This window comes from Grampus griseus, assembly GCF_964374135.1.
Source record: "Grampus griseus genome assembly, chromosome: 3".
NCBI lineage: Eukaryota > Metazoa > Chordata > Mammalia > Artiodactyla > Delphinidae > Grampus > Grampus griseus.
Window position 1 is genome coordinate 127906668 of NC_139019.1, and position 144179 is coordinate 128050846.

The following is a 144179-nucleotide window of genomic DNA, read 5'->3' on the forward strand; positions in this document are numbered from 1 at the left end:
TCTGAGTGCTGTGGCTAAAACTTGCAAAACTATGTTGAATAACAGTCGTGAGAGTGGGCACCCTTGTCTTGTTCCTGATCTTAAGGAAAGGTTTTTAGTTTTTCAACATTGAAAATGATGTTGGCTGTGGGTTTCTCATATATGGCCTTTATTATATTGAGGTAGGTTCCCTCTATGCCTACTTTCTGGAGAGTTTTCATCATAAATTGGTGTTCAATTTTGTTGAAAGCTTTTTCTGCATCTAGTGAGATTATCATATGGTTTTTCTCCTTCAATTTGTTAATATGGTGTATCACATTGATTGATTTGCGTATATTGAAGAATCCTTGCATTCCTCAGATAAACCCCACTTGATCATGGTGTATGATCCTTTTAATGTGCTGTTGGATTCTGTTTGCTAGTATTTCGTTGAGGAGTTTTGCATCTATGTTCATCAGTGATATTGGCCTTTAGTGTTCTTTTTTTTGTGACATGTTTGTCTACTTTTGGTTTCAGGGTGGTAGTGGCCTTGTAGAATGAGTTTGGGAGTGTTCCTCCCTCTGTTGTATTTTGGAAGAGTTTGAGAAGGATAGGTGATAGCTCTTCTCTAAATGTTTGGTAGAATTCACCTGTGAAGCCATCTTGTCCTGGGCTATTGTTTGTTGGAAGATTTTTAATCACATATTTATTTCAGTGCTTGTGATTGGTCTGATATTTTCTGTTTCTTCCTGGTTCAGCCTTGGAAGGTTGAACTTTTCTAAGAATTTGTCCATTTCTTCCAGGTTGTCCATTTTATTGGCATAGAGTTGCTTGTAGTAATCTCTCATGACCCTTTGTATTTCTGCAGTGTCAGTTGTTACTTCTCCATTTTCATTTCTAATTCTCTTGATTTGAGTTTTAACCCTTTGTTTCTTGATGAGTCTAGCTAATGTTTTATCAATTTTGTTTATCTTCTCAAAGAAGCGACTTTTAGTTTTATTGATCTTTGTTATTGTTTCCTTCATTTCTTTTTATTTCTGATCTGATTTTTATGATTTCCTTCCTTCTGCTAACTTTGGGGTTTTTTTGGTTCTTCTTTCTCTAATTGCTTTAGGTGCAAGGTTAGGTTGTTTATTCGAGATGTTTCTTGTTTCTTAAGGTAGGATTGTATTGCTGTAAACTTCCCTCGTAGAACTGCTTTTGCTGCGTCCCATAGGTTTTGGGTCATCGTGTCTCCATTGTCATTTGTTTCTAGGTTTTTTTTTTTATTTCCTCTTTGATTTCTTCAGTGATCACTTCGTTATTAAGTAGTGTATTGTTTAGCGTCCCTGCGTTTGTATTTGTTACAGTTTTTTCCTGTAATTGATAACTAGTCTCATAGTGCTGTGGTTGGAAAAGATACTTGATATGTTTTCAATTTTCTTAAATTTACCGAGGCTTGATTTGTGGCCCGAGATGTGATCTATCTTGGAGAATGTTCCGTGAGCACTTGAAAAGAAAGTGTATTCTGTTGTTTTGAATGGAATGTCCTGTAAATATCAATTAAGTCTATCTGGTCTACTGTGCCTTTTAAAGCTTGTGTTTCCTTATTTATTTTCACTTTGGAAGATCTGTCCATTGGTGAAAGTGAGGTGTTAAAGTCCCCTACTGTTATTTTGTTACTGTTGATTTCCCCTTTTATGCCTGTTAGCATTTGCCTTCTGTACTGAGGTGCTCCTATGTTTGGTGCATAAATATTTACAATTGTTATATCTTCTTCTTGGATTGATCACTTGATCAATATGTAGTGTCCTTCTGTCTCTTTTAATAGTCTTTATTTTAAAGTCTGTTTTATCTGATATCAGTATTGCTACTCCAGCCTTCTTTTGATTTCCATTTGCATGGAATATCTTTTTCCATCCCCTCACTTGGAGTCTGTATGTGTCCCTAGGTCTGAAGTGGGTCTCTTGTAGACAGCATGTATACAGGTCTTCTTTTTGTATCCATTCAGCCAGTCTGTGTCTTTTGGTGGGAGCATTTAATCCATTTACATTTATGGCAATTATCGATATGTATGTTCTTATTACCATTTTCTTAATTGTTTGGGGTTTGTTATTATAGGTCTTTTCCTTGTGTTTCCTGCCTAGAGAAGTTCCTTTAGCATTTGTTGTAAAGCTGGTTTGGTGGTGCTGGATTCTCTTAGCTTTTTTTGTCTGTAAAAGTTTTAATTTTTCCATTGAATCTGAATGAGCTCCTTGCTGGGTACAGTAATCTTGCTTGTAGCTTTTTCCCTTTCATCACTTTAAATATGTCCTACCAGTCCCTTCTGGCTTGCAGAGTTTCTGTTGAAAGATCAGCTGTTAACCTTATGGGGTTTCCCTTGTATGTTATTTGCTGTTTTTCCCTTGCTGCTTTTAATATTTTTTCTTTGCATTTAATTTTTGATAGTTTGATTAATATGTGTCTTGATGTTTTTCTCCTTGGATTTATCCTGTGTGGGACTCTCTGTGCTTCCTGCAATTGACTGACTATTTCCTTTCCCATGTTAGGGAAGTTTTCATCTATGATTTCTTCAAATATTTTCTCAGACCCTTTCTTTTTCTCCTCTTCTTCTGGGACCCCTATAATTCGAATGTTGGTGCATTTTATGTTGTCCCAGAGGTCTCTGAGACTGTCCTCAATTCTTTTCATTCTTTTTTCTTTATTCTGCTTTGTGGTAGTTATTTCCACTAGTTGATCTTCTAGGTCACTCATCCGTTCTTCTGCCTCAGTTATTCTGCTATTGATTCCTTCTAGAGAATTTTTAATTCCACTTATTGTGTTGTTCATCATTGTTTGTTTGCTCTTTAGTTCTTCTGGGTCCTTGTTAAACGTTTCTTGTATTTTTTCTATTCTATTTCCAAGATTTTGGATCATCTTTACTATCACTATTCTGAACTCTTTTTCAGGTAGACTGCCTATTTCCTGTACATATGTTTGGTCTGGTGGGTTTTTACCTTGCTCCTTCATCTGCTGCATATTTCTCTGTCTTCTTATTTTGTTTAACTTACCATGTTTTGGGTCCCCTTTTTGCAGTCTGCACATTCGTAGTTACTGTTGTTTTTGGTGTCTGTCCCCAGTGGGTGTGGTTGGTTCAGTGGCTTGTGTAGGCTCCCTGGTGGAGGGGACTGGTGCCTGTGTTCTGGTGGGTAGGGCTGCATCCGGTGGTGTGTTTTGGGGTGTCTGTGAACTTAGTATGATTTTAGGCAGCCTCTCTGGTAATAGGTGGTGTTGTGTACCTGTCTTGCTAGTTGTTTGGCATGGGATGTCCAGCACTGGAGCTTGCTGGCTGTTTGTAGCTGGGCCTTAGTGTTAAGGCAGAGATCTCTGGGAGAGCTCTTGCCGACTGATACTACGTGGGGCCGGGATGTTTCTGGTGGTCCAGTGTCCTGGACTCAGCCCTCCCACCTCAGAGACTCAAGCCTGACACCCCATAAGAGCACCAAGACCCTGTCAGCCACACAGCTCAGAAGAAAAGGAAGAAAAAGCAGGAAAAATAAAAAATAAAACAAAAAGAGAGCAACCAAACCAATAAACAAGTCCACCAATGATAAGAACACTAAAAACTGAACTAAGATAAACATAAAAATTAGAAACAAATCAGTTGCAGAAAGCAATCCCCAACTCTACAGTTGCTCCCTAAGTCCACTCCTCAATTCTGGGATGATTTGTTGTCTATTCAGGTATTCCACAGATGCAGTGTTCATCAAGTTGATTGTGGGGATTTAATCCACTGATCCTGAGGCTATATGGTGAAATTTCCGTTTCCTTCTTTTCTCGCACAGCTTCTCGGGTTCAGCTTTGGTTTTGGCCCCGCCTCTGTGTGTAGGTCACCCTTAGGCATCTGTTCCCCACCCAGACAAGAGGGTTTTAAAGCATTGGCTGATTAGGGCTCTCTTGCTCACTCAGGCCAGGGAGAAAGATGGTACAAAGTCATAACTGGAATGTGGGGCATGCCTGCCGTGGCAGAGGCCGGCGTGACATTGCAGCAGCCTGAGGTGCACCCTGTGCTCTCCCAGGGAAGTTGTTCCTGGATCTCAGGACCCTGGCAGTGGTGTGCTGCACAGGCTCCCGGGGAGGTTGTGGGTAGTGACCTGTACTTGCATACAGGATTCTTGGTGGCAGCAACAGCAGCGTTAGCGTTTCATGCCCATCTCTGCAGCCCGGGCTGTTAACCACAGCTCGTGCCTGTCTCTGGAGTGCGCTTAGGTGGTGCTCTACCTTCTGTGGGTACACAGAGAAGGAATCTTCTCTCCTCACACACCCTGAGACAATGGTCTCTTGCCTCTTAGGCAGTTCCAGACTTTTTCCCTGACTCCCTTCCCGCTAGTCGTGGTACACTAGCCCCTTTCAGGCTGTCCTTCATGCAGCCAACCCCAGTCCCCTCCCTGGGATCTGACCTCCAGAGCCCAGGCCTCAGCTCCCAGCCCCCACCTGCCCCGTCAGGTGAACAAACAAGCGTCTCAGGTTGGTGAGTGCTGGTCGGCACCGATCCTCTGTGTGGGAATCTCTCTGCTTTGCCCTCTGCACCCCTGTTGCTGTGCTCTCCCCCATGGCTCCAAAGCTTCCCCCCTGTCCACCCCTGCCTCTGCCAGTGAAGGGGCTTCCTAGTGTGTGGAAATTTTCCTCCTTCACAGCTCCTTCCCAGAGGTGCAGGTCCCATCCGTATTCTTTTGTCTCTGTTTTCTCTTTTTTCTTTTGCCCTACCCAGGTACATGGGGATTTTCTTGCCTTTTAGGAAGTCTGAGGTCTTCTGCAAGCATTCAGTATTTGTTCTGTAGGAGTTGTTCCACATGTAGGTGAATTTCTGATACATTTGTGGGGAGGAAGGTGATCCCCACATCTTCTCCACCATCTTGAAGGTCCCCCTCTGTTATTTTTTAAGCTAATCATTGCATCCTCAGTGCCTCCTAGCCCTGCACAGGACACCTGTTTTACATATATTTTAAAATTCTTTTAACATGTAAAGCAATCAACAAAATTCCTGGAGCAGTAAGCATTTAAATTATGTTGTTAAAAATGTAAAATTAGAGTTATATATTTTCCCTTAATTGTTTTAGGGGTATTCATCATCTGTTCTCACCCATCCACAATCTAAACTATAAGTTTCTTGAAGTACAAGAATAGAATTTTGTGGTGTGTGTGTGTGTGTGTGTGTGTGTGTGTGTGAGAGAGAGAGAGAGAGAGCGAGAGAGAGAGAGAGAGAGAGAGAGAGAGAGAGAGAGACTGATTTGTAAATGGTAACGTGTCCTAAAAAATTTCCATTGATTATAACTTCATAGATGTTCTTTGGCCATGACCCAGAGACACATAGGATACTCTGATCCTTGAGTAAAATTAGGGAGAAGGAAGGTGCCTCAAAACTCCATTGAGGGCTTGCCTGGTGGCGCAGTGGTTGAGAGTCTGCCTGCTGATGCAGGGGACATGGGTTCATGCCCCGGTCCGAGAAGATCCCACATGCCACAGAGCGTCTGGGCCCATGAGCCATGGCCGCTGAGCCTGCATGTCCAGAGCCTATGCTCCGCAACAGGAGAGGCCACAGCAGTGAGAGGCCCATGTACCGCAAAAAAACAAAAACAAAAACAAAAAACCTCCATTGATGATAACCTTCTAGTGTCTGTTGTAGGGTTCAGTAGGTCACTGGCTCCTAATCAGTGCTTGTGGATGAACAGACTCTCTCATTTAGAGACACACAGCTAAGGAATGTTCTTTTTCTAGCAGCACCTAGGATAAAACCCTCCTTACCTTCTGTTGGAATCGGGGTATAGACATTGGGAAAGGTCATGCATTGATTTACTTGAAAGACATTATGTGTGTGACCAGGTTCTAATTGGATTCCACCCTGTCGTGAAAGAGATTGTACAGTGTTTCCTCAGGTGCTGTCAGTCTAGCAATTCCCCTGGTAACATTCTGCCTCACTACCATTCTTTCAAACCCAGACCCAGAGGAGTCTGGGATGTGGAAGTATTAACATTTAGATTAATTTCTCATGGCAGTTGGGTTATTGGATTTCTCTCTCTTGCCAACATACCTTAAACGGGTGTAACTATCACAGTCTCCAGTGGACCTCTTAAATAGAAAGCATTGGTGGAATAATGTCTACTGAAAAGATGGTATCAATTCCGTCTACCTTCAGAATTTGGTACAAAAACCTTGCACTGAAATATATTTGCAAAGATGTCATTATTTGTATTCCAGGGGCCTTTGAAAGATCATTAAGTCCCTCCACGTCTCTAAGTGGAACAACTGCTTGGCCAGGTCGGAAATGTAATTGTCATGACATATATGAGACAAATTGTCCTCTTCTGCTTTAATCTTTTCTGCTGAAATCAAACATATATTTAATAGTTCAAATAAAATTCTTTTAAAAATAAGGTTTGGAGAAAATCGGGAACTTATAGTTTTATTATTAGATGAATTATTCCCTAATACATAGTTGAAATTCATTTATGTGTAATGAGTACGAGTTTTGTTTCACATACGTCAGTATAAGAAATACCACATCAGTTCATTTCTCTGTATCAAATTGAATTCAACTCTGAGACCCACCTTTCCAACCGCTAAGTTTTGAGTCACCTTCCCTCTCCCTGATTTTACTCAAGGATCTGGATATCCTATGTGTCTTTGGGTCATCACCAAAGAACATCCATAAAGTTCAGCTCACCATGGTTGTGTAGGGAACTCACTGTCCAAACTTGATGACCCTTTGGGGGAGGGTGACTATCACTGCGTACTGAGTGTGAACCTGGTGACCATTTATGACAGCTCCTAAGGAATGATGAAAGAGTCACTAAAATGCTAACAAAAGAATAGACTCTTCCTTCAAACACATCTGATGGTGTTGCTTCTCAATCTTTAAGACATTGTAATTGTTGACACATAACTTGAGCATACAGTGATAACCAGATGTTAGGGCACAGTTTATGCACTAGAAGAGCAAGATAGTGAGAAGGTAATCAAAGGCTGCCACTTAAAAATCTTTGCTTTTCCACCAAATCAACAGGGTAGGCCTTACCTGCCAAGTTAAATCCTGGGTACCTTCACCTATTCCCCTTTCCCACTCCATCCTCATCCTTCGCTGGGCAGATTGCTAATAGATCTGACCCCTATGGAGGGGAAATTTGATGACAACAAAGAAAATTATGTGTTTCCTCAATGGCAAATTGAGAAATGAATTTTAGGGATCTATTCCTAAAATATGCTGGAACAAATATGAAACAACATACGTGCAAGATTTTTTTTTATTGTACCATAATAATGAAACAAAAGAACAGATCCATCTGGTTGAATAAATGATATATCTATACAATGGAGTGTTAAGCTGCCATCTGAAAAATGAAGGAAAATACCTGACATACATGACCACAGATATGGAGACACTTCCAGGCTATATTGTCAAATGGAAAAGTAAGAATGATAGGAAGGTAGGTAGATGAGACAGTTCATTTTATATGGTATCTTGGCTAGGCTGTGGTACCCACTTGTTTGGTCAAACACTAGTCTAGATGTTGCTGTGAAGGCATTTTGTAGACATGATTAACATTTATAGTCAGTTGGCCTTTAGTAAAGCAGATTATCTTCCACAATGCAGGTGAGCCTCATCCAGTCAGTTGAAGGCCATTGGAGCAAAACACAGGTTTCAGAGAAGGAATTCTGCCTCCAGACTGCAACATAGAATTCCTGCTTGAGTTTCCAACCTGCTGGCCTGCCCTGCAGGTTTCAGACTCAAGCCTGTAACATCAACTCTTTCCTGAATTTCCAGCCTCCCCACTTTATGTATCCTATTGGTTCTGTTTCTCTGGAGAGCCCTGATTGATACAGCAGATAAATAAAATGTTAGATATAGTATGCTGCCTTTTGTGTATAAGATACCAGAAGCATAAACTAGCAACTACCCCCATCGCCCCCAAAAAGATCAGCTACAGGAGACAATGGGTACAGGTAGAGAAAAAATGGAAATGAGACTTATTTTAAGTATACCTTAATAAACTTATTTTTCCCTTGAAATATAATTTTTTGTATATTTTTTATTTTGGAATCAGGCAAAGTTTGATCTCTTCATGAACTTAATATTATTTTACTTTTAAAAATGTCACTGCATAATTATGACTAAATAATAGAGTAACTAGTTTTATACATTTTTGACTTTTTATAAAATGGAGCCATACCTTGTTTGGCAACTTGATTTTTTCCTCTAAAGTGTTTTTTCCTGATATCCATTCATATTGATATCTGTTTATTCCTTTTTCTTTACTGTATTGTGTTGTGTAAATACACCACAGTTTTTCAATTCTCAAGTTGGTTATACTTCTATAGAAATTATTGTACAGATCTTATTGTAGAAAGGCAAGGGTTTCTCTAAGGTATTTGATTAGGGGCAGAATTGCAGAATTGCTTGGGATAAATGAATATGAACATCTTCCATTTACTAGGTAATAGCAATTTGTTTCCATGTGGTTGTACCTATTTGTATTTCTAACCTGGAGTATATGAGTTTCCATTCTCCATTCTTCCACATCCTTACCAACACTTATAATTGGCAGCTTTTCTAATTTTTGCTGACCTGGTGGTTACAAAACTGCTTAAATTTTAAATTTCAGTAATTTTATTATTTGTCTTTAGGTATTCCATTAGTTACTCTTTAGTATTCTATTTCTCTCAATTTCTTGTTCTTTTCTATTTCATAATGGCTGGTGTTTTCAATTGCCTTAGAGTTATTTTGTATTCTCTTCAGATTTCCTGTTATCTGAAGTTCTTGGGGGTTTTAACCATCCTATCATGTCTAACTCTCACCAATGATGGAGAGTTTCCCTGTGTATTTTATACTTTCTTATTATGTTCTTGTTTCAGTGGTATTTTGTCTGATAGAATCTTGGGCAATTGAAGTTTCTATGTCTTTGTCCATGGTGTTTTTGCACTGGCTTCTGGTGAGTTGACCTGGGGGTTTCAGAAACACTTTGATAAGTTTCAACCTCAAATCCAAGGTTTTGATGCCAAAGCTGCTTTAATGCTGTAGAAAAAGAAAGATGTTCATTGAGCGTGTGCTATTTACCTACAGCTGTCCCAAGTCCAATTTGAGAAGAATTCCTGAAGGACTTTTCATCCCAGTAACAAAATAATTAGTGGATCTTGAAATCTGTTCCCTTAAAAATTACATTATAAAGCTAGAGTTATATAAAACTTCAAGATAATTAATTTGTACTGATTTATTTTACATTCCTTTTTAAAATGGCCTCTATGTTCTAAATATTGTAGACATGAACTACATAGCTACAATGTCTTTTACTTTACAAATTTTGTGGGTTTTTTTTAAAAGCAAAATATGTAGTAGTTAAATACAGAACATTCTCATTTTCTCCTAGGTAACTGAAGAAAAATGCTGGATAGTTATTTCAAAAATTATAACCCAGTAATTCATCTAGCAGAAAATAATCTGAAATTTAGGTAGTCTGTTAATTAAGATGAATCAAATTAAAGCTAAAAACAATAAAAACATCCCCCAAAGTAACTATTTTTTCAAACCCAAACGTATGATGTGCACTTTGCAGTCAAGACTGGCTTTGTCTTGTTACTGTTAATTCTCTGGCTGTGTTTCTATTCTGATGTGCCCGATTCTTGGTGAAAATTACTACTGTGAAAGGCCTTGTAGATGTTTCTCATCTATCCTCTTTAAAAGCAAAATTCTACCTTTTGTGATAGAATTTTTATGAGGCTTTTTTTCTTATTGTATTAGTTTAGACGTTAAGTTCCTAATACTTCCACTAGGCATTGCTATAGAATATTAGGGAATCTGGGTCAGGAATATTTATTTTTTCAAGAAAATTAAGTGTGGCTCTTTAATTTCTAATTTTTACCTAAAAAAAAAAAGATCCTTGTAATAATTGTGTATTTGCTTTTCTCTGTCTCTCCACCTAGTCTTAAAAGAAAAAGAATAAACACTTATCTGGAGGTCAGTGATACAGTATACTAACAGTGCAAACTATTTTTAAAAGTAAAACAAAAGTTGTTGAATAGTCCCCAAAATGCATTCTTTTTAACACTTATTTTTTAAAAATACACAATTTCAGGGAAATTAGTCATTTGATTTCATTACCCACAGCAAATTAAATGCAACAAATTGGGACTACAGTCAGACACTCACACTCACAAAATACGGCTGGCAAGAGAAAATCAAGGAAAGATGGGGGTGAAGCAGACACAAGGAAAATAACCTTGGGTCAACTAAAGAAGAGACAAGCAGTGATCCACACTGTGGTTATCCCCGGGTTTTTTTTTTTTTTTTTTTTTGTGGCTGTGTTGGGTCTTCATTGCTGCACACAGGCTTTCCCTAGTTGTGGTGAGCAGGGGCTACTCTTTGTTGTGGTGCGTGGGCTTCTCATTGCGGTGGCTTCTCGTTGCAGAGCATGGGCTCTAGGCGCCCAGGTTTCAGTAGTTGCAGCACACAGCCTCAGTAGTTGCGTCACGTGGGCCCTAGCACACACAGCTTTCAGTAGTTGTGGCTTGCAGGCTGTAGAGTGCAGGCTCAATACTTGTTGACACACGGGCTTAGTTGCTCCGTGGCATGTGGGATCTTCCCAGACCAGGGATCGAACTCATGTCCCCTACATCGGCAGGTGGATTCTTAACCCCTGAGCTACCAGGGCAGTCCCTATCCCCAGGTTTTGAGAGTAACTCCTGCATATCAGTCCTCAGTTCTCAGTTTGGATGTTACTTCTGCTAGGAGACCACCCTGAACTCTTTCCACCCTCTCCCCTGACCAGCACCTTGAAGTTCCTTTATTAGAGTATGAATCACATTGCATCATAACTCCCTGGTTATTTACATTTGTCACCACTATATTACTGGCAAGTACATGATATTCTTTTCAGTGTGATTTTCCTAGTCTTTAATAGTGTTTGTTACAATAAATGTGTAAAAAGAATAAAAGGATCATCACTGATGTTCACCCTGTTGACACTGAATCAGTAAGAAAAGATTCAATTGAACTGAGAATTTTAAAGCTGAAATAACTCAAAAAAATTGGTCTATCGTACAGCAACTCTACTTCAATTTTTAAAAATTCCAAAAAAATTGGTCTATCCATTCACATGTATGACTGAGGAAATTGAAGTCTAGGGAAGGAAAGTAGCTAACCCTAAAGAGGTTGTCAGTGATAAACCTAAGTGAGAACAAGTATCTCTTGAATATTTTTTCCGGCTATTTCCATGACCCTACACAGTTGCTGAAGATGACAATAAATTGAGTCCTTATTGTAAGCTAGGTATGGTGCTCAGTGATTGACATTTGCTTTCTCATTTAGTCCTCAAAACAGCCTGATAACATTGATGCAAATATTACCCATGTTGTACAGACCGTAAAATGTTGCTCATAGAAGTTGAGAAATTTGTCAACAGATAGAAGCAGGGTTTTTATCTCTGACTCCAGGGGCCACTTTCCACTCCCCACCCCAAACTCAGGACCCTTCCCTTAGATTCAGTTTCCTATTTATGAACACAGGAGTGTGTGAGAGCCTGCTAAACTGGTTGTTTAAATGGTTATTGGTTCATAACTCTACAAGCCAAAATCTTTGAAGAGATGGGGATTTAATTCAAAGTTAGAAGAAGGAAGAAAAAATTGAGATAAGCAGAGGACTACCTCAGTTGTAGTAATAACCTTAAAAAAATTAATGAATTTGACAGGACACTAAGTATTTAACTTAGTATACTATATTCTATGAATATTAAAAAATACACAGTATTTACATTGGACCATTGGACTCTATCAAAGAAAATCATTCTTGAAAGATGATATATTTATCCTATAAAATATTTCTGAATATTTGGGACATACTTAAAACTATGAATGTTGTGCTGATGAAACTTGGAATATGACTCTGCCTCATTTAAGTTTTTGTGAGCAGTTTGTGCAAAGAAGGAGCAACTCCTCAGGTAGTCAGGGAGGTAAGGTGTAAGGATTTGGAGGGATTATATTAGGGTCTGGTGGCTACCTGGCTTGTGCCTGGTTTGTGAGTGTCAGGAAGTTGAAGAGACAAGCAGGTGACCTTCCCATCTACAGACAAGAAGCCTACTTTAGACGTCTGCAATGAACATGGCATTGGCATGGACCTAAACTCCTTCTCTGCATTCTCCACAGATGGTGTTGACCCTACCTAGGAGGGCATTCCCCCTCCACAGCTTCTCCTGAAATATGTTTAAACAGTTTATTTGTTTAGAAATTATGGGAATGGGGGGAAGAAGTAGAAACAAATACAGATTGTTTACAGCTCTATTCCCTTCAGGAATTCTACGGGTTGGGTAAACCAAAAGATAGTCAAGAAAGAGGCAAGGGCATTTTCTCCAAGTGAAGCTATTAAGGTAACACTACTTAAAATGACAGTAAGAGCCATTTCTTCCTGAGGGCCTATCGTGTGTGCATGACTTCATTTAATCCTCACTTTCGTTTGAGGCAGATACCTCAGTTATGCCCGTTTTACCAATAAGGAGACTCTGATATGCTTCCACAGCTGGCAATTTTTTTTTTTTTTTTGGTCTAGAATCTGAGTTTTAGCTGTCATCCATTTTTATGGAGCATTACAAATATTTCCCTTTTGCATCAAGGGAAAACAGGCGTCTTCAGCTGAGAGGAAAAAGAAATCAAATTTTTGGAGGGAAAAATGTGGGTTTTCTATGTGAAAGATGAGGAATTAGGAAAAACTGTCAGGAGGGGGATGTAGGAGAGGGCTGCAACATAGTTATAGACCCTGTAAAATAGCCTCTGTGTGTGTATACTGCTTTTAAAATAACATCCAGGTGAGTGAGGCAATATACTATAGTGTTTAAGAGCTCTGTCATTTACTAGGTTCACAAGAGACTCTATTATATTCTTTCGCGAATCTCCTCAAAGATATTGTATGTTCTCACAGTGTTTGCTATATTCTCATCACTGCAGCCTATATTTCTTAGTAGATTGAACTACAGAAAAGTCCCTAACGCTAATTCTTTGTACCGTTGTATTAGAAAGTACACACACACTTTGATAGTAGCAGAAGAAAATGGTCCTGATAACCCAGGCTCTCAAGAAACATACAGGCCTATTTGTTCCTGAGAAGATGATTCAAAACGATGATGATGCCACTAAAAGCAACAGGAATGATGCCATTAAAATTAATAGGAAGTTGACATTTATTTTTGTTTTATTTTATGTAATTAGAGTATTGAGGGGCTTGGTTGATCCCATGGAGCTGCTGGATCAAGCCTTTCGTGCCTAATCTGATTATCCTTAGGCGGTGCAGAAGCAGGCACACTGATGGAACTTACATATGCAAACCATTTAGTGTTTCTATAGAATGGGTTCTTAGAAGTGAAACTGCTGAGTTAAAGAGACTCTCAATGCCGTTTTGTGTAAGATTGCCAAATTGCCTTTTCATAAATGCCATTCCGGTTGATTATCCCACCAAAAGAGAAACGCTTTTATAAAAATGGCTCAAATGTTTCATTTCCACTAAAAACATTGTGGTTCCTTTATCCCAAAATTACATTTTTTTTCTTTTTCATGTATTTGTTGTCTGTCTGATTTGAGGGTGGCAAATTATTCTCAGAGACAGAGACAGTGTGCCGATATTTTATTTAACACAGGTTTACTGTGGGACTTACAATAATTTCACAAGCTAGTAGTATACAGAATAGTGTCTTAACAAGCCAATAAAGCAATAACGTACTCCAAATAAATGCTAGTTTAATTAAACTATTGTTCCTCGCAAGGGGACATGAGGGGATAAAAGTCCAAATTTAGCTCGAGGTGTACTTTATCGAGTCGGTTCTTGGGAGAGATGGCTTAACCATCCGCCAGGCAAACAAAAGTGAAAACTTCCCAGTTGCTAGGGAATGACGTGGTGGTGTTAGTGGGCAAGATGATTGTCTTCGTGGGGCTGCTACACCGGCTTTTGCCAATGCCAGTGAAAGAGTCGCCTTTACCATGGCAGGAGCTAATGCCCCAAGGTCTTTGGAGGACTATTTAGATCAGGCAGGAGTGGCCTTATCCAAACCAAACACTCGAATAGTCCTCACAAACTGTGGACATTTATAGTCTAAATGTCCTCTCACCATAGTTGCTTTTTCATATGTTCTTTTTTTTTAAACATCTTTATTGGAGTATAATTGCTTTACAATGGTGTGTTGGTTTCTGCTGTATCACAAAGTGAATCAGCTATACGAATACATATATCACCATATCCCCTCCTTCTTACATCTCCCTCTCACCCTCCCTATCCCACACCTCTAGGTGGACACAAAGCACCGAGCTGATCTCCCTGTGCTGTGCAGCTGCTTCCCACTAGCTAGCTATTTTACATTTGGTAGTGTATATATGTCCATGCCACTCTCTCACTTCGTCCCAGCTTACCCTTCCCCCTCCCTGTGTCCTCAAGTCCATTCTCTACGTCTGCGTCTTTATTCCTGTCCTGTCCCTAGGTTCTTCAGAACCTTTTTTTTTTTTTTTAGATTCCATATATATGTGTTAGCATGCGGTATTTGTTTTTCTCTTTCTGACTTACTTCACTCTGTATGACTGACTGTAGGTCCATCCACCTCACTACAAATAACTCAATTTCGTTTCTTATTATGGCTGAGTAATGTTCCATTGTATATATGTGCCACATCTTCTTTATCCATTATCTGTCCATGGACACTTAGGTTGCTTCCATGTCCAGGCTATTGTAAATAGTGCTGCAATGAATATTGTGGTACATGACTCTTTTTGAATTATGGTTTTCTCAGGTATATGCTCAGCAGTGGGTTGCTGGGTCATACAGTAGTTCTATTTTTAGTTTTGTAAGGAACCTCCATACTGTTCTCCATAGTGGCTGTATCAATTAACATTCCCACCAACAGTGCAAGAGGGTTCCCTTTTCTCCACAACCTCTCCAGCATTTATTGTTTGTAGATTTTTTGATGATGGCCATTCTGACTGGTGTAAGGTGATACCTCATTGTAGTTTTGATTTGCATTTCTCTAATGATTAGTGATGTTGAGCATCCTTTTATGTGTTTGTTGGCAATCTGTATATCTTCCTTGGAGAAATGTCTATTTAGGTCTTCTGCCCACTTTGGATTGCATTGTTTGTTTTTTTAATATTGAGCTGCATGAGCTGCTTGTAAATTTTGGAGATTAATCCTTTGTCAGTTGCTTTGTTAGCAAATATTTTCTCCTATTCTGAGGGTTGTCTTTTTTCCTGTTTATGGTTTCCTTTGCTGTGCAAAAGCTTTTAAATTTCATTAGGTCCCATTTGTTTATTTTTGTTTTTATTTCCCTTTCTCTAGGAGGTGGGTCAAAAAGGATCTTGCTGTGATTTATGTCATAGAGTATTCTTCCTATGCTTTCCTCTAAGAGTTTTATAGTGTCTGGCCTTACATTTAGGTCTTTAATCTATTTTGAGTTTATTTTTGTGTATGGTGTTAGGGAGTGTTCTAATTTCATTCTTTTACATGTAGCTGTCCAGTTTTCCCAGCACCACTTATTGAAGAGGCTGTCTTTCCTTCCATTGTATATTCCTGCCTCCTTTATCAAAGATAAGGTGATCTGGGCTTTCTCTCCTGTTCCATTGATCTATATTTCTGTTTTTGTGCCAGTACCATACTGTCTTGATTACTGAAGTTTTGTAGTATACTCTGATGTCAGGGAGACTGATTCCTCCAGCTCCATTTTTCGTTCTCAAGATTGATTTGGCTGTTTGGAATCTTTTGTGTTTCCATATAAATTGTGAAATTTTTTTGTCCTACTTCTGTGAAAAATGCCAGTGGTAGTTTGATACGGATTGCATTGAATCTGTAGATTGCTTTGGGTAGTAGAGTCATTTTCACAATATTGATTCTTCCAATTCGAGAACATGGTATATCTCTCCATCTATTTGTATCATCTTTAATTTCTTTCATCATTGTCTTATAGTTTTCTGAATACAGGTCTTTTGTCTCACCTATTAGTTTTAGCATCAATCAATGGTTCTAGCCAGAAACAATTATTACTATGGTAATTAACAAATGGTGACTTTTTAATCTCATCATTCCCTTCTACATTTTAGTTGGCATTGTCCTGTAGGAAGGGTTTTTGCATATCTCCCATTTAATTTTCTCATTTATGTAATGGTCTCTTGGATTCTTATTTATTGGATAAAATCTGTTGATATAGTTTATTATTTTTGCTAAAATATTCCTAGTGTTGGCCCCGTGGACTCACTTTCAACTGTGTCTGTGTCCTTTGATGTATACTAATCATTTTTTGAGCACTTTCTTACTGGAAGTCTCCGTATTCATATGTCGCTTGGTCTGCCCTAGCCCTGGAGTCAATCTTTTTCCAAGGAACTGTTGAGAATCATATTTAGAAACCATGATCTGGGCATGACATGTTACTGGGTATCATTGCTTGTAATGCCCTAAGTAGACTGAGATAAGAACTACATAGATATGTGTAGGTATGTACATAGACATATACACATCTATATCTAGAACTATGACTTCATACTGATACTTCCAATGTTATAGGATTCTCTCTAGCCTTCCCCCTTTCCACATTTGTAATTCTCTTCTTTGACATTGAGAAACTTGAGTCTCATTATCCAAAATATACTTATTTCGTCAATCCTAGAGTATATATAATATTTGTATTTTTTAATGCTAAATTTGGTCAATTTAGTTTTGCTAAAACTGAAAAACGCATCTATTGCCTAGAGTTTAACCCCTGTTTACTGTTCTTGTTTTCAGCTTGAGGGTATAGAGCAAAAGTAAGGTATTCAAAAGTTAACTTGGAATGGTTCATTTTTCTTCTTCATTATGATTATGTTATTCATTTGCATTAGTTATGTTCTTCTGTTTCTATTTCATTTTCTTCTCCCCCATCCTTGTTGATTTTATTTATATTTTTATGTATATTAAAAATATGTTTTAATAGCTCAGACTATACAAAATTTATACTTGAAAGTGTCACTCCTCCAACCTCTGCCATTCCTTTTGTCCCGTTCCCATTTTGCCATCCCTTTCACCCTAAACATACACCATAGGTAACCCATCTCTTTCTAGTTTATCCTTTCTATGTTTCTTCTTGTGCAAATGAGGAGATTTCTACAAGTTTTATTTTGCCTTCTTTCTTAAGTAAAGGTAGCCTGTAGCTTCTTTTTTTGCACTTGGATGTTTTTTTTCACTTAACACTGTATTCTTATTATCCTCTCTAAAGCAGTTGGATTTGTAGTGATGTTCCCTCTTTCATTCCTGATGTTGATAATTGTGCTTTCTTGCTCTCTTATTTTTTTCATATCGTTTTTATGAGGAGCTGATCATTTTTATTAATCTTTTCAAAGAAACGGCTTTGGCTTTAATTTTATCTACTATTTGTTTTTTTTATCTCACTTATTTCCACTCTTATCTATAGAATTTCCTTCTACTTATGATGGATTTAATTTGCTTAGCTTCTTAGGATGGAAGCAGATTGTTGATTAAAAATATATCTCCCTTTCTAAAATAAGCATTTAAGGCTATACATTTCTCACTAACTACTGTTTTAGCTACATTCAACATGTTTCTGTGTGTTGTGTTTTCACTGTCACTCAGTTTGAGATACTTTTTAATATCCCTGTAACTTCTTTGATCCATGCATTACTTTCTATGTATACTGTTTAATTTCCAAATATATAGGGTTTTATAGAATTTTTTTATTGATTTCTGATTTAATTTCACTGTGGGCAAAGAATACAGACCCTAATATAACAATCTTTTAAAACATTTTGAGAATTTTTTTTAACATCTTTATTGGAGTATAATTGCTTTACAATGGTGTGTTAGTTTCTGCTTTATAACAAAGTGAATCAGTTATACATATACATATGTTCCCAAGAATTTTTTTAATGGCTCAGCATATAGTCTGTATTTTTTTGAACATTCTATGTAAACTTGAAAAGAATGTGTATTCTTATAATTGCTATTTGCTGTGTGTAGTGCTCTGTCAATGTTATCTAGGTCAAGGTGGTTAATAATGCTCCTATTTCCTTTGTTCTTACTGATTTTTTTTTTTTTTTCTGGATCATCTGTAAGTTATTCAGAGAGGAATGTTAAAGATGCTAACGAGTATTTTGGATTTGTCTGTTTCTCCCTTTAGGTCTTTCAGTTTGCTTGGTGTTTTTCAAAGATCTCTTAATAGGCACATACATTTCTGATTGTTGTATTCCTGAAAAACTAACAGTTTTGTCATTATGAAATCTTCTTTATTATCTCTTATAATAATCCTTGCCTTAAATTCTATTTACTATTAATATAAGTCGCTCCAGTATTGTTATGTTTATTATATATATGATAAATCATCTTTCATTCTTTTACTTTTAGGTTATCTTTACCTGAAATTTAAATGCCATCATTTTTAGAAAGCATATAGTTCTGGCTTTTTATTTGCAGTCCAGTCATCTTTCACTTTTAATTGAAGTATTCAATCCATTTTTGTATAAGGTAGTTATTAATCTGTTAGCTTTAAGTCTATCATTTTTCTATTTGTTTTTATTCAGATTGGCTGGCTTGTTTATTTATGGTTTCCCTATATCTTCTTTCATGCCATATTTTAGGTTTATCAGATAGTTTTAGTAGTCCATTTTTTGGCTTTTTAACTATATTTTGTTTTGTTGATTGTCCTAGAGATTATAATATGCATTTTTTCCCCTCGTTCCCTAGTATCTTTATTTATTTTTCTTTTATTGAGGTAGAGTTCATGTACAATATTATATAAGTTACAGGGTACAATATAGAAATTCACAATTTTAAAGGTTGTACTCCATTTATAGTTACTATAAAATATTGGCTGTATCCCCTGTGTTGTACAATATAGCCATGTAGCTTATTTTAAACATAATAGTTAATACCTCTTAATCCCCTACCCCTATGTTGCCCCTCCCCTCTTCCTTCTCTCCACTGGTAACCACTAGTTTGTTTTCTGTGAGTCTGTTTCTTTTTTGTTATATTCACTAGTTTATGGTAATTTTTAGATTTCACGTGTAAATGATATCATACAGTATTTGTCTTTCTCTGTCTGACTTATTTTACTTAGCATAATGCCCTCTAGGTATTGACCCATATATTTATGACTCTCTGTGCTCTGCATTAGCTTATAGAATCCCAATCTATCATCATTTTCTTTAAGTTTGAATAACATGCTTTAGCATTTCTTAAAGTGCTGGTCTGCTGCCAATAAATTCTTGCACTTCCTATTTACCTGAAAATATCTTTGTTTTGCCCTCATTTTAAGGTTATTTTCACTGGACCTAGGATTCTGGGTAAAAGAGTGTTTCTTTTAACAATTTAATCATCATTCCGTAGTCTTCTAGCCTCTTTTGTTTTCAGTATCAGTTGTCATTTTTATTGACAGGAGACTATAATGTTCCCTATATGTAGTTTTTTTCCTCTGTCTGGTTTCATGATGTTCTGCTTATTTTTGGTTTTCAGAAATTGGACTGTATGATGCCTAAGTTTGTTTTTCTTTGTAATTATCATAACTGGGATTTGATGAGCTTCTTGGATCTGCACATTTGTTTCCCCCCCACCAAGTTTAAGGAATATTCGACTACTTCCACTCCCCCTCTTTCTTTTTTTCTGTCTTGTTTTTTCTCTTCTCTCTCTACCATATATATTATATTGCTTTATAATATTAAAATATTTATTTATATTATTGTCTTCATACTGAAACAAAAGATGAAGCTAGAAGTAGATCGCTTGCCCCTTTCTCTCGTCTCCTCGCAGCTCACAATGCTTGCATCTCTTACTAGCCCACATTATCTTGGATCTGCAGTCTCAGTGCATTCAAGTCTCAGCACAATCTCCTTTAGAGTTCTAGACTTTTTCTAAAATATCTTAGCCCACCACAGCCACTCTGCTTCCTGTCGTAATGTCATTTGCCCTGGGCATGTACGGAATCCTTGCCCTTCTTGTACTATGTCATTTTGTGGAGGTGGTGTTTGCCATGTGACTTTCAAAAAAGCCAGCGGGTTTTAGGAATGTTCACAAATGTTTTAGTTGTGTTATTGGTATGGATGCCATTACATATATTTTATATCACTTGATATTTTCACATAAGTCTCAGAAGTTTTATTCATTTAGTTTTATTCTTTATTTTCTCCATTCTTCACATTGGATAACATATTGATATTCTATCTTCAGAAAATAATATTTAGAAGATAATCTATCTTCAATTTCACATATCCCTCCTTTCTGCTATCTCCAGTCTGTTTCTAGAGACTTTTCAAGGAGATTTTCATTTCAAATATTTTACTTCTCAGTTTTAAGTTTTTTATTTTATTCTTTCATTCAGTTTTCATTTTTCTGCCTAGTTTTACTTTCTTTTCATTCATTATGATACATTATCCTTTATAGTCCGAAACAGACTTAATAGATATTTTCAAGTCCTTGCCTGCTAATTCCAACATCTTGAATACTTCAGGTTCAGTAACAATTGACTGCTTTTTCTCTTGACTCAGGATTAAATTTTCTTGTTTCTTTGTGAGTGTACTAATTTATTATTTTATGCTGCATATTCTGAGTGAAACATTGTTACAGCTAATGTTTCATACCGTGAATCTTGGTAGTTCACAAGTAAGCCAAGGTTTTGATTGGTATTTTTATTCAGATTTAAGGATTTCCTCCTTTCCTAGATTTTCCCCTTCACTTTCTAGCTGCCCTGGCAGCCCTAAACTCCATCATCTGACTTCTTAATTCATTATGACTATGATAATTCTGCTTATATTTTCTCCATCCAATTCCCTGCTCATTAGAAAATGCCCACAGGTACGAAGTTTAATAAAGGGGAATCTTATCCAGGGAAGTTTCCTTCTGTCAAGGGCCAACTTCCCTCCTTTTTTTTTTTTTTTCTTTTCCTGCTTTTTGTTGCCCTCCAGACCTATTTTGTCCAGTGTTTACAAATGTTAGATGTGACAGAGTTAGTAACATATAAGCATCACTACCATTACAGGAAGTGGCATTTGAGTAGGTAGATATTTTCAACTTGCAAGATCAGTACTGTTCTGTAGAAATATAATATTAACTACCTTCATAATTAAAATTTTTCTAGTAGTCACATAAAAAAATGTAAAAAGAAATAGGGAAATATAATTTTAATACTATATTTTATTTAAGCCAACATATCCAAACATTACCATTTCAGCAAATAATCAACATAAAATTAATAGATATTTTCTATTTTTGTTTACTAAGTCTTTGAAATCTGGTGCGTTTATTCTTTCAGTACAGCTCCATACAGATGCTAAATTTATAAGAGTTAAAGAGGAATGTAGTATTACTGAAATCATAAAGTTAGGTTAAATGGAAAATATTTTACATTGCTTTAGTTTATAAATTGACAGCAATAAAATGAAATTGTGCACTGTTGGTGGGAATGTACATTGGCGCAGCCCCTGTGGAAAATGGTATGGAGGTTCCTCATAAAACTAAAAATAGAACTACAATATGACCCAGCAATCCCACTCCTGGGCATATATCTGGAAAAAACAAAAACACCAATTCAAAAAGATACATGCACCTCAATGTTCATAGCAGCATTATTTACAGTTGCCAAGATCTGGAAGCAGTCTAAGTGTCCATCGACAGAGGAACGGATAAAAAAGATGTGGAATACCTCTCAGCCATAAAAAATAATGAGATTTTGCCATTTACAGCAACGTGGATGGACTTGAGGGCATTATGCTAAGTGAAATAAGTCAGACAGAAAGACAAATACTATATGATATCACTTAGAAGTAGAATCAAAAAAACAACAAAGTAGTGAATATAACAAAATAGAAGCAGACCCACAGATATAGAGAACAGACCTAGTGGTTACCAGTGGGGGTGGCGAGGGGCAATACAGGGATGGGGGAGTCAGAGATACAAACTATTGTGTATAAGATAGGCTACAGGGATGTATTATACAGCACAGGGAATATAGCCAATATTTTGTAATAACTAAATGGAAAGTAACCTTTAAAATTATATTAAAAAGTTTGAAAATTAAATATAAACTACTATGTGTAAAACAGATAAACGATGAGGATATATTGCATAGCACAGGGAATTATAGTCACTATCTCATAATAACTTTTAATTAAGTAGAACATATAAAAATACTAAATCAGTATGCTGTGCACCTGAAGCTAATATAATATTGTAAATCAACTACTAAAAAAACCCAACCAAACAAAAAAAAATAAAATTCAAAATTCAGTTCCTTGGTTTTGCTAGCCACATGTCAAGTGCCCAGTGGTTACAAGTGGCTAATGGCTGTTACATTGAGCAGCATGCATAGGTCAAGATGATAAGAAAGTATTTCTGTATTTTCACTAAAGGAATTGGCCTTAATGTTAGCTATCAGTACAAGTACAATTTTATAGGAATTAAAAATAATATAAACAATTTCAATTCTATTTTGGAAAAAATAAATAGACTTTGTCAATATTTTCAATGATATGAAACAAATTCTAAAGTTTTGCAAAAAGATTTTGGAAACAGCAAAGCCAAGTTAGTTTGCATAATGTCCATTATTTATGTGCAGAATTTGTCAACAAATTGCTATTTTTTAGTAGAACACATTGTTCATTCTTCTATGAAATTATCTTTTTGGGATTCATATTTAAAAATATCCTGGCTATAAAAGTCTCCTACTTTGAAAGTGTCCCTTTTTGTTGGCCAAATAATTATAATGATGTTGATTATTTAAAAAGTAATCTTTTGGTATTATGGTTATAACTGTCTTGATTCCCAAGGCAGAAATGTGTGTAAATTGGCTTGTGTAAAACTCCAGCTCTGTAAACCAGCATAAAAATCTCATAGTGATTGGCCAGGTAGAAAATATATCTACAAATTGAGTGTACTAAGAACAGAGCTGATAGTACCTAGAGAGCCTATGTCCTAATTCTAATGACTTATCAAATTTCTTATAGGTTTTTAGTACATATCTGGTTGATAGGACCTGTGCTAAACTCTATCAGTATCCAAATAAAATGAAGAATCTGCTTAACCACTCCCCCATCCCCACAAAACAAATCAAAATCTTAAAATTCCATGATCATAAGACAGGAAACTTTGAATATGACCAAGAACAGCGATGTCAGTTTGCGCTCGTTTGGGGCCCAGTGGCCATGCATATGCAATAAATATGGTTAAACTACATAAAGTGAGTTGTTGAAGAAAAGAGCTAGGAAAAGAACAGTGCCACTGTCTTTCTTGTTGATCTACAGGTCAAAAAGAGATCGAGTAATTGGAGAAGAGGGTCAGGAAGTTTTCTTCATGCTGGACAGCTCAATAGACCTTTGGGCATGTGGCATCATTTATATGAAATTTTCTTAAGCACTTATTATGTACCATATAAAGACTATCTTCTGAGTATACTGTTGAATAAGATAACCATAGTCCCTACCCTCAAATAGGTATGAGTCCAGTGGGTAAATTGCCAGGCAAAGTATTAAGAATTTTATAATTATTACTAATTTAATTGTCAGTGATAAAAAAAAAATGGAAACAGTGTGATGGGTTTGTTTTCAAGGATAGAATGTGAGGCCTGGAAATGACTTCTTCACAGTAACCAAAAATGTGTGTAGCATGGCTTGGATTTAAACTCAGGTTTGAGTCACTCTAGATGCCATAGTCTTAACCACTCTCCATAGTACCCAGTAGAGATCATCTGGTATCTCTTGGTTCTGTATGAACACAGCCTTGTCCCCACCCTAGAATATAACCCTTCTGAGATTTAAAGGCCCTGATACCCTTACTCATGGCTGCATTGCTTTTGTGAAAAGGGATTATTTCTATCTGCACACAAAACTTTACTCTCTATGTCTAATGACAGTGTTATACATTCTGAATTCCTCAGGATATTATTCTAGATCCTATACCCTGGGCTTCAGTAGCTTTCAAACTTGTAGGAGTGATCCAGGCTTCTAATGAGAGGGTTGTTTTACTTCTTTGAATTAAAATAATAGGATTCTGAACCTGGAAGGATCCTTAGTTTATCTTTCCCAGCCCGCTTGTCTTTTAGACATGGATACAAATTCTAAAGAGGTGCCAATGCGTTCAACATCTGAAAGTCAGAGAGTGTCAGTCATTAGACCAGAACTCACCTATCTTGACTCGCAAGTATTATTTCCTCTGTGTCACAGATACCACTTGCCTCACAGGTACCTCTTACTCTCTCAAAGTTTTGGACCAGATAATAGTCTAACTAGGAAAACTTCGCTGGCAGAACTTCTGGGTTGTCCAGGAGTTACAATGCTCCCATCCAACAAGGATGCTTCAGTGTTCTGAGCTTCCTGTGGGTGTGGAATGGGAGGTGGGAGTGAGTGAGGGTCACTCAATTTAATTATCCATGAAACATCTGGTACAGAGGGAGAAATGATTTGCTTACTTTATTTGTTAGCCAAGCTTTTTCATTAAGCAACATGCTTATATGTTGCTGAAAGGGAAGTAAACATTTCAGAATCACAGAATTGCAGGACTGTTTATCATGACCATTCTTCACTCTTTCCAATGATTAAACCCTACTTTAATATGCCAACCAAATAGGGTTATCTAGCATCTTCACTGGGCAGTCGCATGTATTTTCTATTTTGTTACTTACAACCCTGTTAGATAAATATTAAGAGTAACCCCATTTTTTCCAATGAAGACTTAGCTCATAAATATTAAGAAACAACAATGGATAATTATCAGAGCAAGAATTAGGACTTACTTCAGTCAGAATCCTCAACTTGTATTCTATATCTTCCCACGTCAAGTTTTCCTTGTCCTTTCCAGTGACAGGGGACTCATTAGTACCCAGGGTACTTCTGCTTGTCTTTTGGTTATTGTGATTATGAGAAAGCTCATCCTTTAATGAGGCTGAAATTTGTTCCTGTTGGGCTTCTGCAAAGTAACTTTATTTATTGATCTTTATATATGAATATGTGGGAACAAGAGTGGTAATTTTCTTACATGATGATCCTTAACGAATATAAAGAGAAATCCCACTGGTATCTCCTTTCCTTTTCTTTCTCAAGTTATGTATTCCCATGTCTTTCGAATAGTCTCTCTTGGGACAGGATTTCTAGTTACCTTGCTGTCCCATTCCTTTCTTCTGAACTCATTTCATTTTAAATCAGCCTTAAAGTGAGGCTCCTAATTGACCGAAATCTGGAGCTGGAAAAAGGGATCACCCAATACAGGGCTTAGATAAAACGGAAGTTTCCTTCTATAGCACGTAGAAGTTCAGAGGTGAGTGGTCTGAGGCTAGTAGCATTTCTCTATGACCTTGAGCACAGACTTCCAGGATTTCTACAATCCTCATTTCCCAGCCAGCAGTGTGGGAGACGAACATGCAGGGAAAGCAGCTCTATCTCTAAGAACATGACTGGAGGTTTTACATATCACTTCCAAAATTATTTAGTGGCTACACCTAGCTGTCAGGGAGATGGGAAATATCACCTCAATCTGGGCAGCCATATCTCTGGTGAAAATTGAGGATGTTCTATTACTAGAAGGAGGAAAGGAAAAATGGACCCTGGAGGACCATTGCAGATTCTGCCACCTAGAGTAAGGTGAAGAGAAAAAGGAAAGGAAAAGACAATGTATCTTGTTGGCCAGAGCATGGAAATAGGAACCAAGAAGTTTTCGTTTTCTGATTTATCTGGCCTCTACCAAGTCACCTAATTGTTAACTTTACCTTTAGTCCTAAAAAAAATTAATTATATTCCATTTTTTCTATTTCACAAAAATATTGTGATTTAGTTATAAAAGTCATTTTGCTTGCTGAATTAAATGATTTTATAATGGAATTATACCAAATGTGACTATTCTTTAAGTGATCTGTTTGGAATGAACACATTATTAGGACCCAACAAGGTGGAATTATAGAAGACAGAAGATTCCCAAATTAGAGAAATGGCAAGGAAGTTATTTAGAAAAAGGTTTTATATGCTAAGGCTCTTCAGCAATTATTTTCCTTAAGGTTTAATATACCTTTGGGGGGGAAAAAAACAGTTTGGAATTAACATTTTTGTTTTGTATGGTTCAGCAGAACTTTAATGTGATTATTTCCCCCATTGAGTGATTTTGGAAGATGTAAACTGGTTCTGATAATTCTTTCAGAGATTTCACTGATATGATAATTGGTTGTACCACAGATGAATCTAAACATTTAGAAGTTGCACCATAAATGAACTATAAGCTCTATGGAGCTCTGGGCATTTTTGTTAAGCCTTGGTACTGCAACTTCTACTTATAGACTAGAGCATATAACCAGAGAGGGAGAAAATATGTCTTCTGAAGGAAAGATTCAGGATCAAAATATGTCAATCCACTCTGTATCCGCCAGGGTTCTCTAAAGATTTGGATATGTGAACATGTGAATAGGCCCCAGACTGCCCCTGAATGATATGTGTATTGTTACTACTTTACTTCTAAGAAGCATAGGTGTATCTATGCTTCTTCACATACTTCTTGCTCAGTTTTGCCTCTGGTGAGGTGGTCTATGAGAGAGTCCTGTTGTACAAGGTTTGGATCCCCTTTTCAAGCCCAGCTGTCATAGTTGGGACCTGTAGCAGAGACTGCTAGAACCTCTGCCCTTCCTTCTTCCTTTCTAACAGACTTTGATCCTGGGTGTGCGTGCCATCGTGTCCAGCCAAACATCAGCATTTCCCAGTGTCTCTTACACACAGGGGTTGGGGGGGCCACTGGCGTGGACAAAAGTCACTGGATAGGCCCTCCATGAGAACACTGAGTCGGGACTAAGCACGGTGAGGTGTACTATTATGCTGGTATCCCTTCTTTTTCTCTTCTCCCTGCAATGTGGATGTGATGGCAGTAGCCATGAGCTGACGATGAAAGGGGAGAAGAAGACAGAAGGAGCCTCAGTCTCTGATGATTTGGGAGCTGCCGTACCAGCCTGGGACTTCTTGTTCCCTGATTTCATCTATATAAGACCCCACCCCCCAAATTGTTTATACTACTACTGTGTCTCAGGATGAGTTTTATAGAAACAGAGCTTCAGACAGGGATTCAGGGGCAAACTTATGAGGGAGGGAGTGAAGCAGGATAAGGAAAGGTGGAGCAGGAGAGCGACAATGTGGTCTCAGGTAAAGTCTAATCTCTGCTCTGTGGAGATGTGGGGAGTCTCTGGAGCATAAACCGCCTTGTAGAGTTGTCCCTCTTTAAGGCAAAGGGGACAGCCTTTTGTACCACGTGTAAGGTAGTCACTGGCTGTGAGCTACCCCCAGATGGGGGTGTGTGCATAATTTCCTGGACAAGGCCATGTTTGTCAACGGAGAACAGTTCTCCAGGGAAGAGGGACAGAGTGAACCATCAGCTGATGCCTCAGAGAGTCTGGGGTCTGGGTCCTGGACAGCCCAGGAAAGTGGTCCAGGCAGAGCATTGCAATGTCTTGTATAGTCTACTTCTTGCATTGCTCGTAACCACTTGCTTCTCACGTGTTCATTCCATCCAACCACATCTCCAGGATTCTAGGTTCAAATTTCCTGGGGAAATTTTCAAGAGAAGGGTTAGTGGGATGAACTCCAGAGCTGCTGCTTTCCGTCCTGAGGCTGTGACTCATTCTCATCCTCTCCCTTCTCTTTAGCCCACTCTAGACAATTCTCTTTCAGCCAGTACTTCTTAAGTGTTGGATGATCTAGACCCTCATCCCTAAGAGGTCTGAGCCCCCTGGTTAATAAGCCCTTATCAGGCAGTGATTGCTCTACTTTCCCATTTAGAGTTAAAATTGAACATGAGAGTATCAAGAGATGCCCCAGTAGATTATCTGGGTGTCAAATTCCTTCCCGTCTCCCTTAAGTGACGGCCATCCTATCACCTCACGGCCATCAGGATTAATTCTTCCTGACAGTACGAAAACTTTTTTTCTGTGGCTGTTGGTCAATTGACACAGAACCTACAGGTAATCAAGTGGCACCTTTGCTTTAAATTTAGTGGCTTTCTTACTGTGTAAGAAAGCTGGAAGTGTCTACTGCTGGAAGTGTCTACTGCTGGAGGTGTCCCCCTTTGAGCATCAGCACCTCTAGAACCACAGAGCCTAAAGTTGTGGATATAGGAAGCACATATTCTCCTACTGGTCCCTGAGAGTGACAGTGAGAAGGCTCACTTCTAATTTCATTCCTTGGTTGCTAGAATATTTACTGCATTCTTTTTTCCCTCTTTTACAGAAAAACTGTGATTCCAAATGCTGCTATAGCTATAAAAGTGCTTTTTCACCTGTTGAACAGAATGGTATTTTAATGTTAGTTTAGTCGATGTTGATATTCCTCAAGTGACCTGTTTGGAATGAGCCTACATAAAATGACTATTGGTTTAAGAGTAGAATGCCTCCTCAAGGAAGGCACCCCATCCTCAGGGTGTCATCTCTACTTGGCTTTCTGTTCATTGGACGCACCAGGCAGATTCCCGTCCCAAGGCATTTATACTTGCAGTTTCCTCTGTCTACAGTGTTCTTCTCCTAGACGTCTGCATGGCTCACTCTCTGTCCTTTCAGGTGTTTCCTCAACCATCACCATCTCAGTAATGCCTTCCTTGGCCTTCTACGTAAAATTTCAATCCTGTTCAGAGCAGTCTTCATTTGCTTTCCATGCTCTATTTTGTGTCCTTAGCACCCAACATTATCTATTTATTGCACACTTTACTTCTATATCTTATTTTCTGTCTCATAAACTAAAATAGCAAAAGCTCTATCAGGACAAAACAGTGTCTGGTTCTACGTGCTCAGTAATTATTAGAATTAATGAAAAGAAGTCTATTCCATAATTGTTGGTTACTTCTCCACTTTAACCTAGGAATTTCTTGGTTTATGTTGTGAATGTGATGAAATGGGAATTTTCTTCCTGAGCCCCCCAAAAGAGAGTGTATCACTGAAAGTCAAAGAAGATTGAAATTAGAATCAAACCTCTGACCTCAGCAGTCAGGATGCAAAGCCTTCAATGGGTCTTAAATATAACTTGGTCACTCTTGTATTTTACAAATGAGGAAATTGAGCCTCAGAGCTAGGAAGCGACTTGCCTCGGATCACGGAAAGCAAGTGGTGTGTGTTGATGGAGAACTCCGTCTCCTCAGTTGCAGTGCAGTGCACTGTCAGTCACGCCTTTCTTGGTCTATTGTTTACAAACTAACATATTCTGATAACTTTTGAACTGAGATGTTCTTAAAATAATAATTGTTATTTTTGAGAGGAAAAATATTTCAGATGTTAGCAAAACCTTGCTTAGCTTTTCATACGTAATTGTTTATACCCAGTAAATGACTGTTACAATATTCGTATATATTAATATACATATTTTTACTACATATAAACATAATAAACTGTTCAATTTTGGCATAGTGCTCATGTTCTAAGAACCCTGAAAGGCAAAGAGTTGTTATTGTATTCATTAAATTATTTAACAAGTATCTATTGAATACGTACTGTGCGCCAGAAATTATCCTAGGTACTGAAACTTGAGGAATTAATAACACATCTGAAGCCCTTGTAGAGGAGACAGATGGTAAACAATTAACACAAATAATTTCAGATAATATTATGTACTTTGAAGAAAATAAAATAGGGGCATGAAATAGAGATTGGACAAGGAAAATTTTCTAAGAAACTGACATCTTGAAGAGACTGAAGGGAAAGAAGCAATCAGCCACTGATGATGTGGGGACAGAGGGGTGTAGACAGACACCAGCAAGGGCAGAGGTCCATATGCTAGAATAGGTTTCTTATGTTCAAGGAGGAAAAAAAAGGACGAGTTGATTGTGGCATTGCAAACAAAAGGAAGGTTGGTAGAATACGAGGTCAGAAAAGAAGCAGGAGTTTGATCATCGAATCTCATAGTCCTGGTGAAGATCTTGGGAAGCCGTAGTGGGAAGTGGTTTAAAGGGGGGTAAGATTTTTAAAATTCCACAATGGTTAATTAGTAGAGAACATGTCTCAGAGGAGTGAAAGTAGAAGAAGGAAAGCCAGTAAAATTACAGAAAAAAAAATCAGTCAAGAGATGAAGGTGGCTTGGAGAAAGGAGGTTACCATGGAGATGGAGAGATCATATCATATATCTGTAGGTACCATACCAACCATTGCTTAAGCAACCAGATGGTATGAAGTGTTTGGGTACATGCAAACTCTTGCTGGTATGACAAGGTTAAAATGGCTGGTAGGTGGTGAGGATTCCATCAAAAGAGAATACGTGTGTTGCAAATCTAGTTCACTTCATGGATTACTGGTTTAAGAAGATGTTATTTTAAAAAAAAGACGCAGGGAGGATTGTTCTGTGGTCAAACGTAGAGAGCAAATCCAACATACTCCCATTTAGAGATTTACAGTGCACAGTAGCATATTAAAAATTCTGAGGAGTCTAGCAGTAAAGAAAAACATTTAACTTTGTCCTTCCCACACTTTCTTAGACCCACTGATCAAGAAACCCTGCCTATTTCGCTTGCTTACAGAATGCTCACTTGTAAGCTGAGGGGACATGGTTTTTGAAAGATCTGATACAGTGGAAAGAGAACCAGAATAAGAGATCATTATGCGCTACCGCCATCAGTGCCGTTGTTCTGTGTGCTATTGGACATAACACTTTTCTTGTTGGAACCTTAGTTTCCTCATCAGTCAAATACAGGGTCACAATAACTGGTCACTAGCTTCTCTTTCTTTTATGCAGTTGTTTTGTGTAAACCTGTTTTTATATAAATCCTCAAAGGCCGGTTGCTTTACGTGAAGTTGCCAACTCAGCTGAAATGATAGTTTGGTGGTCCTGCTTCGAACCCTTCTCTGTCTCTCTCAGCTGATGACTTTCTCTCTTTATACTATCTGAGCATTTTTACCTTCTTCACTTGGAAATAAGACAATTAGTAGCTGGATTAGAATTGCTGCTGGCCCAACGTCTGAATCTCCTAGGAGAATAGTTATAATACTGGGAAGGTGGGACAGAGACCAATTGGATTTAGAGTAGAGCTGGTATACTCAGCGGTTACTAGGCAACTGCGCGGGGCTGGATGGAATGAATGTTGATACCCAGACTGTGTCTTGTAAGCTATTTGCTTCACATCTCAAGGGCTACGTTTCTTAGCAAAAAAGATTGAGTGATGAGAAAACATTCTCTTGTTGTTCAGAACATTTTCTGGAAAAAATGAAAATACAAGCCATGTTTCTGCATGTTGAAGGCTCTGTTAACTCTATTGACCAAAAGATCTATCTTCCCTCCCTCCCTCCCTCCCTCCCTCCCTCCCTCCCTCTCTTCCTCCCTCTCTTCCTTCCTTGCTTTCCTTTTTCCTTTCTCATTTGAGAAATGGGTAATCATTCTCTATTTCTCAGGGCCTTGAACATTCCTTAGCTGTGCCTTTGGGAACCACCAGCAAGCCTGAGAAATAGGCAGAACAAAGGAAGACCATCAGGCTGGTAGAGGAAATGGGGTTAAAAAGCCATGAAAGCGGGCTTCCCTGGTGGCGCAGTGGTTGAGAGTCTGCCTGCCGATGCAGGGGACACGGGTTCGTGCCCCGGTCCGGGAAGATCCCACGTGCCGCGGAGCGGCTGGGCCCGTGAGCCATGGCCACTGAGGCTGCGCATCCGGAGCCTGTGCTCCGCAACGGGAGAGGCCACAACAGTGAGAGGCCCGCCTACCGCAAAAAAACAAACAAAAAGCCATGAAAGTGTAGAGGTAGAAGAGAGAATGAGAGAAAGGTTAAGAGAAAAATTGACGAAGAAGTACTTTATTTTTAGAAGGTAAGTTGGGAAGAAGAAGCAGTTTCAAACTGGTGTTAATGCTTTCAGTTCGAAGAGATATAACGGCTGCTAAGCCAAGTCCATTGGGGTCTCTATCCCTTTCCTTGTTACTGGATATGGTAGTAATAGAAGAAAATGTATTAAACAATCTGTCTCCATACGAGAGAACTTTGTCTTTGGTAGCTCATTGTGCGAGCTTTTCCTCAGATCTTGGTAATCCATTTTAGGGAGGGAGGTGGATATAGCATGAGAAGGTAGAGTGAACTGGAGAGGGAAAGCCTCACCCGGGATAGGAGAAACGAATAGGTTGGAGATGCAAGGACGGGGCAAAAAAAATAGAGAGTCACGAGGGGAGTTAATGATGGCAAGAATTTTAGTGAGGTTGAGAGTGAATTGGGACAGAAAAAGTCTTTGGAGCAGGTGTGGGGTGATGACAGGGGAAAGATGATTTGAAAGAATATTTCTATGGACTGTGAATTGGAGCTCCTTTTCTGTTCTTGAGGAACAGAAGTAAAGATTGTCATTGCTTGTAATTGCTTCTGATTGCTGTCTATTTACCATGACACAGCAAAGACTAGGTGACCTACAGTCACAGTTTATATGAAGATTACACAAAAGATGGCAAGCAGTGGAAAAGCTGAATGGGGAAAATGGGAAGAATACATATATAGAGAAGTAAGTGCATAGTAAAGGAACTGTGAAATGTTTACTGTTTTCACCAAAGACTTAAAATTCTAAGCAAGAAGATTTAGATCTACATGCAGTTCTGGATTGTAGACGTGTACTATGAAAATATTTTGACATTCACATTACCCGACAAATCCAATTGCTCATTTTTAAGAACATGTTGGCTGTGGAATCTTTATGGCTTACTGTAAGAACACATCTCCTGAGGGAGAGGAATAAATGGAGCAGATTTCCTGGTCTTGGCGTCTGTGATTTAATGATTCAGTACCTTTGAAACAAATTTTAAAATACTTGATACCAATTATGCACCCTTATCCCAGCACACTGTAGTCACTGGCTTTGCCCTCCTGACATTGACTTTCCGTCAATGTTTTCCACATTACTTGCTGTCTTACTTCCTAGGCTGCGTCCAAAGAGGCTAGACATAATGAAATCATTATCTTATTTCTGTTTACGTCAGTGTCCACCAGGGCCTCGCACTGCCAGCAATAATTACCCCAGAGCTCTGGTGAAAGTTCAGTACTGTTTGAAGAAAAGTATCGGTATAGGGAATTGTTTCACACACGTATGTGTTCCATAGGACACTGAGCATGCAAAATACTGTTCGGTCAAAAGATTCCATAGTCACATCTATTTGATACATACTTGAAGCAATGCTGGTATAAGATAAAAAAACATTGGGTGAAGCACGAAGGGACTTGATTTCTAGTACTAGTCATACACTTAGCCCTCTGTATGTCCTTGGCAAGCCACTGCCTCTGTAGGACTGTAAAATGGAGGTCACATTATTTGTCTTCCTTGTGAGAGAGGGTTGTAGCCTACCATTTGGTTATAGTTTCTAGGTTAAAGTCCTGGCTCTATGGTCAGAGAGCCTTTATTGGTATTCCAGCTCTACTTCCTAAAGCTGACTAGGTCAAGTTACTAAACTTACCTGAGCTTTAGTTAATCCTTAGATGTGAATAATATATGTATCTCATAGGGTTGTTAGACTTAAATATAAAAGAATTAATTATCATCATAGTACTACTTAAATACTTATTAGAACAGTCACAATAGCAATACGATAATTAGCAGCAAGAATGATTATAATTATTAAATTTATTGTTTAAAGAAAAAAACACTGATAATAGTAGCAGTAACAACAGAGTAGCTATGGTTTATTAAGCACTTTTTTTCCAGGGACTATTCTAAGAGCTTTACTTCATTATCTTATTTAATTACCAGAAAATCCTATAAGGAAGTTATCTAATTATCCCCATTTTAGGGAGAAGGATGCTGTGGTTCATAAAAGTTGAAGTTGCTCAGTCTCAGTCAGTAAGCGGCAGAGTGAGACATGCAGCTGTTCTGTCCAGTGCCAGAGGTTTTAAAGCTAACCTCTCCCCAGGTTCAATGTCCTTTTAACCCGCCCCTTGGTGCTCTTAGCCTCTCTGCCCTCCACCTAGATAAGGGCTCTGAAGGGAGCAAACTTGGAGTTCTCTTTAGAGTTCATTAGCAAATCATTACAAATGAAAATTAAAGACGTGTGGACAGGATAAGAAGTGCTAGAAGTACTTAGATTTCCCTACTGATTTTTTTTTCTTTCTTAATGGCAATATTTATTTAAATGTCTAACTGTAATTGAGAAGATAGTGCCGTAACTTGAATGTAAAGAGAGAATTTAAGTACTGATTACTGATTTAAAAAATAAATAAATAAAGTGGATAGCACTGAGTTCTCAGAGAGGTTATTGCACTGTGAAGTCTGTGAAGGCAGGAGCTGAGACCTCTTTGACGCGTAGTGCATGTTTTGGAAGTGTTGGAAAGAGGGTTTGAAGCTTTGTAGGTCTTGGAAGAAAAATGGGCAAGATTGCCATCTAGTGGACTCTGAATCAACTTCAGCTTAAAAAATACTAGCAGTGTTTGAGTGAAATTTATCTAAAGTGGTAAGTAACACTAATGGGTAATTTATTCAGATATACGACAGAGAAATATTACCTGGGTCAGACCAATACTCACGCTGAATTGTGAGTTGGCAGAATCAGAAGACTAAGGAGCATTTTAGCGGTTCGGATGCATAGGACGTTAGCGCAAAAGAGAATCTGAGATTAACATATTTAATCTCCTCCTTTTACGGCCCAGGGAAGGACAGCAACTCATTTAGGTTCACCTGAGCATGATAACTAGTCAGCAGGCTTCTTAATTTCATGTCCAGTGCTTAGACTTTTATATCCATCCCAAATTTATAAGTTCTCCCAGTTAGCCACTATAGATTCAGTTACAAAAGAAGATAGATGTGATAAGTGGTAAATTCTCCCAACTCTTTTGGAAACATCTCTCTGCATACCATGAAAGCACTACTTATGGCATAGTACTGAAACATACCAGTATCTTACTGAGGGGTCAGAAGTGTTTGTCAGTATCTGCTGTTTAGGGATTTGCTAAGTACACACATCTGAAGAGTGTATTATGGGACTGTTGTGATTTTGTTGACTTTCATTCTATCCCCATACAGCCATTAACTTTTGACTCTTGTGCCTATGTTTTTCATAGAAGCTGGAGGGGATAGAAATGACAAAAAGAGTGTTACCACATGTAAATGTCATATTTAAGATACAGAGGAGGAATGTAACCCCTGTTTTGAATCATGGCTGTGTTCCTTCCAGGCTGTATTATATGGAGTTAGTTTCTTTGTTTCTCCGTCTCTAGAATGGAGCTGGTGATAATGTGTACTTCAGCTCAGGGTCCTCTTGAGATTTAAGAGATGAAGCACAATACTCTATCACAATTCCCAATCAGTTGATCTCTCTGTTTCTCTCTGTTTGTCTCTCTGTGTCTCTCTTTCTATCCCCCTCACCCCTCCCTGTGAAAAGAAAGTTTTCATTTTTAAAATTGTCTTTCTTGCCTTTTCTCCTTAAATTCCAAACCTGTAGAACAGTTGAAAGAATAATTTATACCCAAATACCCTTCTCCTAGGTTCACCAGTTGTTAATATTTGAAAGTTGTGTATATTACACCTTCCACTCATAAGTTCTTCTGCATGCATCACCTAAAAATAAGGACATTTTTCAATATAACCATAATACCATTAACATAACTAAAAAGTTGCTAATAATTATGTAATATTGTCTAATATTATTTATATTCAAATTCCTTTAATTGTCCCATGAATGTTTTTACATCATTATTTTTCAGTCCAGGATCCAACCAAGGTTACTGTATTACATTTGGTTCTTATGTCTCTTTGGTTTCTTATAATTTAGTATGGTACCCCTCAAACTAAATGTTTTGTTTTCCATGATGTTGACTTTTTGAAGATTCAGGAGGCAGATTATAACTCCTGGTGATACTAAATTTGATCATTGATTCAACTGGAAACTGCAAGTTACTTCTGTTGTAAAGGTATATTCTTCTGGTTATATTAAATATGTTTGGGGTGATACTTCGGGCCTGTGTGAACATTCTGTTTTCAGATTTTTTTTTTTTTTTTTTTTTTTTGCAATATGCGGGCCTCTCACCGTTGTGGCCTCTCCCGTTGCGGAGCACAGGCTCCAGATGTGCAGGCTCAGCGGCCATGGCTCACGGGCCCAGCCACTCCGCAGCACGCGGGATCCCTCCGGACCGGGGCACAAACCCGCGCCCCCCGCATCAGCAGGCGGACTCCCAACCACCGCACCACCAGGGAAGCCCCTGACTCCTGTTGTTTTGAATGGACTAAAGAGGGAGAGTGAAAATAAGGGGGACCGGTTTAGAGGCTGTTGTAACAATCCAGTTGAGAGATGATGATGATTTAGACCAGGATGAGGGTAATGGATTGAATGAGAGGTGGTCAGATTCGGAGTATATGGTTGAAGGCAGGGGCTGTGGGATTTCCTAATGGGTGAAATAAGTGACTGAGAGAAGTCATGATGTGGTCAATCGATTGGGCTGAGCATTTGGGTTGATAGTACTGGAGGGAGGATGGATACAAAGAATCAATGTCTTAGAGCATTTTCTTTTTAATAGACTATTTTTTAGAGGAAATTTTAGGTTCATAGCAAAATTGAGAAGAAAATACAGCAAGTACCCATATATACCTCCCTAAACATATGCACAGATTCCCCTGCTATCAGCATTTCACTGCAGCGGTAGATTGTTACAATCTATGGCACGTGATTATCACGCAAAGTCCATAGTTTACATCAGGTTTCACTCATGGTGTTACATAATCTGCGGGTTTTGACAAATAAAAATGACCTGTGTCCAGCTTCACAGTATCACACAGAATAGTTTCACTGCCCTAAAATTCTCTGTGCTCTACCCTATTCATCCTTCCTCCCCGCAACCCTTGGTAACCACTGACCTTTACTGTCTCCATAGTTTTTTGTTTTTTCAGAATGTCATATAATTGGAATCATACAATATGTAGCCTGTTAATAATTTTTTTGTCTTTTAGTAATATGTGTTTAAAGTTCTTCCATGTCTTTTCATGGCTTGATAACTTCCTTTTAATGCTTAATAGTACTCAGTTGTCTGAATTGTCCCATAGTTTGTTTATCCATCACCTACTGAAAGGCATCTTGGTGGCTTCCAAGTTTTGGTAATTGTGAGTAAAGCTGCTGTAAACATCCATGTGCTGGTTTTTGTGTGGACATAAATTTCCAGCTCATTTGGGTAAAAACCAAGGAGCACGATCACTGGATTGTATGGAAAAACTATGTTTAGTCTTGTAAAAAACTTGGAGCATTTTTTATTGTATTAAATTCCATACACACATCCTCTTATTACCTCCTCTATGTCATATATATGCTACCACATCTAATTGGTTGTAGGCTACTGCCACTTCTATATCAAGCCTTCTTTTCATTGCCTTACAAATTCTTTTGTTTCTCCAAGATTTATGGAATGATGTGGGTGCCGTCTAGTGGACATAAAATGTATTTTGATAGAATGAGAACAACCACAAAAAGATTGATTAAAAATAACTAAATTGAAATCTTATTCAATTGTGCTAAATAAGAAAAACGTTTCAATGCTTTGGACATCGAACCCATGTTTGGACTACAATGGGGTCCAAAACTAGGCAAGGCATGGTAGAGAAAAGAAATAAGCAAAGATTAGCAGGTTAATATCCTGAATATCTGAATTTGTTCACCAAAATGATTTGGGGTCTGCATACATATACAGAGATTTTTCGTGTGTGTGTGTGAGAGAGAGAGAGAGAGAGGGAGGGAGAGGGAGAAGAGAATATTAAAGAATAAAACATGGCGATTATCTTCAAGAAAAAGTGCAAGATGCAATGATTCAGTATTTAAATTGTAAATTACAAATGGAAGGAGAGGGAAACGCAGAGGGCAGAGGGCTCAGGGAAGGTGTCGCTAAAACACTGTGAACTGACATGGGTCTTAAAATATGAAGAAGATATGAATAGGTAACAGGGAGAACATCATGAGGAGAGGATAAATTCAGAGCAGTAGAAAGCAAAGTTTGAATTCTAGACATCCATCCAGAATACCAGTATCTATTTGTTTTAACCCATTTGGACTTAAAGAAGAGGTAGAAAGGGTAAGTGAATTAATTCAGTTTCTATAGGAGACTCTAACGAAGAGTAATTGTAATAGTAATAAAAGATGATGCTAGTATTAACAATGATGGTGATAGTAAGTGCTAACCCTGATGTATTGCAGTTACTCATATATGTAGTCATTGTTCTAATTACTTTTACATACATTATCTCATTTAAACTGCATAACAATCCTGTGAGGTAGGTATTATAATATTTCTCATTTTAATTTGAGGAAACTGAGACAGCAATTTTTTTTATAACTTTCACTAAATCACAAAGTTAATAAGTAGAGGAGTCTGGATTCAGACCCCAAAGTCGGCTTTCTAAGAATTATGATCACTTGAATTCTGCTAGATAGAGTGAAGCAGTTGGGATGGACAGACTTAGAAACCTGAACTGTGGGTCTTGTTCTGTGATTTACATACCTTGGGAAAAATCCCATCCTGTTCCTAGGCTTTAGTTTCCTCATCTACTTAGTAAGCATATCAAACCATGTTGCCTCTGACGTGTCGCTGAGTTCTAAAATATGTTGATTATATTTAACTAGGGTGTTCAGTGTTTTGTTCTGATAGCTGAAAAAATCCCAACCCTTGAGAATTTATGTTCAAATATAGGGATAATATAATGTGCTCCTAATTGATGACACCTCTTTCCTGACTTACATGTGAGGTAGGGGTTTAGACTGCCCTACGTGGACAACCCTATTGCTGTTTTGGGGGCGAGGGTGGTGCTATGGATTGGAATAGTGTCGGAGAGCCAGCTCAGTGAGAAGGGCAGCCATGGAAGGCTCTTCATCCTTGCCTCGCTTCTCCTTCACCACTCAAATCTATGGAGTCCTGTTGACAGAACTCACAAAGCTCTCGAATCCGTCGGAAGCTCTGTCGAATCTCTACAAACTTCTCTTGAGTCTGCTCAGAGCACTCCCTCTCTTTATCCTGACTCAGGACATCATCCTTGTCTCCTAACGGGTCTCCTGGCTCCAGTATGACTCCTTTCCATTCGTTGTTTCTCTCCGTGGGCCGAGTTAGCCAACCGGATGATTCTTCTTCTGACGCTCCTCCAGTGGCTTTTCACAGTGCACTTGGGTTGAGTACCTAGAATTCTCATTTCTTTCATGTGGTTTAGGAGGCATTTCCTGTTTGGAACACTGCTTGCATTCCAGCCCAGGCTACGCCACTCCCTGTTGAATTTTACCTTTTATCCATTTCTTTCCATGTATTCTTTGACCTCCAGGCTTCTACAACAGGCTGTTCCTGGAATAGGCCCCCTCCACAGCCCTCACCCCAACACCACCCCGAGGAACTGCGTCTGGCACTAGGTTTCACCTGAGTTTCACCATCCTTGAAAAGCTCCCCTAACTTCCGTCCTTGCCGTAGCTGACCCTTCTGTATGTGGCCATGACATCCTTCAGTGCACTGGTCCTAGCACCTACCATATGATGAGGCTGTTGCCTGAAGGACCATATGCTGTTACCGTCATTGCCTACTGGACTATAAGAACTGCAGAGGCAAGAACTGAACCTGCCTTGTTCACACCAGTGTTTCCCGTTAGAGAGCAGTGCCTACTACGAAGCACATGCCTAACGAGTGAATGAATGAGCGCGGGAGGGAACCAATCAAATGAAAAATCAACATTTAAATACCTCAAAGGTTTATGGAAGGCCAGGGTTACGTGGGGACTTCAGCTCATATAGCTGAACTCCCATATAGAGCCTGCCTGCTTTGCACACACTGTGCAAAGCACCCAGCATCAGCTAGTCATAGACACGATAAACCCCAGAGCTACAGAAACCTTCAGCCTCTGCTGCTCTTTGGAATGTTCTGACCCAGAGACTCCCCACTGAGCTGCTGAGCAACATCACCTAGACCTGTGAGCCCCTTGTGATTCCCTCTCCCAGGAATACCTTGCCTTCTTCCCCTGTGGTTGGTGGCCCCCTCTTGTAGTGCCCACTGGAAGGTCTCGTGCTTTGAGGGACTTGCCTCCAATCCCTTCCCCTCATTTAAACTCTCAGAGCATTACCCAAATAAAGCTGGTTGTGCTACTGCCACCTTGTGGTCACTTTTTTCCCATCATCGGTGGCAAAATGCCTTGAACTCTTTTAACAGTCTTTAAAATGAGGTTGAGGTGTTTTTTTTTTAACATCTTTATTGGGGTATAATTGCTTTACAATGGTGTGTTAGTTTCTGCTTTATAACAAAGTGAATCAGTTATACATATACATATGTTCCCATATCTCTTCCCTCTTGCGTCTCCCTCCCTCCCACCCTCCCTATCCCACCCCTCCAGGCGGTCACAAAGCACTGAGCTGATCTCCCTGTGATGCAGCTGCTTCCCACTGGCTATCTACCTTACGTTTGGTAGTGTATATATGTCCAGGCCTCTCTCTCGCTTTGTCACAGCTCACCCTTCCCCCTCCCCATATCCTCAAGTCCGTTCTCTAGTAAGTCTGTGTCTTTATTCCTGTCTTACCCCTAGGTTCTTCATGACATTTTTTTTCCTTAAATTCCATATATATGTGTTAGCATACGGTATTTGTCTTTCTCTTTCTGACTTACTTCACTCTGTATGACAGACTCTAGGTCTATCCACCTCATTACAAATAGCTCAATTTCATTTCTTTTTATGGCTGAGTAATATTCCATTGTATAGATGTGCCACATCTTCTTGATCCATTCATCTGATGATGGACACTTAGGTTGTTTCCATCTCCGGGCTATTGTAAATAGAGCTGCAATGAACATGTTGGTACATGACTCTTTTTGAATCATGGTTTTCTCAGGGTATATGCCCAGTAGTGGGATTGCTGGGTCATATGGTAGTTCTATTTGTAGTTTTTTAAGGAACCTCCATACTGTTCTCCATAGTGGCTGTACCAATTCACATTCCCACCAGCAGTGCAAGAGTGTTCCCTTTTCTCCACACCCTCTCCAGCATTTATTGTCTCTAGATTTTTTGATGATGGCCATTCTGACTGGTGTGAGATGATATCTCATTGTAGTTTTGATTTACATTTCTCTAATGATTAATGATGTTGAGCATTCTTTCATGTGTTTGTTGGCAGTCTGTATATCTTCTTTGGAGAAATGTCTATTTAGGTCTTCTGCCCATTTTTGGATTGGGTTGTTTGTTTTTTTGTTATTGAGCTGCATGAGCTGCCTGTAAATTTTGGAAATAATCCTTTGTCAGTTGCTTCATTTGCAAATATTTTCTCCCATTCTGAGGGTTGTCTTTTGGTCTTGTTTATGGTTTCCTTTGCTGTGCAAAAGCTTTGAAGTTTCATTAGGTCCCATTTGTTTATTTTTGTTTTTATTTCCCTTTCTCTAGGAGGTGGGTCAAAAAGGATCTTGCTGTGATTTATGTCATAGAGTGTTCTGCCTATGTTTTCCTCTAAGAGTTTGATAGTGTCTGGCCTTACATTTAGGTCTTTAATCCATTTTGAGCTTATTTTTGTGTATGGTGTTAGGGAGTGATCTAATCTCATACTTTTACATGTACCTGTCCAGTTTCCCCAGCACCACTTATTAAAGAAGCTGTCCTTTCTCCACTGTACATTCCTGTACACCTTTATCAAAGATAAGGTGACCCTATGTGCATAGGTTTATCTCTGGGCTTTCTATCCTGTTCTATTGATCTTTCTGTTTTTGTGCCAGTACCATACTGTCTTGATTACTGTAGCTTTGTAGTATAGTCTGAAGTCAGGGAGCCTGATTCCTCCAGCTCCATTTTTCGTTCTCAAGATTGCTTTGGCTATTCGGGGTCTTTTGTGTTTCCATACAAATTGTGAAATTTTTTGTTCTAATTCTGTGAAAAATGCTAGTGGTAGTTTGCTAGGGATTGCATTGAATCTGTAGATTGTGTTGGGTAGTAGAGTCATTCTCACAATGTTGATTCTTCCAATCCAAGAACATGGTATATCTCTCCATCTAGTTGTATCATCTTTAATTTCTTTCATCAGTGTCTTATAATTTTCTGCATACAGGTCTTTTGTCTCCTTAGGTAGGTTTATTCCTAGGTATTTTATTCTTTTTGTTGCAGTGGTAAGTGGGAGTGTTTTCTTGATTTCACTTTCAGATTTTTCATCATTAGTGTATAGGAATGCCAGAGATTTCTGTGCATTAATTATTTATCCTGCAACTTTACCAAATTCATTGATTAGCTCTAGTAGTTTTCTGGTAGCATCTTTAGGATTCTCTATGTATAGTATCATGTCATCTGCAAACAGTGACAGTTTTACTTCTTCTTTTCCAATTTGGATTCCTTTTATTTCCTTTCCTTCTCTGATTGCTGTGGCTAAAACTTCCAAAACTGTGTTGAGTAAGAGTGGTGAGAGTGGGCAGCCTTGTCTTGTTCCTGATCTTAGTGGAAATGGTTTCAGTTTTTCACCATTGAGGATGATGTTGGCCTGGTTTTGTCATATGTGGCCTTTATTATGTTGAGGAAAGTTCCCTCTTTGCCTACTTTCTGCAGGGTTTTTATCACAAATGGGTGTTGAATTTTGTTGAAAGCTTTCTCTGCATCTATTGAGATGATCATATGGTTTTTCTCCTTCAATTTGTTAATATGGTTTATCACATTGATTGATTTGCATATATTGAAGAATCCTTGCATTCCTGGAATAAATGAGGTTGAGTTTTATCTTAAGAGTAACGGGAAGTAATTGAAGGGTTGTAATCATAGGGGTGACATGATCTTACATTCTAATATATGTCTTAGTTGGAGAGGACCAAGAGGGGAATAAGACCAGTTAAGAGGCTGCTGTTGTAATCTGGGTGAGTGGAGATGGGGCTAGGATTAGGACAGCACTAATGGAGATGGAGAGAAGGAGATGAAGGTAAGATAAATTTCAGAGATGAAGTCAGTAGGACTTCCTGATGGATTAGAAGAGGGAAAATAAAGATCAAAGATAAATATTTGAGCAGCTCGATGGATGTCATGCCCATTTAAAAGGTGAACAAGATGAGGAGGAACAGATCTGTGGATTTAAGGAGAAGTAAATTAAAAAGCCAGTCTTTGATGTATTAAACTTAAAAACATAATAGTGACACCCTCCCATCCTGTCTCTGGAAGCTTGTAGAATCTACTCTCAGCAGCGTCCTACAGTGTCACTGTGTGAGGGTGCCTTGGAATAAGTTTGTTTCATCTGTTGTTCTGAGAATTTGATCTGTCACTACATGCCCTTTGAGTGTAAAACATTTTTTTTGCAATAATTTTGTCAGTTTACTTCTCTAAATTTACTTTTTTTTTCCTTTGTAGAATTCTTTTTATTTGGATTGGAATGCCTAGGCTGGTTCCTTAATTTAAAAGGAAAAAACATTTTTTTTGAACTAGAGAAGTGAATTTTGCCGAAGTGGTTTTATTTATTTAAAATGTTTTTAATTTTATAGTGGAGTATAGTTGATTAACAATGTTGTGTTACTTTCAGGTGTACAGCAAAGTGATTCAGTTATCCATGTATCTATTCTTTTTCAGATTCTTTTCCCATTTAGATTATTACAAAATATTGAGCAGAGTTCCCTGTGCTATACAGTAGGTCCTTGTGGGTTATCTCTTTTAAATATAGCAGTGTGTACATGTCACTACTTTCTATGTTCTCTCTCTGTCTCTTTGCTATACTTTCTAGTTTCCCTAAGCTTTATTTTCTAGTCCTTTTGTGAGACTGAAATTTCTGCTGATCTTTTTAATATGTAAGAACTCTGTTGGTTTTCAGAAACATACCAATTTTCACATCCTATTCATGTTTTATTGATGAGAAATCTGCTGCTAATGCTCTGAAAGTTTTGGGGGATATCATCATGATTTTATTTAAGCTTCTTTTCATTTCTTGGCTTTCTATCAGTGGCATTTTATACTGGGGCCTTGATCTTTTCTAAAAGTGATTTTGTAAGATATTTGTGTTCCTTGATGTTTTTTTCTTATTTAAGACCGGGACACTTGAAATCAAGTGGAATTTAGGGTGTGAGATTGGTGCTCCTCAGCAGTGGGTTTTACTGAGGGTAATCTGGAGGGACCATTTTCTTGGCAGGGTATCCTCACAATGTGAATATCTTTAGGTTTTTCCTCTTACACTCATCAGATTTCCAGAGGAGATTCTCCTGATGTCCTGCCTGAAGGGATAGGCCAGGCTGCTAGTTTTCTGAGACCAGGAAGGAACAGAGGATGCCAGGACTCAACATTCAGTAGTAACTATTGGCAGTCTGAAAAAGAAGAAACATCCAAAAAGGAAAGAGAAAAAGAACCTAGTACCCCATCATTCATAACCAAAAAGCAGTCAACCTACAGTTGAATCGGGAAGGGGAAAGGAAGCTCACTTTGACTTAAAGATTAAAGTGTTAATCAACACATTTGACTGGAAACTGCTTGTTACTGAATTGAGACAAAGTTTCATATCTTAAAGATGGCCTGACTTTTTGTTATCTAAATGTGACAAGAAAAGTCTTGGGGACTACAAGAATTTTCGTTCAGGGATAAAGAAAGGTCACCCACTGAGCAGGGTAAAAGAGGAAATTGCAACTTTTATGATAAATCCTCATGGTTCCTATTTATTTCAGTGCCTCAGTAATGCATAATTAAAAATCTAAGGTTAACTAGCATATTAACCTTTTCTACTAAAATTACAAGGGATTTAGAGTATTTTATCTCTGACCGCTCCCAATTTACATGCAATTTTTCTGTAGTGTTTATCACTTTTTGAAGCCCACAATTGATACTTTTTTCATACAATGTTTATATTTTCACATTTATCAACTTCTTTGCTCCCTTTTAAAAAATTTCAGAACTTCTATCTAGGTCATCTTTTAATTTTTCATAATTGTGAAATACATCCTTTAGGAATTTCTGAAGGTTCTGCTGGTGGCAATCTCTCAGAATTTATTTGCTGAAAACATTATTTTTAGATAGCTTTATTGGGTTCCTGTTTCTAGATTGGCATTTACTCTGGCTTCCATTTTTGCTGTTAGGAAGCCTACTGTTAGTCGAATTGTTCTTTCTTGCAGGAAATCCATCTCTTCCCCCTGACTGATATTTATTTATTTATTATTTTATATTGGACTATAGTTGATTTACAATGTTGTAGTAGTTTCAGGTGTACAACAAAGTGATTCAGTTATACATATACATATATCCATTCTTTTCCAGATTATTTTCCCATATAGGTTATTACAGAATACTGAGTAGAGTTCCCTGTGCTATACAGTAGGTTCTTGTTGATTATCTCTTTTATATATAGAACTGTGTATATGTTATTCCCAAACTCCTAATTTATCTCTCTCCCCAACCTTTCCCCTTTGGTAACTATAAGCTTGTTTTCGAAGTCTATGGGTCTGTTTCTGTTTTGTAATTAAGTCCATTTGTATCATTTTTAGGATTCCACATATAAGTGATATCATATGATATTTGTCTTTCTCTGACTTCATTTAGTTTGATAATCTCTGGATCCATCCATGTTGTTGCAAATGGCCTTATTTCATTCTTTTTTGTGGCTGAGTAGTATTCTGTTGTATATATGTACCACATCTTCTTTATCCATTTATCTGTCGATGGACACTTAGGTTGCTTCCATGTCCTGGCTATTGTAAATAGAGCTGCAGTGAACATTGTGGTACGTGACTTTTTTTTTTTTTTTACATTGGAGTATAATTGCTTTATAATGGTGTGTTAGTTTCTGCTTTATAACAAAGTGAATCAGTTATACATATACATATGTTCCCATATCTCTTCCCTCTTGCATCTCCCTCCCTCCCACCCTCCCTATCCCACCCCTCTAGGTGGTCACAAAGCACTGAGCTGATCTCCCTGTGCTATGTGGCTGCTTCCCACTAGCTATCTACCTTACATTTGGTAGTGTATATATGTCAGTGCTACTCTCTCACTTTGTCACAGCTCACCCTTCCCACTCCCCATATCCTCAAGTCCGTTCTCTAGTAGGTCTGTGTCTTTATTCCTGTCTTACCCCTAGGTTCTTCATGACATTTTTTTTTTCTTAGATTCCATATATATGTGTTAGCATACGGTATTTGTCTTTCTCTTTCTGACTTACTTCACTCTGTATGACAGACTCTAGGTCCATCCACCTCACTACAAATAACTCAATTTCGTTTCTTTTTATGGCTGAGTAATATTCCATTGTATATATGTGCCACATCTTCTTTATCCATTCATCTGTCAATGGACACTTAGGTTGTTTCCATCTCCGGGCTATTGTAAATAGAGCTGCAATGAATATTTTGGTATATGACTCTTTCTGAATTTTGGTTTTCTCAGGGTATAGGCCCAGTAGTGGGATTGCTGGGTCATATGGTAGTTCTATTTGTAGTTTTTTAAGGAACCTCCATACTGTTCTCCATAGTGGCTGTATTAATTTACATCCCCACCAACAGTGCAAAAGGGTCCCCTTTTCTCCACACCCTCTCCAGCATTTATTATTTGTAGACTATTTGAAGATGGCCTCCTGACCAGTGTGAGGTGATACCTCATTGTAGTTTTGATTTGCATTTCTCTAATAATTAGCAATTTTGAGCATCTTTTCACGTGCTTTTTGGCCATCTGTATGTCTGACTGATTTTTTAAATCCTTTTCTTTGAATTAATGCTTTGCAGTTACACTACGCGGTGCTCAGATGTGCTCTTTCTTGTGATTTTTCCTACTTTGTCATACATCGAGCTTAATCCTCCTGTTTGGGTTGTGGTAGTGCTGCTTCTAACTGTGCCTGGTGTTCAGCAATCTTCTTTTTACCCTCCCAGGGGAAAAACCTCTAATGCTCTGGCAGAATGGAAGGAGGGGAGGAACACTTGCCTGAATTTGTGGAATGAGAAAGGGGATTTGTTTAATTGCTGGAGGCAACAGGCCCTGGGCCTTGAGTTGTGCCTGGGAAAGAGAAAGTGGTCTAGGTCTAACTGAAGTCCCCTCTGAGGATACAAAGGCATGAATCCTTGGGTGTAAACACAAAACCCATGATAGACATGGAAGCATGGAGACATTTTTTAAAAAACATGCTGCCCAAGAGGATAGCCTGGCAGAATACAGGAAGCCCAGCATTAAAAGCCTGTGGGGTGTATTTTTGGGAGTAAAAGATGAAAGTGGGGTTGGGAGCAGCCGGATGGAGAAGCACTGATACTACTGGAGAGGAGCTGGGATGGGAGGGGCTGGCGTGGGAGGCTGAGCACTCCAGGAAGTATACGCCCTCCTCTGTGTATGTGTTCTCATCTCTCCTGTTCTCTTTGTTCTTGTGGCTTGAGTCACACCTTTAAAAATATTTAAAAGATTTTCTGAGGCTTTAGGAAGAAACAAAATGAAATGTGTATGTGCACAAAGATTCTTAAATATTTTTTAAGTATTTAAGTTGTATTTCATGCAATATTTGAAATAAAGATTATTTGTAATATTGAATTGTGTTATGGTGCCTAATAATAACCAAATACCTGTGACCCCACTCTGCAACCTAACAGAGGGAACAGTATCCATTTTGTTAAGGTGCCTGTGTGGGCTCCTATGGCATCCTCTTCCCACTCTGTTCTAAGAGTCTTCCTCCTAAATTTGCATTTTCTTGTTCATTTTTACTTCATCTCATAGTTCTGAAAAATTACTATATTAAGATTTATCTGGTGTGTCGATTGGTAATTCCAATAATTAAATCCTCTGGGGTCACAGTCTGCTGACACTCATTTATGGTTTCTTTCCTTTCTTCTTTTCTTCCTTCCTTCCTTTCTTTTCTTTCCTTTCCTTCCTTTTCTTTCCCTTCCTTTCTTTTCTTTCCCTTTCTTTCTCTCTCTCTCTCTTTCTTTCTTTCTTTCTTTCTTTACCTCTCTCTCTCTCTCTCTCTGTGTCTCTGTCTCTGTCTCTGTCTCTCTCTCTCTTTTGGTTTTTTTGTGTTTGTTTTTAATAAGCACATTTAGGATTGAATTTGATCGTAGGTTACCACAGGCCCTAAGTGAGGGAGGCTTTGGTTCGTGTCATACTTGCATTTGCTTCTGCTAGACCCCAGGAAGTGCTGCCAAGCAGGGACTCCTTTATTTTCTTGGCTTGGGCTTTCCCTGACCAGACAGATGTTATCCATTTTGACTCCAGACACAGGTGACAGCAGGCTAAGAGTGGGTCATCTCAGAGGATGCTGGATGTGAAGGCTTCTGCAGCCAGGATTCCTGGAAGGTTCCCTTTGCTGGTAGGCAGACTCTTCCAGCGTGTAGTCCCGCTTAGAGGTTCCTGGCTTAATGTGGGAGTCCGAGTTCAGCTCCAAAGCTATGCAGGGGTCTAGAGTTTCCCATTACCCTCTGTCAGCGTTTGCCTTGAGGGCTGCCCTGGCTCTTATATTAGCTTAGGGCTCTGATTTCGGCTCACTGTTGCTGTTTACGTGCCCTTAATTTCTTGAATGCTTAGCAGTGAACTAAAAAATACGTTGGTTATAATTTATCCAGGTCTTGTTAAAGAATTGAGTGCACCACATTGCTAGATGCAAAGTCTATACTTGAAGTCTTATTTCCTTTGTGATATGAGAGCTGTTAGGAGATAGAGATTTGCATCTCTAAGTTGTTCAGTTACATTTTGTAAGCTGCCAGTGTTACTGCTGCTGTTTCTCCTGTTTGGCTTTCGCTTTTTATTATTGATATCTGGTTTTATTGCAGAGATTAAAAATAAAGTTGGTATTTTTCCTGCTTTATAGCTTTATAAAAAGATTTTCCTTGTGCCATGTTAGGCAGTCAATTTTTTTAAGTTATATTGGTGCTTTAAGGAGTATATTTTGTCTTATTTACTATATTGTTAAGGTCCCCTTAATAATAATTTACTTTTACTCCCTTGAAATGTCAAGTTTTATGGGATAAATAGTTTCCCACTGCTTTTTGTAGGTTTCTCCTTCACTGTCTCCAGATGTTACTTTATATGTGTGAATACTGTATCCTTGAGTGCTAAAAGATTGATAGATGACAATTTATCTTTTTAGTAATTATAACCTTTATCGGTATAAAGAGATGCTCTTTCATCAACACATTTATGCTATAAATTGCATGTTGACCACTTTAATAACAAAAGTTATATTTTGGTTTATCCTTTTTATTTCAGACTTTCTTAATATATATTTCATTTAAATGTTATAGTTTACAATTATTGCTCTGTTTTAGCCATATTTCCATCATGTATGTTTCTATCTTTAAGCAATATATTGTTTAGTTTTACAAATTTTGAAATGTATAGAAATGAAGTGATATTCATTCACTCAGCAAATATGAATTGAGCACCTATCCTGCGCTAGGCTCTTGAAAGATTGAATACACAAATGGACAATGGCCTGACCATATATGAAACCAGAACTCTGACCCACCATCTACAGCAATCTGTCCAGGAACTCAATCCCTTTGTCTACATTAACGGCCAAAAAGCCAGCCTGCTGTAAGTCAGACTTACAGGAAGTCAGACTGCTATCTCCAGGAAGCCAATAAAAACGTCTCTAAAAATTGGCCCCAAATGCTCAGGACTCGACTAATAACTGATAGTTTCCCTAGTGTTTGTCCCCTCTTCCAGCTTGGGATCAACAGAGAAAGCCTAGTATGTATTCCTAACCAATCACATAGATGCCCACTTAAGTTAGGCTACTTTTAGCTTCCCCAGGCTGACAGCCTCCAATCAGGGCACGTGTCAGACCTTCTTTCCTTTCCGCTATAAAGCTTCCCCACTCCTCTGCCTGCCTTTAAGTCTCTGTGAAAAGACAATGATGGTGTTAAGACACTTGCTCTAGCAAGCTCAGAGTAAATAGCCTTTTCTTCTCATTTAGTCGGTATATATTTCCATTTCCTGCTGTATCATGAGTACCAGATCAGAGAAAGAGCAAAAACAAACAAAAGTGCTGCCTTCATGGAACTTACGTTCTAATGGGACAGTGATGGGAGGAGACAGAAAAACATGATAAATGTTATGTAGAATACGTGTAGGTTATAAGTGCTATAAAAATGAGCAAGGGAAGGGACATGGGAGGGCAAAGAGTGGAAGGGGTTGAGGGAGTAAATCATATAGATGTAATGCAGCAGGACAAAGCCTTCCAGGCAGCAGGAACCTCAAGGCAAAGGCTCTGCTGCAGAAATATGCCTGGCACTTTCTAGAAAAAGCAGGAACTTGGGGCTGGAAAAAAGGAGTAAGGAGAAAAGGAGGAGATGCAGTCAGAGGCCTCGAGGAGCTGAATCATGGAAAGCTCTGGGGGCCGTTGGAAGGACTGTGGCTTCTTCAACAAGGGAGCTGAGAAGTCTCTGAGCAGGGGAGTGACAGGGTCTGACTTTTGTTTTAAAAAGACTTCTTGGCTGCTGTGTTGAAATGAAATAGGGTGACCACATGCCCTGCCTTGTGCAGGACAGTCTTAGTTTATGCCTGTTGTCCTGGCCCCTTTCACTTTCACAGTGTCCTAAGTTAGACAATGAAACATGGGATCACCCTACCTAAGCACAGACAATAAGGGGGCAAGGATAAAAGCAGAGAGACGGTGGGAAGCTGTTCTAATAATTCTGGTAAGAAATGATAGTGCCATGGAAATGGTGACAGAAGTGGAGGTAGTAAGAAGTGTTTAATTTGGGCTGTGTTTTCAAAGTAGAGTCTGTGTTTTCCAAACACTCCGAGAGAGAGAGAGAGAGATGTGAGTGAGAGTGTGTGTGTGCGTGCGTGCGTGTGTGTGTGAAATCTAAGGTAACTCCACTATTTTTGTCCGAGTAACTAGAAAATGCATTCTTCATTAACCTGAATGGAAAAGCTGGAACCTAGTTTTCAGGGGAAGATTGGGAGTTTGGTTTTTAAAATTGTACTTTTGAATTGTCTATTAGATAATCATGGAGAGATACAGGGTAGAACTTGAATGAGTTTGGAATTCAGGAAAGAAGTGCAGGGTAAATACATAAATGTGTGGGTATATATATATATATACATATACACATATATAAAATATATAAATATATAAAAATATATATTAAAAAACTTGCTGGGTGGAATATTTTATAAAGATGTAGTTCCCTGTCCAGACTATGTTGGCATAGCTCTGTTAACTGCTTGCATGTAAACTATGAAGTCAGGGCCTAGTATATTGGCTTGGACAAAAAGTTCATTCAGGTTTTTGAAAGATGTTGCAGGAAAGCCCGAATGAACTTTTTGGCCAACCCAATTTTTTTCCCCCCCTGTTTCAGTAGCCACTCCTTCTGTACCCTATTCTTGGAACATACTTTTCATTTTGAAGTATAACAACTCAATCAGAATACATTTGTGACAGTATTTATTAAAATTTCCTGGAAAACAGGAAACTCATTGGACCTTCAGATAAACTGCCTTCTCTCCTCAATCACATTTCTTCAGTATATTTGAATGATTTTTTTCTGTTGCAATTATTTTTTTTCCCTTCTTCAGGGAGAGCAATTTTTAATATAATGGTCCTCTATGATCTCCCCCCAAATATATTAGATTTTCTCTAAGCACCCCAGATTTTTTTTTTTCACTTCAGCATGATATGATTTTTCTCAAGCCTGCCCTCATGTCACCAACTCATTATTTTTCATGAACGCCAATTCTGCTGTAACTCGTCATCCTTTTATAGGGTTCATGTAATACCTGCATTCCTTTACTCTGCTAGTTTTCCTTTCACTGTGTGTTATAGATTTATTTCCTGTTTCAGAGCGTTTATGTTTAATTTCTTTGACGGAAGCAAGCAACTAGAGTGTACTGTTTTCTTGTATTTCGTGTCTCTTCCATTCTTTCAGAGGTTTTGTGCTGGGTTGTTTCTTTTGCTTAGTTATCTTTCAAAATCAACAATTCTATTGAATCCAAAGAGTAAATATGGTTTAGTGAATGAACTGGATTGGGTAAACCTCCCTCAAACAGAAAACAGCTTTATTCTTTTTCGCCATCGCTGCCCCTCTGTACTATGTCAAACCTCTTTTTGATGTCCCTGACAATTCTTTGGGCAAGTTTTATAGCTTTTGCTGTCACTTTCAACAACAATAATAGTCTAATTTTCCAGGCACAAAAAATCCATTCATTCTAATATCAGAGCATCAATATTCCTTCCAGTTTTAGATTTTACCCTTCTTCTAGTAAGCCTGATTCAGTCTTGGGTGCCTCCAGTGGAAAAGCTGGGAAGTGGTGGGTCAGCTCTGCCACCTATTCCTCTGTCTTTCCATTCCTGGTCTTTCACTTACAAGGCTGCTGCTCGCTCCTGTGTGACTACAGAAGGGCTGCGGAGCATGGGAAGCACAGTCAGGTGAGGGCAGGCAGGGCTTGTAACCCAATGTTGATACCCTCGCTATGGCGCATGTCCCAGTCGGCGGGCTTTTGTGTGGTTCCCTTGTCTTTCTCAGTGGCTCCTGGACCAGAATAGGCATTCTGTGACTGACTGTCTATTGGTGATGCCTTCTAACCGTCTACAGCCAACGATGTGAGGTAACACATAGAAAAATACTTAGCACGGCTTGTATTAGCTCCTACTACAGTTAAAGAGTATGAATGGTACTATTCCTACTACTTTTATGAGTGTACTTTTAGCCTCTTTATTTTGGTTCATTTTTTAAGGACTAATGTTAAGAGAAGCGGTATTTAAATAGGAGATCGTAACTACCAGCTCTCCTTGGCCCTGGGAATTTAGGAGGATTGTATGTATGTATGTATTTATAGATGATACTCTTGTTTGTTTGTTTGTTTGTTTTTGCGGTATGCAGGCCTCTCACTGTTGTGGCCTCTCCTGTTGCGGAGCACAGGCTCCGGACGCGCAGGCTCAGCGGTCATGGCTTATGGGCCCAGCCGCTCCATGGCATGTGGGATCTTCCCGGATCGGGGCACGAACCCGTGTCCCCTGCATCGGCAGGCGGACTCCCAACCACTGCGCCACGAGGGAAGCCCTGATACTCTATTTTGTAGAGAGAAAAATACTTAGAGTGTAATCCAGATACTGGAAGAAAATAGGCAACTGAGGCCCAGAGAGGGAATGACTCCTGCCTGTTCTGTAGGGACAAACAGCCAGGACTGGAATATGGGACTTTACCGTCTGTCTTTTAATTTGGGCCTTAGGACCCAAGGTATCTCCTCTTGAGGGGGAGGTGCTCCATGCTTTTATGACTGAGTATAGAGGGATTTCTGTTCACCTAATCTCACCTTATTCTTCCTGGTATCCTGATGGGTAGCCCTGTAGTGACATATATTTTGATAGATGATGTACCTTTCTTTTAAGGAACAAACCTTGCCTATAAGGAACATTGAATATTTGTGACCCTTTGAGAAATAACCACCAGATGTCACTGTAGGCTATGTTTTGTCAAATATGCTCAGAGGAAAAAACTGAGACCCAGTGTGTACCATGCATCCTAATGTTTCGAGTCATAAGGAGTTTTCTGGGGCTATGAGTTACTCCCTCTTCTGGTCTCCCTGAGTGCAGTACGCTGTTCCTTGTTTAGAGAGCTCCTCTTTGTATTATAATCTGTTCTGCCATCTGTCTCCCCAGTCAGAAGGCCTGTTTCTAATGGCAGAACCAAGGGGGGGGGGGCGGGGTCAGGGGATGTCATCTTTAAATTTCTTTCAACTCCACCAAATTTAGCCTTCAACAGATGATACCACCTAACAATGATTTCACTATGCAAACTCAAATTCAAGGTAAGTCACTTAGCTCCTCCCAGGTCCCCATTCATCCCGATTGTTCCCCTAATTGTCCTGTGTATAGAAATTCAGTAGCTGCCACTGACAGCCCTTCAAGTCCTGTGACAAGGTGTTTTGGTTTCTGTCCTCTACCGAAGTGCCTGTTATAGAGTAGACAGACTCTCAACTCACTCAACAAGAAGCAATCCTTCCCTACATGAAGGAGAAAAGAACTGTTTGTGCTTGCTTTGTTTGTTTGTTGCTAGCTTTTTTTTTTTTTTTTTTTTCTTGCGGTACGCGGGCCTCTCACTGCCGTGGCCTCTCCCGTTGCGGAGCACAGGCTCCAGACGCGCAGGCTCAGCGGCCACGGCTCACGGGCCCAGCCACTCCCCGGCATGTGGGATCTTCCCGGACCGGGGCACGAACCCGTGTCCTCTGCATCGGCAGGCGGACTCTCAACCACTGCACCACCAGGGAAGCCCTCAGTCTCTTCCATTCTGAATGTCATGGAGCACAATTGACATAGTAAAACCACCAAGATTCAGTAGTATAAGAAAGAAAAAAACTTAAACATGTTGGAAGGATGTTTTCCAAAGTTATTGACAGTATGGAACACCTATTACTAAATGGCTTACAGGAGTACTGCTTCGTGGAGCGCTGTGTAGGAAATGCTAGTTGAATTGAAAGAGCATAAGTTTGGTATCTGGGAAATAGTTTCCAATCCTGACTTTGTAAACTACTTAGCTGCAGTCAATACTACTCAAAATAAGGGACTGCAAGTTCACAAACTTCTTACTGCTAGCCCGCACTACATAAGGAATATGTATAGAATATTGGTCAATTACGTTACTAAGCATACTGTTTGGTTCAGCTGATTTTTATTTTTTGGTAGCAGAACTTTCTTGATGAAGGAAGCCATATATGCTGATTTATATTCTATTACAAGTCTGACACTGAATAGTATTAGCTGCAGTGATTATAAGTAAACCACTTGACCTTTCTGATCTCAATTTCACTTTCAAATTATCAGGTTGGAAAATAAACTAATTTCTATAATTTTAAACCCGGTAGTTTTCCAGGAGCCCAGGGTTTTGGAACAAATTGAGTGTCTGTTGTAAACCTGTGACATAACCCATGAGAAACATAAGGATTTGACCTTCATCTCCAACTTGTAAAATACTAGAAGCATTTAATCTTCTCTTACTTTGTCCTAATTGTATGACCAATAATAACTGACCCCGTAGTTTTTCCCTTATTGTTTTTCAAAGTCCAGAGATACTATGGAGAGATACAGAGGCTGATGGTCAGTGTTAGTAATGTTGACTAGTATTTGGGTGGTGCCTGCGACAATGGTGTATCTTTCTTGGGTGATGAACAGATTGCATTACAGGCCTTTATGACACACTCATCATCTGAAGTACAGAATGAAGATAATTGCAAGATGGATGAGGATTTGAAGCACAGCATGGTACTGTGGAAGGAGTATGAGCTTCTGAGTCATGTAGACCTGGATTTAAATTCCGTCTGTTACGTCCTATCTCTGTGATCTTGGACAGTTTTATTAGCCTTTATGGGTATTCATTCTCTCGTCTACAAACCTCATAGGCTTGTTAGGAGGATTAACTGAGATAATGCTTCTGATGTACCTCTTAATTTTTATTTTTTATTTTTTTTGGCGGTACGCGGTCCTCTCACTGCTGTGGCCTCTCCCGTTGCGGAGCACAGGCTCCGGACGCGCAGGCTCAGTGGCCATGGCTCACGGGCCCAGCCGCTCCGCGGCATGTGGGATCTTCCCGGACCGGGGCACGAACCTGTGTCCCCTGCATCAGCAGGCGGACTCTCAACCACTGCGCCACCAGGGAAGCCCAATTTTGTAATTTTTTAAAAATTAGAAAAACAATATGAGTGAGAAAAAGAGAATACAAAGCTAGGACATAATTATTCAGGAATATCAATGTGAAGATCATAAAGTGATGGTTACAAAAATATTGGTTTAGATGCAAAGATGGAGCCCACTGAAATTGCTCAGATAAGTCAGTGGAAGAGGAGCATCGTTAGAGGTTTGAGGAGTTTGGAGCCTGTGTTTACAGGCCAAGGATAGAGGCAACAGTGGAAACCTGGGCAGGAGTGAGGAGAATATCAGATTAATGGGATAGAAAGTTATAACATGAATAGGTTTTAATCTAGTAGAGGATCAAGACAGACCAAAGGGGAGCTCAAAAAGCGTGCTCTAACTGGCCTGGAGAGAGGCTTGAATAATGCTCAACAGGGTGACAAGGCTGAAGGCATCAGGTGAGTCAGCATAATAGTTCTCACCAGGGTTAACACCCTGTGTGGTAGAATTGAGTTTACTTAACCATAATTGAAATTGATAGACCTTAAGGGGCCTGTAATTGCAAAAGATCTCTTGATGTTACAGAGTGAGCTCTGCAGAATTTTTTCTCTTAGTAATAACTCCTATTCATAGCACTTGTACATTATATAGCACCTCTCATTATCCAAACCGCTCTTACGTACATTATTCCAATAGGGCATCAGCACAGCTAACAGGTCTCTCCGTGATACAGGTGAGGAACCTGAAGCTCAGAAAGGTCAACTGATTAACACAAGGATGCACAGCCAGTACTTAGAAGAGGAGGGGTTGGTACCCAAAATTTTTAACTGATATAACAGCTTTTCCCAGAATGAAACAGTGTCTCTCCCTAAGTGTGAAGGTTATCAGCTGACATCCATCCTCTTCACTTGTACTAGATGGAAATAGTGAAAGAGAAGGTTCCCTGGAAATGACAGTGGAGGTACTGTTTGGATAGAAACAGCCAAAACAGCTTAAGGGTTATTTCTCAAAATAAGCCAATTTAGTTATTTAGCTCAAAAATAATGGCCAAATGCCAGTGTGATTATTTCTTAGAGGGTATTTACAGGAGGTTGTGCAAGTTGAAAAATACAACTGGAGGCCTTTATTAGTTGTGGGTGATCTAAATTAGAGTGGATACGTAAATTGCACTCAAACTACACTTTCCCTTTCCATGACCATGGTAGACATCAATCATCAATCATGACACCCTTTCCCCCTGTATCCAGATGGGACTTCCTCGTTCTTCTCAATTTGGCATCCCAAAAGGCACTGCTAAATATTCAGGATTGGCCTAAAATTCTGCCTTAACCTTTCAGTCCAAAACCATATTTGAAACTCCATTTTCTTTTCTAGGTAATACTCAGAATTTATCACTCCCTTTAGTATGCCTGAAACCTACTAACAAGATAGCCTGCATTATTACAATTCATGCAAAATTATGGAAACATCCCAAACAACATGAGATTTGTACAGGAGCTGACAGGTCCGGTACTGTGTTTGTTCTACATCTTTGAGGATATTGTCATTTCTGCTTGTGAGAAGAAAAAGGGGCCCTCCGGTAGTCACTGGTGGATTGCGTTCTTCAAAAGCATGATTGTTACGCGCTTATTTCCGGCAGTTCTAAAAAGTAATTTTGTTTCAGGGACCCAGAGAAGTCAATGGTTTCCTTTTAGGAAGGGATTTTTCTAGTACATGGTTCATTGTTACTAGCTCAGAAAACAGTTATTTGATTCATAAGACATAAGGCAGTGCTTTAAATCAGTTTCACTTCTACACCATAATTGAGCCCTTGGCCCTCAGTGTAAGAAAGCAACCTAAGATTGTAGAGTTGTTGTAGAACTAAGGATGTGTCAGTCACTGGAGGGCCTTTCTCAAAATATATTTGCCTATATTTTCACCTCCATTTTCCTTCTACACCCCCCACACACCCATGTTTTTTCTTTATTCTCGTTTCCTTGGGGGCAGAAGTGTTGAGGGCAAATGTCTGTTTTTGAAAAGTTCCTCCACCTAACATTCTCCCCCATTCCACCACCAAATGAGAACCTCTGATATAATAGAAAGAAAACTTCAACTTAGTGAAGAGACTTTGTTGGATTTGAGTCTTGGTCCTGCTACTTTTCCTAGGTGATCTGGGTTATTATTCAGGTCTTATTTGTCTGCAATACCAAGTCAAACTGGTTTTAGCAAAAAAAAAAAAAAAAAAAAGGTTGGTGGAGCGTTTTTGGCTCACATGCTTAAAATGTGCCAGGTTGATTCTGGCTAGAATACAAGCAGTATCATAAGGACCTGTATTTCTCCATCTCTTTAGTTTTTCTTCCCTCTGTATTGGTGCTTCTCTCAGAGTTTGTGTGGTGGCCCTCCATCACTTTACTATTACTTCACTCTGATCATTCAGCAAAACCCCAAAGAGGGAGCAAATTTCTTTCCCCAGTAAGTCCCATAAGGCCTCAGCTCCACTCTGTGGCTTGACTTTTCTCTTGTGACCATTCCTGAACCAGTCACCTGTCACTATAGCCAGTGGGAATGGAACAGCCTGATTTGTTTACTCCTAGGCGGAGAAGATATCGCCCAGTACTTATCTGGGCAGTTACGGTTGTCTGTGGCTGATATCTATGCTGTTCCAGATATTAAATATTTTGTATATTCCCCTGTTCTTTGATTATAGTCCTGTTCTTAGTGTTGAGAAGAGATGTGATTTTTCTTGAGGCTCAAAAATCTGGAATTGTGAGGGCTTCCCTGGTGGTGCAGTGGTTGAGAGTCCGCCTGCCGATGCAGGGGACGCAGGTTCGTGCCCCGGTCCAGGAAGATCCCACATGCCACGGAGCGGCTGGGCCCGTGAGCCATGGCCACTGAGGCTGCGCGTCCGGAGCCTGTGCCCCGCAATGGGAGAGGCCACAACAGTGAGAGGCCCGTGTATCGCAAAAATAAATAAATAAATAAATCTGGAATTGTGAAAGTGGTATGTTCCTCATAGGAAAATTACACTAGAAGAAAAGGAAATGAATAACTATTTTATAGGAAAAGACGTCAGTGCTTTGGGTCACAGCTTCCCCATATGTAAAATAGAAAATTTAAATCAGTTGGTCTTATATGTTGCCTAATCATTTTAATTTTCTATGAAAAGAACGGACTTTTGTAGCCTTTACTAGTACCTATTACCCATTTTATATTGAATGTACCTATATACAATAGATGTGTCTGCACATCTATATATCCATGTGTGTGTGTACATACAGTACTAATTTTGCATACAAGGCAACTGAGGAGAAGCCACCAGGGTTCCCCCAGCAAATGTGACAGAGCCAGTTCTGTAATTATATTTCTTAGGGGACAGCTTTTTTTTTTTTACTTGACTATAGTCATGTCTTAATCTTGGTGTTTAACCATTTAAGAGGATTTTACAATTTGTGAGAGTCTCTTAGAAGTGAAAAGTAAAAACTAAGAGGTATGTGTCTCAAATGCTGGAATTTTAGGTATTATAACCAGAAGTAGGTCATAACATTGAGGAAAAGGATCATTGGAGCAATGACAGGGTCTGTGCCATCATTTGGGGAAAGAGTAATTAGTTGAAAAAACATCTATTTGCGTTTGACTGCTTTTCTATCTGCCTTGCCATACCCTTGTTTTCATGAATGCCCTTTCATCACATTCTTCACAATATCTTCATTCTAACCTATTATCAAACCATAAAAATGAGCCACTTTTCTAGAACATGGCATCTCCTCCCTCCTTGGCTATTGCCCTTACAATGATATGTCAGTATGAGTGAAAATTTAGATGAGAGTGGAGTGTTTGATCATTTTAAAATCATAGCATTTTAGACCTTGTGTATTCCATGGAAAGTTCCTTTGTTGCTGTTGTTATTGTCTGTTCATAGGGCTGAAAGGCTCTTTCTCTTCTCCACATCTTGCAAAGGTTTCAAACAGAAATTATTAGGTGAGCATTTGAAATCCAAACCACGGGCCCAGCACAAGACACTCCATCTCATTCATGTGAAAATCACTTACTGAATGCTTATTCTGTGTAAGGCTGGGTGATATGTAAAGATAAATTCCTGCCTTATAGAGATAAGACCTGAACATAAATCATTACACAACAAGATAGATAGTAATATATGTCATCAGAGAGGAATAGATAAATTGCTATGAGAGGTGAGAGGATAAAGAAATGACTTTGTTGGAGAGGAGCTATGGAGTGCTGTACTTTGGCATTTTTTGGCTACAAGTAAATGACTTCCTTCAAATGCGCTCAGGCTAAAGGCAAACGCATGTTCACATCTGATTCTGGCAGGAAGGGAAGTTTTCATGAAGGAGAAGAGGTCTAAGCTCAGCCCTTGAAAGACGAGTAAGATTCAGAATTAATTCAACTCCAAGAAATCCTGCTCAGCACTCCTATCACCTTGGAGAAGGAACATGTGGAACTATTTACAGCCATTAGATGCTTAGCTGGAGGGTGACAGCTATTTGTCAGAATTGGAAGTAGACACCCCAGTATGGACGCAGATGGAAAGAGGAAAGCCTGAGCCCAAGCCACTGGCTGAAGATGCAGGTCACACTGAGGAGTGGAGAAAGACAGCTGGGGGTCAGGGAGGGAATCCTGCATCTGCTTCCAGGGAGTTATCGAACAGCTACCAAGAGCAGGGTGGGCAGGGCTGTGGATTTAAAAAAACAAAAAGAATCGACAAAATTGGGCAGGCATTATGAAGAGGAGTGATACAAGTGGGATATTTGGGGAATGGATGCAATTTCTCTAAAAATGAAATTGTCATTTTATTTCTCTATGTGAAAATAAGTATATGAAAAGGAACTAGATGGTCTGTATTTTCTCACCACACACAGGCTCTGTTCTGGGTGTTGAGAATACAGCAGCAAACAAGGAAAAGTCCCTGCCCCAAGGGAGCTTATATTCTACTGTGGGGAGGGGATAAGTCAACAACAGTTATATACGATGTGTGTTTTATGGCAAACTGTGTATCAGGCTGGGGTTGAATCATTTCCAAATAATCTACCCCAACTATCTATTCTGGTTCTTACTCTTAATTTAAGATTTTTCTTACTAGTAGTCATTTAGTAATCCTTTTATTTATTTAGTTCATACATTTATTCAACAAATATTTGAGCGCCTACCGTGTTCCAGGCATTGTGTGATGGGCACCAGAGTGCAACAGCAAACAAGATGGATGGTGAACTCTGCCTTAAAGGAGCTTATATTCTAGAACAGTGTCATCTAATAGAATTTTCTGTTGTCCTATATCCACTGCCCACTGTGGTACCACCAGCTACTTATGGCTACTGAACGTTGTGGCGTGACTAGCATGACTAAGAAGCTGAATTTTTAATTTTATGTCATTTTAATTCATTTAAATTAATGTGGCTACTGAGTTGCACAGCATAGTTCTAGGAGGTATGGTCATCTATAAATAAATAAATTTAAAAAAGTAAACCAATAATACATTTTAAATAAATAATGATGAATTACTTTAGGTGCTGTGAAAGAAATACATGAGATCCTAAGTTAAAGAAAAAATGGCAAAGGGTGTATTTCAAAAGGTGATGTGTTAAAACTTGTCACCACGTTCAAGATGAGACCTGAAGGATGGGAAAGAGCCACTTAGAGAAAGATTCTTGGGGAACAGAGAGGAGACAAAGTCCACAAATAGGGGAATTCCTTGGCATGTGGGAGGGACTGAAGAAGAATAGCTGGAGTTTGCTAAGTGAGAAGCAGTGTGGACAAGTGGAAGCTGGAGGCTAGGGGGAGGCGAGAGCCATATCATGCAGAAATCGGGGGCAGTGTCAGTGTGTACGCCAGTTCCATAAAGGGTACCATGCTGTCTCCTGAGGCCTGCCTGGTCCTTGTTTTCCAGCCCAGTGGTCACTTCCTAATGAATACTTTTTAATAGAACTGGGGCAAATTGGAGCACCTCACTGTATCAACCCATTACATTTGATCACCTGCCTGTTGTGCTATGTGATTCACTAGGAAAATATCACTGCCTACCATGGAACAAAAAGTTAAGTTAGACGAGGCCCATACTTGCAAGAAGTATAAGAAACTAAATACTGATTAAGAACTGATGTTTTAATAAGAGTAATTAATTATGAATGATTAGAAATAGGATGAAGCTATTTTTTTTTCTTTTAATATTGCTAGAAGGAAGCTAGCTGATGAGGTCTGAGGACACTTACTTCCTGAAAGCTTTTGGGAGGAAACATGGGGGAGTTAAAGAAGAGGACAGGAAATTGACTTTAAAATAACCTATTTTTAAAGCTATCCATCCTCGATTTGGATTTTCTTCTCTGAATGTATAGATATTCAGGCTTTAGAGATAAGTGATTTATGCAGGAGATACAGTCATTATGCAGATGAAATGCCTGGGGGAGGGGTGCTGGCAAAAAGCTGTGTTTTTCAGCTGTCACTTCTGTCAGCTTCATTGACTTTAAAAATTGTCAAAGTGAGAAAGTGGCATGGACATATATACACTACTAAACGTAAAATAGCTAGCTAGTGGGAAGCAGCCGCATAGCACAGGGAGATCAGCTCGGTGCTTCGTGACCACCTAGAGGGGTGGGATAGGGAGGGTGGGAGGGAGGGAGACACAAGAGGGAAGACATACGGGAACATATGTGTATGTATAACTGATTCACTTTGTTATAAAGCAGAAACTAACACACCATTGTAAAGCAATTGTACTCCAATAAAGATGTTAAAAAAATATTGTCAGGAAGTTGCCTTTTAGAATGTAGATTCCTCTGGGGGCAATGTTTATGTATTTTTTTTCTCTGTACAATCATGGTACATTGGCAGGGTTCTAGAGCCCAGGGAATCACCTCTGATGAAGAAAAAATGTAAAATGTCATCATATGCTTTGTTCTGCAAAAATAGAACTTTTCATTAAAATAGCAGTATGCGTTATAGATGTGCTAAATTTTAATCTCATGACTAACATTGACTTCAATGACTGTTGAACTTTTTCAACTTGCTTCGTCCAGCACCAAACTTATACATGTACTCTATATTGGCATGTTGTTTTTCATAACTCATTGTGATACTGAAAGCCTATGAATAAGAGCACATCTTTTGACCTAATAATCATACCAGATAGTTCTGTCAGGCTTTAGACTTGCCAGAATCCTTTCACAAGCATGGGATAATTTCATACTCCCAGCAGCCCCGTGAGAAGGTACAGCATGGGACATTATCTGTCCTTTACTTACAGGAGCCCAGAGGTCAATTTTTTTGTGCCCTGGGAGATTGAATCAAGTGTGGACAGAATTTGAAGTCAGGATACAAGCTTTTTTACCATTTGCCCCTCTTCCTGATGGAGGGAAGGAGTAGTACAGATTCTTCTCTACCCCTGTTTTAACATTTGGTGTCATGTGCTAGTAAAACCATGGACTAGGTTTGAGAAAAGCCTTTGGATTTAGAGAAAGAAAAGTCTATGTATCAGTTAGGGATCTTTGTATTACAAGCAACCAAACTGTAAAGATCAACGGAGTTTATTGACTCTTATAGCTAAGAAGTCCAGAGTGGGCTGGCTTCAGGGCTCAAATAATGAAGTGATGACCTGTCGCTCCTCTCCTTGTTTTCTTGATTGGCTTCATCGTCGGATAAGCCCTCTCCTCATTTAGTTACTCAATTCATATTTACTAAAGAGCATTCCATATTTTAAAGATGGAGTAACACACAGTGGAAAGGGCACAGGGGTGGCAGTCAGGAAATCTGGATTCTAGTCTTAATTCTGCTACTGGCTACATGAATTTCACCTGTCAGGGTAGTTGGAGAAGTGCAAGTAGGCTCCTAGAACTACATCTTTCCAGATGGAGAGCTAGAGTGAGGAGTGTGTGGGGGAGGTAGGGAGGATGGTTGGAGGGGAGAGGACCTTGGCCACAGAATTTCCAGAAAAGAGATTTTCTTTGTTTGGACTCGCATGTTCCTCGTGCCCACCCAGAACCACTTACAGGGGCTTGAGCAATGACGTGCCACCTGTGTGCCTGTGTTACCTGAACCATGAAACGGGTAGAGGAGATGGCAGCTTGCAAGAGGGGAGTGTTTGGTGCTGGAAGTACGGTGAATGCATTCTGGGTGGTCCTCTAGCCAAAACAATACACACCGTGCAGCATTACATTCTCTGATCCCCTAAAAATCAAACCTCTCATCTCAACCTTTTTAGTCCAGTGAGCTAATCCCCTTGGCTAGCTGTTCACAGAACCAGAATTCATCTCTCTGCTTTCCTCTCAGAAGGACTCCCCAGTCACAAGATGCTCCAAGGGAAACTGGGCTATTCCAGATGGCTTTGATCCACGCCAGTGCTCTTCATTATGTAAACTTTCCTTCTGACAGCTCACGCGGAACATGTCACATCTTGAAAGAGGAGTTTTCATTAACTACTTTGGTGCTGCCAAATGGAATCAGCGTATTATATGGCCCCCTGCCAGAATGTCAGAGAGAGAGATGGCTCCTCTGTGTGCAGCACCAGCCTGGCTCCCATCACCAAGCAGAAACCTCCTATTTTTCAGAGGTCCATGTATTTCCTACCTCATGTAGCAGGGGAAGGTTACACAGCCAATGGCACAATTGAGAATAGAGTCCAGGTTGCCTGACTCTGCGTTGTGCTCTTCCCACTGTATACTGCTTAATCTTTAAAATCTGAAGTGTCACTTTAAAAATCTGAATTGAGTAAAGTTTGATACAAGTTGTGTGTTTGTTACAAAAAGAAATTTGGCCACCATCTCTAGTTCCCTCTCCCACTTCTCTGCCATATGTAGTCAGTGAGTACATTCTACTTATTTTATCTTTTTTTTTTTTTTTTGGTGGTACGCGGGCCTCACACTGTTGTGGCCTCTCCCGTTGCGGAGCGCAGGCTCAGCGGCCATGGCTCAAGGACTCAGCCGCTCCACGGCATGTGGGATCTTCCCGGACCAGGGCACAAACCCGCGTCCCCTGCATCGGCAGGTGGACTCTCAACCACTGCGCCACCAGAGAAGCCCTACTAATTTTATCTTTTAAGTACTTCTAACTATCTTGACTTTTTTGGATCTTCACTCTCTAGGCCACTATCATCTTTCCCTTGGGCTACTGGTCAATATCTGTAGTGGATTCTCTGCTCATGGCAACAAAGTCATATAAAATAAAAATCCTGTCCTGGCAGTCCCCTATAGAAAACTTTTCAGTGGCTCCCACTGCCTTTGCCTCAACCTTAACTCTTTGGCGAGGTTTCCCCCACTACTTCTCTTGCCCAGTCCTCAGACCCATTCCCCATCATGGAAGTTACCTTCTCTATTTCTTTCAAACAGCCAACTCTCCTCTTTTTCACCTCAAGGGCATTGCCCTTACTTGGAGTGTTATATTTCTTCACATCTCCCCTCCCTCCTATGGAATGTCTGCTCATTCTTTAGGTCTCAGAAGTCTCTCACTCTGACAGTTTTCCTCATCTCTCAGTCTGGCTTCACTGCCTCTAATACTTGCCTCCGTAGCATCCTATAGTGTTTTAGACCCACTCATGTGCTTTCTGTCACATTAGTCTCTTTGCACCCCCCCATCCCTTTATGTACACATACACACATATGCACACACCACACACACACCCTTCACTGTAAGTGTTTTGGTGCATGAACTCTTAGAAGGCTTAGAAGCCATGGGGAAGGCAGAACAGGGTGCTTTACCTCTCACAGGCCCTGCTTTTCATTTCTCCTTCATATCATGGTTTACCAAAATGAAGAGCCTTCTCCATAACAAACCCAAAATCTGCCAAAGGCAATTGTAATGGTCAGTCACCCTTTTTTTCTCACTCACTCACTGAGTGAGTGCTTGGTGAATGTCAGCTGTGCTGCTTTTTTTTTTTTTAACTTTTTATTTTATATTGGAGCACAGTTGATTAACAATGTTCTGTTAGTTTCAGGTGTACAGCAGAGTGATTCAGTTATACACGTACATGTGTCTATTCTTTTTCAAATTCTTTTCCCATTTAGGTTGTTACATAATATTGAGTAATCACTTTTTCTTTAGCTTCGACATAAAAGGAAGTGTTTCTCTTAGGACACGTGTAGAGCAAGTCCTGTCCCCTTTATCTATAGCAGAAGTTTTCTCAGTTTCTTCATTCAGATGTATATGTAAGTGACAATTATCTGTAGATTTCAGGTCCCTGGGGTAATTCACATCTAAACTGGAATTGAATTCTTAAGAAATTTATATACAACTGGTGCTAAGGTTTCAGGAAGCATCCTAAGATTGACTAAGCTGTTGGGGTGAACCGGGCTCTTGAGTCCCCTAGAATCTCACCTTGCAGGTATCTGTCCAAGGTCCTAGAGCCTCAGGGTTAGAAAGAAACTTTATATTTATGACCCCATGACTAGTTCTCCCCCAAAAGTCTTTTTATACTCCAGTCATTCGTGTGTGTGTGTGTGTGTGTGTGTGTGTGTGTGTGTGTGTGTACACCCTGACCTAAGTGACTATTAATTCTCTACTGGATCAAGTAAATAACCTCTTAAACAAATTCACTACCTTAACCCTGTTCTTCTGTAATTGGTTCTCAACATAGTATCTGGAATGATATTTTGGAAAAAGTAGTCCTATCAGTCCTCTGTTCAAGCTTCCAAAGGCTGCTTATTTTACTGGGTAAAAGCCAAAGTGCTTAGGTCTAAAGGCCTCCAGGATCTGTCCCCTGTTACCACGCTAATTTGTCTTCCTGCTCTTGCCCTCTCATCCATTCCACTCCGGCCATGCTGTTCTCTGTGTTCCTCACACAGACCAGGCCTGCTCCTGCTTCATGACTTTTTCAAGAGCTATTTTCTTGGCTAGACACTGCACTCTCCTACACAATTTCCACATGGCTCCCTCCTTCGTTTCCTTCAAGTCTGTGCTCACATGCCCCTTTTCTCAATCAGGTCTGCCTTGATCACCCTATTTAAAATGATCACTTCCCCACAGCTCTTTTGATCTCTTGCTGTTCTGTTTTTTTCATAGCTCTTATCTAAAATTCACCTACTTATTAGCCTTATTATCTCTTTCCCCCAGACAGAATGCAGTTTTCAAAAACACAGGGTTGTTTGGCTGTGTTTTTCACTGATGTATCTCTATCATCTAGAATAGGTGCTCAATAAATATTGCTTGAATAAATTAATGGAACATTGCCTACTTTACACTTTCACCAACTTATCTGTCAGCTCTTTGAGAGTTTATAAAGCCCTTTAAGCCAAATTTTAAACTTCCAGTTAGTCCCAGCTGAGGAGGTAACAGCTATTCTTGTATTATTCACAACATGGTTAGAATTGACTTCTGTTATTTCAAAAACACATCTCACAGAGAAAGTTCTCAGCTACCTTGTAAATCCTCCTACACTTCTTTGATATTTGCCATCTTCCTACTCACCCCCTTTATCCCTTTATGTTTGTTCCTGACATGAACTTCGTAATGTCATTAACTAGTCTCATCTTCCCATCTTGCCTCATCCTACGTTCAGCCCTACCTTTGAATCTTTTCCTTAGATACCTTTTGAGAAAAGACTTCCCTCCACTTTTTAATACTTCCTCATTCACCTAGCAACATCACCTTTAGAGAGTATGGTCATAACTAGAAAGATCAGAGAATTAGTTTTCTGATCATTCTAAATAGATATCAGATTCTATTACTAAATATGATACATTTAATTTACAGGGTGAGCCAAATGTATACTTAGAGCTTCTTCATTCTCATTATATATGATTTCGAAGTATCTCTTACTGCCCAAAACTTAGTGACTTAAGTCAACAAGAATTATTTTTCATGAATCTGAGGTTTCCTGAGCTCAACTGGGTGGATCCACTTCACGTCAGCTTAGGTCCCATAACGTGGCTGCAGTGTCTTGGAGGACCTCCCACCTTCTAGGGCCTCGCTCTGCTCTTGGCCTCTCATTATTGGGCAGTCCGTTCTGAGTTTCTGTACAGCATGGAGGCTAGCTTCCTAGAGTGAAAGTGAAACTGTCAGGCCTGGGGTCCGATCCAGCATAGTATCGCCTCTGGAGAATTCCTGTTCGTCAGAGCCGAATGGGGCTAACCCAGATTCCAATAGATCTACCTATTGATGGGAGGAGTTGTAGGCAGCCACAGCTGCAGATAAACTACCGTACCTTTTTCTCAGAACTTAAAAGATAAGGAGTGCAATTTAGAATGTGCAGCTAAAGGCAGATAGATACTCACACAGTTGCAGAGATTTTGGCCAACTAAATAGTATATGTGTTGGTGTGAGTGTGTGTGTGGAGGTGGGTGGTGGTAGTGGTGGAAAACGTGTAAATACATAAAAGGCTCAAGATTTCCAAAATCATAGCATTTAAGATGAAGGCAAAATCCTTTTGGATCCCTAAGAGCATTCGTGTGTCATAGCATTGCTTAGTAATTGATGTGCCTGACTCTAAGTTATCAAGTAGTGGGATTATCTAATTAAATGTATACTCTGTTCCAGTAGATGAAGAAGTGTTTAATTCATTAGAGAAATTTTGTAGGAAAAATAGGGGCTACTTTTTTTTTTTTTAAGTGTTGGGAGTTAAAGGGATAAGTTTCGATTACAGGAAATTCACTTATGAGTAATAGTTTATTTCCCAACCATATCAGGAAAAAAAATGAGTCTTCTCTGTAATTTTTAAAGTTTATTCTTTTCAGCACAGGCCTGCACATATAGTAGGTGCTGGGTAAATGACTGCTTATTAAAATCAGGCCATGAGCAGAAGCTGGGGGATATGGATGTTGTCATTCTATGGAAAGGCAAATTTCCTATTCCAGAAAGGTTAATCTTACAGCTTCTAAAATTATAAACAATAGCTTTTTTCACAGAAGTAATGGTACCTGGGTGGATTAATTATTTTTTTGTTCTCATTTACTAGTGGCATATATGCAGGGCCCATAGCACAGAGCCAAGAAAGTGATATTAGTCACGGTTTCATTGCAGATCATGGGGGAGAAAACTGGGTTAATGAGAGGACATGGGGATTGAGCACCGTAAGCCATGGTGGAGCTCACCAAATAAAGGAGATTAGACAGTGAGTAATAGGATGAGGAAAAGCAAATGCACATTCTGAAAAACCAAGGGATCATGACACAATTTCCCACCAAGTAGATAGAAGGTAAATTCATGCTGGAAGAAAGACAGTCTTCTTGTTGGAGAACCCCACTCATCTTTGCTTAACACCTCAGATGTTAAGGAATGCCCTGGTAGTAAAGTTCAGCTGCCATTTAAACCACTGGCTATGTCTGTAGAATCTGCTTTCTCTAAGAATAGCGTTAGAAGTCTCCATAAGTTGGCTCCAACCTTAAAGAGAAATGTCACACTCACTGTTCATGACACTTGTTTCTCCATCCTCTTGAACGTGTCCAATGATAGGGAACACTCTCATATTACACGATTTAGTTAATTAAGAATGAAGTTTCTGAAATCAGAAAAGCTTACTTGAATCCTGGACTCATAATTTATCAGTAGTGCTTTCCTTGAGTAAGTGACTTAATGTCTCTAAACCTCAGTCTGAAAAACACTGAGGGTGGGGAGGAGATAGTATTTACATCATAAAGCTGATCGGGGGATTAGACATGGTAAGGCAAGGAAACGGTTTATCAGAGTCCCTGGCCCATATTTTAGTCCTCAGTAAAAATTATTAATTTTTCAGTTCAATCCCACAGATGGCCAACATTGTCTTTCCATGGAAATAGCACAGTTGAAAGTATTTTACATCCTTATCTCCTTAGATATTTGCAATAGTTCTGGTAGGAATCATCATTGCTGTTAGTCTTGCAACGAGAAGCCAGTGTCTCTGTGTGCTTTCTCTTTCTCTTACAGACAAGAAATGAAATTTTATCTTGGTAGCAAGCCTTGCTAGACAAAGCTGGTCTGGGACAAAACAGTGCGCACATCACCTGTTTCTTGTCCCCTTGCTCCTATTTATGGCACCTCCATCCTTAGATGTCAAGTATTTGCAAGACACTTTTAACATCTTCACCCGCTAAAGGAAAGACTCTGCCATCAGACATTGCACCTTGGGAAGGTGGCCTTTGAGTCCCCTGTCCTAGGGTTTTTAATACTTTGAGGGCGCTAAGACTTTTATCACCAAAATGAATTCCAGGCATCAGGGAGGAGGTGCAAGTAGAATCTAGGGCCGCTAAGGTTTGCAATATGTGGGCAGCTAATATATTTTACAGACATTGGCTGATATCCCCTTTTCCTAGGTATCTGGAGGCCAGGGGAAAATTCTGGTCCCTCAGCAGCTACAATTTTACTAGGGAAGAAGCCTAGGATATTTAGACATGAACAGATTTTCATGGAAAGTGGGAAGTTCATATCTTAGAATCAAGGACTATTAGCGCTGGGAGGGAATCATTCTAATCTTCTCATTCTTCCAGAAGGGATAGGATAGGGTAGGGATTTAACCTGAGGTCCAGAGGCCCAGAGATAAAATACGTTGTGCTCAAATTCAGAGAGGCTGAATGTCAGAACCTGCTCTAGGATCCAGGATACCTAGTCTAAGAACCTGGGATTCCAGACCTGCAGGTCAACATCACTGATCAAAAACCCCAACTTCCCTTTAGAATGGTTTAAACTTCCAGAGCCTGTGAATAGCATGCTGGTGTCTTTTTCTGAAACTACTTCCTTATGCTTAGGTATCATTCCCTCCAGAGGTGGTCCTGTATCACACACAAGTTGAGTGGTTTTCTTTCATAAAGAGTGCTGAAAGTTAGCCCTAACCCTGCTCAGCGCCAGGAGGCTGCTTGGGCTGGATGCCGGCCAAGGAAGAGTCACTCTCTCTGCAGGTTGTTCAGGCCACCCTGCCTTCCGTACAGAAGCAGAAGGCAAAGGAAATGTGGGTGTGTTTGTGGATTCATCTCACATAATCAAAGTAAGGTTGGAATCAAAAACCTGAATTTAATTACCATCCTGCCAGTTAGGAAGCAATCCTCTCACTCCCCCTTCCTCTGCCCAACTTCAAAGTGTGTCATATCTTTTCCCTCCTCCCTCTGGTACTAATTAGAAACATGCTGTAGGGTGAAAGGTAACCAGTGTGAAGCTAGCACAGTGTCACCAAAGCCCCTTTGTTAGGAGAGAGAGCTCACAGTTAAAGGAGGCTGATCCCCAACACAGGAGCATCTGCTTCTGGGAAGAAGAGCTGGGTGTGGAGCTGACCCCAAAGTCCGATGCTTCCCTGCACCCACCTGCTCCACAACTTGAGCAAGTTCTTGACATCTCTGTGTGCGTCTCCACATCTTGGAGTCAAGGACTCCCAGGTTTTAATAGAAAAGTTGTCTATGAGACAGCCGTTCCAGTGTCTATGAGAGCGTAAACTAAAAGTGAACGTACTTGGAGTAGTAGAAGCATCATCCCAGTGTATGAGATGGAGACCTGATATCTTTATCAGCTTGGCTGCCATAGCAAAATACCAAAGGCTGGGTGGCTTAAACAACAGGCATTTATTTTTCACAGTTCTGGAGGCTGGAAGTCCAAGATCAAGGTCTTGGCTGCTTTCTCCATATGTCCTTACAGGCCCTTTCTCTGTGTGTGCATGTTGGTATAGAGGGAGATTTCTCCCTTTCTCTTCTTAGAAGGGTACACCATTTCTTTGATTGGATTAGAACCTCACCCTTATGACCTCATTTAACTTTAATTACCTCCTAAAAGCCCTATCTCCAAATACAGTCATACTGAAGCTTTAATATATGAATTTTGGAGGAACACAATTTGGTTCATAACACCTGCAAAAAGGCTTTCTTTAAATAAAGCCATGAACTAGGACCCAGAAATATAGAGGATGCTGACTTCTTAAGCAATGTATTTAAAAATGTGAGGGTAAGTTTTTATACACCGTTCTCTCTTGTCAAATTGTCCCCTTCCTTCCACATCTGTCTAGCAGTAATGGCGGGCTCCGCTTCAGCCCTGGGGCCAGATTCTTGACAGCAGTGGAGAGATTCCAATACCCAAGGTCAAGGGCCAAGAGCCCAGTGCTACCTCCTTCATGGATCCCTCCAATGTGGGATTGAGCGTCTGTGGTTCGTGCTAAGTTCCAGATTCCTAGATATTTGTTTTAATCATTAAAAAAAGAAAAAGTTGAACAACTTTGGAATTGAGGGTGGGGGAGATTAATCACCCCAGGGGAGCTGTAGAAGGAAAGTGACTTTTCCACGTCACTGGCTAGTTAGATCTCAAAATGGGGCTATAACCAAAACTTACTGAATCCCAGTAGGAATTTTAGACTGGTAATTAAGCTCTTCCATAATTCCTTTCTCCTAAAAATGATTATGGCCCCAAATCTCATTACATTAACTGGATAACTCTTTCCAGATGTAAACTACTTGTAGAAGCACAAAAAATAAGAATAATTCAGCTTAAATACATCCTCCTTTTCTGCAAATGCTTTCTATCCATCTGGGTGTCATTTCTTACCCAAACCAGCATGATGTTTTATTTTTTTCTCCCCCCCCCCCCCCCCCCCCCGCCGAACTTATCATTTAATTTCTGGAAAACCATAAGGGCCAACCATAGATGAGAAGTTCTCTGCTTGTATCATCAGGTTGCGACCTTTCCCAAATGCCAGATGTAGCAAGATGTGTGTGAGAGAAAAGATAACATACGAGAAATATATCGCTAGTACCCTTGTAATTTGAGGTGCAGATTACACTGTTCACTCCTCCTGTCTTTACTGTTGGCAAACCACACGGTCTTTGAAGAGTCTCTTCTCCATTCTGGTCTTCAAGTTTCTCCCTTTAAAATGTGGGAACCCAACTAGGTCAGAGTGACAAATGGGAAGTCTTCAGGCTGAATCCTCCTCTTTAAACTGCTTTTTTTGGCCTACAAAGTGTTTTGAAAAAATGTGACATATTATGTAAATTCTGGAGTTCTGGCTTCTCTTAGAAAATGTGCAGATCTGGAAAGAATGGGTCCACATTCTTTCATAAAAACAGTTGGCATTTTCTGAGCTGCAGCTGTTCTCTCAAGACAGGGCATTCATCGCTCTCTGGTTGATCAAGTCCCCCAGCCCTCACCATGACAGTTCACTCATGTGTCCTAATGAGGGAACCCTGGAACAGGGGATCCTCAGGCTACTTTCCACTGTGATTCCATGATTTGATGACTTGTCTCTCTATCACCATGGAAATACCCCCCTTAAAAACTAAGGAGGAATATGAGACTGCACATCTGTGGTGGCCCCGATTCTACTATTCATTGTCACCTGGCAGTTTTACTTCTGTTTTGTGTCCTGACTCCATAGGGCATCAATTTCTCAGGGACAGTGTCCCAAATGATACAAACATAACATGCTTTGAAGTAAGCTCATAGATTTTTGGGCTACTGTTTTTTGCCTGAGGGCCATTTTAGACAGATCTACTCAAAGTAGGAGCAGTAATAATAGTAATTAAAACATTATTAATTATTAATAACAAAATAATTATTGTCTATAATATTAAAGCATGAATGATTTTTTTTAACACTTATTGAATCCAATTATGAGTGAGTCACCTTAAGGACAAAATCAGTGTCACATGGCTGGCATCCTCATGTGCTCTTTCCTAATGACCTGGCATAACATTTAAATATATTCCCATGATATGTGAAAGGAGGGAAAGATATGATCATTTGGAGTGTGCCAGACATTTCAAAAGAACACACATATACAAGGCGAAACGAAAGGCACAGTTCTGTTTGTTCTGCAACAGTGTGAAAATCACATTTTTTTTTCTCCAGATAAAAATGAAAAGCAGAGATACTAGGAGCAGTCATTTATGGAACAATTCTCTGTCGCCACCTCTGAATGATGACCCCCTTCACCTCCCTAAAATACCCCTGCCAGTTGCTTGGCTGGACACTTTACTTCTTGATCCTTTTAATTTCACTACAAACCTACAAATCAATTTTATGACCTCCATTAAACAGAGGAAGGTATGGAGATTCAGAAGGGAGATTCAGGTTCCTGTGACTCACAGAGGTCATAGATCCAGAATGTGGATCCTTGACATTGGAACCCAAAGTCCATACTCTTGATCACAACCCTATTTTGCCACCACTACAAGTAAAATGGTTTACTGAATGGTCTTTCGAGCCCCTTCCAACATAGACAGTCTATGATTTAGAATGGCAGAATGGCATAGTGGCAAGAACGTGCCTTCTTGCGTTCTTTTCCACGTCCGGAGGGAGAATTCACTGTGAACCCGGCACTCTTCTTTGTATTTGGAAAACTCAGGTCATGATAATTATTAATGTATTTACTCCCAGTACTTACAAAACAGGGGGCATAGTGAGAGCAGAGACTATTTTTTTCCCATAGATACCCCCAATATCCAGAAAAAATTCTTTACTCTTAGTAGGCAATAAATATTTATTGAATACATGCTGATAAGCCAATGAAAGATTTAGTAACATAGAAGATTGTTCCATGTCTAGATGGAGCAATGTATGTTTTGGGGATTTTTACGTTGTCATACAAATTCACTGCTGCAAGTTACTGCAATTGCCACATGAGCAGGGAAAACATGGCTTCATAAATCAGCATCCCCAGTCATGCCGAATGTGCTATGTTGAACCCCATTTCCAAGGCTCCCTGGGTGTTGCGTCTGTTGTGGACACTCGCTTGTGTCCTCTTGTGATCACAAGGGGGCAGTGCACGTTCACTCAAGCTGGAAGCTGAATTTGTTATGAATAATACCATCTGACAGTCTTTGTGTGGCCTTATTCCTCTGAGATGACTTCATGGTGCTTACAAGTGTGGAACAAGATTGCTTTCTACCTCCCTGCACTGCAAACAAATTGTGTGGTTGTTACTGTTTGATATTTAAATAGCAAGGGTAAGAAGCAGGTTCAGCGCTTTTGTAGGGCTGACTCTGATACACCACCATGTGGTAGAAAGCCAGTGAGTGACCTGCCTTACCCATTTTACAACTCCTCTAGTCTTACTGGGGTGAATTCCATCTGTATATGAAGAGCTGGCTCAGGCCTTATTCCATGGCTAGCACATCAGCAGCACCCAATTCTAGGAGTTATGACTTCTATTATTTTTCAAATAGAAAATAGAAGGCTAGCATCTCAGGGCTATGAAAGAACTTCGGTGTATGTCTACTTTCATGGTCCTGCAGCAGCTCTTCTAGTAACTGATCTCAGAATGCTTCACTGTCGTTCCTGGGCTCTGCCATTGCCCATTTCGTGGGCTTTTGAGGTATGGTGGAGGAGAAGCCTCCTCCCTTGCTGGTGAAGGATTGGCTATCCATTCTGAAGCTGACATTTAGTCACCTTGGAATTATTTCCATTCTTTCCAGAAAGAGAATAATTCCACTTATGAGACAAAAGTGTTTGGGGAATTGACTTTCATAGGTGGGATTTTGAAGTGATGCTAAATATTAACCTTGGGATGAGATCATTAGACCCGACGGACCAGGACTTTGCTTACGGTTGCTAGTATATATGATGAATTGCTATCTCTGGCTGCTGGAGCCTACTTAGTTTGACTTATCTGCCCTGTCTCTGTAGAAATCTCTCTGTGTTTCCTAATTTTTCTTACTTTTCTGAAAATGATTTTACATTTGTTCCAGTCTTTTTCCGGCAGCCTGGAAACCCAATCATTTGGGAATTAGGGCTGGTGTATCGTGTAATTTCAAGGACAACATTCATATTGCCTCCTGTGTAAGTGCCATCGCTTGAAGCACTGTTCCAGCTGGAAGTAACTGGATCCCAGTGATGGTCCAGAGATGAGGCTTTATTATCTTGCAAGATCTAACCAAATGCATCTAAAACTGGGTCCCAGAAAATACTCGTTTTAACAAGTATTCCAGATTATTTTGAAGCAAGTGATCAATGGACCACTCTTTGGGAAATATTGTCTTTCCTAGAACATCCCTTTCAATAAGGCAGGGGAATAAAAATAGTAGACTAGGCAGAAGTACACCAGTAATTATTTAGTACTGATTCTGCCTCAGTTACTGAGCTAAGTGTGTGTGGTCCTGTTATTGAACTTGACTGAATTTCGTCCAGCGTCTCTCTGTTCAACTTTCAGGAGAAGAACTAGAACCCCATTGATGATGAAATAACTCTTCTATAATCCAGTGGTCTCAAAGCTCAAAAATGCCTGCAATAACAGCCAGCCAGGTACCAAAACCGTACTGGCTGTCTGGGGATATTACCTCTCTCTAAAGAATATGTGCGCATCCGTGGGACTAAATTCCAGCTGACTTTTGGCTTGTATAGACATTCGTTGTCTGTTGTCTGTCTGGAGTTTTCAAATGAAGCCACGAAGGTATACATTTTTTTTACTGTGGAATTTCTCGGTTTGTTAAAAATGCTTCCTTTGAGTTCACATTTATCAGAAATATGATGTGGGCTGAACAAAACCCCTCTGTGGACCAGATCCAGGTAATGGGTTTCCAGTCTGCAATCCTGGTCTAGCCCTTGACAGGTATTGTTGGTTTTGCGATGGAAGAGGGCTTTGATTCTGGTAGATTAGGGGAAAGTATACCAACTTCATGGTCAGGGAGACTTGGTTTTAGTTACAGTTCTGCAGTTCATTAGGTATGAGACCTTGAGTTGTTCGCCTCATCTCTCTGAGTATCAATATTTTATCTGAAAGGAGAGACGGGATTAATGGTCACTTCTTCACAGAATTTCTGTAAGTCAAAAGTGCAATACTGTGTGTCAGCATTTTCCAAACTTGAGTAATTCACAAACAACTTTCACAATTGTTGCCACATCCAAGTAACACCTCTACTATTATTTACTAAAAATTTTTCTTTTGGCTCATTTTTTTAAAAATCTAAGGTATCTACATTGCTCTCAGTTAAAGCAATAACATCTGTAGAAACATGAGTTTAAGTCACAGGTTCCCCCCCCAATCATATGATAAATTAAATATGAAACAATTTAAAAAGAGTTTGGCTGTGTGCCACTTTACATTTTTACAATCGTTGGGGCTTTCATAAGACTAATACATTTGTTATAAAATACAATTAAATAAAATAGATTAGTGGGTTTACTAGCTCCAACATAACTCTACAGTAAATTTTGACCATTACTTTTAATGAGGAAAAAATAAATCTCGTATTTAGGAAGTAGCTGTTTAAACTAGGAGAGCTCGGTTTCATTTTTGTCCTTTTAACTTGGGGTTAGTAATTCTTCTACCTTTAATAAAAAGCAACATAGAGTCTGTAAGATCCAACAGCTTAGGATGTGTGTGATATCGTGGCTTTCGTTCCTTATTGATGTATGCATTAATAAACATTTCAGTGTTTTAGCATCTCATTTTAGTGTTAAGTCAATGAACAGCAATATCTTAAAATGGATTTTTATATTACATGGTTGGTGGGTGTATTACATTTCATTTCCTAATGCTGACTCTGGTGGTATTTATTCAACAAAACTGTACTGAGTATACATAATGGGTATTGAAGATACAGCAGAGGACAGAGCACAGTGTTAGTGCTTATGAAGCTTCAGGCTGGTAGGGGGAAACAGGTAATTGAAAATAATTTATTTACTCTATCAAATGGTGATAAATGCAATGAAATGAAAAGCAAGATGGGAAGAGAGTGATAGTAGGGACTGGTTACTCTTTCAGAGGTATTAATCTGGGACGTGTTAATCTTAGTACATTGCTATTTTATTAGAACCTGAATAAGGTGAACTAGCAAGCCATGATGTTACTTAGGAGAAGAGAAACCCAGCAAGAGAGAAAGGTACACAAGTCTTGAGATGGGTGCTTGCTATGTTTGTGGAAAAGCAAAGAAGCCAGAATAGCTGCAAAAGGCTGAGCAAGAAGGAGAGAACTTAGGTATGGGGTCAGGTCGTACAGACTTTTTAAAAAAAATACTGAGTGAGGGCTTCCCTGGTGGCGCAGTGGTTGAGAGTCCGCCTGCTGATGCAGGGGACACGGGTTCGTGCCCTGGTCTGGGAGGATCCCACATGCCGCGGAGCACCTGGGCCCATGAGCCATGGCCGCTGAGCCTGTGCGTCCGGAGCCTGTGCTCCGCAACGGGAGAGGCCACAACAGTGAGAGGCCCGCGTACCGCAAAAACAAAACAAAACAAAACAAAAAAAACTGAGTGAATGGGAAGACTTTGGGGGAATCTGAGCAAAAGAGTGACATGATCTTATATGATTTTGAACCGTCTAGCTTTTATATGGAAAAGAGATTGAAGGGAGGAAAAGAGTAGAAAAGGGAGACCAGTTGAGAGACCACTGTCATGGTCCACTGAGAGATGATGGTGGCTTGGACTAAAGGGATAGCTTTAGAGGTCAGATTCTGGACACACTGTAAAAGTACAGCAGGTGGCGTTAAGAGAGGAAGTAAAGAGTCGAGGATAATTCCAAGCTTTTCAGGAATGGGAAGAGCATTAGGAATAATAAAGCTTCAATTTACTGAAATTTTCACCTTTGTTAAGTCTTTCATACTTTCCCTATATGCAGGGCTTCTTCCATAGAGCACCCTCATATAATTTACTTCTCCAGGTGGCAAAGGTCAGTTAAAATTCATGTCTCCTTATGCCAATGTTTCTGGACAGCGACTGACCGCTTTTGTTCCAATGGCAAAATCATCCATTAAAGAGCTCAAAATAAGCAGAGGATAATGCTTACCTTTGACCATTGTTCTTCTCTACTTGGTCTTTAGCTGTAATGATGTACAACCCGTGCCCACAAGGAAAGGACATTTCCCAAAAAGGTTGAATATCAAGTAAAATAATTCAACTCTGATTGAATTATTTCTCTTTTTATTGCCCACTTTTTATGCCCATAAACCTAATCATCCACTATATCCTGGCACAATTCCTGGACATCAGTCAGAACTCTACCTTCTCTTCCTCTAAATACTGTGTGCTTTCACACTTTAAATATGATGAACAGGCTTACTAATATGTTCACATCAACCCTAAGTTAGTCATGTTACATCCTCTTACAGTTGAGGAAACAGAGGTTCAGAGACTTTTATCGAATTAATCAAGGTCCCAAATCTTAAAAATGGTGATATTTGAAGTTGGGAGTACTTGCCTGCTAGTTCCAGCTCTTAAATGCTTCACTGTTCTGCCTTTGCTGTATCACATCAGCAGTAATCACTTTCTTCCCACTCTACTGCTTCCGTTAGCTTCCATTAGGACATTATCTTGAAGAAAAATGGATGTTTCTACAGTGGGAGGAATGCCTCCACTCTTCAGCCTTCCTGGAATGCCTCAGCATTTCTGTGAGTCTTATTTTTTCTTGAAATACTGATACTCACATATTATCACTAATCCACCTAAAATATCATGTCCTTTGTGAAGCCTTCCGTGACTACTTCATCAGAGTTTCTCTCCCCTACCTTTTTCCTCTCATGGTGTATAACCATTTCTGTGTTAGTACTAACACTGTAGTACTGGTAGTACTGTAGTTTGTTATTAGCGTCTGCTTTCTTATTAGATGTGAGCTCCTTGAGGCTGGGTCCTTCTCTTTCTATTCCTCATAGCCAGCACTGGTCTTTAATATATTTAATTATTTGAGCATAAGGATATGATGTGTCTTATATTGGCTTTCCAGTGCCTAGCATAAGTCCAGATACAAAGTGGACATTAAACATATCTTAAATGAATGAAAACAAAAAAGAGAGTTGCCATTTTTCACATTTCCTTCTAAACATATGGATGGTCAGCTTCTCCGGCTTTTGCAACCTCATGAATTTCCCTTCATATGGAAGGTTTAGATATTTGTCAAATGAGCTTTTCCAAGATGCACATAAGGCTTGCTGAGGTTCAGCTTTCTTTTTCATGCAGCAAAGGCCAAGTCAGCAGGGAGACTCCTGCCACGCACCCCCAGCCTACTCCCAATTTCATGCAATTTTTAGTTGCCTTCTTCTGGCCAGCCATTCCAGTCCTAAGCTTACATAAAATTCAACCCTCTGGCATTTGATGGATAAAATAACTCCTTGGCCAGGATATACTTTGGCAGGGGAAGGACTCAGAAGACATTGAGCTGTCCGTGTACTCAGATTTCCTTCTCGGTGGGGCACCATTCCATTTCAGTGCCCATCAGTAATTAGGCCTATGCCATTTGCTCACCTGGAGAGTCTTTGCAGTCGGAGGAAGCGAGGTAGGACAACAGTAATACCAGACTTGAAATCAGGAGATGTGGTTGAATATTTACTACCTTTGCAGGCTCTGAATATTTCTGCCTCTGCAAAATGGGAATAAAAATCGCTTCAATAAATAACCCCTGGGTTGTTTCTAGAATCACATGAGAGAGGTCGCATGAGAATATTCCCTAACCATAAGATGTTATTCACAAAAGAATCCTGAAATGATCTCATTTTGCAAACTGGCTGTTAATAAAATGAAGTGGAGAAGAGGGGCACAGGTAAGAAAATGGAGGACACAGCGTGTAGAAAGCACTTAGCACAGTCCCCAGTTCTCGGCAAATGCTCCGTGCGGCTGAAGTAGTTGCTGCTGTTATTGTTTTGGTTGTTGTAGTCTATTTTCTTGACTTTATCCCTACCCTGCAGGTATCATTTGTAGAGTTAATAATTATTATCATGTTTGAGTGCTTTGGATAGATTACTCATTTAATGCTTTTAATACAACCTTCTTTCTCCTCATCCTTCTCTTCTTTTTCTTTTCCTTTTCCTTTTTATTTTACAGTTGAGGGAATTTATACTGAGAGGTTATAAATAACTTCCTTAACTATAAGTAGTGATGATGAGTTTTAAACCCAGACAGTCTAACTCAAGAGTACCTATACTTCTTGGCTATGAAGTATTGGCTCTTTTTTTTTTTTTTTGACATCTTTATTGGGGCATAATTGCTTCACAATGGTGTGTTTCTGCTTTATAACAAAGTGAATCAGCTATACATATACATATGTTCCCATATCTCTTCCCTCTTGTGTCTCCCTCTCTCCCACCCACCTTCCCTATCCCACCCCGCTAGGTGGTCACGAATAGCACAAGCTGATCTCCCTGTGCTATGCGGCTGCTTCCCACTAGCTATTTCACATTTGGTAGTATATATAAGTCAATGCCACTCTCTCACTTCGTCCCAGCTTACCCTTCCCCCTCCCCATGTCCTCAAATCCATTCTCTAGTAGGTCTGCATCTTTATTCCCGTCCTGCCCCTAGGTTCTTCATGACCATTTGTTTTTTCTTCGATTCCATATATATGTGTTAGCATACGGTATTTGTCTTTCTCTTTCTACTTACTTCACTCTGTATGACAGACTCTAGGTCCATCCACCTCACTACGAATACCTCAATTTCATTTCTTTTTATGGCTGAGTAATATTCCGTTGTATATATGTACCACATCGTCTTTATCCATTCATCTGTCGATGGACACTTAGGTTGCTTCCATGTCCTGGCTATTGTAAATAGAGCTGCAGTGAACATTGTGGTACATGACTGTTTTTCAGTTATGGTTTTTCTCAGGGTATATGCCCAGTAGTGGGATTGCTGGGTCATATGGTAGTTCTATTTGTAGTTTTTTAAGGAAACTCCATACTGTTCTCCATAGTGGCTGTATCAATTTACATTCCCACCAACAGTGCAAGAGGGTTCCCTTTTCTCCACACCCTCTCCAGCATTTATTGTTTGTAGATTTTTTGATGATGGCCATTCTGACCGGTGTGAGGTGATATCTCATTGTAGCTTTGATTTGCATTTCTCTAATGATTAATGATGTGGAGCATTTAAACCATTTCCACTAAGATCAGGTACAAGACAGTGTTGCCCATTCTCACCACTATTATTCAACATTGTTTTGGAAGTTTTAGCCACAGCAATCAGAGAGAAAAAGAAATAAAAGGAATACAAATTGGAAAAGAAGAAGTAAAGCTGTCACTGTTTGCAGATGACATGATACTCTACATAAAGAATCCTAAAGATGCTACCAGAAAGCTACTAGAGCTAATCAATGAATTTGGTAAAGTAGCAGGATACAAAATTAATGCACAGAAATCTCTGGCATTCCTATACACTAATGATGAAAAATCTGAAAGTGACATTAAGGAAACACTCCCATTTACCATTGCAACAAAAAGAATAAAATACCTAGGAATAAGCCTACCTAAGGAGACAAGAGACCTGTATGCAGAAAACTATAAGACACTGATGAAAGAAATTAAAGATGATACAAACAGATGGAGAGGTATACCATGTTCTTGGATTGGAAGAATCAACATTGTGAAAATGACTATACTACCCAAAGCAATCTACGGAGTCAATGCAATCCCTAGCAAACTACCACTGGCATTTTTCACAGAACTAGAACAAAAATTTAACAGTTCGTATGGAAACACAAAAGACCCCGAATAGCCAAAGCAATCTTGAGAACGAAAAATGGAGCTGGAGGAATCAGGCTTCCTGACTTCAGACTATACTACAAAGCTACAGTAATCAAGACAGTATGGTACTGGCACAAAAACAGAAATATAGATCAATAGAACAGGATAGAAAGCCCAGAGATAAACCCACACACCTATGGTCACCTTATTTTTGATAAAGGAGGTGAGAATATACAATGGAGACAGGACAGCCTCTTCAATAAGTGGTGCTGGGAAAACTGGACAGCTACATGTAAAAGAATGAAATTAGAACACTCCCTAACAACATACACAAAAATAAACTCAAAATGGATTAAAGACCTAAATGTAAGGCCAGACACTATAAAACTCTTAGAGGAAAACATAGGCAGAACACTGTATGACATAAATCACAGCAAGATCCTTTTTGACCCACCTCCTGGAGAAATGGAAATAAAAACAAAAATAAACACATGAGACCTAATGAAACTTCAAAGCTTTTGCACAGCAAAGGGAACCATAAACAAGATGAAAAGACAACCCTCAGAATGGGAGAAAATGTTTGCAAATAAAGCAACTGACAAAGGATTAATCTCCAAAATTTACAAGCAGCTCATGCAGCTCATATCAAAAAAACAAACAACCCAATCCAAAAATGGGTAGAAGACCTAAATAGACATTTCTCCAAAGAAGATATACAGATTGTTGACAAACACATGAAGTATTGGCTCTTGATGACACGTAACTCTGCCAAAAGAAAATATAACAGAGTTGTCTTGCTGAAATAATTCTAAAATTTTGTTAATAATCTGCCTTTGATTTGTGAGGTAGAGACAATATATTTTATTATCTTCATAAGTGAGGAAACTGAGGATTAGAGGCTTAAAATTATTTGACAAGGAACTGTGCTATTTTACAGAGTTCTAGAATCCTTGAGCTCATCCTGTTTAAACTGTCATCTTAAAGGGGAGATATTTGCAGGGAGAAGGCATCATTTATTCATTGTTATATATTGCACTAGTAATAGCATCAGGGATAAAATATACTGTCTTTTAATCACATTTATGAACAAATTGACTAGGTAAGGGGCATTATTTATAGTTACACATCATGTGATATTAACTGATGCACACAATTTTTGAATGACTAACAGATCTTCTAATTCATCTTAACTCGATTGTATGCAAATATGGCAGTTGATTGGTTACTGAAGGAAATCTTTAATATTATTTTCACTGTGAGCAACTTTAGATTGGATTATAGGAAGATATTTGAGTATTTATCAAGATTCTTTATTAACACTTTGAATGAGAAGTACAATGCAAATGGATTCTTTTGCAAGGATAGTTGAAAAAATTGATTTGTAGAGGCCAAAAGGGACAAGGATTCCCTCCTAAAACTCGAGACACTAGAGGGGGATGGAGTCTCATTGCCCTTACTGAGTCTGAGTTTCTTGGGAGTGCCTGGAGTGCTAAGCCTTTGGGATCTGACAATGGGATGCCAACGTTCTATCTGTAACTATGGTTTCTGGGATTACTTTTCCCCCTATTGAAATAAATCAGTCATCAGCAGAACACTTATTTTCAATAAAACTCTAACAGTTTTTCCTCATCTAAAATCTTATGCCTCACCAATGATAGTTTCAAGATTTTTGTTTTATTCTTTCTTTTCTTTTCCTCTGCAGTGACACCCTAATAATGGTGATGGTACTTAAAGAAAAAAAAAACAGTAATAATGACTCATAAAAACTCTCCGTCACTAGACAAAAAAAAAGATGGCAGGTGTAAGGTTCTCTCGAGATTTGGCAGAAATTATTTTTTTGTAATCAATTTATGTGCTTCATCAAAGAACTTGCTGTAAACCTTGGTGATGACTCCGAGAGAAGTCTAATGCACATGAAAAGTTGGATGCTGCATCTTAAAATGCCACTGTATCTCTTAGTGGAAGAGAGAATTATATACTTAGGATTGTGACAACTGCTAGACAAAGGATGCATAATAACACTTCTGGAGAGGACTTGTACACAAGCTATTGTGGATGAATAAGTGGAGCTGTCCATGGCACTGGACAAAACCCAAGAATCTGTACAAAGCCATCTGGAACATTTAGGCCTTCACAATGGGGGCAGACTTCCTCTATGAGGACTGACTGCTAGTCTTATTAACAGGGAGGAGTTAGTGATCAGTGTATTTAATCATAGCCTGACAACAACTTCTAGTAAATAAGGTTTTTAAGAAAAGAAAAATATTTTAGAAATGAATCAGTGTGCTATGGTGTTGGAAAAGTTTTGTGCTTTACTTCCTCTTTAGTCTCCCAACCTAGGCAGCCTTTTTACTATCCAATGTCTGCCCTTTTCATAGTAAAATTCAAAGGATAAAGAATACTAGAATCTGTAGGGCACAAGGATGTTTACTTCATAGATATGTGTGAGTAGGAGTCTATTGCAGTGGAGGTGACTATGGTTAGTGCTTATGCTAGGGCAAGAATAGATAGTCACACATACATGTTTATTTATTTTTGTCTGTTTGTTTATTTATTTATTTATTGCGGTATGCGGGCCCCTCACTGCTATGGCCTCTCCCGTTACGGAGCACAGGCTCCGGATGCGCAGGTCCAGCAGCCGTGGCTCACGGGCCCAGTCGCTCCACGGCATGTGGGATCCTCCCGGACCGGGGCACGAACCCGTGTCCCCTGCATCGGCAGGCGGGCTCTCAACCACCGCGCCACCAGGGGAGCCCTGCATGTTTATTTTAATTCAGTGAATAAAAGTACAATTTTAGCAGTCCCTTATTTGGGGCAGATTTAGAAATATTCCAGGAACAGTTCTAAATTATGTTGGAGCTAAAGTGCAAAAATGCACAATCCCTGATGTCAGAATATAAAATGATATAAGGTATAACAAGTGCCCTATTACCTAATATACCTTCACTACGAGGTGGAATAAGCTAAACCCTTTACCCAGAGGTACAGAAAGTATAATAGAAAAGTAAACCAAAGAGATCATATATTGTAGGAAAAAAAAAAAAAGATTAGATGTAGAAGATGTCATTTGAGAGGGTCTTTGACAAGAAAATCATGTTTAAATAATTAGTAATGAGTCATGGCCACACATCATTTTACCTAACTAATAATCTTCTATTTCAATGGTAAGAGAGAAGAGAGGGGCTTAATTTGATAGGGGCTAGAGTATGAAGTACCCAAGGATGAAACCAAGGAATTTCAACTGGTCGCTTCAGAGTTTTACAAGTGCAGGTGTTTTGCCAGAGCATGTTGTTACATATATATACAAGTTTTCAAAGGCAACGTAACTAGATAGTGTTTTGCTCTGGTTACAGGATGAACTGCTTAGTACACGTTTTTATATACCCAGCAAGCATTATGATAACTTTATTAACCTTCAAGCATTTGGATTTGTGACCTTTGGCTTAAATAGCAGTAAGTGTATCAGATTTATTTCTTCTGGAGACAGGGTTAATGTGGGCAGAATGGGGAATTGAATGTTTTGTGGAAAATAGTGAGGGGACATTAAAAGAAAGCAAAAGTTATAGAAAAGAAATTATGGGAGCTCTTTCTAAAAAAGTTGTTAGCACCGTTTTTATTACATAGATAGAAAGCTGAAGCTCAGGGATGTAATTAGAGGTACATAGTCAGCCCATGGATAAATTTGGACCTTGGTCAATAGACTCTCTACCTGTTGTTTTTCTTATACCCTCATAGAAGCTGAGTTCAAAGACCAGTGCTTTCTAATTTTAAATATTTTGTACAACTAATCCTGACAGTACTGGCCTACAGGGACATCTCAGATTCAGGGACAGAATTGGTATTCATGGTGATGATGATGGTGGTAACTAGGACCAAGCACACCGTAGGAAAATAGGATCTGAATCAGTGAAAGAGAGGATACACATGAAAAGACATTAAAATTTCACTGTTTCCTAATTGTTCAGTTGAGTGAGGCACTAGGCAATTTATTTCAATTATTTATTCTGATGATATCTCATTGAAATATATTACACAGAAATATATTTTTGTTTATTATTTTGTACTAACTGAGAGAGAAAAGTGTCCTTACTATCTCCTTGTCATTTATGCTCTGTCCTCCGACTAGTAATGTTTTCATTGTTTATCCTTTTTGCAGCAGGGATTTATAATGCTTAAGAGCACTTGGGTATGGGGGAAAATGTTGGCATTAGAGAGATGATTCATTGAGTAAATTGACATAGATTTATTGTGACTGCAGGTCAGTGTGCTGACATCAATTCTCTCAAGCAAAATTGCTTTATCAATATACAAATCAGTGAAGAAAAATTCCTTATCTATTTTCTTTCCCTCAAAGAAATCATTCCTGGACTTTCTGATACAGAGTGTTGAATATTTCTGAAAGTAATTATTCCTCTAGGAAAATCAGCCTTTGATAGCTTCATGAGTTGTGAAAAGCAAAATGCCAATGAAAAATATCTGATTTTCTGGCTTCAAATAAGACACTGTCCCTTCATGAGATTGTGATGTTCAGAGTGTACTGAGGCATGCGTAGTTTGAGTTTTATAGCACTTGAGTATATTTGTATAATGTTTTATGTCAGTGGTTCTCAAGCTTGAGCATGCCCCAGAATAAACAAGAAACCTTGTTAAATGAGTATTGCTGGCCATCCTCCCCAGCATTTCTGATTGAGCAAGTCTGAGGGGGGAGCGGTGTAAGAACTTGCATTTCTAATAAGTTCCCAGGTTGTCCTAATGTTGCTTAGGACAAGGACCTAAGCTTACCCAAGGACCGCACTTAGAGAAAATGCTGTACACTATTCTTAAAAAGTTCGTTTCACATTATCATGAGGTTCATTTGTCATTAAGCTTCACAAAATAGGAAAGGCTGGCATAATTCCTTTTATGTTATGCATAGAAGAAGCAGATGCTGAAGTTAATTTGCCAATGTTATTCATATGGTAAATCAGTGATGAAGTAAGTGCTGGAATCCATCTTTTAACTCTTAGTGGTGGCTTTAGTGATACAAATTCTCCTTTAAATAAGATCCAGTTGGTAAGGCCAAGGGTTAGGATATGAGATGATCTTTATTGTTAGGTACGTAGGATATAAACTAACGACAAACTCCTTTGCCTGGGATTCAAGGCTTTCATGATCAGTCCCCAATGTGAATTTTTGCCCCATCTCCAAATTATCTCTATCCAAGGTTCCAAACAAACTGGAACTTCCTCAAATGAGGCAGGTTGTCTTCTGCTTTCAAACAGGGAGACCTTTCAGTTATTCCCTCCATCTCTTCTCACTAAAATTATATTTCTCAGTATTCTGTAATATGTCACTTTTTCCATAGAATTTTTCTTTCTAACCTTTCCCCTAACTGCTCATCTTCACATAGTAAGCGCTACATAGGTATTCATTAAATGAACAAATATAAGTCTTGCATTGTGGAGGGAATAACGTGTGGGTTTTGTTTTTGTTTTTGATTTTTTGGCGAGGTGGAGGTACACAGATAAGTGGGAAAAGCTAGTGGTAGGTTTCTATATTTGCTTAACTTTATTTTCTATCTTTGTGTTTCATTTTCATCTTTAACTTACCGTAAAATTGACTTTTTGTATGTGTGTAGTTCTGTGAATCTATATATTCATATAACTGCTGCCAAATTCAGGATATAGAACAATTCTATTGCCCCATAAAACTCCCTCATATTACCCCTTTGTATTTGTACCCTTCCTACACCCCTAATCCCTGGCAACCATTGATCTGTTCTCTGTCACTATAGTTTGTCTTTAGGAGAATGCCATAGTACAAATGGAATTATACAGAATGTACATTTTTGAGACTGGCCTCTTGCCCTCAGCATAATGCCTTTTGAGATTTTTCCAAGTTGTTCAGTATATCAACAGTTTTGTTGTTTGCTTTATATTGGCATTTTGTTTTGTTTTATTTTTGGTTGACTAGTTGTCCTTTTTATGGATAAACCACAAGTTATCCGTTCAGTTATTGAAGGATATGATGTTGCTTCTATTCTTACATGATTATGAACAGAGCTGCTATAAACATTTGTATACAGGTTCCTGTGTGAATGTTAGTTTTCTTTTTTTTAATTTAATTTTAAAGATTATTTATTTAGTTAGTTATTTATTGGCTGCATCGGGTCTTAGTTGTGGCATGCGGGATCTTCGTTGAGGCATGCGGGATCCTTTGTTGTGGGGCACAGGCTTCTCTCTCGTTGTGGCATGCAGGTTTTTTCTCTTTTCTAGTTGTGGCGCTCAGGCTCCAGGGTGTGTGGGCTCTGTAGTTTGCAGCACGCAGGCTCTCTAGTTGAGGCGTGCGAGCTCAGTACTGTGGTGCGCGGGCTTAGTTGCCCCACTGCACGTGGGGTCCTAGTTCCCTAGCCAGGGATCGAACCCGCGTTTCCTGCATTAGAAGATGGATTATTTACCACTGGACCACCAGGGAAGTCCCTGTGAATGTTAGTTTTCATTTCTCTAGGGTAAGTACTCAGAACTTGGATGTCTGGGGCAGATAGTAAGTATATGCTTAACTTAATAAGAAACTGCAAAATTGATTTCCAGAGTAGCTGTATCATTTTGCATCACACCAGTGATATTGGAGTGTTGCAGTTGTTATGCATCCTCACCAGTACTTGGTGTTGTCAGTATTTTTTTTTTTTTTTTTTTTTTTTGAGGTACGCGGGCCTCTCACTGTTGTGGCTTCTCCCGTTGTGGAGCACAGGCTCCAGACGCGCAGGCTCAGCGGCCATGGCTCACAGGCCCAGCCGCTCCGCGGCATGTGGGGTCTTCCCGGACAGGGGCACGAACCCGTGTCCCCTGCATCGGCAGGCGGACTCTCAACCACTGTGCCACCAGGGAAGCCCGTCAGTATTTTTTTATTTTATCCATTCTAATAGGTAGGAAGTGGTATCTATTGTAGCTTTAATTTGCATTTCTCTAATGACTAATGATCTTTTTATGTAAATATTTTCGATCCATACATCCTTTTTGGTGAAGTATCTGTTCAAGTCTTTTGCCCATTTTAAAAACTGTGTTGTTTTCTTACTGTTGAGTTTGGGGGTTCTCTGTATATCCTGTATTGAAGTTCTTTGTTACAGATGTAATTTGCAACTATTTTCTCTTAATCTTTTCATTTTTCTCATAGTGTCTTATGCAGAATGGTAGTTTTTAATTTTGATGAAGTCCAATTTGTCTATATTTTCTCTTATTATGGATTATGCTTTTAGAGTCATGTAAGAATTTTTTGTCTAAGAAAGTACATTAGTGAATGCCTAGGACTGAAGTTGGAGAAGGATGGGGTCTGTGGTAGGTACAAAATTTCTTTTTAGGGTGATGAAAATGTCCTAAAATTAATTTATAGTGATATTCTCACAACTCGGTGAATGTATTAAGAACCATTGAACTGTATACCTTGGGTGTATTTTATGTTATGTAAATTATGTCATAAATTTGTATCTTGTATCTCATTGCATCTCAAAAATGCTATTTAAATTAATTGAATTAATTTATAATAAATATTGTATCAATAATATGCTGTACTTGATTAAATTAATTAAAATAAATTAATTCACTAAATTGATTAAAATAAGACTGTCTTAAAATAACTCTGTCTAATCTGAGGTCATAAAAAATCTATGTTTTCTTCTAAAATATATATAGTTTTGTAACATATATCTATAGCAATAGTCCATTTTGGGTTAATTTTTGTATAATTTCTGTATAAGGTGTAAACTTGAAGTTGAGGTAATTATTTTTGCTGTTATTGTTAGTTGGCTGCCTAGCTGTTCCAACACCATTTGTTCAAAGGACTACCTTCCTCTTTTGATTTGCCTTCATACCTTTGTCAAGAATCATTTAGCCATATTTGTGCTGGTATATTTCAGGACTCTCTTCTACTCCTCTGGTCTGTACCAGTACCACACTGGCTTGATTACTGTAGCTCTATAGTAAGCTTGACATCTAGCAGTGCTGTTTCTCAACTTCATTTTTCTGATTCAAGTTTCTTTTGGCTAGTCTTGTTACTATACCTTTCCACATAAATTTTAGAATAAATCTGTCTATATCTACAAAAAATCGCTGGGATTTTGTTTGGAATTGTGTTAAATCTATAGATCAGTTCAGAGAGGATTAACATTTTTATAGGATCAGTCTTCCAATCCATGAATATCCTATCTCTTGTCATTTATCTAAGTCTTTTTTGATTTATGTCATCAACATTTTGTACTGTTCAGTATACAGATACTATGCATGTTTTGTTAGATTTATATTTAAGTATTTCATTATTTTTGAACTCTTAGACATTTAAAAAAAATTCTGTTTTAAAAGTTTTCTGTTCATTGTGAATATATAGAAATACAGTTGATTTTTGTGTGTTAACGTTGTATTCTATGACCTAACTAAAATCAATAATTCTTTCTTAAGAAGTTTTTGTGGCTTGTTGGGATTTTCTACTGTCATTTTCCTTTTCAATCTCTGTCACTTATATTTCTTACTTTAAGCTTACTTCACTGTCAAGAATTTCCAGTATGATGTTGAATAGGAGTGGTGAGAGTACATAGCCGTGCCATATTCACAGTCTTAGGGGGGAAAACATTCTGTCTTTCACTTTTAAATATGATGTTAGCTATAGTCTTTTGTTTTTAATTGAAGTATAGTTGATGTACAATATTATATAAGTTATAGGTGTAAAATATAGTGATTCACAATTTTTAAAGGTTATACTCTATTTATAGTTATTATAATATGTGGACTATATTCCTCATGTTGTACAGTATATTTTTGTAGCTTATTTTATGCATAATAATTTGTACCTCTTAATCTCCTCTATTGCCCCTCCCCCCTTCCGTCTCCCCATGGGTAACTACTAGTTTGTTCTCTGTATCTATGAGTCTGCTTCATTTTTGTTATATTCACTGGTCTGTTTTATTTTTTAGATTCCATATATAATGATATCATATAATATTTGTCTTTCTCTGTCTTCTTTCACTTAACATAATACCCTCCAAGTCCATCAATGTTGCAGCAAATGGCAAAATTTCATTCCTTTTTATGGCTGAGTAGTATTCCATTCTATGTACATACCACATCTTCTTTATCCATTCTTCAGCTGATAGACACAGGTTGCTTCCCTGTCTTGACTATTGTAAATAAAGCTGCTTTGAACATTGGTGTGCATGTATCTTTTTGAATTAGTGTTTCTGTTTTTTTTCCAATTTATACCCAGGAGTGGAATTGCTGGGTCATATGGTAGTTCCCTTTCTAGTTTTTTTGAGAAACCTCCATACCGTTTTCCACAGTGGCTACACCAGTTTACATTCGCACCAACAGTTTATGAGGTTCCCTTTTCTGCACATCCTAGCCAACATTTATTATCTGTGTTCTTTTTGATAATAGCCATTCTGACAGGTGTGAGATTTTCTCATTGTGGTTTTGGTTTGCTTTTCCCTGATGATTAGCAATGTTGAGCATCTTTTCATCTGCCTGTTGGCCATTGGCAATTCTTTGGAAAAATGTCTGTTCAGTTCTTCTGCCCATTTTTTGATTTGTTTGTTTTTTTGATGTTGAGTTCTATGAGCTATTTGGGTATGTTGGATATTAACCCCTTATCGGTCATAACATTTGCAGATATTTCTCCCATTCACTAGATTGTCTTTTCATTTTGTCAGTGGTTTCCTTTACTGTGCAAAAGCTTTTAAGTTTAATTAGGTCCCATTTGTTTATTTTTGCTTTTATTTCCTTTGCTTTAGGAGGCAGATTCAAAAAAATCTTGCTACGATTTATGTCAGAGTGTTCTGCCTATGTTTTCCTCTAGGAGTTTTATGCTTTCCAGTCTTACATTTAGGTCTTTAACACCATATACAAAAATAAACTCAACATGGATTATAAACTTAAATTTAAGACCGGAAACTGTAGTCTTTTTAAAAATATACCTTCTTTAGGTTGAGGAAGTTCCCAACCATCCCTACCTAGCTGAGAGTATTATCATGAATGGTTGCTGTTTTGTTAAAACGCTTTTTCTGTGTCAATTTATATTACCCTGTAGCTTTTATTTGTTAGACTCTTAATATACTGGATTAAATTGATTTTCAAATACTGAACCAACAGTGCATTCCTGTGATAAGTCCCACTTCGTTGTGTTGTATCATTCTTTATATATATTGTCGGATTATATTTGCTAATATTTGGTAAAAGATTTTTATGTTTATGAGGGAAATTGGTTTTTAGGTTTCATTTCTTGGGCTGTCATCTGTTTTTAAATTTTTAATTTTATTTATTTATTAATAAGTTAGTTAATACAAATAAAATAGGCAGAAAATATGATTTCCAAATTTTGAATAGTATAGATCTTAAGTATTGTGGAGTTCATGGTGGAAGGTGATCAATGTCATTGTTTATCTTTGATATTAGGGTAACTCAATTTTATACAACAAATAGAGAATTGTTTCCTTCAGTTTTCTAGAAATATTTGGTAGAATCAATGTTATTTGTTCTTTTAATATTTGGTAGAATTCACCAGAGAAACCATTTGACCTTGGGAATTTTTTTTTCCTAAAGATTTTTAACTATGAATACAATTTCTTTAATAACTATAGAACTATTCATGTTATCTATTTCATCTCTTTTTCACTTTGCAGCTTTTTAGCAAGTTGTCAGTTTTTTTCAAGTTGTTAAACTTATGTGCATGGAGTTCTTTGTAATATATCCTTATTTTAATGTCTGCAGAATCCGTACGGGAATCCCCCTCTTTCATTCCTGCTATGGTAGTTTGTCTGTCTCTCCATCTGTCTCTCTCTCTTTTTTTGGTCTTCAATTTTGTCAGAGGTTTATCAATTTTGAAGATCTTTCCAAAGCACTAGCTTCTGGTGTCATTGGTTTTCTCTGTTACATATGCTTTATATTTTATTGACTTATCTTACTTGTTATTTCCTTCCTTATGCTTGCTGTTATTTTTCTAGTTTCTTAAGATGAAAGTTTGGATTACTTACTTGAGATCATTTTCTTTTTCTAATATAAGCATTTAGCTGCTAGCAGTAATTTAGCTGAATTCCACAGCTTTTGCAATGTTGTATTCTCATTTTTGTTTAGTTCACAATATTTTCTAATTTTGTTGGAGATTTTCTGTTTGACCTGTGGATTATTTAGAAATATGTTGTTTAATTTTCAAGTGTTTGGAGATTTTATTACTGTCCTTCCGTAATTTAGTTCTAGTTTACTTTCATTATGGGCATAGAAATTGCTTTGAATGATTTAACTTTAAAAATTCCTAAGTTTTGTTTTCTAAACAGAGATATGGTCTATCTTGGTGAGTATTCTATGTGCACTTGGAAAGAATGTGTATTCTGTTGTTGGGTCAAGTGTTCTAAAATTGTCAGATCCAATTGCTTGATGATATAGTCCAATTATTCTACATCTTAATGATTTATTGTCTGTTAGTTTTGTCTATTACTGAGAAAGGAGTGTAGAAGTCTCCACGTATAATTGTGGATTTGTATGTGTATCTGTCATTTTTTCTTCATTTTTTTAAGCTCTACTATTAGGTGTTCATGCAATTAAGATTGTTATTTTTAGTCTTTATGGATGTTTTGATCCTGTTATCATTATTGCTCTTTTCTTTTCCTTGTTAAATTTCTTTGCTCCAATGTCTAATTTCTCTTACATTAATATAGCTACTAATGCTTATTTTGGTTAATATGTATATGATATATTTCTTTTCAATCATTTGGTTTTTAACCTACCTGTATTATTACATTAGAAGTTTCTCAGAGATATAGTTGGTTCACTTACATACATTATGAAAATCTTAGATTTTCAATTTGGTTGGGCCATTTAAATTTAGTGTAATTACTGACGTGTTTGGATTTAGGACTATTATTTTATTGTTTTCTGTTTTCTCTGTTTTTGGTTTCTTTATGTTCTCTAGTCCCTGTTTTCTCTGGTGTTATTTGAATATTAAAAAAAATACTTTATCTACTGTGTTTTTAAACTTTACCTCATCTTATAATTTTGGTAGTGAATTCTCTTGGGATTACAAGTGATTCCTGCAGAATCAATATTTTACCACTTCAAATAAAAAGTTCAAACCATGTAGGTTTATTTTTCCTACCCCCATTATTTTGCAGTTTTCTTTCATATTACCTATACATTCATTGAAAACCTCATTAGACTATAATTTTAATGTTCAGCAGTGCAACATATTATTTAAAAGTCAGTACCCTCTAGGTCCATCCATATTGTTGCAAATGGCAAGATTTCATTGTTTTTTATGCCTGAATTATACAAAAATATCTCACCTCTTTGTCCATTCTTCTGTCGATAGACATTTATATTGCTTCCATATCTTCCTTTGTTTGTTTTTTGTTAGTTTACATTTTTTTTGAATTTTATTTATCTTTTTATACAGCAGGTTCTTAGTAGTCATCCATTTTATACACATCAGTGTATACATGTCAATCCCAATCTCCCAATTCATCACCCCCCCTTGCTTTCCCCCCTTGGTGTCCATATATCTGTTGCCTACATCTGTGTCTCTTTCTGTCCTGCAAAGTGGTTCATCTGTACCATTTTTCTAGTTTCCATATATATGCATTAATATACGATATTTGTTTTTCTCTTTCTGACTTACTTCACTCTGTATGACAGTCTCTAGATTCATCCACGTCTCTACAAACAATCCGGTTTCATTCCTTTTTACGGCTGAGTAATATTCCATTGCATATATATACCACATATTCTTTATTTATTTGTCTGTCGATGGGCATTTAGGTTGCTTCCATGACCTGGCTATTGTAAATAGTGCTGCAATAAACATTGGGGTGTATGTGTCTTTTTGAATTATGGTTTTCTCTGGGTATATGCCCAGTAGTGGGCTTGCTGGGTCATATGGTAATTCTATTTTTAGTTTTTTAAGGAACCTCCATACTGTTCTCCATAGTGGCTGTATCAATTTACATTCCCACCAATAGTGCAAGAGGGTTCCCTTTTCTCCACACCCTCTCCAGCATTTGTTGTTTGTAGATTTTATGATCATGCCCATTCTAACTGGTGTAAGGTGATACCTCATTGTAGTTTTGATTTGCATTTCTGTAATAATTAGTGATGTTGAGCAACTTTTCATGTGCTTCTTGGCCATCTGTATGTCCTCTTTGGAGAAATGTCTATTTAGGTCTTCTGCCCATTTTTGGATTATGTTGTTTGTTTTTTTTAATACTGAGCTGCATGAGCTGTTTATATATTTTGGAGATTAATCCTTTGTCCATTGATTCGTTTGCAAATATTTTTCCCATTCTGAGGGTTGTATTTTTGTCTTGTTTGTTGTTTCCTTTGCTTTGCAAAAGCTTTTAAGTTTCATTAGGTCCCATTTGTTTATTTTTATTTCCATTACTCTAGGAGGTGGATCAAAAAAGATCTTGCTGTGATTTATGTCAGAGTGTTCTTCCTATGTTTTCCTCGAAGAGTTTTATAATGTCTAGTCTTACATTTAGGTCTCGAATCCGTTTCGAGTTTATTTTTGTGTATGGTGTTAGGGAGTGTTCTAATTTCATTCTCTTACATGTAGCTGTCCAGTTTTCCCAGCACCACTTATTGAAGAGACTGTCTTTTTCCATTGTGTATCCTTGCCTCCTTTGTCATAGATTAGTTGGCCATAGGTGGGTGGGTTTATCTCTGGGCTTTCTATCATGTTCCATTGATCTATATTTCTGTTTTTGCAACAGTACCATATTATCTTGATTACTGTAGCTTTGTAGTATAGTCTGAAGTCAGGGAGTCTGATTCCTCCAGCTCCGTTTTTTTCCCTCAAGACTGCTTTGGCTATTCGGGGTCTTTTGTTTCTCCACACAAATTTTAAGATTTTTTGGTCTAGTTCTGTAAAAAATGCCATTGGTAATTTGATAGGGATTGCATTGAATCTGTAGATTGCTTTGGGTAGTGGAGTCTTTTTCACAATATTGATTCTTCCAATCCAAGAACATGGAATATGTCTCCATCTGTTGGTTTCATCTTTAATTTCTTTCAACAGTGTCTTATAGTTTTCTGCATACAGGTCTTTTGTCTCCCTAGGTAGGTTTATTCCTACGTATTTTATACTTTTTGTTGCAATGGTAAATGGGAGTGTTTCCTGAATTTCTCTTTCAGATTTTTCATCATTACTGTATAGGAATGCAAGAGATTTCTGTGCATTAGTTTTGTATCCTGCAACTTTACCAGATTCATTGATTAGCTCCATTGATTAGTAGCTTTGTGGTAGCATCTTTAGGATTCTGTATGTATAGTATCATGTCATCTGCAAACAGTGACAACTTTACTTCTTCTTTTCTAATTTGTATTCCTTTTATTTCTTTTTCTTCTCTGATTGCCATGGCTAGGACTTCCAAAACTATGTTGAATAATACTGGTGAGAGACTACATCCTTGTCTTGTACCTGATCTTAGAGGAAATGCTTTCAGTGTTTCACCATTGAGAATGATGTTTGCTGTGGGTTTGTTGTATATGGCCTTTATTATGTTGAGGTAGGTTCCCTCTATGCCCACTTTCTGAAGAGTTTTTATCATAAATGGGTGTTGAGTTTTGTCAAAAGCTCTTTTTCATCTATTGAGATGATCATATGGTTTTTCTTCTTCAGTTCGTTAATATGTTGTATCACATTGATTAATTTGCATATATTGAAGAATCCTTGCATCGCTAGGATAAATCCCACTTGATCATGGTGTATGATCCTTTTAATGTGTTGTTGGATTCTGTTTGCTAGTATTTTGTTGAGGATTTTTACATCTGTTTTCATCTGTGATATTGGTCCATAATGTCCATTCTTTGTAGTATCTTTGTCTGGTTTTGGTATCAGGGTGATGGTGGCCTCATACAATGAGTTTGGGAGTGTTCCTTCCTCTGCAGTTTTTTGGAAGAGTTTGAGAAGGATGGGTGTTAGCTCTTCTCTAAATGTTTGATGGAATTCACCTATGAAGCCATCTAGTCCTGGACCTTTGTTTGTTGGAAGATTTTTAATCACAGTTTCAATTTCATTACTTGTGATTGGTATGTTCATATATTCTATTTCTTCCTGGTTCAGTCTTGGAAGGTTATACCTTTCTAAGAATTTGTCCATTTCTTCCAGGTTGTCCATTTATTAGCATAGAGTTGCTTGTGTTAATCTCTTACGATGCTTTGTATTTCTGCAGTGTCTGTTATAACTTCCTTTTCATTTCTATTTTTATTGATTTGAGTCCTCTCCCTCTTTTTCTTGATGAGTCTGGTAATGGTTTATCAATTTTGTTTATCTTCTCAAAGAACCAGCTTTTAGTTTTATTGATCTTTGCTATTGTTTTCTTTGTTTCTATTTTATTTATTTCTCCTCTGATATTTATGATTTCTTTACTTCTGCTGACTTTAGGTTTTGTTTGTTCTTTCTCTAGTTCCTTTAGGTGTAACGTTAGATTGTTTATTTGAGATATTTCTTGTTGCTTGTGGTAGGCTTGTATAGCTATAAACTTCCCTCTTAGAACGGCTTTTGCTGCATCCCATAGGTTTTGGATCATCTTGGTTTTTTTTTGTTTGTTTGTTTGTTTTGGATCGTCGTGTTTTTAATGTCATTTGTCTCTATGTATTTTTTGATTTCCTCTTTGATTTCTTCAGTGATCTCTTGGTTATTTAGTAACATATTGTTTAGCCTCTATGTGTTTGTGCTTTTTACGTTTTTTTCAGTGTAAGTGATTTCTAATCTCATAGCGTTGTGCTCAGAAAAGATGCCTGATATGATTTCAGTATTCTTAAAGTTACCAAGGCTTGATTTGTGACCCAAGATGTGATCTATCCTGGAGAATGTGCCACGTGCACTCGAGAAGAAAGTGTAATCTGTGGTTTTTGGATGGAATGTCCTGTAAATATCAATTAAATCTATCTGGTCTAGTGTGTCATGTAAAGCTTATTTTTTCTTAGTAATTTTCTGTTTGGATGATCTGTCCATCGGTGTAAGTGATGTGTTAACGTCCCCCACTATTACTGTGTTACTGTCGATTTCCTCTTGTAGAGCTGTTAGCAGTTGCCTATGTATGTAGGTGCTCCTGTGTTGGGTGCATATATATTTGTAATTGTTATATCTTCTTCTTGGATTGATCCCTTGATCATTATGTAGTGTCCTTCCTTGTCTCTTGTAACATTCTTTATTTTAAAGTTTATTTTATCTGATATAAGCATTGCTACTCCAGCTTTCTTTTGAAAGGATAGCTTTTTCCATCCCCTTACTTTCAGTCTGAATGTGTCCCTAGGTCTGAAGTGGGTCTCTTGTAGACAGCATATATATGGGTCTTGTTTTTGTATCCATTCAGCAAACCTTTGTCTTTTTGTGGGAGCATTTAATCCATTCACGTTTAAGGTAATTATCGATATGTATGTTCCTATTACCATTTTCTTAATTGTTTTGTTTTTGTTTTTGTAGGTCCTTTTCTTCTCTTGTGTTTCCCAGTTAGAGAAGTTCCTTTAGCTTTTCTTGTAGAGCTGGTTTGGTGGTGCTGAATTCTCTTAGCTTTTGCTTATCTGTAAAGGTTTTGTTTTCTCCATCGAATCTGAATGAGATCCTTGCTATGTAGAGTAATCTTGGTTGTAGGTTCTTCCCTTTCATTACTTTCAATATGTCCTGTCACTCCCTTCTGGCTTGTAGAGTTTCTGCTGAGAAATCAGCTGTTAACCTTACGGGATTTCCCCTGTATGGCATTTGTCATTTTTCCCTTGCTGCTTTCAATAATATTTCTTTGTCTTCAATTTTTGTGAACTTGATTACTATGTGTCTCGGCGTGTTTCTGCTTGGGTTTTTCCTGTATGGGACTCTCTACACTTCCTGGACTTGTGTGGCTATTTCCTTTCCCATGTTGGGGAAGTTTTTGACTCTAATCTCTTCAAATATTTTCTCGGGTCCTTCCTCCCTCTCTTGTTCTTCTGGGACCCCTGTAATGCAAATGTTGTTGCGTTTAATGTTGCCCCAGAGGTCTCTTAGGCTGTCTTCATTTCTTTTCATTCTTTTTTCATTATTCTCTTCCGCAGCAGTGAATTCACCATTCTGTCTTCCAGGTCACTTATCCATTCCTCTGCCTCAGTTATTCTGCTAATGATGCTTTCTAGTGTATTTTTCATTTCAGTTATTGTGTTGTTCATCTCTGTCTGTTCGTTCTTTAATTCTTCTAGATCTTTGTTAAACATTTCTTGCATCTTCTCGATCTTTTCCTCCATTCTTTTTCCAAGGTCCTCGATAATCTTCATTATCATTATTCTGAATTCTTTTTCTGGAAAGTTGCCTATCTCCACTTCATTTAATTGTTTTTCTGGTGTTTTATCTTGTTCCTTCATCTGGTACATAGCCCTCTGCCTTATCATCTTGTCTATCTTTCTGTGAATGTGGTTTTTGTTCTACAGGCCGCAGGATTGTAGTTCTACTTGCTTATGCTTTCTGCTCTCTGGTGGATGAGGCTATCTAAAAGGCTTGTGCTGCTTACATATCTTGACTGCTGTAAATAATGCTGCAGTGAACATAAGGGTGAATATATCTTTCTGAACTAATGGTTTTGTTTTCTTTGGGGAAATACCTGGAAATAGAATTGCTGACACTAGAGGGTATTATGCTAAGTGAAATAAATCAGACAGAGAAAGACAAATATTATTTCAATTATAATGGAATCTGAAAAACAAAACAAAGCAAACCAAACAGAACAGAAACAGACTCATAGATTCACAGAGCAAACTAGTGGTTGCCAGCGGGGCGAAGTAGGGTTGGCAAAATAGGTGAAGAGAATTAAAAGGTGCAGACTTTGAATTTTAAAATAAATGAGTCACAAGGGTGTAATATAGTCATAGCATAAGGAATATAGTCAATGATACTTTTGTGTATGCTGACAGATGGCTACTAAACTTAATGTGATCATTTCACAATGTATTTGATTGTCAAATAACTATGTTGTATACCTGAAACTAATAACATTGCACATCAACTATACTTTCATAAAAAATAAAGTGGCTGAAGACACATAAAAAGCCAATGGAAGAGTAATATATATTTATCTTAATTTTCCACTTCTGTTGCTTTCTGTTCATTCCTGATATTCCACGTTTCTTTCTTGTATAATTCCCCTTCTGTCTGAAGATCTTGCTTTAGCAATTATTTTAGAGCAACAGTTTTTCTTAATTTTCTTTCATCTGAGAATGTCTTTATTTTTGTTCATGGAGGATATTTTTTTCTGAAGATAGAATCCAGGTTTTGCAGTTGTTTTCTTTTAGCACTTGAAATATATTGTTCTGCTTTCTTCTTGGCTCCATGGTTTCTAATGAGAACCGTGCAGCCATTTGAATTTTTGTTCATCTATAAGTAATGCATAATTTTACTCAGTTTGCTTTCCATATTTTTCTTTGTGTTTAGTTTCGCGTAGTTTGATTGTGATTTGTCCTGGCGTGGATTTCTTCATGTTTATCCTTTTCTGGGTTTTCTGAGATTATTGAATTTGTAGGTGTGTGTTTTTCCTCAAATTCAGGAATTTTTCAGTCATTATTTCCTCAAATATTTTTACTATGCTGTACCTTTTCTCATCTTATGCTGGTCCTTTGTTGACATGAATATTAGGCTTTTTGGAATTGTTCCACTAGTAACTGAGGCTCTCTTAACTTTTTTCCAGTCATTTTTCTCTATTTTTCACATTGGATAATTTCTATTGAGCTATCTTTACATTTTCAAACTGTTTTTTCTGTCATCTCCGTTCTGCTATCTGCCTATCTAGTGAGTTTAATGATACCTTAGTTATTCTATTTTTCAGTTCTAGTTAACAGTTCCATTTAGTTCTTCTTTACATCTTCTTTTTCTGATACTTTTAAACTTTCCAGTCATTTCAGGAGTGTTCACAATTACTTGGAGTTATTTTAAAATTTGTCTGACAATTTCAATTTCCCGTGTCTCTTAATTGTCTTTTTCCATGGGAAGTGAGGTTTTCCTGATTCTTTAAATGCCATGTATTTTTGGATTGTATCCTAGACTTTTTGAATTTTATTTTCTGAGTCTACTTCTCATTTAAGTCCTACAGAGAATTTCAGCATTTTTGTTTTAGCAGATGTTCAGTCTGCTTGGGTTTAGGCCACAAGTCCTGAGCAGCTTTATATGGACAGTAGTCTCAGCATCAGTTGTGTGGTCAGAGCCTCTGCAGTGCTACTTGGATCTGTCCTTCATGTGTACCCCCTACTGGGGGATTTGAACAGTGGTCTATCCCACTATAATTTAGTTCTCAAAGTCTTTGTATGCTGTTTAGGGTCAGATTCATACATGTTCATCCTGTGCTGAACCCAGGAGTTCATAAACAACCATAAGAGGTCTTTTTCTGAGCTTCTTTCTATCTATAATCTCCCCCATATTTCCTGTTTTCCAAGGGTTTCCTTCTCAGTCACCTGGCCAGAAAGCTGAAACTCTAGTTATCCTACTCTGCCATGTATTTCACACAAAAGCATCAAAGTCCAGGGCCAGGCAGTGGGAGAATAGAGGGGAAAAAAAGTCACCCAATGTTACTGCTGCAGCTCCTTTAACCAGAGAAGATTGCCTTCCCTCAGAGTTTTGGATCCTGTGGCTCCTGTTATTGCCCTGCTGCAATGAGATTGTTTGGGGACTAGGGCACAAGAGAACAGAGAATGGAAAAAAAAAGAAAAAAACAGTAGCTTTCTACTCTCCTTTCCCACTCCTTAAGTCATTCCTAGTAGTCTTCTCTCAGATCTCTCTTTGTCCAATTAGTTCCCACTTCCTAGTTTTAAGCTGTGTTGATTTTAGGTATGGGGATAATGCAGGAGGAAAAGGAATGTGGCAGTTTTACTTTCAGTTGGGTGGTACTTGAAATCCTGTTCGTCTTCTACTATTTACTTGTTAGAGTCTTCAGTAACTGCTGCATGAAACAGAGAATAGAGCAGTGCTCACCAAGGGTTGGAGAGCAGGGGAAAGGGAGAGATGTTCAATTGGCATAAAGTTTCAGTTATGCAAGATGAATAAGTTCTTGAGACCTGCTGTACAACAGAGCACCTATATTTAACAATACTGTGTTGTCCACTTAAAATTTGTTAAAAGGGTAGATCTCATGTGAAGTGCTCCAAAAAAATGAGGTGAGATACAAACTTTATGATGTAATGGATGTGTCTATTACTTTAATTATGGTTTCATGGGTGTGTGCTTATATTCAAACTCATTTAATTATGGACTTAAATATGTGCAGCGTTTTTGTATATCAATGACTAAAATTGATATACAAAATTTAAAAAAATAAAGCTGTTAAAAAAATAGCTGCTGCATGCATTTTGCCCAGATTTTCTAGCCACAGTTAGTGGGAAAGATAGTGTGTGATTACTTTCTTACTCAGAACCAGAGCCTGCCATCAGCCATATGATCTTTTGTTTGCTGAGGCACATTTTTGCTGAGGTATATTTTTTAAACATCATGGCCTTTTATGTATGAATCAGTTTCATCACTGGTTGAGAGTCTTTATGATAGTAGCATACAGTATCTTACCCAGAGTTGTATGACCTGCAGTGCTTAGGAGAATGATGTGTACATGACCCATTGTTACACAGAAACTATTTGTTGAATCAGTGATTACATAAAATCAATTAACTTTCCCTCTGGATCATTCCAATTAAGACAATCTAGGGGAAATCCAGATGTTTTGAATACAGTTATGAATAAAATAAAATAGCTATTATACATTCATCTCTTTACCAGAAAATCAAGTAAAAGACCTGCACCTAAGTAAAATCTTGTTCTAATAGAGAGGGAGGAAGAGAGGGAGAGAAAGAGAGAGCAAACCTACATAACTAATGGTTAGAAGGTGCTTAATGTCATTAAAAATAATGTTCAGAATTGATTTCCTAAGGAGAAACTGCTAAAATGCTTACATTTTAGCCCTTCTCTCATTAGAGTTACATTAAATGTTTCAACCTCATGATTTGACTCAAGTCATTTGACTCAGTTTTTATTGGTAGATCAGTAATTAATGGAATAGCCTGAGCAATTTCAGAATTAACTTTATTAATTTGACAACATTTATTTAACAAACATCAAATTCCTACACTATGAAAAGCTCTTGATGATGTGATCGGATGTAAAAGTGAGTGAAATAGTTACTTTCCTCCATGATAGAGGCTGACAGACTTTTTCTGCAAAGCATCACATAGTAAATATTTTAGGCTTTTCAGGCCGTATTTATGGTCTGTGTCACAACCACTCAACTCTGCTGTTGTAGTGCAGAAACACATGGACAATATGTATAGACAAAATGTATATGAATGGGCATGGCTGTCTTTCAGTAAAACTTTATTTACTAAAGCAAGTGGCACACTGAACTTGGGCTCTAGTTTGCCTGGGTACTATGAGAGTACAGGATATGAGTCCTCTAACCTAGTCTGCCAAAAATGATGCTTGCAGAAGTGTTCCTGGAAAAGGTGATGTCTGAGATAAGTTCCGAAGTAAGAGTAAAGTTAGGTGAAGAATTATCAGAGAGAAAAAGGTGGGGTTAAAGTATATTTTATCAGGAGGAAATAACATGAGCAGAGGTACAGAGGTATGTGTAAAGAATTACCCATAGATTTGGATTTTCTGAAGCTTAAAAGAAAAGGCCAGGAGTGAGTGTTTCTAAGCCGGTGTGGGGCTCAAATGAGAGATGAGTTTGGAAAAGTCAGTAGGTATCCAGTGAAGGGTCTTAGGCAAAGCATCAATGTGTTCAGGTTTTCATTTTATATAAATACACTTTCTAAGTGTGTGTGGAACTCAAGTGAGATGGAAGATGATGGAGGTGGGGAAGCAAGAACGGCGTGTGCCACAATTGTTGAGCACTTCATCATTTCCCTGTTGATCACTGGATTTTTTCCTGTTTTGGTATCTTGCCTACAAAGACACTGGATTTTATGCTGTGACTTAAGACAAGCTTCAGATGATTCTTTTCCTTCCTTTGTGATTCTAAGGCAAAGCATAACCCCATATCATCTGATGGTGAATATTTTTCCAACTTAGTGAAGAATAATTTACAAATATACTTGTATATATTTAAAGTATACAATGTGATGATTTGATATACATATACATTGTGGAATGATTACCAAGATCAAGATAATTAATACATCCGTCACCTCATATAGTTAACTCTGTGTGTGTGTGTGTGTGTGTGTGTGTGTGTGTGTGAATGCTTCAAATCTACTCTCATCAACTTTCAAGTATAAAATACCATATTATTAACTGTATTCACTATGCTGTACATTAGATCCTCAGAACTTATTCTTATAACTGAAAGTTTGTACCCTTTGACCTACATCACCACATTTCTTCCTCTTGCACAGTCCCTGGCAACCATTGTATTCTCTGTTTCTATGAAATTGGCTTTTTTTTCTTTTCTTTTTTTGTTTTAAGATTCCACATGTAAATGATGTCATAAGATAGTTATCTTTGTCTGTTTGGTTTATTTCACTTAGCATAACGTGTGCTAGATCCATCCATGTTGCAAATGACAGAATTTACTTTTTTTTTGGCTGAATAATACTCCATTACATATATAAGATATAAAAGATATAGGATATATCAGATATATAAGATAACATAAGATGTAAGATAAGCTATAGGATATTATATATACCATATATATAGAATTATATATTATATACACATATATACAGGTCTTCCTCCACTTATGATTGGTTTACATTCTGATAAACCCATCATCAATTGAACGTGTCATAAGTTGAAATGTGTTTGATACAACTAACCTATCGAACATCACAGCTTAGCCTAGCCTAAGCTAACCGTGCTCAGAACACTTACACTAGCCTACAGTGAGGCAAAGTTATGTAACACAAAACCTATTCTATAATAAAGTGTTGCATATCACATGTAGTTCATTGAATACTGTACTGAAAGTGGAAAACAGAATCGTTATGAAGATACTGCATTGTTGTAAATATATTGGGTGTTTACCCTTGTGATCCTGTTGCTGACTGATGCCACTGCCCAGTATCACAAGAGAGTATCCTACAGCTCTAGCCCAGGAAAAGTTCAAATGCAAAGTCTGAAGTACTTTTTCCAGTGAATGCATATTGCTTTCACACACATTGTAAAGTTGCAAAATCTAAGTTGAACCATCGTAAGTTGGGTACTGTCTGTATATATACATCTCATATCTTCTTTATTCATCTTTCAGAGGTTAAACAACATTTAGGTTGTTTTTTGTGTCTAAGCTATTATGAATACTGCAATGAACATGGATGTGCAGATATCTCTTTAAGATACTGATTTCACTTTCTTCATATATATACCCAGGAGTAAGATTTATGGATCATATGGTAGTTCTATTTTTAATTTTTTGAGGAACAGCCATACTGTTTTCTGTAATGGCTGTACCAATTTACATTACTACCAGCAGTGTATAAGGTCTCCTTTTCTCCACATATTCACCAATATTTGGTATGTCTTGTCTATTTGGTGGTCATCTTAACAGGTGGGAGGTGATAACTTATGCTTTTGAGGTGCATTTCCCTGCTGATTAGTGATGTTGAGCACCTTTTCATATACCTATTGGCCATTTGAATGTCTTTGGAAAAATGTCTATTTGGGTCCTTTGCCCATTTTTCAATTGTTTGTTTTTGCTATTGAGTTGTATGAGTTCTTTATATATTTTGGATATTAAACCCTTTTAGATGTATGGTTTGCGAGTATCTTCTCCCATTCTCTAGGTTGCCTTTTTGATTTATTGTTTACTTTGCTGTGCTGAAGATTTTTAGTTTGACATAGTCTCTTGTTTATTTTAATTGTTGCCTATGCTACTGGTGTCTTATCCAAGAAATCATTGCCAAGGAACCTTTTATTCAGTTTTCTTCTAGAAGTTTTATGGTTTCAGGTCTTACATTTGAGTCTTTGATCCATTTTGAGTTAAATTTTGTAAGTGATATAAAGTGTCCAGTTTTATTTCTTTGCCTGTTTTCTCAACAGCATTTATTGAAGAAACTATCCTTTTCCTACTGTGCGTTCTTGGCACCATTGTCAAAAGTTAATTGACCATGTATGCATGGATTTATGTCCGGGCTCTCTATTCTGATCCAATGATCTATGTGTGTGTTTCTATGCCTGGACCATATTGTTTTGACTACTATAGCTTTGTAATATAGCTTGAAATCAAGAAGTGTCTACATTTAAAAGTGTATCATCACAAATAATAGTATGGTAATATAGTAATTTGAGGGCAGATGACAATAAAGTAACTTGAGGAAATATTTTCAATGTAGACTTTCTCAAGTTATTTTATTGTCACCTGCCTGAAAATTACCGTAATACCTCAACATATATATAGGGATTAGGAATGTGCCCTCTAGAGTTAGGAGACACAAAACTTGCACAATAATAAGCAGTGGTCCTGGCAAAACAAAAAACATGCTCCTTCCCTGACATCAACACAAAATAAAACAACAAACCTAAAGGAAAACCAAGACTCCTGATTCAGCTATACCACTGTCCTGCAGTTTATTCACTCTGCTTAATTCTTCCCCCTTTGTCATCTCTAATTCTTAATCCAGAATACCAGCATATGTGGAATAAATAGAAATCCTTTCAGTTCATTATACTTCACCTTGGGATAGCTCTTGTTTCCAGATGTCCTGGGAACTGTTTCTATTTAGCAAATACATTTCTTTCTTAGGAAACCATACTTACTCACAAACTATCACACTGAAAAACCAGATATGAAAGAGAGATACCATCCTCCATACCCAATTTTCTCTTCTTTTTATGCTTTAGAGACATAAATTCATTTTAACTTTCATGAAAAGACTGGAGTTAACAGATTTTTGCCTGCAGTCATCCTAATAGACGTGTGGGCTTTCGAGTCGTTGGATCTGGATTCAAATGTCAGCTCTTGCACTTAACTACGCTTAATGTCTAAACTGAGAAATTTAGATGTTTAAGCTCACTTTCCTTTTCCATATATATGTAGATAATTTAACATAAATAAAAACCCATAGAATTATTAAGATTCAAATAAAAATTTGTAGGTGTTATTATCTCTTTTCAGAAACCAAGGGTAAATGAAGTTAAGTATGCTGTACAATCGTATTCTATAATAACAAGTAACATTTTTTGCACTCAGAAAATGTTAGTGTCATACATTCTTCTGATATCCTCTCTTTATAGGAAAACAAAGCTTAAGGTTGATTCATAGATACCATTAAAAACATTCATCTACCTAAACTGTTGAGTCAGGTCAACATAACTGGAATGAGGTGAGGTTGGCATATTCCCTGCGCAATAGGAATTTTTGTTTGGATATATACCTTATTCCCCTCTAATTTGGGAAGTTTATACTGATGCTAATGTGTGTGTGCACACATACATAGCAGAGATGGCAGTCCATCAAGCAGCCGCTTAGCACAGGGAGATCAGCTCGGTGCTTTGTGACCGCCTGGAGGGGTGGGATAGGGAGGGTGAGAGGGAGGGAGATGCAAGAGGGAAGAGATATGGGAACATATGTATATGTATAACTGATTCACTTTGTTATAAAGCAGAAACTAACACACCATTGTAAAGCAATTATACCCCAATAAAGATGTTAAAAAAAAAAAAAAAAAAGAAGCCAGGGGCAATCCCAAGTGTCAGCACACTTCTAAATTCAGTTGCTCTGAGCTGACTTAAATCCATCTTTCTTCATCTCCTGGGCAGGGTCTCTGTAGAGACATGGTAGTTCTGAGTCTGTGGCCTCATCTGGTACAAAACTGTTCTCTAATGAAAGGCCTGGGGCCAGAGACCTCATTTACTTTCCCCAGAGTCTTCACAGATGGAAATGAGGATTTCCGTTTCACAAAGCAAAAGGGCATGCTGTCGGAACTACAGCGACTGCTTCTCGATTCAATAAAGCAAATTCAAAACCTAATGTCTCCCGCTGCTGACCTTGTCACAGTGACTGTGTTTTTTCAACACTGTTGTATCTCCTTTGTAACTGTGTTTAACTCACTGCAGGGCCAGACACTTGCATGCATGGGAAGAGTGCTGCAAAAGCCTTTGCCCTGTTCAGTGCTGTAAGAAGAAGGATTCTTCAGAGGTACCAGGAGAGATCTGTGGCTGCCAACAGAAGGTTTTAGAGACAACTATTTACTATTCTGGACTTTTCCTTTTAGGTACTATGCAGGGATAACCATTAGAATTCCATAGATACAACTTCTTCCTTTATAAATGAGGAATCTGAGGACCAGAAGTTTAATAACTTGCCTAAACTTATATCGATACATCAGTTGGTGGAGGTATCCTAAAATGGCGGCCACAGGAGGTCTGCGTGCCACTGTCCCGGCAAAGTCTCTGCATTATAAACTCCTAGGAGGACTTGCTGTGTGGAGGGCCTGCTATGGTGTGCTTGGTTCATCATGGAGAGTGGGGCCAAAGCCTGTGAGTTCACACTGTCTGGGAATTTCTGTGAATAGACGGCTAAATCCATGAAGGTTGTGGATGGCCTGATGATCCCCATTGGGGACCCTGTTAACTACTATGTCGATACTAGTATGTGCTATGTGACACTCAGACAGTGTTCACTGGGCGTCAAAGTGAAGATCATGTTGCCTTGGGACCCAAGTGGTAGGATTGGCCTTAAGAAGCCCCTGCCTGACCATGTGAGCATTATGGAACCCAGAGATGAGATACTGCCCACCACCTCTGTCTCAGAACAGAACGGTGGGAAGCCGGAGCTGCCAGCTATGCCCCAGACAGTACACACGGCATAACAGGGTCTCCTTGGCAGTTGGATCTGGAGTCTGCAGGTTGCTCTCTAAAGATCTTTAGTAAAATCTGTTAAAAAAGAGAAAAAAAATCAAGATCTCACACAAGAGCCTTTTTATAGCCACAGGTTGTATTCTCCATTTACTAATCTCTAATAATCACTTATTTTACTCTGGACCAGTGTTTGTTTCAGATCAGAGTTTCTCCAAGTATGATCCCCGAGAAATATGCATCAGAATCTCCTTGTGTGCCAGTAAGAATGCAGATTCCTGGGACCTGCTCCAGGACTATAATTTTCATGTCTCTGAAATTGGAGAAATTTTCATTTTCAACATGCACCTGAGGTGATTCCTGTGAAATATAGCGTTTTTTCTTTTTCTTTTGAACTAAATTTAGACTTACAGAAGAGCTGCAAAGATAGTACAGAAAGTTTCCATGTATACTTCATCCAGCTTCTTTTAATGTTAACATTTTACCTAATAATATAGTATACCTATCAAACCAAAAAATTACCATTGGAACATTATTAATAACCAATTATGGACTTTATTCATATTTCACCAATTTTTTTTCACTAACTATATTTTTGTTGTTCTAGGACCCAATTTGTGGTCCCACATTGCTTTTAGTTATTACGTATACCAAATTTTACTGCTCTAGATTGTAATCCCATGTTCCACACTACAGGGGTTGAATCCTGGCTCTGAAGGCAGCCAAAGGCTTAATTCAGGTACTCATGTGACGGTACTTAAATTCCAGCTACAATGACAGTACTTTTAATAATGCTGCAGAGATTCAATCACTCAGAAACTTAATTGAAGGACACATAAAACACCATTCAATCTCTCATTTTACTGATCGAGTTCCTGCATCCTAGAGAAGAAATTTGAGCAAGTTGATGGAAATATTGGAACTGTAGTCCATTTCACATGTCTCCAAGTTACCTTGTAATTTCTTTAAGCATCTGAAGCTTTGATTAAGCTTTGATTATAGTTCTTTCCTTTATTCTCAAAGTGAAGGTCAATGAACAGTTGTGAAAAATATCGTCCATGATTTCATATGGTTCTTCCAGTTATCCATGAGAGGAGTAGGAGAAGGCTAGCATTCTCCAATTTGGTGATCAGGAAACAGGTTCAGAGAGTAAAAACTGAGGTCCCCAAGGTTCCATGGCAAGCGTACAGCTAAGCCCTATCCAGACCTCTACAAGCTGACTCCTGAATTAGTGCCGTTCTGCAGTATGCCACACGCCTCCAGCCTTGAATTTATGCACTCGGTGCTGAAACGGATATTTTGTGTATTCATATAGAACATTTGGAGGAGTGAGTATTTATACACAAATTCAAATAGGGCACCCAAATGGGGAAACGTTGTGAACCTGGCATATTGAGCAATTATAAATGGGAGACATGACTGTGGGAAGGGAAATGACATAAATCAGTGTGAATATCTATTCTTGGTGGAAAAGACTAGATAATTCTAAGTTGTTTTTTTTTTTTTTAACATCTTTATTGGGGTATAATTGCTTTACAATGGTGTGTTAGTTTCTGCTTTATAACAAAGTGAATCAGTTATACATATACATATGTTCCCATATCTCTTCCCTCTTGTGTCTCCCTCCCTCCCACCCTCCCTATCCCATCCCGCTAGGTGGACGCAAAGCACCGAGCTGATCTCCCTGTGCTATGCGGCTGCTTCCCACTAGCTATCTGTTTTACATTTGCTAGTGTATATATGTCCATGCCACTCTCTCACTTCGTCCCAGCTTACCCTTCCCCCCTCCATGTCCTCAGTCCATTCTCTACGTCCGCGTCTTTATTCCTGTCCTGCCCCTAGGTTCTTCAGAACCATTTTTTTTTTTTTTTTAGATTCCATATATATGTGTTAACATACAGTATTTGTTTTTCTCCTTCTGACTTACATCATTCTGTATGACAGACTCTAGGTCCATCCACCTCACTACAAATAACTCAATTTTGTTTATTTTTATGGCTAATATTCCATTGTATATAAGTGCCATGTCTTCTTTATCCATTCATCTGTTGATGGACACTTAGTCTGCTTCCATGTCCTGGCTATTGTAAATAGAGCTGCAATGAACATTGTGGTACATGACTGTTTTTGAATTATGGTTTTCTCCAGTTATATGCCCAGTACTGGGATTGCTGGGTAGTTCTACTTTAGTTTTTTTTTTTTTTTCTTTTTTTTTTTTTTTGCGGTACGCGGGCCTCTCACTGTTGTGGCCTCTCCCATTGCGGAGCACAGGCTCCGGACGCACAGGCTCAGCGGCCATGGCTCACGGGCCCAGCCGCTCCGCGGCATGTGGGATCTTCCCGGACCGGGGCATGAACCCGTGTCCCCTGCATCGGCAGGCGGACTCTCAACCACTGCACCACCAGGGAAGCCCTCTACTTTAGTTTTTTAAGGAACCTCCATAGTGGCTGTATCAATTTACATTCCCACCAACAGTACAAGAGGGTTCCCTTTTCTCCACACCCTCTCCAGCATTTATTGTTTGTAGATTTTTTGATGATGGCCATTCTGACCACTGTGAGATGATACCTCATTGTAGTTTTGATTTGCATTTCTCTAATGATTAGTGATGTTGAGCATCCTTTCATGTGTTTGTTGGCAATCTGTATATCTTCTTTGGAGAAATGTTTATTTAGGTCTTCTGCCCATTTTTGGATTGGCTTGTTTGTTTTTCTGATATTGAGCTGCATGAGCTGCTTGTAAATTTTGGAGGTTAATCCTTTGTCAGTTCCTTCATTTGCAAATATTTTCTCCCATTCTAAGAGTTGTCTTTTTGTCTTGTTTATGGTTTCCTTTGCTGTGCAAAAGCTTTGAAGTTTCATTAGGTCCCATTTGTTTAGTTTTCTTTTTATTTCCATCTCTAGGTGGTGGGTGAAAAAGGATCTTGCTGTGATTTATGTTATAGAGTGTTCTGCCTATGTTTTCCTCTAAGAGTTTGATAGCTTCTGGCCTTACATTTAGGTCTTTAATCCATTTTGAGTTTATTTTTGTGTATGGTGTTAGGGAGTGTTCTAATTTCATTCTTTTACATGTAGCTGTCCAGTTTTCCCAGCACCACTTAATGCAGAGACTGTCTTCTCTCCATTGTATATTCTTGCCTCCTTTATCAAAGATAAGGTGACCATATGTGTATGGGTTTATCTCTTGGCTTTCTATCCTGTTCCATTGATCTATATTTCTGTTTTGTGCCAGTACCATACTGTCTTGATTACTGTAGCTTTGTAGTATAGTCTGAAGTCAGGAAGCCTGATTGCCCCAGCTCCGTTTTTCTTTCTCAAGATTGCTTTGACTATTCGGGGTCTTTGTGTTTCAGTAGAAATTGTGAATTTTTTTGTTCTAGTTCTGTGGAAAATGCCATTGGTAGTTTGATAGGGATTGCATTGAATCTGTAGATTGCTTTGGGTAGTATAGTCATTTTCACAATGTTGATTCTTCCAATCTAAGAACATGGTATATCTCTCCATCTGTTTGTATCATTTTTAGTATCTTTCATCAGTGTCTTATAGTTTTCTGCATACAGGTCTTCTGTCTCCTTAGATCAGTTTATTCCTAGGTTTTCCTAGGTATTTTATTCCTTTTGTTGCAATGCCAACAAAAGTTAGCATTGTGTGGAGTGTTTCCTTAATTTCGCTTTCAGATTTTTCATCATTAGTTTATAGGAATGCAAGAGATTTCTGTGCATTAATTTTATCCTGCTACTTTACCAAATTCATGGATTAGCTCTAGTAGCTTTCTGGTAGCATCTTTAGGGTACTCTATGTGTAGTATCATGTTATCTGCAAACAGTGAGAGCTTTGCTTCTTCTTTTCTGATTTGGATTTCTTTTATTTCTTTTTCTTCTCTGATTGCTGTGGCTAAAACTTCCAAAACCATGTTGAATAATAGTGGTGAGAGTGGGCAACCTTCTCTTGTTCCTGATCTTAGTGGAAATGGTTTCAGTGTTTCACCATTGAGAATGATGTTGGCTGTGTGTGTTGTCATATATGGCCTTTATTATATTGAGGTAAGTTCCCTCTATGCCTACTTTCTTTAGGGTTTTTTTAATCAAAAATGGGTGTTGATTTCTGTCTAAAGCTTTTTCTGCATCTATTGAGATGATCATATGGGTTTTCGCCTTCAGTTTGTTAATATAGTGTATCACATTGATTGATTTGCATATATTGAAGAATCCTTGCATTCCTGGGATAAATCCCACTTGATCATGGTGTGTGATCCTTTTAATGTGCGACTGGATTCTGTTTGCTAGTATTTGGTTGAGGAGTTTTGCATCTATGCTCATCAGTGTTATTGGCCTGTAGTTTCCTTTTTTTGTGACATCTTTGTCTGGTTTTGGGATCAGGGTGATTGTGGCCTCTTAGAATGAGTTTGGGTGTATTCCTCCCTCTGCTGTATTTTAGAAGTGTTTGAGAAGGACAGGTTTAACTCTTCTTTCAGTGTTTGATAGAATTCGCCTGTGAAACCATCTGGTGCTGGGCTTTTATTTGTTGGAAGATTTTTAATCACACTTTCAATTTCAGTGCTTGTGATTCGTCTGTTTTTATTTTCTGTTTCTTCCTGGTTTAGTCTCAGAAGGTTGTGCTTTTGTAAGAATTTGTCCATTTCTTCCAGGTTGTCCATTTTATTGGCATAGAGTTGCTTGTAGTAATCTCTCATGATCTTTTGTATTTCTGCAGTGTCAGTTGTAACACTCCTTTTTTCATTTCTAATTCAATTGATTTGAGTCTTCTCCCTTTTTTTCTTGATGAGTCTGGCTAATGGTTTATCAATTTTGTTTATCTTCTCAAAGAACCAGCTTTTAGTTTTTTTGATCTTTGCCATTGTTTTCTTCATTTCTTTTTCATTTATTTCTGATTTGATCCTTATGATTTCTTTCCTTGTGCTAACTTTGGGGTTTTTTGTTCTTTCTCTAATTGCTTTAGGTGTAAGGCTAGGTTTTTTATTTGAGATATTTCTTGTTTCTTGAGGTAGGATTGTATTGCTATAAACTCCACTCTTAGAACTGCTTTTGCTGCATCCCAGAGGTTTTGGGTCATCATGTTTTAATTGTGAATTGTTTCTGAGTTCTTTTAAATTTCTTCTTTGATTTCTTCAATGATCTCTTGGTTATTTCATACTGTATTGTTTAGCCTGCATGTGTTTGTATTTTTTACATATTTTTTCCTGTAATATCTAGTCTCATAGGGTTGTGGTCAGAAAAGATACTTGATACAATTTCAATTTTCTTAAATTTACCAAGGCTTGATTTGTGACCCAAGATACGATCTATCCTGCAGAATGTTCCATGAGCACATGAGAAGAAAGTGTATTCTGTTCTTTTTGGATGGAATGTCCTATAAATATCAAGGCCATCTTGTTTAATGTGTCATTTAAAGCTTGTGTTTCTTTATTTATTTTCATTTTGGTTGATCTGTCAGTTGGTGAAAGTGGGGTGTTAAAGTCCCCTACAATGATTGTGTTACTGTCGATTTCCCCTTTTATGGCTGTTAGCATTTGCCTTATGTATTGAGGTTGTGTGCATAAATATTTACAGTTGTTATATGTTCTTGTTGGATTGAACCCTTGATCATTATGTAGTGTCCTTCTTTGTCTCTCGTAATAGTGTTTATTTTAAAGTCTATTTTGTCTGAGATGAGGATTGCTACTGCAGCCTTCCTTTGATTTCCATGTGCATGGAATATCTTTTTCCATCCCCTCACTTTCAGTCAGTATGTGTCCCTCTGTCTGAAGTGGGTCTCTTGTAGACAGCATATATACGGTTGTTGTTTTTGTATCCATTCAGCCAGTCTATGTCTTTTGGTTGGAGTATTGAAGCCATTTACATTTACTGTAGTTATTGATATGTATGTCCCTATTACCATTTTCTTAATTGTTTTGGGTTTGTTATCGTAGGTCTTTTCCTTCTCTTGTGTTTTCTGCCTAGAGAGGTTGCTTTAGCATTTGTTGTAAAGCTGGTTTGGTGATATTGAATTCTCTTAGCTTTTTCTTGTCTGTAAAGGTTTTAATTTCTCCGTCAAATCTGAATGAGACCCTTGCTGGGTCGAGTAATCTTGGTTGTACGTTTTTCCCTTTCATCACTTTCAGTATGTCCTGCCACTCCCTTCTGGCTTGTAGAATTTCTGCTGAAAGTTCAGCTGTTAACCTTATAGGGATTCTCTTGTATGTTATTGGTTGTTTTTGTTTGCTGCTTTTAATATTTTTTCTTTGTATTGAATTTTTGATAGTTTGATTAATATGTGTCTTGGCGTGTTTCTCCTTGGATTTATCCTGTATGGGACTCTCTGCACTTCCTGGACTTGATTGACTATTTCCTTTCCCATATCAGGGACGTTTTCAACTATAATCCCTTCAAATATTTTCTCAGTCCCTTTCTTTTTCTCTTCTTCTGGGTCCCCTATAATTCGAATGTTGGTTTGTTTAAATGTTGGTTTGTTTAATGTTGTCCCAGAGGTCTCTGAGACTGTCCTCAATTCTTTCTTTTTTTCTTTATTCTGCTCTGCAGCATTTATTTCCACTATTTTATCTTCAAGGTCACTTATCCGTTCTGCCTCAGTTATTCTGCTATTGGTTCCTTCTAGAGAAGTTTTAATTTCATTTATTGTGCTGTTCATCAGTGTTTGTTTGCTCTTTAGTTCTTCTAAGTCCTTGTTAAACATTTCTTCTATTTTCCCCATTCTATTTCCAAGATTTTGAATCATCTTTGCACTCATTACTCTGAATTCTTTTTCAGGTAGGCTGCCTATTTCCTCTTCATTTGTTTGCTCTTGTGGGTTTTTATCTTGCTCCTTCATCTTCTGTGTTTTTCTCTGTCTTATCATTTTGGTTAACTTACTGTGTTTAGTCTCCTTTTCACAGGCTGCAGGTTCATAGTTCCTATTGTTTTTCATGTCTGCCTCCAGTGGCTAAGGTTGTTTCAGTGGGTTGTGTAGGCTTCCCTGTGGAGGGGAGCTGTGCCTGTGCTCCGGTGGATGAGGCTGGATTTTGTCTTTCTGATGGGCAGGACTGCATCCGGTGGTGTGTTTTGGGGTGTCTGTCACCTTTTTATGATTTTAGGCAGACTGTCTGCTAATGGGTGTTGTTGTGTTCCTGTCTTGGTAGTTGTTTGGCATAGGGTGTCCAGCATTGTAGCTTGCTGGTCATTGAGTGGAGCTGGGTCTTAATGTTGAGATGGAGATCTCTGGGAGAGCTTTCACCATTTGATATTACATGGAGCTGGGAGGTATCTGGTGTACCAGTGTCCTCAACTCGACTCTCTCACCTCAGAGGCACAGGCCTGACTCCTGGCTGGAGCACCAAGGCCCTGTCAACCACACGGCTCAGAAGAAAACAGGGGGAAAAGGAAGGAAAGAAAGAAGAAAATGAAATAAAGTAAAGTTATTGAGTAAAAATTTTTTTTAATTATTAAAAAATATTAAAAAGTACAATAAAAAGAAAGAAGAGAGCAACTAAACCAGAAAACAAATCCACCAATGATAACAAGTGCTGAAAACTATACTTACAAAAAAAAAAAAACAAAAACTATGGACAGACAGTACTGCAGGACAAATGGTAAAAGCAAAGCTATACAGACATACTCACATAAAGAAGCATACACATACACCCTCACAAAAAGGAAAAAAAATATATGTATAGAAAAAAAAGACCAAGTCAATAAACAAATCTACCAATGATAATAAACTAAATACTAAAGTAAGATAAACATAAAACCAGAAACAAATTAGATGCAGTGAGCAAACCCCAAGTCTACAGTTGATACCAAAGTCCACCGCCTCATTTTTGGGATGATTTCTTGTCTATTCAGGTATTCCAGAGATGCAGGGTACATCAAGTTGATTGTGGAGATTTAATCCACTGCTCCTGAGGCTGCTGGGAGAGATTTCCCTTTCTCTTCTTTGTTCGCACAGCTCCCAGGGTTCAGCTTTGGATTTGGCCCTGCCTTTGCCTGTAGGTCCCCTGAGGGTGTCTGCTCCTCACTCAGACAGGACAGGTTTAAAGTAGCAGCTGATTAGGGGGCTCTGGCTCACTCAGGCCAGGGGAGAGGGAGGGGTACGGAATGTAGGGCGAGCCTGCGGCGGCAGAGGCTGGCGTGACATTGCACCAGCCTGAGGCGCACCGTGTGTTCTCCCAGGGAAGTTGTCCCTGGATCACGGGACCCTGGCAGTGGTGGGCTGCACAGGCTCCTGGGAGGGGAGGTGTGGATAGTGACCTGTGCTCGCACACAGGCTTCTTGGTGACTGCAGCAGCAGCCTTAGCATCTCATGCCCGTCTCTGGTGTCCGTGCTGATAGCTGTGGTCCGGGCCTCTCTCTGGAGCTTGTTTAGGCGGTGCTCTGGATCCCCTCTTCTCGCACACCCCGAAACAATGGTCTCTTGCCTCTTAGGTAGGTCCAGACTTTTCCTAGACTCCCTCCTGGCTAGCTGTGGTGCACTAGCCCCCTTCAGGCTGTGTTCACACAGCCAACCCCAGTCCTCTCCCTGGGTTCTGACCTCCGAAGCCCGAGCCTCAGCTCCCAGCCCCGCCCTCCCCGGCGGGTGAGCAGACAAGGCTGTCAGGCTGGTGAGTGCTGGTCGGCACCAATCCTCTGTGCGGGAATTTCTCTGCTTTGCCCTCTGCACCCCTGTTGCTGTGCTCTCCTCCATGGCTCCGAAGCTTCCCCCCACCACCTCCGGTTTCCACCAGTGAAGGGCCTTCCTTGTGTGTGGAAACTTATCCTTCTTCACAGCTGCCTCCCAGAGGTTTAGGTCCTGTGCATATTCTTTTGTCTCTGTGTTTTCTTTTTTCTTTTGCCCTACCTAGGTACTTGGGGAGTTTCTTGCCTTTTGGGAAGTCTGAGGTCTTCTGCCAGCATTCAGGAGGTGTTCTGTAGGAGTTGTTCCACATGTAGAGGTATTTCTGATGTATTTGTGGGGAGGAAGATGATCTCCACGTTTTACTCCTCTGCCATCTTGAAGGTCTCCAGGCTTTTTGTTTTTTAATTTAGGTACCTCATTCCTTGTCTGTCCTGAGAATGAAATGAGTGACTCTTATGAATTTTGTCACTGCTCACAGCTTGGCATGCTTCTGGGAAAAAAAAAAAAATTGTTCATGGGGGAATCAGTATAATTTAAGACCCTGTTACACACAAAGCTACCAACAAAGTTGTATACAGGAAAGATAGAGTTCTATTCCTGTTTTTACCACTAAAACTGGTTTGTGCCCATACACAAATAGTTGTTTGTTTGTGTTTTGGTACTATGTCACGGTCAGCCTAAATGTAAATGAGAGGGTGCGAATTGGTGGTTTCTTGGGCAAAGCCATAGCTAGGATCGGTCGGGGGGATTACCATGGGAAAGAGCTGGTAGGTTAAGCCTACCTGTTGTGTGGTTTGATGGGGGTGTATTCACATGAAAGGCTATCATCCTTTCCCTGTGTTGGCCGTGATTCCCAAGGTCTTGCTCTGTTTCCTCTGATATTTTTTCATTAGAGTCTTAACAAAAGCCAATCCCATGCATGTCTTTATTTTTGTTGATTCCTTTAAAGTCATACCTGGGGTAGAAAGGTTCCCCTGCTCCCCATCCCACTGTGCCTCTGCTGTAGGGTCTTGTCCTGAATTCTTATGCTTCTTAAGTTTCCAGGACTGAAGCATCTCTCGCTAAGTAGAATGAACAGCCTTTGTCTTCTGTGAGGCTTTAGATCACGGAGATTTGGCAGAGTGGGTAATCTTTCTGGCAGAGCCATATGAAATATTCGTCCATCACATCTAGAGGCCTAAGTGTGGGAGGCAACCTTGGCGAATTGGGAAATAACTGAAGTGTGGCTTTCAGGTCCAGCCTCTAAATAAGAAAGATAGGCTTAAGGGGTTGTTCTTCCAGTAGGATTTGCCTTCTAACAGGGGAAGTTAGAAGACCTCGTCAACTGGGAAAAATAAATCTTTAAAGGTGAAACTTCTGAAGGGTATCTGGGGTTGTGAAAGATATTGTTAGTTGACCTGAACATACCCCCAAATCCAACAAAATGGGCTTTTTTTTTTTCGCTATATAGTTAAAATTAGCCCCAGGAAGTTATCTTGGTAATTTTACTTAGACTTGAAATACATGACAAAAATTGGCCATTTCTCTCCTATGTTACTTTCTCTCTTTTCCTACCAGGACCACAGTTGCAGGTAGTGGTGACACCAGAATTTCTCTGTGGGTGAGTCTTAAATGGCCTGGAAAGCTCGTCTTGATATTGACAAATTATTTGACTTTAATATACTTATTTGATGTAGCTAGAGTAGAAAATCACTTTGCCGAGAATGGAGACAACTATATATATTACTTGCTTTGACTTTTCTCTAATTTGATGAGGACATAGGGTTCAAAGATGGTGGTAGGTAGTAAATGTCCCAGGGTCACAAAAGAAGTCCATAGAAGGGCTGGGCTTTCAAACCAAGTCTCAGATTCTGAGGAAAGCAAATCCTTTGCCATAAAGCAGTTAATTAACTTTATAGCTTCAATAGGAGAGAATATTTGCTTTCTCCAGTGAGTACCCTTTCTCCAAGGCCAGCTCAATACTGAGAGCCCTGCAGACGTATTGATTATACAGAACACGTTATGCAGTTCTCCAAGGTGTATGAGAGGTTTTTGTTTGTGTGTTTGATTTGAACTTCTTAGCCAACGGTATTTTACAGGTATTCTAAATGAAAGGGTGGTTTCTATTTAAACTCATAAGTATTTTGTGAGTCATAGAGAAGAAAAAGAAAGACAGTAGAAGAAAATTCTGCTCTAAAATTATAAAATTTCAAGGTGTTACGTAAAAGGAAAGTTTAGTAGAGCTAGTGGATTAATAAAGACTAACGAGGCAGCCAAGCCTCATCTCGGAGAAGAGTTAGGCTTTCAAGTCAGTATGTGAGGCCAAAATAGAGTTTAGTTAAAACTACCCTTGAAAATACGTATACAGGTGACATAATACCTGAGAAGTCCAACCAGGACTTCTGCCAGTTTTTCTTCCAGACAGAAGAGATACTTATTTGCCAGTTTCACCTCCAGTGACAGAACAGATACCTCTTTATTTGCATGAGTACAGACAAAGAATTCTCAGGGTTGTGTTATGTGGAAAAAAGTGCAGTGTGTCTTTAAAGACAAATAGTATGCAGCCTTGTAAGATGCTCACTGAGGGAAGGTGCAGTGCAGGTGAGGAGGGGATCTGCTAAGGGAACAGTCACTTTAAGTCCCCGCTGAGGGGAATGGTGTATGGAATCGTCCTCTCCTGCTCTCACTCTCTCTGATTTTCTTACTTAATGCTCTTCCCCACAACTCTAGAATGAGTCTAATTGAATATGCCTAAATGCATGTAAGACAGAGAAGAACTTAAAAACCAGGTTTTGACTCTAGTTCTAATCTGATGTTTCTCAACAACCTCACTTCTTCTCTCTCCCCTCTTCCCTTTCTTGTACACATACTTAGTTTGCGCCTATATGTACCAGAGACTACAGAAAGCACTCATGTGAACCAAAGGCCCACCCCTATGGAGTTCATAGACTTAATGGGGAAGAAAAAAAATTAAAACAACAAATAATTGCTAATAGAGTTATTCCATCAAGAGGAAATAGAAGTTCAGAGTACTAGGAGATCATGTAACTGGACAACCTAATCATATCAGGCTTGGGTTTGGGGGAGCAGAACTCATGCTACTTGATACCTGTGAGACCTTAAGCACATCACTTAAATGTCTCAATTTTTGTTTGCTCAGCAACTGCATTAGTTGTTGTAAGAATTCGATTGAACAGGATAACCTATTAGTTGGAACATAAATTATTTGTCCTATTGTTGCCCATCTGTCCTGTGTGCACATTTGTTTTGGGCTCTACCAGAAGTACATGAGAGGTATAAGATACAGACTTGCCTTTTTTTCTGCTTGGAAAGTTAGATTAGTTCAAGGGAATAATGAAGAGATTATATTGTAAGACTTAAGCAAAGCATGTCACGTGAGTTCAAAGAAGGGAGAAATCCATCAAGGAGGGTGATAATATAGGGCGGTCTTCAAATAGTTGACTGGATTTTGTGAGTTTATCTAGAGGGGACAATGAAATGTAAAGTATTATTCTGCTATAATAAGGGATGAAGTACTGATATACGCTATAACGTAGATGAGCCTCGAAAACATTGTGCTAAGTGAAAGAAGCCACACACAAAGGCCACACGTTATTAGATTCCATTTCTGTGGAATTAAGTTCAGTATATTCTTTAGCATCCAGCAGCAAGTATTCCTGTTCTGAAGTAGTTCATCACAGAAGAATTGGAAAAAAAAAAAAAAAAAAAAGATCATGTGCTGAGTACTTACCATGGTGAGTGACACTGTGAGAGGTGTCAGTCACGTGTAATAGGAACATGTGAAATGCACAAGTAGCAGTCCATCAATGAAATGTACAGAGAGGGACCGACCCATAATAAGGGACATATGAAAAGATCCAGTGGTGCCAGGCCTTGGGAATTAGGCACAGTTCAGTTCCTGACTCCTTCCCTTACAAATTACTGATTTTGGTTGGAAGGTTATTAACCAATCTCTGACATTTCTTTTTCATTTTTAAGATGGATATAATTACACAATGCTGAAAAATGACCACAGCAAGTGAGATACCTCATGCACTATTCCTAGCACATAGGATGTTCTCAATGCAAGTTCCTGGAGGAATTTCAACGCCGGCAGAGGCAGCTTCAAAGTAGGCACTCTCACAAATGTCTTACTGAAGGAGACTGAAGTCCAGCTAATTATTGTTATTATAAAAGTCAGTGCATGTTAAATGTGAAAGGAATGGCACAGGTGATATGTATTATTGTAAAGACAGTGTAGTCAACATAATTTAGTATGAGATCAGTGTTTCAATGCCCTAGGTCTACCACTTACTAACTGAGATTTCAATCAATTTTTTTTTCTAATCTGAGAAAAAAGGAATTAAGCTTCTTCATTCTTAGAGGGTTGGAGTTATATAAATAGACGAAAAGTATCTAGCAAAATGCCTGGTCCCCAGCAAATTCATTATAGAGATTGGTTGGAGGAAAGGGAGTATTTCGGATCTAAATAACCAGGAAAGGGTTATTGAGATGGTAGAACTTTGTGTCACTCCTAAACAACAGTTGAACAGTTGAGTTTTCAGAAGCACAGGGCATTCCGGGTCAGACATCTTGTTTTAGCTCCCACATTAGCTTCTTCTCACCTGAGTGTGTGACAGTTGCTCTATTTGTGGTCGTTGTCTGCTTTCAGGTTGATTCCAGATGGATGAAGAGTGAGACAAAGTGTGCAGGCAGGAGTCACTCAGTGACAGTTTAGGTCAGAGGTTTTCAAAGTGGAATGCCTGCATACCAAGAGGTAACACAGGGATATGGGGAGGAAATAGAACTTACATTTATATGTATTTTAATGTATCAGTTTGAATTTTAAAAACATTTTGTGTCTATTTAAAATGTACATAATATGGAATCTGTATGGATTCATAAATAAATCTACTGAGGGTGCACAATCAAAAATATCTTACCGAAGAGAGTACACAATCACACTTCGGGACCAGTAGTCTAGATAGCAGCCTACTAACTCTTCTGGGAATTCAAATTCCTGCTCCTAGCCCAGTGATGGCAATGGAGAAAATGAATCAATACAGAAGGAAGGGCAAGCCAACCAGCCTGAATTTCTCTTTTAGTTTTATAGAAAGGAAATTGTCAGGGAAGGGGAAATTTCCCCCTCTACCCCTCTTGTGTTCTTGAGGCTGGAACAATAATAAAATTGACACAGGACAAATTAACAGGAGAAAACAAAATACATCTTGGCCTCTCCCGTTGCGGAGCACAGGCTCCGGACGCACAGGCTCAGCGGCCATGGCTCACGGGCCCAGCCGCTCCGCGGCATGTGGGATCTTCCCGGACCGGGGCACGAACCCGCGTCCCCTGCATCGGCAGGCGGACTCTCAACCACTGCGCCACCAGGGAAGCCCCAAAATACATCTTAATTCATGCACTTGGAGGTCTCATAGAAATAGGACTTAAGAAGTGGCGAAAGCAGGCAGCTTTTATATGTTTTACACTAATAAACAATAAATTGGTCAATTCCTCAATTGACAGGAAAAAGTAACTTAGGTTTTGGGTGATCAGTTAGTGAAGAATCTAAGCAGATTTTGGGCTTGAGGTATTAAATTAAAGAAGTAACATTGTTTGTTTACGCAGGCTTTGGGGCCCGAATTCCCTATCTCTGGAGATCAGGGTGTCCTTTTACCCCCAGATGCAGGAAGGGTGCCTTTCACATGAGAGATTTATTTCCTGCTTTCAGGGAGACAGGAGGGTCAAAGTTTCCCCTGTGCATCAGTTGTTTCTTAAGGAACTTTAATTCAAAAGAATCAATATGCCATTAAGGCATATTTTGGGGCAGCATACCCTGGCCCCCAACAAAACCAGGATTCTGAAAACCAGAAACATCTGCTCAAGTAGAGTAAAGGAAGGAATGTAGCTAGGAGCTAGAGCCTCCCATGAAAGAACTGTTTTTCTTGGGGTGATGGGGTAAATGTATGTGCCTTGATGTAGTTATGGGAGTTGAAGGGGTCCTAGTCAGTTTTTAGTTTTTGATTTTGTCTTTTTCTACTAAATAACCCTGGCAAACCTTAACTATATCCCGGTCCTCTAAACACCTATTAGAAAGGCTAGTGCTAAGAAAATCCATCATCCCTTTCCCCTCCCAGAGTTCTCTCCATGACTCTTGTATCCTCAGTTGATTCTGTTTCAAAAACGTAATTTCACTGAATGACAAATGCTCTTTGTGGTAAAGCACACTCAGTTCATGTGACCCTGGGTGCCTAAAGGGAATGGATTTTTCTCTCTGTGGAATTACCTTGGGAATCACTGAAGCATCTGTGAAGCCGTTCTTGCCAAGCAATATTTCTTTTTCTCCCCCCTGCAAGGGAAGGGGAGACTGGAGGTCTGGCTGGAGAATCTGTCCCCACTGAATTCTTTGCATTTTAAATAAAGAGAATCTCAGGAATCACTCGGTCTATTAACTCATGTGAAAAGGCTTCCATGGTTTAGATTAGCCATTCATTGAAGGCACAGTCTTGATTTTAAGCTTAAAAGGATATACGGATAGTATCTGCTTTGGGCAGCAGAAATATATTTGTTTATTGACTTTAAGAAAAATGATTTTTTTAGTAGAAAAAGGAATGGTGTGTTTCACAGATTCGATTATTAGGAGGAAGCATTGCCCCCAGGCACATGTTGTGTTCATTTAAAATGGAAATGAATCTCCACAATCATTCACTCTGAGTCCTCTCTGCCTCCATTATGCGAGACCACATGGGTCTTTATACTGAGAAGCAGTTCCACTCACAGCAGGCTGTTCCCTCTCCACATGGACAGTTGTCCTGCTTCAGAATCCTCTTGGGCTCCCTATCAAAGAGGAGGCCCTCTCCTCTCGGTATAACCAGGGCCAGCTCAGTGGGATGGGCACATCTGCACCTGCGAGAGAGTCACATCAGCATCCCCTCAATTAATGAGAACCTTCCAGTGCCTCCTTCTGAGAGAACCAAGCATGCAGAGAGTGGAAAGTTCAGTAGAGAGAATGCCTTAATGAGGGACAGATGGTTAAAAAGTGACGGATTCTGGGGCCATGGCTTCAGAGAAACTAGCAAGTGATTGGAATGAGAAGCAGTGGGTTAGACCTAACAGTGATGGAAATGTGAGGGAGAGGACAGGATGGCAAAGAAAAAAGGGCAGCAAGTTGCAAATCAAGAAACTGGGTGCCAGCCTGGGTTGAGCATCAGCCATCTGTGGACCCTTGGTGAACATCATTCTAGACTTTGCCCCTCAGTTTCCCTGTCTGTAACCAGGGGGTTTGGATAAGCTGACTCGTAAGGCTTCTTCTAGCTTTAGTACTCTGCTGAGCAGGAAAACCCATGCATTTCAATTTCCATTTGGCTATATGTTTATGGTCTTGTGTTTACATAAAGTTTTCTGTGTGTGAAAGAACTGTAATACATCTCAGTGCCTTTCTTTGTAATCTGTGGTCTATAAAATCGATATATGTAAGGTAGACATAGCAGTTACTACCTGAAACCTGTATGTCCATGAATTTAAACAGTGCTTCATGGCCAGGGATTAAGTCAGAAGCACTATTGTGGGAGGGGTGATAACCTAGATGTCTGACCCTGGGACTATCCTTCAACTCCTCTGAAATGCACAGTGGTGGTGATGCTTGCCCTGCATGAAAGCACAGGGCATAACTGGGTTACCATTTTAGGGTCTGAAATACTAAATTCTATACTGTGGAATTTATGCATTGCTAGTTGCTGTAGAGAATTTAACTCCCTGGATGCCTCTTGCTTTCATTGAAGGCATCCCCACAATTGCCTCTTTAGCCTTCCCAGAAAGGCAGCGTGATACAGTGATTGAGGCTAGACCCTTAAGTTTGAATCTCAACTATGTCACCTGCCATCTCTTTAAGGTTGCACCTCTCTTGGCCTCAGTTACTAAACTTCTAGAATAGGAACCACGATAATAGTTAACGTATAGGGTTTCATAAGGATAAACTGAAATCATACACATAAATTACCTATCTCAGGATCTGATGTGTAGTAAGAACATAGTAAAAAAAAAACAAAACAAAACACGGTCGTTATTCTCATATGTGTCAGAGCCAACCATAGGTGCCACCTTCTCAATTAATGCACTTTTCATTACTTTGGCCCATAGAGATCTATTCAATCTCAAATGGTAGCACTTAATATTTTTATAGCCTCATGTTTCTCTTGCCTATACACTGTCTTGGAATAGTCTCTAACGGCAAAACTTCCCAATCATATAATAAGCTCCCTAGTAAAACAGGAGGGGCCTGAGACAAGTTAAGTATCTTGGTCAAACTGAAGCAGCTAATAAATGGCTCAGTTCTTATTTTCTGGCTCCCAAACCACTATCCCTCATGGCTTCACATAATAATCCTCTACTCCCTAAAAGGAAGACTGGTTGAGTTTTCTCATAGGTGGTACTAAGTAGAGAGCACTTTTCTGGGAGTTGGTAATCCAGGCTTGAGGAATGTCACAGCTAGACTGCCAGGCTACCCTGTTGTAGAAATAGGAGCATGCAGCTTTCCCTGTGTGAGCTTCAGTTTCTCCAGCTTTAAAATAAGATGGTAGTGGTCATAATTGATAAGAGCTTGGGTACTAGGGCTAGACAGAATGGGCCCATCTGGATGCTGTCACTGGTTTGTAGCCCTGAGCATGTTACTCAACCTTTCTAAATTAGCTCAGTTTCTTCAGGTAAGGTGAAGATATTGATACCACATCCCACGAAGAGCTGTGAGGATTAAATGAAGTAGCGCGTGTAAAGCACTTGTCATAGTGCAGGGACCGTGGTTGTGTTTTCTTGTTGCTGGTATTGTTATCCTTAACAATAATAATACCATCACCATCACCATCTCTATTAGGTTTTATAACACAGCAGGAAAGAACAATAGACTATGAAGTCAGACTCTACTTAGATTTAAAAACCAACTGCGTTTCTTACTAGCTGTGAGAACTTTGGCAGGTGACCTCTGGCAAGTGACCTCGCTCTTCTAATTCTTAGCTTATTCATTTGTAGAATGGGGGTAGTGATAATCATTCCTTTATAAGCTTGATGTGAGGATTAAATGAAGTAGTGTTCTGTACACTGCCAAGCACTTGAGTATTCAACTATGAGCTGATATAAGTCATAATGATAATATCTCTCCAGCTATAACTTCATGATCCCTTAGTTATAAGTTGAAGCTTTGAAAAGAAATCGAACTTACGCTCTGGAACTTGGTAAAGCCATCTGTGGGTAGGCATGGAATAAACGTCCTCAGATGCAGACTGCCAGACATCTGCCTACAGCCAGTGCAGCAGCCTTTGGAAGAAAACAAATGGGATGTGGCAGGCTTTTGGTCTCCTTCCCTAGAACCTGTGTCTTGGCACTGATGCGCCTGCTTCTGCAGACCAGCTGGTCAAATGAAGACCAGCTGACTTTCTCCCCACCTTGCTCTTCATGTTAGCAAATGGAGGAGAACACATAAGAGGTTTCCCTGGAGGAGGTGTGATGAAACCTGAGACCCTGTAGACAATAATGAAATGAAACAGTGATGAAGACATTCTGGTGGAAATAAGGGAGACAGGAAAGTAATGGTCAGTAGGAATGAGTGTTCTTTGCAAAGGTACTTCCCTTTCATTAAGAGAGACCTCTTTTAGGGCTTCCCTGGTGGCGCAGTGATTGAGAGTCCGCCTGTCGATGCAGGGGACACGGGTTCGTGTCCCGGTCCGGGAAGATCCCACATGCCATGGAGCGGCTGGATCTGTGAGCCATGGCCACTGAGCCTGCGCGTCCGGAGCCTGTGCTCCGCAACGGGAGAGGCCACACAGTGAGAGGCCCGTGCACTGCAATGAAGAGTGGCCCCCACTTGCCGCAACTAGAGAAAGTCCTCGCACAGAAACAAAGACCCAGCACAGCCAAAAATAAAAAAATAAATAAATATAAAAATAAATAAAATTAAAATTTACCTATTTTTTTTAAAAAAGAAAAGATGATGGTAAAACATTTAGTCTAATGCATGGCATTTGGTCATCACTCAATAAATGTTAAGTAAGTGACGGTAAGATTATGAAGAAATCCTGTCTCTGTAACTGCAAATTAAGAAAGTCCCTTTATCTTTTCTGAATCTCAGTTTCCACTTATATACAACAAGAAATCTAGACACAAATCAGTAATATCTCCCAAAGACCTCCACATAAGGAGTCTTTTGCAAGAAATAACCCAAGAGACAGAGTTAGGAAGAATTTGACTGTTCTTGGGGATCCTAGTTTCAAAGGTTTGGGGCAGGATGAAGACATCTTGTTCTCCTTTGATGATATAATTTTCTAAGTCTGTCTTTTAGTTCTGCATAGCTCTTTGGAAGTAATGACTTTACCAGACTTAGAAAAAGAACACTGAAAAAGATGCCTCTGTGGTCCTGTGATGCCAAGTAGTCATGTGGCCTCAGGCAGAGGTTCATATTCCCCAGTGGTCAAACAGGGGACTTTAACTGGATGAATTGTAAGGTTCTCTTGAGGTATGAAGCTTTGAGTGTAAGATTCTAAACTATTGCCTGTCATTTTTTCCTGATCAGAGCCTTAGTTTCATTAGGTCCCATTTGTTTATTTTTGGTTTTATTTCCATTACTCTAGGAGGTGGATCAAAAAAGATTTTGCTGTGATTTATGTCAAAGAGTGTTCTTCCTATGTTTTCCTCGAAGAGTTTTATAGTGTCTAGTCTTATATTTAGGTCTCTAATCCATATTGAGTTTATTTTTGTGTATGGTGTTAGGGAGTGTTCTAATTTCATTCTTTTACATGTAGCTGTCCAGTTTTCCCAGCACCACTTATTGAAGAGACTGTCTTTTCTACATTGTATATCCTTGCCTCCTTTGTCATAGATTATTTGACCATAGGTGGGTAGGTTTATCTCTGGGCTTTCTATCCTCTTCCATTGATCTATATTTCTGGTTTTGCAACAGTACCATGTTGTCTTCATTACTGTAGCTTTGTAGGATACTCTGAAGTCAGGGAGTCTGATTCCTCCAGCTCCGTTTTTTTCCCTCAAGACTGCTTTGGCTATTCGGGATCTTTTGTGTCTCCACACAAATTTTAAGATTTTTATTCTAGTTCTGTAAAAAATGCCATTGGTAATTTGATAGGGATTGTATCAAATCTGTAGATTGCATTGGTTAGTATAGTCATTTTCACAATATTGATTCTTCCAATCCAAGAACATGGTACATATCTCCATCTGTTGATATCATCTTTAATTTCTTTCATCCATGTCTTATAGTGTTCTGCATACAGGTCTTTTGTCTCTCTAGGTAGGTTTATTCCTAGGTATTTTATTCTTTTTGTTGCAGTGGTAAATGGGAGGGTTTGCTTAATTTCTCTTTCAGATTTTTCATCACTAGTGTATAGGAATGCAAGAGATTTCTTTGCATTAATTTTGTATCCTGCAACTTTACCAAACTCATTGATTAGCTCTAGTAGATTTCTGATGGCATCTTTAGGATTTTCTATGTATAATATCATGTCATCTGCAAACAGTGACAGTTTTACTTCTTCTTTTCCAGTTTGTATTCCTTTTATTTCTTTTTCTTCTCTGATTGCCATGGCTAAGACTTCCAAAACAATGTTGAATAATAGTGGTGAGAGTGGACATCCTTGTCTTGTTCCTATTCTTAGAGGAAATGCTTTCAGTTTTTCACCATTGAGAATGATGTTTGCTGTGGGCTTGTCATATATGGCCTTTATTATGTTGAGTTAGGATCCCTCTATGCCCACTTTCTGGCGAGTTTTTATCATAATTGGGTGTTGAATTTTGTCAAAAGCTTTTTCTCCATCTATTGAGATGATCATATGGTTTTTCCTCTTCAATTTGTTAATATGTTGTATCACATTGATTGATTTGCGTATACTGAGGAATCCTTGCATTCCTGGGATAAATCCCATTTGATCATGGTGTATGATCCTTTTAATGTGTTGTTGGATTCTGTTTGCTAGTATTTTGTTGAGGATTTTTACATCTGTTTTCGTCTGTGATATTGGTCCATAATGTCCATTTTTTGTAGTATCTTTGGTTTTGGTATCAGGGTGATGGTGGCCTCATAGAATGAGTTTGGGAGTGTTCCTTCCTCTGCAATTTTTTGGAAGAGTTTGAGAAGGATGGATGTTAGCTCTTCTCTAAATGTTTGATACAATTCACCTGTGAAGCCATCGGGTCCTGGACTTGTGTTTGTAGGAAGATTTTTAATCACAGTTTCAATTTCATTACTTGTGATTGGTCTGTTCATATTTTCTATTTCTTCCTGGTTCAGTCTTGGAAGGTTATACCTTTCTAAGAATGTGTCCAGTTCTTCCAAGTTGTCCATTTTATTGGCTTAGAGTTGCTTGTGGTAATCTCTTACGATGCTTTGTATTTCTGTAGTGTCTGTTATAACTTCTTTTTCATTTCTATTTTTATTGGTTTGAGTCCTCTCCCTCTTTTTCTTGATGTGTGGTAATGGCTTATCAATTTTGTTTATCTTCTCAAAGAACCAGCTTTTAGTTTTATTGATCTTTGCTATTGTTTTCTTTGTTTCTATTTCATTTATTTCTGCTCTGATCTTTATTATTTCTTTCCTTCTACTAACTTTGGGTTTTGTTTGTTCTTCCTTCTCTAGTTCCTTTAGGTGTAAGGTGAGGCTGTTTATTTGAGGTTTTTCTTGTTACTTGAGGTAGGCTTGTATTGCTATAAAGTTCCCTCTTAGGACTCCTTTTGCTGCATCCCATAGGTTTTGGATTGTCGTGTTTTCATTGTCATTTGTCTGTAGGTATTTTTTGATTTCCTCTTTGATTTCTTCAGTGATCTCTTGGTTGTTTAGTGACGTATTGTTTAGCCTCCATGTGCTTGTGGTTTTTACATTTTTTTCCCTGTAACTGATTTCTAATCTCATAGCGTCGTGGTCAGACAAGATGCTTGATATGATTTCAATTTTCTTAAATTTACTGAGGCTTGATATGTGACCCAAGATGTGCTCTCTCCTGGAGAATGTTCTGTGCGCACTTGAAAAGAAAGTGTAATCTTCGGTTTTGGATGGAATGTCCTATAAATATCAATTAAATCTATCTGGTCTATTGTGTCATTTAAAGCTTGTGTTTCCTTAGTAATTTTTGTTTGGATGATCTGTCCATTGGTGTAAGTGATGTGTTAAAGTCCCCCACTATTATTCTGTTACTGTCGATTTCCTCTTTATAGCTGTTAGCAGTTGTGTTATGTATTGAGGTCCTCCTATGTTGGGAGCAGATATTTATAATTGTTATATCTTCTTCTTGGAATGATCCCTTGATCACTATGTAGTGTCCCCCCTTGTCTATTGTAACCTTCTTTATTTTAAAGTCTATTTATCTGATATGAGTGTTGCTACTTCAGCTTTCTTTTGATTTCCATTTGCATGGAATATCTTTTTCCATCCCCTCATTTTCAGTCTGTATGTGTCTCTATGTCTGAGGTGGGTCTCTTGTAGACAGCATATACATGAGTCTTGTTTTTGTATCCATTCAGCGAGCTTGTGCCTTTTGGTTGGAGCATTAATCCATTCACGTTTAAGGTAATTATCGATATGTATGTTCCTATTACTATTTTCTTAATTGTTTTGGGTTTGTTTTTGTAGGTCCTTTTCTTCTCTTGTGTTTCCCACTTAGAGAAATTTCTTTAGCATTTGTTGTAGAGCTCGTTTGGTGGTGCTGAATTTTCTTAGCCTTTCCTTGTCTGTAAAGCTTTTAATTTTTCCATTGAATCTGAATGCGATCCTTGCCGTGTAGAGTAATCTTTGTTGTAGGTTCTTCCCTTTCATCACTTTAAATATGTCCTGCCACTCCCTTCTGGCTTGTAGAGTTTCTGCTGAGAAATAAGCTGTTAACCTTATGGGAGTTCCCTTGTATGGTATTTGTTGTTTTTCCCTTGCTGCTTTCAATAATATTTCTTTGTCTTTATATTTTGCCAATTTGATTACTGTGTGTTTTGGCATGTTTCTCCTTGGGTTTATCCTGTATGGGCCTCTCTGTGCTTCCTGGACTTGGGTGGCTATTTCCTTTCCTATGTTAGGGAAATTTTCAGCTGTAATCTCTTCAAATATTTTGTCTGGTCCTTTCTTTCTCTCTTCTCCTTCTGGGACCCCTATAATGCGAATGTTGTTGCATTTAACGTTGTCCCAGAGGTCTCTTTGGCTGTCTTCATTTCTTTTCATTCTTTTTTCTTTATTCTCTTCCACAGCAGTGAATTCACCATTCTGTCTTCCAGGTCACTTATCCATTCTTCTGCCTCAGTTATTTTGCTATTGATTCCTTCTACTGTATTTTTCATTTCAGTTATTGTATTGTTCATCTCGGTTTGTATGTTCTTTAATTCTTCTAGGTCTTTGTTAAACATTTCCAGCATCTTCTCGAACTTTGCCTCCATTCTTTTTCCAAGGTCTCTGGATCATCTTCACTATCATTATTCTGAATTCTTTTTGTGGAAGGTTTCCTATCTCCCCTTGGAGAGGTTTTATCTGGGGTTTTATCTTATTCTTTCATCTGTTACATAACCCTCTGCCTTTTCATCTTGTCTATCTTTCTGTGCATGTAGTTTTTGTTCCACAAGACTGCAGGACTGTAGTTTTTCTTGCTTCTGTCTGCCTTCTAATGGATGAGGCTATCTAAGAGGCTTGAGCAAGTTTCCTGGTGGGAGGGACTGGTGGTGGGTAGAGCTGGCTGTTGCTCTGGTGGGCAGAGCTCAGTAAAACTTTAATCCACTTTTCTGCTGATGGGTAGGGCTGGGTTCCCTCCCTGTTGGTTGTTTGGCCTGATGCAACCCAACACTGGAGCCTACCCGGGCTCATTGGCAGGGCTAATGATGGACTCTGGGAGGGCTCACGCCAAGGAGTACTTCCCAGAATTTCTGCTGCCAGTGTCCTTGTCCTCACAGTGAGACACAGTCACCCCCTGACTCTGCAGGGGACCCCCCAACACTAGTAGGTATGTCTGATTCAGTCTGCTATGGGGTCACTGCTCCTTCCCCTGGGTCTGGATGCGCACACTACTTTGTGTGTGCCCTCCAAGAGTGGATTCTTTGTTTCCCCCAGTCCTGTCAAAGTCCTGCAATCAAATCCCACTAGCCTTCAAAGTCTGATTCTCTAGGAATTCCTCCTCCCATTGCCGGACCCCCAGCTTGGGAAGCCAGACATGGGGCTCAGAACCTTCACTCCAGTGGGTGGACTTCTGTGGTATAAGTGTTCTCCAGTTTGTGAGTCACCCATGCAGCAGTTATGGGATTTGATTTTATTGTGATTGCATCCCTCCTACTGTCTCATTGTGGCTTCTCCTTTGTCTTTGGATGTGTGGTATCTTTTTTGGTGAGTTCCAGTGTCCTCCTGTCGATGATTGTTCAGCAGTTAATTGTGATTCCGGTGCTCTCACAAGAGTTAATGAGAGCACGTCCTTCTACTCCACCATCTTGAACCAATCTGAAGAATCAGTTTTGTTAAAATGACCATACTACCGAAGGCAATCTACAGATTCAACACAATCCCTATGAAAATACCAATGGCATTTTTCACAAAACTAGAACAAATAATTTAAAAATTTGTATGGAGACACAAATGACACTAAGTAGCCAAAACAATCTTGAGAAAGAATGGAGCTGGAGGAATCATGCTCCCTGACTTCAGACTATACTGCAAAGTTACAGTAATCAAAACAGTGTGGTACTGGCAGAAAAACAGACACATAGATCAATGGAACAGGATAGTGAGCCCAGAAATAAAACCACAGACTTATGGTCAGTTAACCCACAATAAGGGTGGCAAGAATATACAGTGGAGAAAAGACAATCTCTTCAATAGGTGGTGCTGGGAAAACTGGACAGCTACATGTAAAATAATGAAATTAGAATATTCTCTAACACTATATACAAACATGAACTCAAAACAGATTAAAGATCTAAATGTAAGACCAGATATTATAAAACTCCTAGAGGAAAACATAGGCAGAACATTTTTTTACATAAATCACAGCAATATTTTTTGGATCCGTCTCCTAGATTAATGGAAATAAAAGTAAAAATTATAAAGTGGGAACTAGTTAAACTTAAAAGTTCTTGCACAGCAAAGAAAACCATAGCAGAAGGGAAAGACTGCCTACAGAATGGGAGAAAATGTTTGCTAACGATGTGACTAACAAGGTTTTAATTTCCAAAATATACAAACAGCTCACACAATTCAATATCAAAAAAAAAAACCATCAAAAAATGAGCAGAAAACCTAAATAGACATTTCTCCAGAGAAAACATACAGATGGCCAATAGACACATGAAAAGATGCTCAACATTGCTAATTATTGGGGAAATGTAAATCAAAACTACAATGAGGTATCACCACACACCTTTCAGAATGGCCATCATCCAAAAGTCTACAATTAATAAATGTTGGAGAGGGTATGGAGAAAAGGGAACCCCCCTACACTGTTGGTGGGAATGTAAATTGGTGCAGCCGTTATGCATAACAGTATGGAGGTTACTTTAAAAACTGAAAATAGAGTTACCATGCGATCCAGCAATCCCACTCCTGGGCATATATCTGGAGAAGATGAAAACTGTAATTCAAAAAGATACAGGCACCCCAGTGTTTATAGCAGCACTATTTACAATAGCTAAGACATGGAAGTAACCTAAATGTCCATCAACAGATGAATGGATAAAGAAGGTGTGGTATGTATATATATATGAGAAATGGATTATTAGCCATAAAAAGAGAAAGAAATAATGCCATTTGCAGCAGCATGGCAGGGCCTAGTGGTTATCATACTAAGTGAAGTAAGTCAGAAAGAGAAAGACAAATATCATATGATATCACTTATATGTGGAATCTAAAAAACGATGCAGATGAACTTATTTACAAAACAGAAATAGACTCACAGACATAGAAGACAAACTTACAGTTACCAAAGGGGAAAGGGGGGAAGGATAAATTAGGAGTTTGGGATTAACAGATACACACTACTATGTATAAAATAAACAACAAGGACCTACTGTATGGCAGAGGGAACTATATTCAATATCTTATAATAACCTATAATGGAAAAAGAATATATATAAAACCGAATCACTTTGCTGTATACCTGAAACTAATATAACATTGTAAATCAGCTATACTTTAATTAAAAATAAGATACCATAGGCTGGGCAGCTTAAACAACAGCAATTTACTTCTCACAATTCTGGAAGCTGGAAAGCCCAAGATCAGGGTGCTGACTGATTCAGCTCCTGGTGAGAACCCTCTTCCTGGCTTGCAAGCAGCTGCTTTCTTGCTATGTCTTTACATGGTGAAGAGAGCAGGCTCTCTGGTGTCTCTTCTTATAAAAGCACTAATTCCATCATGAAGCCCCACCCTCATGATCTCATCTAACCCACCTCAAAGACCCCATTTCCAAATGACATCACATTGGGAATTAGGGTTTCACCATATGAATTTGGAGGGGTTTATAATTCAATCCATAACACGGTGAATGTGGGAAAGATCATTTTTGAAGGATTCTTGGGTTTATTCATGTAACACAAAGTTACTGAGCACCTAAAAAATGCAAGACACTTTTAGTTACTGAGAATATAACACTAAACAAAACAAGCAAAACTTCAAACCCTTGTGGAAGTGACATTCCTTCAGTGTGACATATAAGCTATATGTTCACCTTTCCTATAACATTTCTGATATCATTCATAGGGAATTGAATGTTGACTTCTCAGGAAGCATGGTAGTAAACCAAGCATTTCTTTCCACTTTTTTAAATCAGAATTTTAATTCCTAGGCGTGCTTGATGGTTCTTCCTTTGAAGTGGCCAGTCTCCCTAATTTATACCTGGTTTCATGAACATTTGTGTATATAGTATTAATATTTAATGTAAGCATTAGATTTATAGTCAGAAAATTTGGGTCAGAAAAAATTTGTAGTCAGAAAACTTGGCTTTCTTGTTTACTTGTGTATGATCGTGGTCAAGTCACTTTAATTTCTATGGCTTTAGTATTCTGTGGTTGAATTTAATTTTAAAATCTGTGGGGTTTAAATTACTGATCTTTACTGTAATACTGTGCTATAGTAAATTCAGAAATGCAAATGTTTGTCGTGCTTTTTTGTAAATATCAAATACATCACTGGGCATGAAAACATTTGTAAAATAATTTTATCCATCTGATCACTGAGTAAAGTGAAAATGTTGCAGGTGGCCACTCCTCTTACCTGTTCTGGTTATCTAATACTACATAACAAATTATCCCAAAAATTAGTGTTGCAAAACAACCAACTCTTATGCTTATAAGTTCTGTGGGTCAAGAATTCAGACATGGTATGTCAAAGATGGCTTGTCTCTGCTTTCTTGATGTCTGGGGCTTCAGAGGGAAGACTTGAAGGTTAGGAGCTGGAATCTTTTGTAGATTTGTTGAGTCATATGTCCTGGTGGTTGATGCTAGCTGTTGGCTGGAGGTCAAAGTTTCTCTCTATGCGAGCTTCTCTGCATGAGTTGGTTTGGGCTTATTCATGGAATGGTAGCTGCCTCCTCTAGAACAAACATTCCAGGTAAAGAGGCCATGTGGAAACAGTTACTTTTCAAGATCTAGTTTCAGAAGTCACATAGGATCACTGTTAGCATAATTTGTTGGTTGAAGCAGTCATAAAGAGTCAAGGTCCAAGGAAAAAAGAAATTCCATCTATAATTTGATGGGGAGAAGCAAGATTGTAGAAGAGCATATGGAATCTGCTATTTCGGAAAAATATAATCTACCAGTCAACCCTCTGGCTACAGTGATTCACATCCTTCCCACATACTTGCAAAATACACTAACCTTTCCATCATTACCCTCCCACCAAAGTCTCATCTCACTGTAGTATTGTTACTGAGTCCAAACTCATACTGCTCGCCACACGACAGGCCAATAAATTGAGAGACAAAGTGTTGGGGCAAGGAATAGCATCTTTATTTGGAGAAGATGGTGGACTAGTGTCCTAAAGAACGATCTTACCCAAGTTAGAATTTAGGCTTCTTTTATACTAAAAGGGGAGAGGGTGTGGCTGGATGTTGTAACCTTCTTTGTGCCAGAATCCTTTGTTCTTGCAACTGTCCATGTAGGTCAGGACATAATGTTCCTATAAACCTCCAACAAAACAATTGTTATTTTCTGTTCTGCAACTTTTTATCTCTATGTGAATGGAAGAGTGTTATACCTTTAAAGGTCAAAACTGGGAGGCAGAGCACTGAGATATTTCAGGCTATAGGCAACATTCTTTTACAAAGGTATAGAGCCAGTGTGACTAAGCACAGGAAACAGGCCACAAAGGTTGGAGCTAAAGGAATAGATCCAATATGGAGTCAGGTTTGTTATTCTCCACTACAGTATCAGGCTCAGGTTGGAGGTCCAGGATCTCATCATCTGAAACAGGTGCAGGGAAGAATGAGGCTCCTTGGGTGCAGCCTCTCAATACAGCTTCTTAGGTACAGTTTCTCTTGATCCAATGACCTGTGATAGATACAGACAGTTATCTTTCCCACACACACCCAACACAGCATGGTGGAACTGGCTTAGGATAACTACTAAAAATGCTTTCATTTAAAAATGAGAAGACAGGAGGCACAAATCTATTACTGGTCCACAGGAATTCTGAAGTTCAGTCAGGCATATGTTGCCAGTTCTTTGATTGGTTCTCAGGGTAACTGTCTGAGAATGGTTGTCTGTGGCTCTTGGATCTGACCTCTGAATCATTCTTTCATTTCCATAAGAAATGACTGACAGTGTTTCCATCAAAACAATTATCTCATAAATGTTATAGATTTCCTATTGATCTTATTGGAGTTAACTCCACCAGACAAAAGTCATAACCACAAATATTGTTGAGCTAAGCCCTTCTCTACTTTAGACTTTTCATTAGGCTGCAAAAGGAAACTGCCCTTAAAATTTTTAGAAATCCTACACTTAGAGAAAATCTGTAAGGTATACCCTTAAATCCTGAAATGGACTTTTGTCTATTTGAGATATCACCTTAATTTTTTCTTTTTTTTGAGATCTTAACAAATGGTTCTGAAGTCACACTTCTGGGTTTATCTTTAGATCATGTTTTCTGACAGTACCCTGGATCTGATCTGTGCAACAAAGCCATTTATTAATGTAGCATCATTTACCATCTGGAGAGGGTGGGAATGAGAAACCATTATTTTCAAATCCAGGAAGTCCTAGCTACTTTATATTCACTAGTCCCTTCTGTAGCATTCCTCTATTTTCTTACATTTACTGTAGGTTGCTGTAGCAGCCTATAGTACCAGGTAGCACCTTCAACAGTCTACCTGGAAATCTCATGTTCAATTATCCAGACCATTCAGTACATTTTCTAGGTTCCGTATTATCACAGGAGATAGTGTTCCTAAACTTTCCACCACCACATCACAAGTGTCTTATTTCTTTCAGCTCCCAGTAACACTTTTCTCCTGTTCCTTTAACCTGTCACTTTCAGTCTTCTGGAGGACCATCAAGGTTCACTGACTGACTTTTTAAGACCCTTTAAGTTTTCATAAATAATCTCCTCATTGTTTTGTCAGTTTCTGCCCACCTCCAAGTCCCAAAGTCACCCCCTTGGTTTTAGGTATTTTTGTAATTGCAGTACCCTACTTCCAGGTATGAAAATCTGTTTCAGTTATTTAGTGCTGCAGAACAAATTACTATGAAATTTAGGATATAAAATAACCATTTATTGTGTTCATGGCTTCTCTGAGTTAGGAATTTAGACTGGGTGTAGCGGGGATGGCTGCTCTTCCCTCCATGATGTCTGGGCCTCAGTTAAGGCTTGTTGACCCACAGGTATGGTGGTTGATCAAGGCTGTTGACTGGGGTCTCAACTTCTTTCCACATGGGCCTCTCTCCACGTGATCTTTTTGTGTGTGGGTGAATGTGGATCTCTTCACAGCATGGTGGTTGGTTTCCCAGAGCAAACATTCCAAAAAGAGGGATTCAAGTGGAAGCTGTATTTTTTTTTTTAAGCCCCAGCCCCCAGAAAACAAATTATCACTTCACTCTATTGGTTGGAAAAGTCACAAGCCTTCCCAGGTTTGAGGGGAATGAAAATAGACTACAACTTTTATGTGGAGTTGCAAAGTTCTGGGGGCACACGTGGAACTAAAAATATTACTGTGACTATTTTTAGAAACTACCGCCTTCTGTGCTTTCTTTTATTTACATTATTTAAACGTTCCTGGTTTAAAAAAATAAACTAATACATGTATATAGCAAAAATAAAAAGAAGACAAAAAGGTAGTGTGACAATTAAAAGGCTCCTCTGCTTTTTTTTTCTGATTATAAGTCTGCACTCCTGTTTAACTATTCAATAGTGACTAAATTTAATCTTATTAGCTTTGTGTAATCTTTCAAGAGTATTCTATATACCAACATATTCAAATAAATACTATTACATTCTATTGAGTCTATAGGTACTTATGTTATAAAATCCTATCTCATTAATCCATACTGGTAGGATTAGAAATCACAGAACACTCAAACTGTAGGGAGTTTCTCTCTTAGAAGGTTTTATGAATTTTTTTTTTCCTCAATCCGTTGGCCATAAGTATAGTTTGCTTAAGCTAAACTGTATCTGTATTTCCAACCCCCTGCTGATGATGACAGGAGGTAGAGCATAGGTTCACAGTATGCTAGGATGGTGGAGTGGCCATTGATGAGGAAAACAGTTGGTCCTTGATGGCCAAAAGTAGTTTTTGTTTTGTTTTCTCATGTTTCATGTCCTTGAGAGTTTGGTGGGGCATAGAACAAACTCATGTGGGGATTTTTGCTTGTTAAGTATAATAATCTCAGGAGCAACATGTAATGACTAGGGAATGAAGGAGGAATGTGTTTTGGGTCTCTGATCAAATCTATGTAGTGGGAAGGACTCTGAGTTGGTATTTTAGAGACTTGGTGTCTGGTCTTGATCTTTTTACTGCAAAACTTTGTGACCTTAATTAAGTCTCTCTTTCTTCTCTACCTCTTGATTTAAAAAAAAAAAAATTAACATCAAGAGGTTGGAATTGAACTTTGCTACTCTAAGTGTGGCCCATGAAACAGCAGCACCCACATTGCCTGGGATGACTTCTCTCCAGACCTACAGCATCAGATTCTGCATTTTAACAGAATCCTCTGGTGGTTCACCTTAAAGTTTGGAGAGAATTGGATGGAAGACTCTCTAAGGTCCCTTTCTATTGTAACTTTTAAGGATTAACAGAATTTAAAAGAAAGAAGTAAGAAACAAAAACAAACCAACTTCAGTGAAAATGCTCTTTTATTCTCTCTGAGAAAAAAGTATGACCTATACTTGTGATACAGACTGTAATACTCCTTTTGAAAATATAGTCAAAAGATTTTCTTTTTTATTAGTTCAAAATTATGGAGGCAAAAATGCCAAAGGATACAAAGAGTTCTTCTTGCCTTTAGTCATCTTATAGCTCTGTTGTATCCAGCTGTATCCTTTCCTGCTTCCCTGGTTCTTGGCATCAGTCAGCTTCTCAAGGTTGCTTTAAAGAATTCTAATGGCAACAAGCTAGGAAAAGGAAAGAGACCTACCAAAGGCCATGCTGCAAGGCAGTGCTGAAAATGCCAGTAATAATTGATGACAACAGTACTCCAGAAAGATCCCCTAAATACGTAAAGGATTTGGTTAAATGAAACCTAGAATAGTAAGTGGTGTTCCAGGTGATTTATTATGTGATTGTATAAACAAGGGGAAGGAAGTTACTTTATTCATATCTTTAAAACATTTATTCCTTAATGTAGCCCATTACCTGAACACAATAGAGGCCTATTACTAATGGATTTATTCTATAGAGGCCTATTACTAATGGATTTACTCTGTCTTTAATCTTTCCAAAAAATATTTATTGGATACTTACTAGATGTCAGGCATTGGGCTATAAAAAAAAAGAAAAGGAACATTGTTCTTTTATTTTTTGATAGCTTTATTGAGATATAATTCACATACTATGCAATTTACACATTTAAAAAATACAATTCAATGGTTTTAGTATATTTACAAATATATGCAATATAATTTAGATGTTCAATTTTAGAACATCTTCATCACCTCAAAATGAAATCCCGTTCGATATCCCCCTCTCCCCAGAATTTGTCCCCTCCCAGCCCTAAGCAATGACTAAACTACTTTCTATCTACATTCTGGACATTTCATATGAGTCATATAATACGTGGTCTTTGGTGATTGACTTCTTTCACTTCTCATACTGTTTTCAGGGTCCATCCATGTTCTAGTATGTATCAGTGCTTCGTTCCTTTTTATGGTCAAAATATTCTATTATTTGGGTATATCACATTTGCTTCTCCGTCCATTGATGGACATTTCTGTTTTTTCTGCCTTTTGGCTCCCATGAATAATACTGCTGTAAACATTTGCCTACATTAATCATTGATAATTAAGGCAGTGCTTGCTGCCTACCAAGTGCTAATGTGATCTTGAGCAAATCCCTTTACTTCTTTCAACCTTAGTTTTCTCATCTTGTTTCTCAAGTCTTGCTGTATATTAGAATCACCTGGTGAGATTTTACAATCACACTGATGCTTGTTTTCCACCCTCAGAGGTGCTCATTCAGTTGGTCTGGTATGGGATCCAGGCATTAATATTTTTTAGATGCTGTGCAGTGCTTATTATGGTGTCAGAGTTGAAAACTCCTGGATCAGGTGATCTTTAAAAACCTTTGCAGAGTAAATGGGAGTCTCTAAGTTGTGCACATTCAATTATTTGGTGAAGCCACATTTTTTAATGTTGTTCTTGAATTACAATACGCTTAGGCAGGGCACAGTATTTCCAACTGGATACCAACACTGTGCTTTCAGTTGCCTCATATCCATCCTTTTCACAAATTTGCCTTATATTTCTGGGCCTTTAAAATCTTAGACTTCTTAATTTATGGTCTTATTTATGATCCTTGGTTCTCAATGTATTCATCTACTATAGGAAAGGTTTAAAATGTTTTCTTTTTTAGTTATTATTATTGTTCTCTTCTATGAATGGAAGTCATGATCTTACTCATCTGGAAAGACAGAACCGTGATACTGAATTTTGAATACAGTCTGTCATCCTGCGTTGCCCAGTTGCAGCAAGTTGGCTAGAAAATTGCCTCTCACAGCTATTGTGTCTATTGCTGTATCAGCAAAGTAAAGAAAAGGAAATCTGATATAAAACCTTCTGAAAATGCAGAGAGATTTTTTTTTAATCTGGAAATTGTAGATAGATGAAAAAATAGCTTCATTCTTTTCTTTCCATGTATAATGATGTATTCAGCTGGGGTGGGGTTGATGAGGTCACTAACTGCATTACAAACAGCTTGATCAGGTGGGCTGATTCTTGCAAGGATAATGACTGTTGAATTCAAAAAGAGAGAAAAGAATGGGATCCCAGGATTGCTCCTGAAGCCCCCTTCAGTTCAAAGGAGATGGGCTAATGCTCCCCACCAGAGATAAGTGATTTGCTATTGTCCAATCTTCTTGAATGGACGAAGTATAATCTGCAGCTCAGAAGCTCAGAAGTCTGTATGGAGGGGGCATTTTTTTGCTCTTATGTGGGGAAAAATAAAAGAGTAAAACCTATGATGATTGAAGTCACTGATATGTCACTCCAGCAGTCTTGGTCCATTCAGTAATGTGACATGCTTCCCTTCTGCTTAATTTTGATTAAAAAAATTCTATGGCTGTTTATAGAAAACCCTCATTCTTCTCCTAGCCCAAGTTACTTCTTGTGCTTAGCAAATAAAGCATACCAAACCTTTCACACTGGTGCTGAATAAAGATGAAAAGATATCTTAGTATATGATCCTGAGTTGGCTAATTGCATGACTTTTTAAAAAGCCCCTTCTTGCCACCCGACATGAAGCATTTGTCGAGAGATTTGCAAATGTTCCTCTTCTTCAATACCTCAGATATTAGTAACTCTCGCTACTTCATAAGCATCATTTTTCATTTTGGGGCAGGTTTTGGAATTTCCATATATCAGTTGTATTCTGGTCTCTAAAACCATAGAAAAAAGTCTAAGCACTCTTCAATATGACAGACCTTTTAAGTATTAGGTAAAACATGATAACTGTTTTCAAGATCTTTTTGTTAGAATAAATATCCTTAGGTTCTTTGGCCTAAGGATATCCTTAGGTTCTTTGACCTTTAGTCATTCGCCACATGCTAGGATTTTGCACCCATCCTCATCCTGGTCACTCTAAAAAGCTGAGCTCTAGTTTCTCCATAGACCCTGTGTGAAGTATATTTGTGAAATGTAGGACTGTCTTCAACGGGTTGCCTGAAGACCAAAAGTGGAATGAGATTTTCATCTACTTGTTTCTGGACACTATTGTTTATTGCCCGCTTAAATCTTTCCTGAAGGAGGGCAGGGAATAAATAAATGGCTGTTGTTCTATTTAACATAGCCTTAGATTGCATTAGCTTTTTTTCTTGGCAGCCTCATTTTTCTTGTTCAGTGAATTCAATCTCCGTGGCTGGTTAATTCTGTCGCTTGAGAGTGTGATTCAAATGAAGCCAGACTGAGTACCAAGCCATTCCACAGTCACAGTACAGTCCACAGCCCTCTTGCCTGCCAGTCAGCAGCCTATAGATCCTTGGTTATAAGAGAAATTGAGACATGCTTTGTTCATCCCATCCCACAAATGGCAATCTTGAGGCCATAGAAAAAATAAGCTGGTTTTAGCTGTTTGGGGTAATAGTTCTGGATCTGCTCAGAATGGCTGGGTGACTTTGGATAAGTGTTCTAACAGGGCTTTTGGAAGTCATTGTAAAGATTAAAATAACACAGAATACTCTCCTTACCCATATCAATGTTCAGTAGTAAGCATCGTATTTTGCTAGGAAGGTGAGCACATTACTACATTTTTGGACCGATCGAACTGCCAAACCTTTTGAACATTGTTTAAGTGTTTAGATTTCAACTGTTCTTTTCTTTTTGTTCTCCATGGAAGTTTTTGAGGATGAAAAGTCACTTTCTTTAACTGTCATATAACTTTTAGACATGCATTTCAGTCCACACTGTATTGTAAGCACACAGAGGAGTTTTATTACTGATTGAATTCTGTAATTTTTAGTAATAGACGTGGGGATGGCTGGAGTTTAAAAAACAAAGATTGTAATTGTGAAATCATGTTTTAAACTAGAGGATAATGATCTCAGCTCTTAGGATATTAAGCTGTTCTCGCCATCCAGCATTGTGCCAAGAGGCCCTCAGGTGTGCTCAAACCCATAACAACATTGTTAAGCCCGTGACCTTGTCTTTGATTCCTTCACCTTTCACCTGTCATATTTGGGCAAGCATGCACATGTGGTTGCTGGCTGCTCAGCCTCTGGATCCCAGGTCAGTGTCGCAAATACTCACTATGCATGTCTCCACTCACCTTCCTACCAGTGGTACACCTCCTGCATTCCTTCTTGTCAAGCCCATATACAATCAAAAACATTTCTCCATTTAACATTACAGACGGTTACTGCTGGTTGGCAGTTGGCATGGGGATGAAATATCCTCATTTTAGCATAACACTCTAGGGCTAGACCACCGGAGTCCAAATTCAAGCTCTGCCTTTTCCTCAGTATAATATTTATAATATCATGTATATTTTCCTCAGCATAATTTATCTGTGTCTCAGTTTCATCATCCATAATATGGAGATAATAATAGTACCTACTCCATAGAGTTCTTGTCAGGATTAAATGAGATAATGTGAAGATGTTGGAGCAGTGTCCACACATAGTTAGTTCTTAATAAATGGCAGCTGTCAAGGGAAATCAATGGCCCTTTCCTTTATGCAGTATCACCTTCAGATATACAATTAAAAACTTATTTAATAACTCAGCTGGATGTGGACATTAAGAGTGATATATTTGATAACTACAGATGTTCAAGTGTGTGTTTGTATGTTTGTGTTACACTTGATTCCTCTGTGCATTTGAGGAGATGGATCAAGATGGAGAGTGATCTACACTTTTATAACTTTCTATTTTAGTTCGTATTTGAATTAGACCCTTTGGTAAACATGTCACTAAAATATTCTTTCCAAAACGGGCACCGATCTGGCTAATGATAGTAGTCAGCCATTAACCTGAATTTCTTCCCTCTCCAATTCTGTTTACAGAAGTACAGAAAAATTACCAGCTGCCTGAGGAAGCAGGAGTCAGTCTTGCTGACCTTTCTGTTGGCACTTGGTTAGGTCTTACTGTTTTTCTGATAGACTGTTGGTCAGACAGCCTGTGACACTATGACTGTCTTCAGAGTGTT

General features: G+C 38.7%; 1 pseudogene across 1 annotated transcript; it reads left to right on the top strand.

The window, feature by feature from the left end:
* Positions 1 to 107962: 107962 nt before the first annotated feature.
* LOC309820694 (small ribosomal subunit protein uS3-like) lies at positions 107963 to 108316 on the top strand (annotated as a pseudogene). The gene has a single exon. The product of its transcript is annotated as a small ribosomal subunit protein uS3-like (transcript).
* The last annotated feature ends 35863 nt before the right edge of the window (positions 108317 to 144179 follow it).